The sequence below is a fragment of the Lissotriton vulgaris genome, unplaced genomic scaffold (genome assembly GCF_964263255.1).
Source record: "Lissotriton vulgaris unplaced genomic scaffold, aLisVul1.2 SCAFFOLD_485, whole genome shotgun sequence".
In the NCBI taxonomy this organism is placed as follows: Eukaryota; Metazoa; Chordata; class Amphibia; order Caudata; family Salamandridae; genus Lissotriton; species Lissotriton vulgaris.
Genome location: NW_028244829.1, coordinates 123,476 through 267,654, shown reverse-complemented (window position 1 = coordinate 267,654; position 144,179 = coordinate 123,476). Strand labels below are relative to the sequence as shown.

At 46.3% G+C, this 144,179-nt stretch overlaps 1 protein-coding gene across 1 annotated transcript; it reads left to right on the top strand.

Moving 5' to 3' along the window:
• The first annotated feature begins 24,274 nt into the window (after positions 1-24,274).
• XRCC2 (X-ray repair cross complementing 2) lies at positions 24,275-138,738 on the top strand. The gene is made up of 3 exons (XM_086948941.1): positions 24,275-24,553; positions 57,483-57,564; positions 134,766-138,738. Exons 1-3 carry the CDS (start codon positions 24,515-24,517, stop codon positions 135,488-135,490), a joined length of 846 nt encoding a protein of 281 aa, XP_086805067.1. The 5' UTR covers positions 24,275-24,514; the 3' UTR covers positions 135,491-138,738.
• Positions 138,739-144,179: the final 5,441 nt, after the last annotated feature.

The window sequence follows — 144,179 nt, the reverse complement described above, 5'->3', positions numbered from 1 at the left end:
GACTTGTCCTAAATACCTTAGACTGCTGCGACTTACAGATACAGGGCTCAGGGGGAGGACCGAAGAGGTACAGAAGACTGGGTAAAGTCAATGGATGGTAGGGGGCAACGATCATGGACCATGAGGGAGGGGGTGATGGGGCCGGGTAGGGTACGAAATTTGAATGCGGGTAGGGAATCTTTGGGGTATGGGTCGGAAGGGGGTTAGCTCGAGGATTTCTTTAGTTTAGCTTACTTTAACTGACATGACCGCATATCTAACCTTGGCTGGCTGGAGGGTTGTATGGTCAAATGCTGTTTCGGAGGAGCAGTGGGACTGTTTCTGTGGGTCAGGAGGTAGCGATCGGCCTTTGCCTAGTCTAGTGGAATTAGTGCTGTGGCACCATGGCGGGGCCTTCTAGCATTTTCATCTTGTTTATGACGCGGCCGGCCCGGTCTGGGTTGTAGGTGGCTTGCTGTGTTTAACATGGTCCCTCCCGACTTGTGATTTGTGAAGTATATGGCACTGTCCCTTCCATGCCGGCCCGTTGGGTTGTAGGCGAAATGGACAGCGGTCCCTTCCTTTGCTCCCTTTTTTTTATCACCATTAAAAATATTTAATACTAAAATTTGGCATAGGTGCAAGGGGTAACTGGTTTTGTATTACCTGCTGCTGTTGTTTACGTGGCACCTCATTCTGCGTCTGTGGATTTAATTCATTATTTAGCATGTTCCCATTTTGCACAGCCTTACACTCGTTCTTCCAGTGCCCCAACTTGCCACACCCGTGACAGGTAAATTTATTTTTGGCTTCTTCTCCAATAAATTTACCCCTTAGTTTACCCCCATTTCCATCACCCTGAGTTTGGTTATTATTTATTTGGCTTAACTGGAGTTCCTGTTGCTCTGATAATTTAACTTATGCCCACATTACTTTTTCTTTTAATTCTTTTTGTTTATTGTTGAGTTCATCTTTACAGTATTTTGCATATTTAAGAATTTCATCAATTGGCTTGGCCTGCCAGCAAATTTTGTGTGGTCTTTAATCCATTGCGAAATTTCTGGTCATAATCCTGACACAAACCGATAGATGAAATGTGTCATGTCTTTCATATCGATGTTATCTAAACCACTATACAGTTTAAATACTTGTAATAGACATTAATAATATGCATGCACAGATTCATCTTTATTCTGAGTGGTTCTATCTATCCTAGTCCAATCTGTCTCTTTTGCAGGCACCTTTCCTTTGAGGTAGAGTATTACCTGGTTGTACTTCTTCATCACCTCATCAGAAGGTGCCCCTGTCTTCGGATCTCTATGATACTCATCACTAGGGCAATCAATAGCAATTTTACATTCTGTCCACAAATCTACAGGAACAACAATGTCAAATAATCCATCTAAATATTTCAAAAGACATTTTGAAACCTTCACAAATCTCTCGACTTGTCTGTACCCCTCTACAGGTTTCTCGCGAAGTTTTGGGATGTCATTTGTAAATGACAAAATATCCTGTCTGGACCATGGGACATGTACATAACCTCCACCTGGTACCTCTCTCATGGGACATAACCTTTCCACTTTGTCTGCTTCTTTTAACACATATTCAGATGCAACTTGTTTGGATCGGGCCTCTTCTTTGTTCTTTGCCCACCTAATTTTCCATTTTTCTATGTCACCCCATTTCTGCAGTAATGTCATAAGCTCCTTGATCTGTACTTTTCTACCTGACACATTTATTTTCCACATCTTTCTCAGAAAATTCAGCTCGATATGGTTTCTGTAGCACTTTAGATTTGCCAATGTCAATTCCCATGTTAGCTGCCATGTCCATTAACTTTTCATGAAAAACTCTTGTATTTCTAGGGATACTTTTGCATATGAATAATAATTCATCTTCACTGAATGTATTTAATCTGTCCATTCCCACATTTCCAGCCATCATTTCTTCAAATTTGACTCTTAATTTAAATATATCCAATACCTTTGGCTGTGACTTTGGCTTCTCTATTTCTCGTGTCCATCTCTCTATTTCTTCTGAGGTTACTACTGTGGCATTTCTTGTACGTGAGGATGTCTCTATTTGTACTTCTCTCAAATTTAAAGGAGTGTTTTTTCTGACCGAGTCACCCACTGGTTCTCTTATTGGCAAATCCATCAGGGAAATCTCTGGCTCATATTCACTTGCTTGATCATCAACTATTAAGGGTTCTTTTCTTGGCTGAACTACAGGTGTAGTCAGAACTGGAGTTTTAGGACTAGCTTGCTGATCTCCGTACAAAGGAACAACTGGGCCAATAGTTACCGGAATTGTTAGGGCTTCAGGACTTGTATTTGGTTGGGAAATTTTCTGAATCAACTCACTTCTTTGTTTATTCAATGCTTCTCTTTCCCTGTCTTGCAGTACTTTTTCTAACAAAGTCTCATGTACCACTTGCGGAATCAGAGGTGGTTTCAGAAACGGAGCATTTGGATTAACTGTGCTTGGTTCCTCAATATAATGTGGTGGATTTTCCATTAACAAATTCTCCAAAAAATCATCATCCGACTCACCACTAGTCATTAAATGTTTCGTTTTCTCAGTCCTTTTACTTCCAGTGGAATCTTCTAAAGTTAATACAGGATGCAACCTTTTCACTAACATAGACTGTCTCCATTATTTCATTAATTATCTCTTGTATCCTTTGGAAATCGGGGATAAAACCTACTCCAATTACCATTACTTCTGGGTCTATCTCGCTCAAAAGCCTCAGTTTCCCATTCCTCCAATGCCTCATACTGCGTTAATCTAGGTCTGGGATCTAATTCATTCATGTAAGTTCTTAAATTGTGCAAAACTCTGCCATTAAATGTACCATTCTCTGGAAATGCTAAAACACCATCATCTTTTGTGTACTCAATTCAATTTTCTAACCACACACAAGTATGATAGCCCCTTTCTACCATCATGTATGATGCGGGCGTATTTGGTGGTGGAATAATAATCCCTTCTCTTGTTTTAATTGCTTTATCTTTCTTGAAATCATTTTTAATTCTTTTAATGAATGACATCCTCCTCTTTCCTCCATACATGATAAAAGGTCTTCCTCTTATATGCTGTTCTTGTGCAAACCCTAAATATCTCCTTTCAGGTCTATTTCCTACAAGCGGACCTATATGCCACATATATTTGAAACGCAAATCTTTTGGATATTCTCAATTTGTTTACAAATTCCTTCCAATACCAGCGAGTCTTTAATTTTCAGTGACCAATCAAATTTTAAAATTCAAATAAATTCAACCAATGGTTGCGCATCTTTTCTCGCGAGACTAGTTCTCACGCTCCTGTACTCACCCCTCCTTTACAATTATTACCTCAGCTACCCACCCGCTGTCTTTGTCTTGACCAATACCAGCTCGGCTCTGAGTGACGTCAGAGCAGCTCCGCAACTGACTCCCTCTTTTGCAAGGTAATACGAACTTAATTTCTTTCACTTTTAATGCAGATTTTATTATTTAACAACGTAAAAACATTTGCCACTGTACCTGAGTGACTAAATCAAAGAAAAGATATATTTAACTCACTATGAGTAAATCCCTTCCGCTTACTCTTCATATACTACAAGTAGATCCCTTCCGTCTACCCTTCATGCAAGCATTAGAGAACCTGTTACTTCTTCAGACTCATCCCTTCTGGGATATACTAAGGCCAAAGTTTCACCAGCGAACCCCTTTGCTATCAATCAAGCTCAGACGAACCTGCCACTCCTTTCGTGTGACCCTTTCTAGGTGATATCACACAAAAAGTCTTGTTAGCGAACTCTTTGCTATCATTTATTCACACATTCATATAGAAAATAACTAAATAGTACTTCCGGATTTACCTAACCATGCACTTATTTCCTACAGGTAAGTGACCTCACTGCAGTGTGGCTTCCATTTACCACCCGCTATTCTGCCCCCGGGGATTCCAGACAAAACATATAACAGGTACGAACAATTTTTGGTTAATACATAAATTAATACAATCAATAATACGATTTCAAATATGAAAAAATATTTTTCATTAACCAGCTAACTATAACTAACTACCTATCTTAACTAAACCCTAACCTTACCTCTGCTACCGAAAGAAATACTGATAGAGCGCGCAGGTCACCTGACTCAGATTACCATACTCACCTGGGCCTATAAACAAAATGTGATGAGATTTAATCAGGTAACCTGTGCGCTTACTCTAATCAGTGATTTAAAAATTTCATTTAGGACCTATACCATTGTCTTACCAATCTTCGTCATCGATACCTAAAGTCCTAAGGGATCAAAGGTGTTAGAATAATGGGTAGAATAATATCATTTGCACTCATAAAATAATCACAACTCTTTATCTAAAATCTTTAAAATGTCATGATCCAAGCATTGAATATTAGAAATTTCTCAATTAGGAAAATAATGATTAAAATGAAAATATGCAGAGTTCTTATAAAGCAGTCTTTAGGCATTTGATAAGAGGGTGGGTAAAGAAAAGGAATCAGAACAATGCTATAGGACAATATGTAAAACTTTTATCATTCAACATTAGGGTGGGAAGAGAGAAGGAAACAGAACGATGACAGTACCCACGAATTATATTTACCTAGAATGGTGTGAAGAACTAACCCTGGCCACGGGTCAGTTTAGAGGACAGAACCCCGACAGTGCAGGCACCATAAAGGCAGGCAGGTGCAGATCGGAATCAGGACAGCTAAAGCCAAATTGGATCAGGACAGGACCACCAAGTGCTAAGACCACCAACTGCAGTTAAAGTTGCAATGCCTGCGTTACTCCCTCTCTGCAGCTAACAGCCAGAACCAGGTAAGAGTTATTGATTTCTCCAATAAAGTGCTTCGCCAGCACTTCATCTCTCAAACCCCGATCTGGGTTTCAAACCTTCTGACAGAGGGCTCCACAAGCACCACTGCTCCCGATCACCTATTGAGTGCGTTGGGTCAGTGACAGGTCCGCTATTTGGATAAGACGGACAAACTACCTAGCTAAGCCTACCCTAGTTATACTATTTTCCAGGTCAGTGTACCACCCCCCAATGTTGCAAGTGTAAGGATCCCCAATTTTGATTGGACAAGAAGAGAGGAGAGGTCATCACACCATACCAAAATGAGACTTTTGAATGAATATTAATGTTTGCGTTCCCACCCATCATTTTATTTTCTCGTGTATGTTTTATTCCACCTGGCAGTGAATATATCAATAATGATTAAAATGTAATCCATATTTCAGTTCAGCTTCCTTCATAGGGGTCAGGAGTTGACTTTCCCAGGAACATTTTCTAGCAAGTCATGTCTTGGCCGAGTTTCAATGCCAGTGCTTCAGGGTTTGTGTTTCTTCTGCGCAGATGCAGTTTCTTTCAATATGGAGTTCAGCGATAGGCGTCAGGCCCAAAATGATTTACATGTAAGAATAGAAAAGAAACAGCTTGAGAATACGGAATAAATGAATGGACTGTATACCACTTATCTCTATTCTATTCCCATTATTTTATTTTTAACTATTGCATTAGGATTTAGGCAGAACAGACAGCTTAGCAAAAGCAGTAGTGCAAGCTTCATGCATGCGGTAACACAGAGCAGCCATCTTAGTTTTAATGCGCAGAAGCGAAAGTTTCCCTCCAAGCCGAGAAAGACGTCATGTCACATGAGTATGACAGACGCATGGGCAGTAGGAAATCCCGCGTAGCAGCGGCAATTTTTAGTGAAAGCAGGTTATCGTTAGTAGAAGCACATATGCAAGCTTCTTCTAGATACCCAATGATTTTGTGAAATGCAATATTAATAAAACAAACATGTTGATTAGTGCATTAACGTTATGTCAAGAGGACTGAATTCAAGCAAGTCACATTACGTGCAAATCCTTGCTCCATCACACGTGCACGCTGTTAAAGGAATTTTTAAACAAGCTAACAATGCAACAGATCTCCCCACGCACCTATGCCTTGCCTTGCGTGGTGCATGTAAAAAAATTTCACTAGAGCATTTGTGCGGAACCATGCCCTGGAGTGGTGATGGCTACTTGGCTTGTTGTGATTGATGGTTTCTAAATGTATGTGGCAAATGTCTAGAATTCTCTTAGTTAAATGGCAAAAACGTTTGCCATAACACGCTTTACAGAGTAACTAGCCCTGTTTTTTGAAAGGTTAATGGTAGCGCGAGCTTGGCCAAGAGGATTCGGAGCGCTTTACGCGAGAACCAAATTGCATCACACAAGGTCAGTGTTGTATTTTTTAAGCAAATTAAGAGATTTTCCCAGAATCACTTGGTTTTGAGCCGTCATCAAGGCACGAACATGGCTCGCTAGGTCTGAGGTCTGCAGCTCTGGCCATTAGGCGACGTCTCTTCACTGCTTCCTCTAGTCAGTGGGAACAGTGGGATACTCACTTGCAAAGATATTCCAGCTCCGCATTTTCCCTTTCGTTGTTTTCGCACGCGCCACGACCATCCGTCATGATGCTCTAGTCCTTAATGCCGCGATGACACTGTCTAATCATTCATGTCAAATACAGACCTCTCTCCCCACGTCAAACGGAGACGGCATTCATACGCATTTATACAGAGCAGGGCAGGAGCTGTCACTGACTAATCAGCGCAAGTATGATAAATGGTGTTGAATGCAACTGATGGAATGAAACACCCGGGCTGATAATAATTGTAATAAAAAGGACAAATCAACTCTGTAACGTGATTAAATTACCAGCACTGTGCATTCACGGGGGGCCTGGCACCGAAGCAGCTCTGCCCTGGGTTCAGCATGCCTTCTCCATGGGAAACATTCACCTTCAAGCGCGACGCACCCTTCGCCACAGTAACTTTCCTGCTTTTTATTTATTTACTGATTATATGATCTTACAGAGGCATCAGAGCCCTGAGCGCATGGTAAAGAACAAATATAAAGGGGTAGAAGTTGAAACATAAGTTGGCTAGTTTCTTTCAACGCCATGAAAGAAAAAAACACATGCGTGCAAATCGTGCTAAAGAAGGAGGCAGCAGGAGGAGGGAAGACTGGGGGGGCCTGCACCTGTTTCCCTTCTGGGAACAAGCCAGGGCACCATGTGTTTGTAAGTTGATTACAAACATATGGTGTCAAGCACGCTCCCGCAAGGGAATCGCCGAATGTGCACGCGTTGCCATTGAAGGCAATGGAACACGTGCACGTTTTAGCCTGAAAAGGGCAATTGATGGCTGCAGGTTTCTTTCCTATACAGTGCATGCGAGCTGTGTAGGCGAGACCTAAAAAGGATCTCTGTGACAAAAGAAGTAACTTACTGTGCTATGTACATAAAATACATATGTGGGCTCTACATGAAACATAGTGCTTTGTAGCAGGAAGATTAACTCTTAATGCTATTGTATGATTAGCCCAAACTATGACTAGACAAACCACTGATCTCTCCATCACTTAAATGCTGGGTAGAGAAAGGTCTATGTAGGGTATATCACATCACCTCTATTTTTGCTGGTATTTTTCCCCTTAGCTGTACATACTTAAAACAGTAATTACAACAAGAAAGCACTTTAAATGATGTTCTAAAGATGCCTCTATGTGCCCTGTCTGTCAAATAAAGTAAATAAAGACAGAAGGGCCATGTTAACAATGAAGCAGTACAAAAGGGGGCTGTGATGGACGGAGCATCTGAATCAATCAAACACCCTTTTGTACCACTATGTTAAAAATGAAAACAGATGTTTTTATTTAAAATTCCATTTTAGTATGATGTGTAGGCCTTGCAGAAAATTAAAACATGAAAAAATAGCAGGTGTTTATTTTTGGCAAAGGTGGTAACCCTAATGAGGTATCACAAACTTGGACACTCTGCCTTTGCTGCACTGCTGCGGCGAACTGCAGTCCTCTGCTGCTCCCCTTTACACAAGCGTGAATACAATATTACAGAAGTTGAAGGAAAAGGAATGAATCCACTCCCATAAGCCTCTTTAAGGTTGCAATGGTGGCTGTAGGGTGCCACCCGGCCTCTGCTAAACGTTGTTGCCGCATGAACTCCGAGGGCCGGGTGCGGGCCTAGGATATAAATAATGGAGCTAGTGGTCGCTCATGGCCACTGCTGAGACCCAGGCACTGAGTGTAAGTATGAATAATTGCTATAGCGAGGACTACTTTCAGCTACCAGTGTCCACCAGGTCGTGGACACAACACTGGTGACAAGGGCGGTGACTTTGCCCCATGTGCAATGTGTTACTGCTGCCCTGTAGCGAGCTGCTGTCGCACCATGTGGCGCGCGCTGGAGGGTGTCCGGCACGGCGCTGAGAAAGCAGCAGCAGTCTCCAGTAATCACCCAGCATCGTGTGCGCCTACCTGCCTGGGAGAGGGCCTCTTTCTTCCTTCCTGCCCTCGCCCGGCAGCTCCCTCTCTTCCTGGCAGGACCTGTAAGCATCTCAACCGTGTTCCTGTCCCTCCCTTGAAGCGGAGTCTCTCCGCGGCGTAGCGTGCATCCACAGCACCACCTACCAACTGCTCCCTGCACCATATGCTGCTGTTTTGTGTGCACAGAGGTGCCATGTGTCATCCCTACTCTAAGGAGCTGCATGTACTTCTACAGGTAAGGCTGGGGAAGCCCATTTTGACCATGGAGAAGTGTGAGCAGCTTCTCCTAGTGTGACTCCACAATGTAAAAGGAGTGCTGGTGCACATGACAGGATGCTCTGCAGTGTTTGGGTTTTGACCAAAGGAAAAGGAGAAAAAGGGAGGCAAAATCATGAGGACAGGTGAAGGGACATTGTATTGGCAGAACTGCCTACATGACTGACATGGGCTGAGAAGGAGGAAGATCACAAACCCCAGAGAAAAAAAGAGGAGCAATTTGGGACAAAACCATATTCTAGATTGCCTGTCATAATGACGGATCAATGCCAAGACCAGGCACGATAGCCACCAGCCCTGTAAGCATATGCCTATGTATCACCGCTACCCCCTTTCAGCGAGCCAGCTGATTCCGTCATGGCGGCACCGAGATGAAATTAAATGAATGAAACTTATATAGCGCACGACTTACCCTGGGGCATTCCGCGCTTGCTTAGGGAACCCATCCTGGTATTCCCCTGTGAGATAACCCTGGCAGGGTATCCACAAGGTGAAAGCCAGGCATCCCACCGCAAGGGGCCGTTGTGGAGATTAAGCAAGCTATTGCCCAGAGTCGCAGAGTGTGAACCCGTGAGTCAAGAAGGCACCGGAGCGAGAATTATCGAGTCCGTGGAATTTTTGAGCCCAAGACCCGCCGAGGCGGGGAATTGAACCCTGGTCCAGGGCCGAACTCAAGCTCCAGGTCTGCCGCCTCTAACCCCTGAGCCACACTTCTCCACTAAGGAGATGGCACTCCTGGGTAAGGCATATACAACACTATTTTCGTGCCACCCGCAAAATCGAAGGAGCTGTCAAGAGATCACTATTGGTACACTTTGGTGGTGCAGAACTTTATGATCTGTTCCAGAACTTGCCCAATAAGGGAAGAGACATATATTTTGAAGCAGCTGAGGCAGCCCTAAACTGACATTTTGATCTGCAGCTCAACCCTGATCATGAGTAGTCCAAAGTACACCAAGCCTGGCTGGAGGATGGAGAATCTGTCAACATGTTCTGCACACGCCTTCAAAAACTGGTGTGCTTGAACATTGATCAACCTGACGAAATCTGCACCCAAAAAATACAAGGCTGGATATCAGCGATGCTCCACCACTTCATCCTGCGGCATCCCGGCATCTCCCTGGACAACATTCTAGTCCTAGCCCTCTCCCAGGAACTGTTGCATAGCAGGACGGAAGACATGGAAGTAGCCCTAGGTAAAGGCATTCTCCTGGGTTGGCCACAGACAGATGCAAAAGTGAAGGAGAACCGTGTCAATGAAATCCAAAGATGACAGGCACCTTCCCGGTCCCGGGCACCTTGAAGCAGCCAAATGACAGCTGTGAAAAGGGTGGTCTGGAACATAAAACTTCAAAAGTCTTCCTAGCGAGAGGGCGTACTTGTTCAAAGTGTGGAAAAATCAACCATTTTGCCAATGTGTGCCAAAGCAAAAAACAAGGGCCCAAATCGGGGTACCTGAGGAAGATGACAGCTGCATTGTACAACTGTCCCTCAACGAGGGCGAAATCGAAGATGTACCAAGTGGTGGCGTTGCAGGGCTCTCATCCAGGCAATGATGAGGACAAAGTGTTTGTAATAATGTACGCCAAAAGGGAAGTAATCCCCCCCCCCATTTGCATGGTAGAAATGGGAGGCACTGTCATCACAGCATTGATCAATACAAGCGCTTCTGAAATCAAAAGAATCACGCTGCGCCCCACTCTGAACGCTACCAAGGCATGAATATACACTTACGGAGGCACTGAGCCATTGCCGACAATAGATATTGATGTTATGAGTAAAGGCCATTCAACAAGGGCGAAAATCCATGTAGCTGAAGGAAGTACAGGCACACTACTGGGGTGCCACACAGTGGAAGACCTGGAGCTGGGTTTTTTCGCAAAACGAGAGCACATGTCACATACAGCGGCTATAATGGAAGAATTTCCCCAACTCTTCAATGGTCTTGCCTGACTAAAGGCAAAGCAGATCCGCCTGCACATTGATGAGACAGTACGGGCCACAGCACTATGCCACCGAAAGGTCCCTTTTCACCTGCGGCCACAAGTGGGGGAAAAACTGGGAGACTTAGAACAGAAGGGGATCATAGACAAAGTTACCACCCGTACACCGTGGGTGTTCCCACTAGTCTTCGCACCAAAACCAAACCAGCCCAGAGTCATCAGGCTATGTGTCAACATGAGGTTCCCAAACAAAGCCATCTGAAGGGGGTGATACATTACACCAAACATGGATGACATTGTGGCAGACCTGAATAGTGCCCAACGGTTTTCTAGAAGTAAACACTGGTTATCATCAGTGGGAGCTTGAATCTGCCAGCAGGTATAGCACAACATTTTACACGCATATATGTCTCAGGTGATATCAGAGGCTCAAATTTGGTATCTCATCGGCTGCAGAAGTATTCCAAAATACCTTCAAGGGAATCTTCTCTAGGTTGATTGGGGCAATAAATATAAGCAATGATATCCTGATTTTCTCAGACAGCCTGGAAAAACGCCATGTGCTGCTGAGGGCCACATTGAAGCGATTGGTGGTGTGTGGTTTGACACTGCACTATCAAAAATGCTCTTTCTACAAAAACACAATAGAGTTCTTTGGATACATGTTTTCACGTGATAGCCTGAGGCAGGACCATGGAAGGTTGATGCCATCAGGAATAATCCAGAACGTGATGGAAGTAAGTAGCTTCCATGGTAAACCATGGCCTGCGGGAAATTCATCCTGAACCTAGCTACCCTGTCGTAGCCGCTAAGGATACAAACGAGAGCGGATGCCCCATAAAAGTGGGGACCAAAAGCTGACAAGGCATTCCGGCAAGTGAAAGAGGCCCTCCTTGGCACTGCCACCATGGCGTTCTTCAGTCCGCAGTAAAAAACAGAGCTGGTGGTCAATGCTAGCTGGGTGGGAATAGTAGCAATGCTCCTACAGGAGAAGGTAGAAGGGTCCTTATTGCCTACGCGAGTAGAGCTCTGTCTGACACAGGGACAAGATATGCTCAAATCAAGTGAGTTGTGTTGGCCATCCAGTGGGCATGTCACCAGTTCCACCTATCCTTCTGAGATCTGCAGTTCCACAAGCCATTGGTTCTGCTGTGCGCTGGGTCTGCCCGGTCTGGCACTCGAGGATAGAGAGATAGGGTGTGCAGCTGCAACTGTACTTTTTTGAAGTGATCTACCATCCAGGTGCGTGCAGGCTGGCAGACTATCTGTCAAGGCACCCGTCGCCTCCGGAAAGGGAGGACCAGACGGAGGAGATTGAAGGAGCCAAGTAGTTTGTGCCAATGGTCATACACGAAGAGTGCCCAAAAGCACTGACTTTCCAGGAGCGACCAATAGAGATGTGAGCATCTACAAAGTGAAAGAGGCACTTGCCATGAGACAGTGCAAGCACTTCCTCTATGACTTTAGATTACTGATGCACTTAGAACAGATGACGAGATGCAAGTTATGGCAAGTACGGAACGAGCTGAGCACAAGTGAGGAGGGGTTGCTGCTCAGGGGTTGGCTGATGGTGGTGCCAAGGAGTCTATGGTCCAGGGTGATTGATGTTGCGCATCAGGGGGTCCAGGGTGTAGCCAAGACAAAGGCGAGGCTCCAGGACAAGGTATGGTTACCAGGGATGGACACTCAAGTGGACGAGAAAGTGCGGAAAATTGTATTCCTGTGCCATCACCATTGAAGACTCTCCCTCAGCCCCAGTGATAACAGAGGAACCCAGTTTGAAACCAAGGTCGAAAGTGAGTATGGACCTTGTGAGCTTCCAGGATGGACGTTTCACTGCAGTCCTTATAGACTCGCAGACAAAGTTCTCAATAGTTGAACTGATACAGTCACTGGCATTCTCAAGGGTCAAACCAATCCTAGAAAAGACAGTTGCATTAGTCAGCCAGAAGATAAATACAGAAAAAACACCTCCATTTCAGGGGCAGGCGTTCCAGGAATAGCTGGCATCCCTAGCCATTCGACACAGGAAGGTGACCCCAGTGGCCTCAAGCAAACGGGGAGGTCAAACGGTTCATGAGGACCCTGAATCAAGTGTTTAGAATTAGAGTAGGTCAGTGAGAAGACACTGAGTGCTGTTTGTATCACTTTCTGAGGGCCTAAAGACAGTCCCTGCACAGTAGCACAAACTGTGCACCATTGGACCTTCTGTTCCAAAGACCCACAGTGACAGCCTGCCATTCTGGACATCCAGGCCACGCAAGAGAAGAGATGAGCCACCAACAACCAGGCGAGTCTAGAGAGGAGAGCGATAACCCCAAACGTCCAGGTGGGGGACATCGTCATCATGCGGGACCACGACCCGTGGTAGAAGTTCCATACCCCATTTGAGGCTGAAACTTGGATAGTGGTGAAGGTCAACAGCACTATGGCCACTGTTCAGGGTGGGCACCTTACTGCTGTGAGGAATGTGTTGTGGTTCAAGAGGGTTAATAGCCCAACACACTATGATGTGAGGTCAGTCGGAAGCGACAATGCCAGTTGAGAAGGACTATTCATGCCAACTTAGCCAACGAGGGACACTGTGGCAGAGATCCCAGATAATACCACCCGTCTGGGTGGCTACACTTCAGCATCTCTGAACGTCTGCATACCAACCAACACCCTGGCTAGTGGGAACTGGAATACTCCCGGTCCAAGTGAGTGGGATTGCAGAATGGATCCAGAGTTAGAGGTATGATCTCTGCCCCAACCCAGTGACTAGCCAGAGATTGAAATACTGTGTGTCCAATCAGGTGGCGTACAACTGGGTACACCCCACTAAATGTTGGAAGGGATGTAGAGTGCCATCCGGTCTCTACTATACTTCACTTCTGCATGCACTCCAAAGGCCAGGTGCGGCCCAAGGATATACATAAAGGGGCTAGCGGTTGCTTGTGGCCGCTCCTGAGATTCAGGCACTGAGTGTACGAGTGATTAATTGCTGTAGCTAGGGTGACCAACTGGCATGGGTGCAAATTCGGGATGGTGAGTGTAAAAATTCAGGACAAAGGGTAAAAATTCAGGACAAAAATTCAGGACAAGAGGTCAAAATTCAGGACAAAGCTTCGAGACAAAAGGTAAGTTTTACAGACACGTCAGAATAGGTTGAGCAATTGTATATAAGTAAGTAAATAGACAACCTCTTAAGTACAAGTTAAAATAAGTTTATATTAGGTTGAGACAATCGCGCACTTCACGGTTTTTCAGTATGCCAACAGCTTGCTACCTTAGACGATTCAAAACTCGGATCTCGCTCCAGCAGGTATATTAGACACCAGACAATGGTGAACCACACCTGAATATAAGTGAGGCCGCTTTTATTGTTGATTGAAAACTACTGGATATACAAGGAACTTTGCAGTGCCAGCCCCCAGTAACAAAACCGCCCCCCTCCCTCTTTCCAGCCTCCCAGGGAAACACCCGAAGGCCAGTCCGGCCTTGCTACCACCCTCCAATGGTGCCCCTCATCTACACATAGACCGTCTCTCATGTGTATTTAATTTCTTTTATAGTATTACTCATCCCAAGTATGTAGGGCAGGGTGTCGGAGGGTGTTAAGTCACACACATTATATAAAGACAATGACTCATATAAACGTGAAAGTCAATGTATAGGAAATGGTACTTAAGATAATGGGTGCAACAAGGTGTAATCATTATTTTATCCATCATTCAGTCTTTCACCATTCATTCTGTCCTTCCATCTGTGTGCCCATCTATATCCAAAAATATTCAACCATTTGCAAACCTATCCACCATGTATCCTTCTATCCATCATTTCACTCATCTATTATTCATACATCCACCCTTTCACCCCATCCATCCATATAGTCATCCATCCACTCTTCCACCCATCCATCTATTCCCTCATCCATCCAGCCATTTACCCTTTCACCCATCCAACCATCCACCCAGTCACTTATCCTTCCACCCATTCACCCTCTCAGTCATTCATCCTCCCTTTCTCTCTCCATCCCCCTTTCACTTATCCATCCATCCACCCACCCATCTACTCATCCATTCATGAATCCATCCATTGACCCTATTACTCATCCATCCTTTCACTCATCCATCCATCCTTTCTCTCATCCATCCACCCTTTCACATCTTCACGCATCTATCCATCCTTTTGTCCATCTACCCCCTTTCACTCACTCATTAATCCTTACATCCATCCTTTTACTCATCCGTCCATCCATTCACCTTTTCACTTATCAATTCATCAATCCATCCATCCTTTCACCCATCCATCCACCCATTCACTCGCCCTCATTCATCCTTTCACTCATCCATCCATCCTTTCACACACCCATCCACCCTTTAACCCATCCATCTACCCTTCCACCCATACATCCATCTATTTTTGTTTTCTCTCATCCATACTTCCACTCATTCACTCATCCATCCATCCTTTTTTTTATTATCTATCCATTCACCCTTTCATTCATCCATTCACTAATCCATCCACCATTCACACATTCCTTCACTTATTTACTCACCCACCTTTTCACATTATGAGCTGAGCCTTTGTCGGCAGAGTTGCAGACGGAAGAGGCCCATCAAGAACTGCACCTCGCTGTAATTCCTAAAGCAAGGGGTGGGGTGGGGGAGGGTACACTATGCCCCTGCACACAGGCAATCTGAAAACGTAGAAGTCATGAGTCATGCATGATGCACAGTGCCAGGACGTGTGGTGACTGTGACATGGTGTTGTTTCCAGGGCTTTAAGTGGTGTAAAAAACTGGGGGGTCTCTTCAAAGGGGGTGTTCGATGTAATTAAGGACGTGTTTTAAAACACTTAGGCTAAAAATCTGTGCTTAGCATAGTTTTCCGCCCAACTGGTATTATGTTGTTTCTGTCATTGCATCCAGATATATAATACAGCAAGTATCATTACACCAACAAAAAGCCAGGACTATTGGCTTTGTCAATGGTTGTTAGTTGCTTAAAATAAAAAAAACAGCAACCATGGCTTCCTTGAATATAATATTGAATATGTGTCAGTTCTAAAATGATGAGATAGTAAACGAAGTATAACCCGTTCTTTTTTACTTGTTTCACAGGCTTCCTTATATCAACTGTTTTCTCACGTTTATCCATCTAACAGAATGCCCTGCTGTACCCTGAGGCAGGAGGGAGCCGCCACTTGCTGTAACAGCACAGACTTCTCCATTGACATTCTGTATGTGGCAATTACTCGGCATACTGAATGACAATGGGCGGGGTGAGGCTGCTCTTGTGCTTTAGGAGGAGGGTGAGGCGCCCCGATCAAGGGGTTACGGCTTCTCACAGGGGAGCAGTGCTGCTCCCTGTGATGGCCAAAATTACGGACAAAAGGTGTCCTTGAGGTCCAAATTACGGACTGTCCGTGAAATTTATGGACGGTTGGTCACCCTAGCTGTAGCGCGTGCTAGCTACGCTCAGCTACCGGTGTCCATCGAGCCTTGGACACAACAGTGCTCATGACAGTCTTCCTCTGTATCTTACTCCTACACCCTTTGCCAATAAGAAAAGCTGAGGGAATGGAAACAAATGGAATAATGGGTTTCAGGGACTGCACTGCAAGGGCCGCCAGTGATGCCCACCCAGCTCCTTGAGCAAACTGTGTAATCTTAATCAGATCTCTTTGAGATACTCATTTTGCTTTATCAGCAAATGTAAGAGAACTTTCAAGCAATTCAATTCAGTATGGGCCCTACATGAAAACCTCTCTTTAGTAGTGTATTATACAGTATAATGTTGCTCAATTTATAACAACATTAGCTATATGTGATGGGAACTTAACTTGTCTCTTGGTTCTCTCATGTTACCATCATCAGGCTGTGGGTGGGCTAGCCGCTAGCATGAATGTTTCTAAGCTAATATTTACAAGCTTTCAGTTTAGTAAATGTCACTCAGTTGCACTGATGTACTGTAATGTACAACATTGGAACATTTCCAACTATTGAAGAAAATATGTTGTTATTGTGTTTTTGCACGAGACCAAAGATTTTGATGGCTCGCTTGGGGTCCGGCTCTTGAATCCCAGTCTCTGCATGTAAGTTTACTGCCTTGCTCACAGCCCTGCCAAGTGTCACACATCTGGTGTGACACGCATTTTTAGTTATATTTCCGCATTACCGCATGTTAAAGGATTGTCACGCAAATAAGCGTATTTAAAAGCTAAGTGCATTATCAGTACTTGAGGTTGTCACTGTCAAGCCTGACTGTCAAGCCTGATTAAAACAGAGTCTGTGGCAGCTCCAGCATGCTTGGGATTCAGCTGAGCTACCGCAGCTTTAGTACAATGTATCCTGGTTGAATGTAACTGCCCCGGCTCGGCTCTTACTGGCAGGCTGATGTCATCACGGTGAGACGTCACTGCAGAAGCGCGCGCAGTTTATTTTGGGCGCTCGATGCGGCTGGATAGTTTGCAGGCGGCACAGCATGTCATCATCTTTAGAGGTAGTGCTGTCTATAACTACGGCACCGTCCGCCAGCTTTAATCTGCTCGGGCACCACGTGCTAGCTATTGTTATTACCGCCCCCTTTGAATCATGAAATATCTTACTGTAGCCGATCGTCGCGGAGTGAAGTCAGTGACACCGGGGCCGCCTGGGCAGACTGGAGGTGGAGGGCCCTTCTTCTGTGAGGTTAGTGAAATTTTGCTATTGCCATATGTACGACTGGTCGTGGTCAGTGGTAGAGAGAGCCTGTGTGCGCTAAATTGAGATGCTGGCTGAGCCCCCACGTGCAGCTCCCTTCCACCGTACCTCGGTTATCTCTCCTCGGTGAAGCCTTGGGAGAGGTCGCGTTGCTCTGAAGCGACTGGAAAGGTTTTTTTTATTGCTTGGTAAAGGAGCCCCCCACCCACTCCCTCATTGGGCCTCCTTGTTTGTTCAGAGCGTCACTCTTCCTCACAAGTAGAGGAAAAGAGATAAGAAGCAGCACATGAAGGCCACGGCGGATCTTTCACTTATTCAGAAACACTCAGTCTGCCCGGGCCAGGGCAGCTAGCACAGCATATCAAACCCCACTAGCTTCTTATTAAATAGAACAAACTGTGCCGTGTTTATTCACGACGTTCAAATAAATGCCATTGATTACTTTCGATTTATCAGGGCATTTTAAACTACAGAGAACTTTAACCATTTAAACTAATAAAAACAGACAGTACAAACATACCTGAGAGCGTACCCAGTTCTATGTGTGAAGTGTGGCTCATCTCAATCACGTGCCTACCCAGACAACTACTAGCAAATGCACTCCATTCTAGACTTATTCTGAGTTTGCCTATGCCCCTGTCACTCACACAGTACGTCTCTGCTTTGTTTTTCAGTTTCGTTATAGCCTAGGTCACTGGTGGCTGTTGAGTGAAACTGAGTCACTCATAGGGTGACCAACTGGCATTGGTGCAAATTCAGGACGGTGAGTGTAAAAATTCAGGACAAAGGGTCGAAATCCAGGACACAAATTCAGGACAGGAGGTCAAAATTCAGGACAAAACTTCAGGACAATTGGATACGTTTTACAGACTCATCAGAGGTCGCGCAATAGTATATAAGTAAGCCCAGCCATATCCAAACATATTCAACAATTTGCAAATCTATCCACCATGCATCCTTCCATCTATCATTTCACTCATCCATCCCTCCATCCACCCTTTCACTCATCCATCCATTATCCATCCATCCACGCTTTCACCCTATCCATCTGTACACTCATCCATCCACTCTTCCACCCATCCATCCATTCACTCATCCATCCAGCCATTTACCCTTTCACCCATCCAGCCATCCTTTCACTTACTCATCCATCCACTCACGCTTCACCCATTCACCCTTTTAGTCATCCATCCATCCTCCCTTTCTCTCTCCATCAACCCTTTCACTTAGCCATCCTTCCTTCCATCCATCCACCCACTCATCCATCTACTAATCCACTCACGAATCCAACCATTGACCCTATCACTCATCCATCCTTTCTCTCATCCATTTATCCTTTCACTCCTTCACTCATCTATTTATCCTTTTGTCCATCTACCCTCCCTTTCACTCACTCATCCATCCTTGCATCCACACTTTCCCTCATTCGTCCATCCATTCACCCTTGCATTTATCAATTCATCAACCCATCCATCATGTCACTCATCCATCCACCCACTCACTCACTCATCATCCACCTTTTCACTCATCTATGCTTTCACTCACCCATCCACCCTTTTACCCATCTAGCTACACTTCCACCTATACATCCAGCTATTTCCCTTTTCTCTCTTCCATCCTTCCACTCACTCATCAATCCATCCATCCTCTCTCATTATCCATCTATTCAATCTTTCATTCATCGATTTGCCCTTTCACTAATTCATCCAGCCACCCACCCATCCCTTCACTTACTCACTCGCCCACCTTTTCATATTAATTTTGAGCTGAGCCTTTTTGACAAGAGGCCCATCAAGAACTTCACCTGCGCTGCATGAGCCATTCCAGGACTGGGACAGAAGCCACCCAGGGCAGAGACAGGCTCCACCACGGGGGGGGGTCAGGAGCCATCACAGGCGGCGGGGGGGGGAGCCATCACTGGGGCGGGGAAGGAGCCATCACAGGAGGGGGAACAGGATCCACCAGGGTGGGCACAGGGGTGGGCGTGCAGTATTCTAGTATAATCTTGGTCTCTTTCAGGGTAGGGTAGGGCTCCTCACTGCCTCCTGGTCAAGACAACGAGAAATCAGGCTCTTTCCAAAATGTTAGTTTTGCCATCCCCCACTGTGATGTACAGTTCTTACAGGAGATACTCCAGGAGACTGATTGTCGTCCATACTTTGTTAATCTGTGTGGGTGCGATTGTGCCATTTCTTTCTTTTATTAAATTAAGACTGCATGTTTGAAGAACCGAGGTTTGTTCACAATGTAGTGACAATATTTAAGCTCTGTGAAGAGAACCAGTGCTGCGCCGTCGTGTAATCAGTGCTGGTGCTAGGATGTTTGGGGCCCTGGGCAGAAAGGAAATGTGTGAAGCCCTCCTAATTCGCAGAGACATGGCACATTCAGGGCTGTTTGCATCTGAATAGATGTCCCTGCTCCTGAAGCTGCAGCCACTCCCTCTCAGTCACCTTCAAGCACCTCTTAACGGGTCATCAAGGGCTGAAGGTGTGAGGGTTGCCATCCCGCTGTGCCTCTCCAATGCTGCTGGTTTCTGAGCTTTGGAACAGAGTCAAGAAGGGAGGTGGGTGGAAGCTGTGCCGGCTGTAGGGTAGTGCGACCGGTGCCTGGGGTTAAAATTACGGACAAATGGCGTCCGTTAAAGAATCCTTCACGGACACCGGACAGACAGCCGAAATTACGGACTGTCCGTGAAATTTACGGACGGTTGGTCACCCTAGCACAGAGGGGTAGTTCTGCTGTATTAGAACCGAGTCCAGTGTAACTCATCACGTGCACAGAGGGGTAGTTCTGCTGTATAAGAACCAAGTCCAGTGTAACTCATCACATGCACAGAGGGGTAGTTCTGCTGTATTAGAACCGAGTCCAGTGTAACTCATCACGTGCACAGAGGGGTAGTTCTGCTGTATTAGAACCGAGTCCAGTGTAACTCATCACGTGCACAGAGGGGTAGTTCTGCTGTATAAGACCTGAGTCCAGTAGAACTCATCACGTGCACAGAGGGTTAGTTCTGCTGTATTAGAACCGAGTTCAGTGTAACTCATCACGTGCACAGAAGGGTAGTTCTGCTGCACACGAACCGAGTTCAGTGCAACTCATCACATGCACAGAGGGGTAGTTCTGCTGCATACGAACCGAGTTCAGTGTAACTCATCACGTGCACAGAGGGGTAGTTCTGCTGCACACAAACCGAGTTCAGTGCAACTCATCACATGCACAGAGGGATAGTTCTGCTGCATACGAACCGAGTTCAGTGTAACTCATCACGTGCACAGAGGGGTAGTTCTGCTGTATTAGAACCGAGTTCAGTGTAACTCATCACATGCACAGAGGGGTAGTTCTGCTGCATAAGAACCGAGTCCAGTGCAACTCATCACGTGCACAGAGGCGTAGTTTTGCTGCACACGAACCGAGTTCAGTGTAACTCATCACGTGCACAGAGGGGTAGTTCTGCTGTATTAGAACCGAGTCCAGTGTAACTCATCACGTGCACAGAGGGGTAGTTTTGCTGCACACGAACCGAGTCCAGTGCAACTCATCACATGCACAGAGGGGTAGTTCTGCTGCATACGAACCGAGTTCAGTGTAACTCATCACGTGCACAGAGGGGTAGTTCTGCTGCATACGAACCGAGTTCAGTGTAACTCATCACGTGCACAGAGTAGGGTGACCAACTGGCATTGGTGCAAATTCAGGACGGTGAGTGTAAAAATTCAGGACAAAGGGTCGAAATTCAGGACACAAATTCAGGACAGGAGGTCAAAATTCAGGACAAAACTTCAGGACAATTGGATACGTTTTACAGACTCATCAGAGGTCGCGTAATAGTATATAAGTAAGCCCAGCCATATCCAAACATATTCAACAAGTTGCAAATCTATCCACCATGCATCCTTCCATCTATCATTTCACTCATCCATCCCTCCATCCACCCTTTCACTCATCCATTCATTATCCATCCATCCACGCTTTCACCCTATCCATCTGTACACTCATCCATCCAATCTTCCACCCATCCATCCATTCACTCATCCATCCAGCCATTTACCCTTTCACCCATCCAGCCATCCTTTCACTTACTCATCCATCCACTCACCCTTCACCCATTCACCCTTTTAGTCATCCATCCATCCTCCCTTTCTCTCTCCATCAACCCTTTCACTTAGCCATCCTTCCTTCCATCCATCCACCCACTCATCCATCTACTAATCCACTCATGAATCCATCCATTGACCCTATCACTCATTCATCCTTTCTCTCATCCATTTATCCTTTCACTCCTTCACTCATCTATTTATACTTTTGTCCATCTACCCTCCCTTTCACTCACTCATCCATCCTTGCATCCACCCTTTCACTCATTCATCCATCCATTCACCCTTGCATTTATCAATTCATCAACCCTCATCAACCCATCCATCATGTCACTCATCCATCCACCCACTCACTCACTCATCATCCACCTTTTCACTCATCCATGCTTTCACTCACCCATCCACCCTTTTTCCCATCCAGCTACACTTCTACCTATACATCCAGCTATTTCCCTTTTCTCTCTTCCATCCTTCCACTCACTCATCAGTCCATCCATGCTCTCTCATTATCTATCTATTCAATCTTTCATTCATCCATTCGCCCTTTCACTAATTCATCCAGCCACCCACCCATCCCTTCACTTACTCACTCCCCCACCTTTTTCATATTAATTTTGAGCTGAGCCTTTTTGACAAGAGGCCCATCAAGAACTTCACCTGCGCTGCATGAGCCATTCCAGGACTGGGACAGAAGCCACCCAGGGCAGAGACAGGATCCACCACGGGGGGGGGAGGGTCAGGAGCCTTCACAGGCGGCGGGGGGGGGAGCCATCACTGGGGCGGGGAAGGAGCCATCACAGGAGGGGGAACAGGATCCACCAGGGTGGGCACAGGGGTGGGCGTGCAGTATTCTAGTATAATCTTGGTCTCTTTCAGGGTGGGGTAGGGCTCCTCACTGCCTCCTGGTCAAGACAACGAGAAATCAGGCTCTTTCCAAAATGTTACTTTTGCCATCCCCCACTGTGATGTACAGTACTTACAGGAGATACTCCAGGAGACTGATTGTCCTCCATACTTTGTTAATCTGTGTGGGTGCGATTGTGCCATTTCTTTATTTTATTAAATTAAGACTGCATGTTTGAAGAACCGAGGTTTGTTCACAATGTAGTGACAATATTTAAGCTCTGTGAAGAGAACCAGTGCTGCGCTGTCGTGTAATCAGAGCTGGTGCTAGGATGTTTGGGGCCCTGGGCAGAAAGGAAATGTGTGAAGCCCTCCTTAATAGCAGAAACATGGCGCATTCAGGGCTGTTTGCATCTGAATAGATGCCCTTGCTCCTGAAGCTGCAGCCCCTCCCTCTCAGTCACCTTCAAGCACCGCTTAATCCCTCATAGTCACCTTCAAGCACCGCTTAACGGGTCATCAAGGGCTGAAGGTGTGAGGGTTGCCATCCCGCTGTGCCTCTCCAATGCTGCTGGTTTCTGAGCTTTGGAACAGAGTCAAGAAGGGAGGTGGGTGGAAGCTGTGCTGTCTGTAGGGTAGTGCGACCGGTGCCTGGGGTTAAAATTACGGACAAATGGCGTCCATTAAAGAATCCTTCACGGACAACGAACAGACGGACGAAATTACGGACTGTCCGTGAAATTTACGGACGGTTGGTCACCCTAGTCACTCAGCTGATTATAATGACATTTTCAACCACTTCCAAGCTGCTTTATCTAATTTCTATAATTTTAGCTAGAGTCTGATAAATGGAAGTTGTTTATATTTCTTACGTTTTGCAGCAGTTAACTTAGTTTCTGGTTCCTCAAATGCAGACATGCCAACCCTCCCGATTCAGGCGTGAGACTACCGATTTCAAGGTTAGTCTCCCGCCTCCCGATTCCTGCAAGCAAAAACCCGATTCCTCGGAGTTTCAGCTGACAGGGCTTGGTATTGTGTAAGGTGCTAATTCTCCCAGCAATATTCAGAGTGGCGATGCAGGGGCTCTCGAAGGGGTGAAAAACCAACAAAGCGTCATTAACAAAGCAATGGTCTTTTAAAGACGTGTGAAGTACTGGGGCGGCTGTGTGTGCGCAGGGAAGCTGTTAGCCCGGGCTGCCACACAGGAGGGGGGGGGGTGCATGCACTGCAAGCAACCTGCCAGGCCAGTGCACAAAACTTGCATCACTCTCTCTCTGCCTGCCATTGCGCTCCGTGCATCTGAAAGTTTAAAAAAACACGTGCAGTGCATTTACGTTTCAAATGTCCGATCCTGCAGCAGCCACTCCCAAAGCCCATACATGCCGTTAACCCGATTCAATGCCCCATTCTCCCGATTTTTTTTTTTAATTCTCCCACTTTGCTCTTCTGAAATGTTGGCATGTATGCAAATGTGTGCAATTTCTGATATTATTGTTTCCCTCCTCTTCATTGCTTAATTTTGCTCACGAGACAGTGTCACTCATAGTCATTGAAATGTCACTCATAATTACTCTAAAATTATTAAAATGTCACACATAGCAATCTGAAACCTTGGCAGGTATGAATACAGGATTCGTTAGTGGTGGTGTATTTTGCTCCTTTTCAGCAAATTTCAGAGCTCTTACATTATGCAGCGCCAGGGGCGGAGTGCTCTTTTCATTGTTTTCCTTTACATGCTTGTGTTTGTAGTTTTGTTACACTATAGATACTAGTGATGAGCAGCTGAGCTGCAAAACAAAACTACAAACACAAGCATGTAAAGGAAAACAATGAAAAGAGCACTCCGCCCCTGGCGCTGCATAATGTAAGAGCTCTGAAATTTGCTGAAAAGGAGCAAAATACACCACCACTAACGAATCCTGTAATATAGTTATACCTTGCACGGGGTATGAGTAATTCTAGGTTGAAGAGTGCTGTTGTTGTCGTCTCTTTTCAGTGTCTATTGCCACTGTGAACATGTTGTCCTATTTTTGTGTTGGTGACCTGTCCCGCGTCTTGGTTTTGAATATCTAGAAGAAACGAACTTGCTCAGTTCGGTGTTCCAGAGATTCAATGTGTTCCCGCTGCGACACACAGGTGGGATGTGGTTAACTTAGAAAACTTTTGTCTCGAAAGAGCACCGAAACACACAGAGCAAAAGCGTCTAAATTAACGTCCAATGAGAAGCCGGTATGCGAGCCAACCAGACGCCGTCGTCACGTGATCCCTCAACCCTTACTGTTTATCAATGGGGAGTGAAGTGTAGCTGGTGGGTCGGCGGCGTTCACTGCCTTATTTCCCAGGATGAGCCATGACTTTCGCCAGGCAGAGTCTGGCACGCAGGTGAGTTTACAGAAGGGAGTGGACATGAACATTGAAAGCTGCGTTGGTCGCAGCAACCATTGCCCACCCGTGACACTTTTTGTGTGCCGCAACATTGCCAAGTGTAACTAATGTCTGTACAGAATGTTTAGTGTTGTTAAGTTAAGATCTCAGACATTGCAGGAAATCCATCTGTAGTGCAGCAGTTATATAGCGCTTGCATCCGTCACAGCAGCTCTTCCACCCTCAGATAGACGCGCAGTTGATGGTCTTAAATATGCTGGCAACATTGATCAGCTTTACAGGTCTCTTTGTAGTATGACCTAAATCTACTTTAAGTGGTTACTGCAATAGGTTATATATTCCTTTAATGATAACCAACTCAACTCAACTCAAGCTATCGATGCCTGCATCTGCATTGTTAGATTAGTAGTACACTGTATTCTGAGTTGTTTCTATTACTACACCACACCTCCCAGAGTAAAATCTTTGATTTATCTGACACCCCGCAGATCGAGTCCTAAAGAGGTGTACTTCATGCTCAGTGTTTAGTCCTTTGATAGGCACAGCACCAGGACATGAGCAGTCAAAGGATTCGATTAAAGCAGTTGGGGCCCAGTTATGACATATTGTGTATTGAGAGCGAGGCTGCTGCCTCTATACTCTTTTATGTTAATTTGATGATGAATATTAAATAGAACAAGCATTTGCAATGCAATAGGTCTCGCATTAGGAAAGTTTGAGCTATTGGTATTGTAAATGACAATTTTTTTAATGTGTTGCTTTTGAAAATAGCGAAATTAATAGCTTTGTCATTTACAATGCCAATAGTTTTAGCTTTCGTAAATGTGACACCTAGAGCATTTGTAATGCAATATGTGTTGTATTTACGTGACTTAGATGTATTGATATTACAAATAACAATGGCTTTGAATTTTTTAAAAATAATTAATACTTAAATAAAAGCTATTGTCATTTATAATGGCAATAGCTTAAACTTTTGTAAATAACTTTTGTGAAGATTATATTCAGTGTATTTTATTGTGACGAAAATCCAAGAACAGAAGTGAAATATTAACATCTTTTTGTGACATTTGTAATAAAGCTTGAAACATTGAGAGAACATATTTGAACCAGCTGTTGTTGAATGGTTGCACAGATTGATGCTGTGGTGGCGACGAGTGATGCTGTGGCGTTCAGTGATGCTGTGGTAGCGCATAGTGATGTTGTGGTGCCCCTGAGTGATGCTGTGGTGGTGCTGAGTGATGCTGTGGTGATGCGATAGATAGATAGATAAAGTAAGTGCGATAGGTAGTGGGAGGGCAATAGATAGATAGAGGGAGAGCGATAGATAGAGGGAGAGCGATAGATAGAGGGAGAGCGATAGATAGAGGGAGGGCGATAGATGGAGGGAGGGCGATAGATGGAGGGAGGGCGATAGATGGAGGGAGGGCGATAGATAGGTAGAGGGAGGGCGATAGGGAGGGCGATAGATAGGTAGAGGGAGGGCGATAGAGGGAGGGCGATAGAGGGAGGGCGATAGATAGATAGAGGGAGGGCGATAGATGGATGGAGTGAGGGCTATAGATGAAGTGAGGGCGCTAGCGTGAGGGCGATGGATAGAGTGAGGGCGATGGATAGAGTGAGGGCGATGGATAGAGTGAGGGCGATGGATAGAGTGAGGGCGATGGATAGAGTGAGGGCGATGGATAGAGTGAGGGCGATAGATAGAGGGAGAGCGATAGATAGAGGGAGAGCGATAGATAGAGGGAGGGCGATAGGTAGAGGGAGGGCGATAGATGGAGGGAGGGCGATAGATGGAGGGAGGGCGATAGATGGAGGGAGGGCGATAGATGGAGGGAGGGCGATAGATAGGTAGAGGGAGGGCGATAGGTAGAGGGAGGGCGATAGGGAGGGCGATAGATAGGTAGAGGGAGGGCGATAGATGGATGGAGTGAGGGTTATAGATGAAGTGAGGGCGCTAGCGTGAGGGCGATGGATAGAGTGAGGGCGATGGATAGAGTGAGGGCGATGGATAGAGTGAGGGCGATGGATAGAGTGAGGGCGATGGATAGAGTGAGGGCGATGGATAGAGTGAGGGCGATAGATAGAGTGAGGGCGATAGAGTGAGGGCGATAGATAGAGTGAGAGCTATAGATAGAGTGATGGCGATAGAGTGAGGGCGACTGATAGAGTGAGGGTGATAGATAGATAGAGTGAGGTGGCCTCGTGGTGGTGGTGGATGTGGTGGACATGGTGGTGGTGTATGTGGTGGTGGTGGACATGGTGGTGGTGATGGACGTAGTGGTGGTGGATGTGATGGATGTGGTGGAGGTGGTGGTGGGTGTGTTGGTGGACGCGGGGTGGTGGTGGTGGCGGAAGTGGACGTGGCGGAAGTGGACGTGGCGCTGGTGGACTTGGCGCTGGTGGACGTGGCGCTAGATGTGGTGGTGGTGGTGGATGTAGTGGTGGTGGACTTGGTGGAAGTGAATGTGGTGGTGGTGGAGGTAGACCTGGTGGTGGACGTGGTAGTGGCCTTGTGGCGGTGGTGGTGGACATGGTGGTGGGGGTGGATTTGGTGGACATGGTGGTGGTGGACGTGGTGGTGGTGGTGGAGGTGGGTGTGGCCCGGTGATTTGGCAGCCTGTAGAAAGAAATCATAGGTGCTCACTCATCGGCATCTTCACGATAGGGCACGGGCCCAACCTTTGAGTGCAGTCGCTCCCTGAAGACCAGCTCCCCATATTATATGAACATGTTGGACGATTGTTCCAATCCCTGGTTTAATGTTTTGGATGTCCAGTAGCCCACCTACAATTGTCCAGAGGGTCTACGAACAATTTGAGATATCCTGATAATACAATGTCCTACTTAAAGCAATGCTCTGAAGATTCCACTCCGGCTCTTGTTACAATTGAGCTCTGATGATTATCCTGTTGTTTTAAGAGATCAAAAAGCTGTTGACTACAAAAGTGGACATGCTGTATTATAATGTATTATTGTTTTTTTTGGGGGTGTAACTTCACAATTAGTAATACACATATGTATGTACATTATACATGTGTATCACACTTTGCACGAACAGGGAGCATGATTGAGTTGGGTAACAATAATCATCTGTTATTCAACGCGAAGATACCCTTTTGGGTGAAAGTGCACTTTACAAATACACGTTACGTTTTATGGAGGCAACTGGAAAAGAAAAAACTGACGATTTACGCAGAATCCAGACGAGTTACTAAAATCTATATCAGTTCAGACTCTGTGGCTTCCATGTGTAGTTAAAGTGTGCTGCAGAGTAAAGCACAAGAGAAGCATTTCCCGTCACTCTGTTAAAACTAGAATGTAATGCTGACAGGCGCTGCCTCACACCTAAGACTGGTTCTATGACTGTAAGAGAGAAATGCAGCTCAGTTGGTTGCACCACTAAAGATGAGATGTAGGCGTGACTTGCGGGCAACGTATATAACTCACACAGATCCTAAAACTCATTTAATCATCTGAGAAAGATAAGTGAATAAATATCAGGCGGCTGGGTAATAATAACATATAAATGCAGAAATAACCCCCATAGTGGTCAAGCTTTCACAAATTATTATGATGAGATTAATGGTGACTGGAACGTACATAAAAAGGTCTCAAGGGTAGTGTAATAGGGGGCATATTTATAAACGCTCTTTTAGTCTATTTGATGTCACTCAAAGCCCTAGCAAAGCAAAAGGGAACTTTTGAGAATTTATTTGATTTGCTAAGGATTTGTAGATTATTTCTCACTCAGCAGTCACTTCTCAATGTGCACCAGCAAATAACTTTCAAGTGTGTTTTGCTCGGTGAAAAGGGTCGCCATGAAATTTTACATGAGTTCAGGTGAAGAGGGTTCTCAATAGGAAAATGATTTTCTCCATGGAGGAAGAAAGCAGTGCACGTGCACCGTTCAACCTGACAATAAATGGAATAATACTGCAGAGTGCAAAATGCACGTGCTTTATGGGGGAGGGTTTGCAGACCTTCTCCTGGAAAAATATGACCGGAGAGATATGCTGGACCTGGGTCTGAAAAATAGATTTGCAATTCTCAAAGAAATCATAAATCTTAGACATTTCTATACTATTAGGACAGGATTTACTAAAGATTTCTATATTAAGACCGATTTGAGCCAGGAAAATCCAGAATAGATGACCCTGATACATGAAGGTTTTTTTCGGGGCACAAGACGATTCAAAGATTGTCGTTTATGGCTTCAGCTTGTCTTAACACATTAGTTACGATAAAACTATAGTCAATCAGAAGACGGAGAATTACCATTTTCTTTTTGAATCAGGCTCAAAAAAAGCTCATAAGATGCTGCTTTTTTTGTGCAAAATTGGAATGAATACTTTTTGGGATTTCCTAACTGCACGTCCTGAGAGATGACGTGCAGCTTTGGTCAGCAAAGTCACCGACCTCCCAACAGAAACAGATCGATTGACTTTGTCATACCATTAGATGGCGCTAGAGCCGCTGTGTTTAGATTTTTTGTTCCCTGAGGGGTGAGGTTTTTGTATACCTAGAAGAGAGTATGTATATAATACCCAGACCCTGCGCTAGCTTCTGTTAGGCTTATGTGAGTGTCACTGTGAAGCTTGGCAATGAACATTGTGACACTGGGTGAAAACTGAGGGAGCGCTTTTGAGGTTATTTCACGCAAAGGGAACAAGCAAAGTAGTAAAGTGAGGGCTTCCGATGCCAAATGGTGATCACTTTCGTGGCTGCTTTGATGTTCTCCGTGGCCGCACGGCTCACTGAGAACATCAAAGCGGCAGCGAAATTACTCCCAAAGCCTGCAGGCGGATAAATGGTGCGCGCGCCCAGCGCTCATGCACTGTACCCGATCCGCCTGCAGACTTTGGGAGCATTTTTGAAAGCCCCACTAAATATCTCGCCAACAAGTATTGCTAAAGCAAGGCCTTAGGCTCGACCTAAAAACTGGTGAGTTCTGGAAATTTTAGCGGTTATTGTGGAAAAGAGTTACCACAAACAAAAGGGACAGGGACTTGGGATGTCCAGCATACAGGCTCCTAGTAGTTATGTCAAGAACACAGGTATGCAGTTCCTAAAGGGGCGTGGAAGGGAAGAGAGGAAGAGGAAGGGGAATTGGATGTAGGGTGTTCCTGGTCTAGAATGGGGACTATCGATGGAATAGCTCCAATAAGAGGTAAGGGCCCTCACACACCCCAAAGGTTGTCATGATTCATCAAAGGGCAGCTCTTCGTTGGGCCGGTGCTGCAATGCCCAACGGGGCTTTTTGCCAGAGGTCTTCTCTGATTGCCGACGTGAAGATAAAGAGTGATGTGGGGGTGTATGTGTAGTGAGTAGAAGTGGGCAATAAAAAGTGCAAGTTAAAAATAGCTAGAGGATTCCAAAACTAATATTATTCACTAAAGGTCCTCAGATCTACTGTTGATGCGAGTTGATATCCTTAATCTTTTATGTATCACCTCTAACCTAGAACATAATTGGTCAAATAATTCGACCCTCCATGTAACATACCCTCCCCCATACACCCCCCTTCAGATAGTATTGCCAACACACAAACTCAACTTAGATGGACATGCAAACCAATTCTAGACCATTCCATCGGACTCAACAGATTGGTTGGACAACTATCGTACAATGATATCCTCTCCCTTCTTGTATCTTATAACCCCACCCCAACAGATCATGTTATGCCATCAGAAATTATTCAAACTATTATCCCCCGTCGCCTAGGAAACCCCACCCTAAATCCAGATTCATTATTAAAACTAACCTCAAACTAAACTAGTCCCTATCCCACACTCTTCTACTACTGTTACCACTACCTACTTACATGCTCACTACTGAACTGCCGGTCAGCAGTGAAACATACTGCCGAAATATTGGACCTTATACGCAACCTGGACCTTGACCTCCTAATTCTCACGAAACCTAGTTAAAAAAATCCTCAGCCACTATTCTAGACATCCTAGTTCCACCCAGCTATGACATCATCCATCAGGAATGGGCAAACCGACATGGGGGTGGACTAGCTTGTATATATTTCGGCCTAACCTATCAATAAAATAGTCACCTATTATACCAATATTCTCCTGCGAAACTCTGAGGATTAGATCTCAACCAAAGACAACGCTACTCGCCCTCTGCATTCGAATTACCGCCCTCCGGACATAAGCATATTTCCTTTGAACAAATCGAGGAGATCTTATCTACCAAGAGTGACCACGCTATAACCAGATATTCCAAGGTGATTTCGAAATTCACTGGAACGTCACACAAGATCCGCTAGTGAACTGTTTCAAGGCCTTTCTCCATGACCTCAACATGATCCGAGCCAGCAACAGACCTACTCGCATTAAAGGGGCTATGTTAGACTTAATCATTGCCAAGGAGAATACAATCCTAATTAACTATTTTTCACCCTGCAACCGGACCAACCACCTCTGCATCACTTTCTCCATTTCTGAAAAGGCAACCATCCTCAAAGGTCAACCAGTGAAAACTAAACAGGCACCCATAACATCAATCCTGACACGTTAGCCACCATTAGCCACAATTTATTGTCCCCTCCCAACGACATGGCTGACACACAATACCTCACTGAGCACTAGGCTCTATGTCCAACATCCCGGACTCTATTGCCCCCAAACCATTGTCATGTTCATTAGGCTAGTCATGTCATGTATGCCCCTTTTCACATACATTGTCACATCCGCACAAAAAAAAGGTTCGTAGGGGTGACCTTTTACCTAGTAGTTAGCCCTGTCTCTTCGTAAACAGGCTCTTAGTATACTTTCAAAATAATGCTGTACCTGACATACATAAACATGTCCCCAGGCTCAGCATAATTATTCTGTATAAGGGTCACCACTTTTTTCATCCTTGGCCAACAGTCCGCTGTGCATGATCTAATTTAGGATTGTTTTCAAAACATTTAGAATTGTTCTCAAAACATTTAGGACTGTTTTATAAAACATATCGATTCTAGAAGAAACCCTGGAGTGTCCACTCTGGTATATAAGACCCTTATTCCCCCCTGCAATTTAGAGGAGAATTCCTTCCAAGCTGACACGGGGTCCTGCATGCTGAATCTTCTACGTGCAGCGGTCTGAAATCCCTTGTGGGGTGTCCTCCTCAGAGCAGAGATGTGATCCACTGTTCTCCACCATCATGTGAGGGGGTTTGAGTTTCCCTAGGGGATTCTTGGCTTCATACACCTATGCACATGTACATGCTACACCTACATATCTAAGCTAGGTACATTTAGGTAACATTACGTAGGGTGTGCATTATAGGAGTATGCAAATGCTACTGTTTTATCTGAACTGTATATGTTCATTTTCTTAGCTTTAGGGTAGAAATATATCTACTGTTTACCATATTAGCACTTATTTATTTATTTATTTATTTGAAAGTTTTATATAGCGCGAACAGGATCTTTGCAGATATCAGAGCGCTTTACACGGCTGGGAATGCCAGCAAGAGATTGGTGTTACATATAGGTAGAACAGCACATCAATAATATAAATATAACAGTTAAATGTGTGCATAGATAGTCAGTAGCATCGATAATACAGGTGAGATACATAGTCATAAAGTTCGAACAGCGATTTAAATGTGTGCGTAGATAGTAGTAGCAACGATAATTCAGGTGAAATACATAATCATACATGTTCATACATGCATAGAGTTCGAGCAAAGTAATACAGGTCGGAGTAGGGTCTTTCCAAAACAACGTTAATCGGTCAAGTGTATTTGGCCATAAAAATAGCTTTTACTTCTTTCTTAAAGAGAGTGAAGGAGGAGATGAGCCTGGTTTCAGGGGGGAGTGAGTTCCAGATCTTGGGTGCCATTCCTGAGAAAGAGCGTTTATGTGTTTTTACCTTCCGGAATCTTCGAGGTTTTAGCAGAAGATTGTCTGTGCCTCTAGTGATTCTAGAGCCGCCAGAGATTGACAGCTTCTGAGTGAGGTATCTGGGAGAGCTCAGGTGTAGAGCCTTGTGTGTCATGCAGGCGATTTTCAGATGTATTCTGGCTTCAAAAGGCAGCCAGTCCAGTGTTTTCAAATCAGGGGTGATGTGCGAGTGTTTTTTTGATCCAGTGATGAGTCTGGCTGCAGCGTTTAGAGAGGCTCTTAGGGGTGCAGTGCTGGTTAATGGGAGACCGCAAAGGGCGGTGCTGCTGTATTCAATTCGAGGGATTACTAGAGCTTGTACTGCAGTTTGGAAGTCTTTGGCTGGCAGGAAGGGTTTAAGCTTCCTCAGTGTATTGATTTGGAAGTTCGCTCCCTTAGTAGCCTTGCTGATATGATGTTGCATGTTAAGGTTGGAGTCGAGGGTTATGCCTAAAGATTTCGCTGAGTCCACTATGATGGGTTGGACATTGAGTGCAGTTAACTGTTTAAGCCAGGTTTGCGTGATGGGGATCTTGGTGGGGGGTGTGATCAGCAGGAATTCTGTTGAGTTTGAGATGATTATCAGCAAGCCAGGATTGGGTGCTTCTGATCGTAGAGTTCAGTAGTAAAATGTCGTTGGGGGATTGTACTTTGAGATATAGTTGGGTGTCATCTGCGTACATGTGAAAGAGTACATTGGATGCTTGGAGCAAGGTGGTGAAAGGTTCCATAACTAGGTTGAGCAGCGTTGGTGATAGGTAAGATCCTTGTGGGACGCCTAACGACACAGGTATTGGAGAGGACATCCGGTTGTTACTCTTGAATTTCTGCGACCTGTTGTGTAAAAAGGAGGTGAACCACTTGAGAACAGTCCCAGAAAGACCCATTCTTGTGCTCAGAAGCTCGAGTAACTTCTCGTGTTTGACAGTGTCGAATGCCGAAGAGAGATCAAGCAGGATGAGGAGGCAGGTATCACCTTGATCTAGAATTTGAAGGGCGTCGTCAATGTGCGTCATAGCTGTTTCAGTGCTGTGTCCTGCTCGGAAACCTGATTGATGCGGGTTGAGGAGATCAAACAAGTCGATATGTTTAGTCAGTTGTAGTTGAGCGCATTTTTCCAGTAATTTGGCGAGAGTGGGAATATTGGTAATGGGACGGTAGTTGTTTAAGTCGGATGGGTCGGCAGTAGGTTTCTTTAGCAAAGGTGTGACTTGTCCAATTTTGAGGGAGTCAGGGAAAGTTCCTTCTTGGAGCGAGCTGTTGATGATTTTAGTCCAGAGGGGAAGGAGCAGTGGGATGAAATCTTTGACAGCGTTGGCAGGGAGGGGATCCGAGAGGTGATTGGAAGGTTTCAAGGTGCTGAGCAGTTTGCCTATTTCTTCTTCGAAGTAGGTTTCAAAGGTTGACCAAGTTGCATTGTTTTTAGGTTCGGTGGGTGTTATGCAATTGAGAGTGCTGTGGAGTCTTGCATCCGCGCGGAGGTCATTCTTTATGTTGTCAGTTTTTTGGGTAAAGAAAGTGGCGAAGTCATCACATGAGGGTGCTTCGTGTAAGGTACTGACAGGTTGGGGTTGTTCCTTGGCTTGTGTTCTGATTAACTCAAACAGTTTTCTAGGGCGATTTTTTGCTTGGTCAAGCTGGAGGCTGAAAAAGTTTGCTTTCGAGCGCTTTATTTTCCTGAAGTAGGCGTTTCTCTTTGTCTTCAGGGTTTTTAGGTGTAGTGCAGAGGGAGCTGTCCTCCAGGTGCGCTCTGCCAGTCTCATGGCTCGTCTATCTTCATTGAGACTCCCGTCGTACCATGGTTTGGAGATTTTAGCGGGGACTCTTTTTAGCTGCATGGGAGCAGCCTCATTAATTATTGAGGTCATTGCGCTAAGATAGTGGTCAGTCAGAGATTGGACATCTGTAACGCCAGTGGGGGGGAGTAGGAGGTCGCGACTGTTCTGAGGTAAGGATAATGGGTTGAGTCTTTTCAGGTCTCTTTTCCAGACTTTAGGTCTGGTGGGTTGAACAGAGTTGAGTTTGAGTTTTTCATTGATGTGAAATGTAACAATATGATGGTCTGACCAGTCACAGCGTTGAATAGCCTCAAGTTGAACAGCGCCCTCTTTGGCGATGATAAGGTCGAGGATAGAGCCTTTCTCGTGGGTCGGGCTGTTGCATAGTTGTGTGAGGTCCAGGGCGCTGAGGAAGCTTTTAAGACTATTTACCACCGCATCGTTAAGATCGTTCCAATGGAGGTTGAAGTCGCCCAGGTATATTTGGGTGAGCTGTCGTCCTGCGTTGGATGAAATCAGGTCCATCATTTGCTGGGCGAAGATGAGGTGGTCTCTTGGAGGGTGGTAAATGCTATGGAGAGAGCATATCGGTTTGCCATCACTGATGACATCGAGGCAGATGTATTCGTAGGAGGTTGGAGAGGGTAGGGACGGCACGGGGACTTTCAGAACAGAAAGGCTGTTCCTGTATATGCATGCGATACCGCCACCTATCTTGCCAGACCTGTCAAGCCTAATGATGTGGTAGTTAGGGGGGACCAGAATGTCCATTATAGGTGTAGAGGATTCTGTTAACCATGTTTCAGTCAGGATGATTAGGTCGAGGTCCAATCTGAGGATGAGATCAGCGATGGCGGCGGAGTGTTTAGAAGCCGATCTGCAGTTTATGAGAGTGCATTTGAGACGGGGTGTGTCTGGAGAGGAAGAGGGTGCTAGAGAGAGGGGGACTTTTCTAAGGTTATTTGGGACGGATATTCTGTTGTTAAGGGTGGAGGATCTACGGGGGTTTGAGTGTATTGTGGGGATGGGGAGGTGCGGAGCCGTTGTGAGGTTTAGGGGAGCTTGGTCGTAGGAGCGGAGGAGGGAGAGAGTGTCAAGGTCCGAGTGGGGGTTGCATGTACGAAGGGGGCGGTTGTTGCGATTGTGGGCGGGGATCGCGGTCCAGTGAGTGTGGCGGTTGTGCTTGTTGCGATTGTGGGCATGGATCGCGGTCTGGTGCGTGGGACATGGCTTAGGAGCGTCGTCGGGACGGGAGGGGAGCATGTTGAGAGGGGAGGTGGTGGTGAGTGAGGCGGGTCTAGGGGGTGTGGTGATCAGCTCTTTGATGATGTGCATGTCTTCCTTGATGGTGTGAATTTCTTCTTTGAGTTGTAGGAGGAAGGACATAATCTTGTCTAGCGTTGGGTCAGTATTAGTGCTGGGGGTGGAAGTCATGGTTGGGTGGCTGACCTGGGACTTAGCGTGCGGGTGGGGGGGAGGGTTAGTGTTCATGCAGGGCTCCGTGTTGTCGTCGTGCGGGTTGGTGTTAGGGAGAGAGGATAGGGGGGCGATGGGAGTGGATGAAGTATGAAGGAGATTGGGGGCGTGGAGGCGGGGATTCATGGCAGGCGGAGAGAGCGGGGCGGAAGTGGAGTGTATGATGGTGGTGAAAGGGGAGCCTGAAGGGGAGTAGGGGCTGAGAGTGGGGGGGGAGAAGAGGTTGGAGATGGTCCTGTCGTGGGGCGGGGGAGATACGATAGTAGATGTGGTGTGCTCTGTATGGTTAGTTAGCGTGTGGAAGTGGGGGCTGAGAGAGGGGGGGAACAGGGTGTGGGATTTGTCGCTATGTGTGTCGATCTGGTGCTGAACTAGGTTAGAGGGGTTGTGGGCGGGATCTATGATGTCAGGGGGGAGAGGATGGGTGGGAGTATTATGAGTGGGTGTCACCGGGGTGGGAGTGTGGGGTCGGCTGATGTGTGATGGGAGGTTATTTATGTCTGTGATTGCGGAATGTGGGTTGATTGCAGCAGGTGGGTGAGTGGCTGTTGTGTTGGGGGAGGAGGTGAGGTGTATGTCGTTCTGGTGCTGAGCTAGGTAAGAAGAGTTGTCGGTGGGGGCTGTGAGGTCTAGTGTGATAATACTGGAGGGGATGTGAGTGGGGGTCCGATGGTTGGGGAGGTTCTCTTTGAAAGTGGGGAACAGGTTGTCTAGTAGTTCCAGGTTCCTGTCTGTGGATTGAATTAGGACAATCCCGTTATTGTAGATAGTAATAGTGGTTCTGCCTAGGAAGAGTTGGGAGGGTGTGATGGAGAGAGTGAAGCAGTGAGCGGATTTCCTGGTGGTGGAGACAGTGAGTAGTGTGAGGAACATTTTTCTCCATTGAGCTCTGCGAGAGGTGTGGAAGATGATATCGATGTTAAGGGATCCATTGACTGGTGAGAAGTAGGTGTCGACAAAGGGGATTTCAGGGTGAGACCTCAGGAAGTTGTGTTTAAAGCGTTTAGCGGCTTTTTTGGTGAATGCGGATGGGTAGATGATTTTAAATGTGTGCCTGCCGATGGGCTCCATGCTAGGATGGCGTTATATGTGTAGGTGAGTGTGGCGGTGAGGTGGGTGTGGGAGGGTAGATGAAAGTGCGACACACAGTGAACACTAATGAGTGAAGAAATATGAGGTAGCGGATGGTACAGCTTAAATAATGTAGCGAAATATGAGGTAGCGGACGGTTCAGCTTAAATAATGTTGCGAAATATACAAGAATATAGAAGTATGAGTGGTGTCAAACGGTACATAACGAGCAATATTAATACTAGTTATTCACCAGAACAATTTGAGGTAGTGCTAGGTACATTGACAGTGAAGAAGAGTGAGAAATGTGCAAGTTTACAATAAACGAAAATGTACACAATACAGTATATGCGTCAAAAATCTGAATCAAAGAATCGAAGGTGACATTAGTTAGTAAACAAACATAAATGGGGTCGCACTCTGAGCGTTATTATGTTCAGAATATAGGTGGAATTATAATACTGCAATATTAGGCAGACATTCATTCATATATGAGGTAGTAATCTGCATTGCAGATGTTCAGCATATAGGTAGGATTATACTGCTGCAATAATAGGCATGTATGAGGTAGCAATCACAAGCAGTGCATTACAACGCTTTAAAATACAGGTAGGGGAATAATAGTTTCATATATGAGGTAGCAATGTGCATTAACACTGTTCAAAATATAGGTAGAATTAAAGTACCACTTGCGATTTCTTTCGTATGCTTCTGTCTCCTAATTGTTGCAGCAAATATGTTTTACACAAGACTGTTGCTGGACCAATAAATACTTATTGAAATGTCCTATTCGCCATCCTGTGTACTTTCTGAGAGTAAGCAAGCACAAGTGACTGAGCGAAAAGTACTGTACTGTTTTCCACAATCCCTGAGGAATCAGGGTTGTCATGTTTGGTGGTTGCCAGAATTACCTACACCACTGTAAGATACAGGGGGGTAGTAGTGGCACTGTAGAGCTAGCTGGTCTTATGGGCGACATAACCCGTGTGGGTGTCTGGAGTCAGTTTAGACACCAAGCCCTCAGTTTAGGTCATCCAAAATGCACAGGTCTTGGGGATTCCTATGAGCTACACGACACCATTCGAGAGAGTCCCAATAAGAAGATATAGCCCCTGGTTTAACTGTAGCCTCAATGAGGAACGCCCGCCCTTAAACTTTGCAGAAATAGCATGGAGACTGACTCCCCCTGACGAACCTTAAACTTCTGTGGCAAAAACGGAGCACTTACAGTTGTCTCATCAGAAGCTCCAAATCATTTTATTTCCATCAGCAGCTTGACACGGCCATCAACCAACCCCAAAGAACTCTTTGAAGTGGTTAAATGGAAAACGCAATTCCTCCATATCAGACATATAATTTTCAACTAATTGTAAAACATTTGCCACCTCCTTTTTTGAGAAAAGTAAGTTATATGGCGTTCATCTCCGAAATGCTGTGCATCTCTTGCCGATTGAAGCTCCTTCACATCACACTGTCATATCTCATAAAGATTGCCCTGGTAGCCATCTCCTCAAACTTAAAAACAATGCCTCTTGGTCCATTTTTCAGACATTTGATGAAACTGACACCTTAAAGCTATTGACTTCCATGAAGTACTCCACCCCCTTCAATGATCCGGTCCCCTCCAAATTTATGAAGCAGGATTATCAACGTCTCTCTAACAAAAGGCTTAATTCCCGACTATCTAAAAAGTGCCCAAATCACCCCTATCTTTAAAAAAGCCAGACGCCGAGCTCAACAATTACTGCCTCATATCTAGTATCCCTACTTTAGACAAGCTTTTGGAAAAATGGGTTCATCAGCAACTCTGCAATCACATTGATCAATATCAACTCCTCAACCACTGCCAATCTGGTTTCAGACCGGGTCACAGTACTGAAACTGCAATGGTCCACATTGTTGGTGATGCTTTACGCTTACTCGATCCAAAACAAATCCTGTTTTTTTTTTGTTATTTTTTTTGCCTACTTGACCTATTAGCAGCGTTTGACACGTTCAAACATGAGATTCTCTTGAACCGCTTAGAACACAGGATGGGTCTTTCTGGTACTGTCTTAAAATGGTTCTCAGTCCTACAAAACAGGTCTCAAAGAGTCCTAATCAATCACACCCTATCCGACCAGATGCCAGCCAAAATCGGCGTACCCTGGGATTGTACACTTCCCCACCCTGTTTAACATGTACCTGGACCCCCTGACCGAAATCCTTAAACTCTGTTACATCTTCTACCATATGTATGCTGATGATATGCAACTTTACATGAAAATTGCCGCTCCTGAAGACATCACACCCTCAATAACATCCTTATCAAAACTCCATATTGGCTAATATGCAACCATCTCAAACTTAACGCCCTCTAATCCGAATTCCTAATAATCTCGCCAACTCTAACATCAAAGACTGGCTCCCACTTCTCACAGCCTTAAACTGTACCCCGCATATCATTGAATCTGTAAAATCCCTAGCATAACGCTGGATAAACCTCTCCATGCAGAACCACATAAGCACCGCCAGATGTATGTCAGTACAACGCGGTTGTTTTCAACGCGGTACTTGACATCGCAGATTTTACAACGCAAGTTGTTACAACGAGGGTGCGGATTTCGGAATCTTATAATTTTATATTCCAACACCAGTCCCCATAACAGTAGGGAAGGTGTTGGAATATAAAATTACAAGATTCCTTATCCCACAGCGCCATCCAGCGTAAGTCGTAGTAACGACTTGCGTTGTAAAAGACGCATCGTAACAGCACTGCGGGGTAACATCCGCGCTGTAACGGATGTTCCCCGCACCGCCACTAGAGGGGCCAATTACCAACTAAATGCATTAAGGAAACTAAAGCTCTTCCTGCCCATTCCAAATCTCAAAATAGTGGTTCAAACACTTGAGATCTCCAAACTTGACTATGGTAATGCTACCCTCGTAGCCCTACCGAAAATAAAACTAGCACCTCTGAAGGCTTCCCTGAATGCGACTGCTTGGCTCATCACAGGCACACAAAAAATGATCATATTACCCCTGTCCTTCATTCACTAAACTAGCTACATTATAAGGCTAGAATCCATCTAAAAATCACCTTCATGACACACAAAGCCATTCACCACAATACTCCCCGCTGCCTGGCCCAGAAACTGGTTCCATTTGGCGGGAACATGGCTTCTCGCAGCACAAGCTCTCTACTGTTGAAACTCCCAAAAAAATCAACAAAAAGAAAACTTACAAGCGAACACTCTCAGGAATTGCCCCAAAAATGTGGAACCCTTGTCGACTGGAGACCAGGACCAACGCTTCAATTACCCTATTACAAAAAGAAGTAAAAATTATACTACTGAATAGCCTCCTTCCTCTCTGATGTGATTTACTGTACCACCTTGAATCCATTTGTTTACTGGTATTTTCTTTTATTTTGTCTGACTCGTTCGTTATTTTTATGACTCTTCCAATTTTTCCCCCTGACGATCTTCACTTCAACACAAAATATGGGTATTCTACAGCACATAGCCCAGCTAACCTTGCTTCATGATATCACCATGTGTCTCTTTGTATTAATTTGTGTACTATATCTTATTTTCCATTGTATAGCACTCGGTTATCATCCAGTAACTGTTTATATTACTCCTTGTACATTCAATGCTATTTTACTCTGTACAGCGCTCTGATACCAGAACTGGTCTTGCTCGTGCTATATAAACTTCCATAAATAAAATAGCAATTGACAAGGTAGTTATGGGTCTAGAGAAACAAGTGTAAGATAAATCAATTGTGGTGGTCAGCAAGGTAGATTTGAAGAAAAGTTTTCTCTTATTGATAAAGTTAAGGACTACGATTACTGTGTGAAGATGATAGATTCTGGGACATCATAAACAATGTTATCAAACCATAATGTGAGTGAGGTTTTTACAGAGAGTATGTGAAAACCTTGAAGTCCTGTATATTTCCTCACGAGGGAAAGGAGAAACCAATTTTGTGGTTGTGGGCACTTTAATGGCAGATTCTTAATTCAGTAATCATAGAGCCAGACAAGTGATTAGGGACAAACAGCCAGATTCATCATTGTAAAATCGGCTCGCAAAGGGCCAGATTCTGAGAATCTGGCCCTTTGCGAGCGCAATTTTTGCATTTAGGATTCATCATCCCAAATGCAAAAATCGCAAATTGCGAAATCGCTAAATTGCGAGGAATTGCATTTAAGGAATCTATTTGCAATTCCTTAAATGCAATTCATGAACCATTTTTGAATTGCGAAATCGCTATTTTTGGCCGCTATTTACAGCGAAGTCTGACTTCGTGGTAAATAGCGAAAACTTTGAAAAATGCACTTTAGTTCATTTTTCAAAGTTGTATGTTACACAGACACATGTCCTTTGGACGTGTGTGCGCAACATCAGACTACATTTACATTTCAGGGGTGCTACAGGGTGTCCTTTGGACACCCCTGGCACCCTTGAAATCGCATCCTTATTTGCGATTAGCAGATTGCTAATCGCAAATAAGGAATGACTCCCCATGCATTCCTATGGGCCTCTAGGCCCATAGGAATGCATGGGGAGTCATTCCTTATTTGCGATTAGCAATTTGCTAATCGCAAATAAGGAAGCTGTAGAAATCGCAAATAATATTGCGATTTCTACATGAATTCCGTTTTGCAAGTCATTAATAGCGATTCCTTAATAATCGCTATTAAGGACTCGCAAATCGGGACATTGATGAATCTGGCTGAAAGTGTAGTTGATTACTATAGTCACATCAGCATAACCTACTATAACATTTTGCCTGAACTGCAAAAATTTGGGCTTACAGTTTACAGAATGAGGATCCTGTAGTTGCTTGTGTGCCAAACGGTTCAACGATGACAAGGAAGAAGGATCTCAGATGTGTGGAGTTGAAGTTGAGTTCGTTGGAGAAATTTACCCATTTCATTGTGGTAAGGAAAGTGTTTAATCTGTGGTGAGTAAGAGAGGGGACAGTGGTGCATGCCAGGGCATGCGGTGTGGGGGTAGTAAACTCGGAGATACGGAGGAACGTAATAATTACTTTCCTCTGTTCCGTCATATGTCCGAGTTTACTACCCCTCCCGCCCCGCAGCACGCCCTATGTGAGCCGCCACTGGGAGGGAACACACATATAGCACTACTACTGTCAAACTGGGTGGTAATCTAAGAGAAAACAGGAAAGCCCAACATCCCTAGGACCCAGGAAGCATTCCTTTGATTCATTCCTGCCTCTAGTTACTTCAAAGTGTGAAAGGCACGGTTCTATTCTCTGCATGCTTGAACTTTTCCCTTATAAAGACATTTGAGCCATATGAGCACTGCACCACCTCACTGATCACTTTGATAGCACCCTATTACATTTTTATAACATTTTATGACACTGTTCTATAATAATTGAATGAATGTGCACCTATTTGTTTATAATGTATCTGCTATGGTTTATAGCATCTGTCGTTGATCAGAATTTGTAATTCCCCTCATGTCTAACTGGCATAATTTTCAAATGTTCACATTCTATTGCTAATTGCCCGAAGGAACCACTGAATTCCTGTGACTAGATTAATTGTTTGTGTCTGAATGGACTTCTAGAACCACCTAGGGCTACACAGTGCGTTGCCCCAGTAGTCATTGCACGGAAGTTGTCAGTGAGATAAAACTGTGTACATTTGCCCAATAAATGTATTCTGTGTATGCTGCAGCATGCTACACATTGGTTTTGACCCCTTTCTATCATCATTTGTAATTGGATGACTTTTTTAAATGCCTGATGTTATTTTTTGGTGTAAGAGGATAGTGTTTGGCCTGGTGGCAGCAGCTGCATGTGTTTTTAAATGTAATGTGTATGCTGTTTAAGGGGGGTCGTTGTGACCTGTTTTCCAGGTATGAGATTTATCGAAAGATTGTAAATGGAAAATAAGGGACTCTTGGCATCTTGCAGGAGGAGACCCTTACCATGGAAAATAAGGGGCTCTTGGCATCTTGCAGAAGGAGACACTTATCATTAAGCATGACAAGTGCAAGTCCAGAATGGACCGTATATAGTATTTTGGACAACTGCGTAATAAGAATGGACTGGGGTCAAGGTCGATTAAGGATGAACTGGCATTACAAAACAAGGGCGTATTTTACTCTTATGGGTATAGTAGATTTCTATGCACATGTTTTTGGAGATGTTTGTGGACCAACAATGGGTATTGTGTGGACATAAAAGATAGGCATATTTTTTTGCCTGGTCTGGTACTTGTCATTATAAGTTTGGTGGTGATTACTCTGATAGCAAAATATCCCACTTTAGCAGTAATTTTGATTGAAGCCACTACTTGTTTATTGACTGATGCTAGTACATATGGGCTAGGTGCAGTATTGATACGCAAGAGAAACATAAGAGATTTTGTTGCATTTGTCTTTTGTATGTTGAAAGAGACAGAGCTACTTTACTCAATGATCAAGAATGAAGAGCTAACTTGTTTAGGGGAAGAAGTTCAAGTCCTTCTTGTGAGAAGGAAAGTTTGTGGTTAGTGAAGATCACACACCTTTTTGCATTCAAGGCTCAACTTCACTGCTACAATTGTACTCTTTCAAATTCAGTGGATGTTAGTCATTAGATATTTTGAGGCAGATTCTTTAAGCATGTGCCTTTTTGAAGGAAGAAAGGGCAAAGTTTGTGGATAAGCAAGAACAGGTGAACCAGATCCTTTATGTGGCTATTGTTAGAGAGGAAAGTTAAAAAGGGAAGTCTTCGACAGCTGTGTGAGTCAAGTCATCAGGTTTGTACGTAGTGAGTGGCTTTGGAGGGAAAAAGAAAGAGAAGAGAGTTGGAATGCTTAATTTAATGATGGTGGTTTATTGTGAAAGGTTAAGAGAAGTGCCTTCTGAAGGTCTAGGAGAGAGAGATGCATATCTCACTCATGATGAGCCCTTGGGAATAACTCCAACCAGGCAAACATTTTACTTTGATTTCTGGCAACGGAAAATGGATTGCATAGTATACTATACATGGTAGTCATGAGCAGTCTGAATGTTTGGGCAAAGTACAGAAGTTGTCCACCCAACTTTGGCTTGTTATATCCAGTCTCCTGAAACAGACCGAATTAGCTGTAAGTGTTTGACTAGCAGTGTATTAACAAGCTGTGTTGTGAAATTGTAAGCACAGAGTATTTCAGAGAGAAAATGTGCAGGTATTTCATAGACAAAGGGTCACAGTTAATGTGTGCAACAGGTCAACGTTTCTGACTGTTAATGTTGTGGAACACTCTGTGACTACTGTCTTCCAAAGGCAAATGGAATGAGAGTGTCTGAAGAGGGCTTTTAGATGATATGTAAGGTTTACAGTGGTTATTAGGCATTATTGAAGGAAGCAACTTGAAATGAATATTATGGTATGCGCACTGATAGGGCATGCTAACACTGGTAATATACTTTTAGATATATTGATGGACAGAAAGATTAATACCTGAATGAACCATGGATTGATGGACAGTTCAGAGAAGATTGTCAGTTATGATGTTGGAACCGATTTGCAACATTACAGAAAAATATCCAAACTCTGGTATGATATGGGAGAGGCTGGGTGAATTGTGAGTTTCAAGCTTAGAGTAAGATTCCACATTAGGGGCTCCAAGAGAGGGAATCGCCATTGTCTCTAGATCCCATTAGAGTCATCCAGTTCTTTACAATTCTATGTGAGTGGAAGAAGGACAATTATGAAATGTTATAGACCATGCACGTGTGATGTATGTGAGAAGGGTGAGCAGGTTTTTAAGAAGGTGGATGAGAGTAGTAATTCCATTAAGGTAAGGGTTGTAGATAGGTAAAGAGAGAGTGAGCAGACAATCTGGAGGCCTAGTCACTTCAGATATTTTATTTAGAATGTGAAGTTGTTTGGGGTGGTGCAATTCAGCTTTGTAAATGTACTGAAAAGCAGGCAATTTAATCACAGTATTTGTGGTGTTTGCTTAAGTACAACAACAAGTGTTGGATATTCCCTAGACACACAGGTTTTGTGGCTCCAGTTATCATCAGGATGGTCTTACTCTGAGGTTCACTTTTTGTTTTCCTTTGTAAGGAGGGAGCTGTGTTTACTCTATTGTTTGAGTGGTTTGTCAGCTTTTGAGATTGTATGCTGTCTTCATTATCTCGTATTAATTATTTGTGGTGAAGCGTGGTGGAACTCCTGGCTTCTAGCTGCTTGAGGTGTTGGTGCAAGAAAGAGTGACTAAAGAATAGTAACTAGCTCAGCAGATGAGTGTGCACTTTGGAGCCCCTGATAGTGCGCTTATATGTACGTAACATATCTTGAAAAATGTTCATAATTGAACCAGTGTCAATCAAATCATCTCATCTACCCCTTTCACCATTTCCTACATACAAGATAGTAATCTGTGTATACTTCCACTGTGATTCCAACATCACCTAGATGCCATTACTTCCTGTGCAACAGCATCAATGACTTGCTAAGATTACTATAAATTCTGTAGTTTTAATGCTTACCGGGGGCGGGGGGGGGGGTGTCTATTGCTAGGTTAAATCTTCCATCACTGTAGTGCGTGGTGCCCCTCCCCCGCCCTGCAGGTCAGAGAATGTTTCTTAAATGTTACTGTTTGATCATTCAGACAGGTTCACTCTTTTGCCTGACCGCACCAACACATTCAGAGTTCTTTATTGGTGCATCCTTTTCACCAATATTTTACAAAATAGATATAATAGCAAAGAAGGTCATTTTAATGTATTTCTTACAAAATAAATCAATACTGTACCCCCATTTAATCATTACTCCTACCCGGGGAACACACTGAATCATTATTGAAATCTGGAAACCCACACTGAGTCATTACTGGAAGCCAGGCCCCTGCCTAAGCATTTTTGATGATTTGAACTTCAAAGCAATACACAAAAGCCCCCAAAAGACATTTATCAAATAAGCAAATGCTGAAATATTTTATATAATTAACAAACAAATATAAAAATAATTGAATTTTTAATTTTAATGGGAAGGATATAAAAACAGAGTTTTTTTAAATTGTAATGGAAATGTTGGAAATGTTCTAAATTCAGTTGAGGCTACTTATCATCATATACTGTATTCTGTTGGTTGCACTTACACCGGTCCCACAAATCCATCTGAGGATGCTAACTTTAAACTTCCAATTTCAAATTGTTTCACATTTTTAGAAACACTTAAAATGTTCGATTTTACATTTTGCCTCTTTATTTAGATACATTTGATTAATTTCTTAATTTTATTTAATTTTGTAAGCAGTCGTGGACCCCCTGAATATGCTTAATAGACCGTCAGGGGTTCACAGGCCACAGTTTAAGAAACAATGCTGTAATGCATTACTTAAGGGACACCTAAATTCAAGGAAGCTGACCAAGCAAATGTCTTAAATCTAGCAATAAAAAGTATGTATCATACACAGGGTTTCCTAGGGATTTTGGTCTACATTCCAATTATGTAATATTAATGCAAATTGGTCTATAGTGGCAGAATTCTAGTTGTGTTGCTGTATTTATTTGATGAAAAGTTTCTCCTAGTTATGTACAGCGTAGGTGATCCATTGACGTGAGGAACGTTTCCCTCATGGTGATTGGTTAGCCAAGATAGAATGCAGATTTAGTTTTTTTCTGGAGAATTGCTTGATAAATGTAGTACGACCTCTGTTCTTATCCAGGTTCCTGCTCTTGACCACCTTATGTGATCCCACTGAATGCTGGTAATTTGCTCAATTGAAACATTGAACTTGAGTTGACTTTCAGGCTAGCTCATTCACATCTCACAAGAAGAGAGGTGCTTCTTATTGACAAAAAACATAAATGACAAGATGACATAGAGCACGGACTAAATGCAGGGATAGTATCACATAGATGCAAAACCTGAAAACAAAACGCTTTACATTTTCAAGGTTTCCTAAGGAGTATCACAACAAAATAAACATCTTATTTTTCAAGTACTTAGATAACATTTTCCCACAGTGACAATCATAATTGCTTCTGCACAAATGGACCATTATTTTACTAATGTCTCTCTTGCCTAAAGCAGTGGAGAAGATACATTTACTGTTCAGTGGAAAAATATTTTGAAAAAGCCTAAACCCCATCCTCTGTCGCACTCTCATGGCTGTAAGTCCCTATCATTACACCAGCAGCTATGAAATTATTTCTCCTGATGGTTTTTTTTGTGGCTTGACAACGCAGTTAAGTAGAAGAAAACTTTTATCTTTGCTTTTCTTCGTTCCTCTTTTACTTGCTAAATGAATAACCAAATGTTTAGTAAACCAGAAAGGATACAAGCATTTCACAGGGGCATTCTATTTTCAAATTCTACCCACCAAAAGGCAGAGAGGGGTCTTAGGCGAAGGGCTAATATAGCCAGATGTATGTCAGATCGTCAGGATATACATGTATGATACTTTTAAGTACAGTCAGTTTAGAATGAATACATTTAACAATTCCTTCTGATTGTTATGCTGGACATAAGACAAGGATACCAAAATCCTGGAAGTACATTGGAAATGCCTACTATAAGGAATTTATCTGTGGGAAGTAGATCTCCCTGGCCCGACTAACTTTAAAAAAAAATGAGTTTCAGGACAAGGTCAGCCTGTATTTGTATAACTTTTTCTGCGATAACTGGGACACAGTTGTTGAAGTTAATACATTTATATTTTATATCTTTTCATGGGCTAGGAACACCAAGAATGATCATTGCATCAGTTGAAATGGTTACAGGCAACATGTTTCACCTGATTACCGCAAAATGTTCTTTAGTCTTGATTTTTGCACAACTTGTGTAGTTATCAGCGGTGGTCAGTAGAGTGCTCCTCTAGACAGGCTGAATGTGAAGCTACCAGACATATACAGGGGATCACTGATATATTATCGATAACCACAATATCGAGCTACCAGAATATTGTGTAAGAATATCGATGGCCAAAATATCGGCATCCTATCTCTACAAAGGTAAGTACAAAAATATCGAAACCAAAATATCGTTGTTTAAAATATCGTTGCTCAAAGTATCGTTTTTCTTAAATGTCTTAAAAATAATCTAAATAAATTAAATAATAAATATAATTAAATTAATAAAAACAGTTTGAATTATTTAAAAATGTTAGAAATAATAAATGTAATATAAACAAATTGAACATACATATATATAAAAAGGTATATATATTTACTTAATAATATTAATGAATATTTTACTAAATATAAAGTTACAAACATCTTTAAAATTATATATATACCTGAGGGTAATCATTGGACGCTAGTTTCAGCGGGCTGGGGTGTGTCCAGAAGGCCATTGGATGTCGAACTCCCCCTCCCTCCCCCCTCGGAAGAAGGCCGATGCGGCCGAAATGCATAAGGACAGTGGAGAGAATAGCGGAGTGGTTTTTTAAATAAAAGGACGTTTCCTTTACCTGCAGTGTGTGTGCCTCAACTTCTTTCCGCGAGGAGAGACCCTGGTGAATTCAAAACGGCCTGGGTCCTGGCCGAGAGCGACGCACCCCCAACAAAGCGCGCTGGACTCTGCCCACAAACGGGACCAACATGAAAAAATGGTGAAAGCCAAAGCGGGGCAGCGGCGCCACCAGGGACCGGACCTTGGAATGGGCCCCAGAAGACTTTAAAATAGGATTCAAGGGGACACAGGAATATTACCAACGAAGACATCACCCACTGGAGGGGTAAAATTATAAGGCCAAGGACGCACTACAAAAACCAGAATGCCTTGAGTCCTAGCCAGGACACCCACCTGAGGGTAATCATTGGACGCTAGTTTCAGCGGGCTGGGGTGTGTCCAGAAGGCCATTGGATGTCGAACTCCCCCCCCCCCCTCCCCCCTCGGAAGAAGGCCGATGCGGCCGAAATGCATAAGGACAGTGGAGAGAATAGCGGAGTAGTTTTTTAAATAAAAGGACGTTTCCTTTACCTGCAGTGTGTGCGCCTCAACTTCTTTCCGCGAGGAGAGACCCTGGAGAATTCAAAACGGCCTGGGTCCTGGCCGAGAGCGACGCACCCCCAACAAAGCGCGCCGGACTCTGCCCACAAACGGGACCAACATGAAAAAACGGTGAAAGCCAAAGCAGGGCAGCGGCGCCACCAGGGACCGGACCTTGGAATGGGCCCCAGAAGACTTTAAAATAGGATTCAAGGGGACACAGGAATATTACCAACGAAGACATCACCCACTGGAGGGGTAAAATTATAAGGCCAAGGACTCACTACAAAAACCAGAATGCCTTGAGTCCTAGCCAGGACACCCACCTGAGGGTAATCATTGGACGCTAGTTTCAGCGGGCTGGGGTGTGTCCAGAAGGCCATTGGATGTCGAACTCCCCCCTCCCTCCCCCCTCGGAAGAAGGCCGATGCGGCCGAAATGCATAAGGACAGTGGAGAGAATAGCGGAGTGGTTTTTTAAATAAAAGGACGTTTCCTTTATCTGCAGTGTGTGCGCCTCAACTTCTTTCCGCGAGGAGAGACCCTGGAGAATTCAAAACGGCCTAGGTCCTGGCCGAGAGCGACGCACCCCCAACAAAGCGCGCCAGACTCTGCCCACAAACGGGACCAACATGAAAAAACGGTGAAAGCCAAAGCGGGGCAGCGGCGCCACCAGGGACCGGACCTTGGAATGGGCCCCAGAAGACTTTAAAATAGGATTCAAGGGGACACAGGAATATTACCAACGAAGACATCACCCACTGGAGGGGTAAAATTATAAGGCCAAGGACTCACTACAAAAACCAGAATGCCTTGAGTCCTAGCCAGGACACCCACCTGAGGGTAATCATTGGACGCTAGTTTCAGCGGGCTGGGGTGTGTCCAGAAGGCCATTGGATGTCGAACTCCCCCCTCCCTCCCCCCTCGGAAGAAGGCCGATGCGGCCGAAATGCATAAGGACAGTGGAGAGAATAGCGGAGTGGTTTTTTAAATAAAAGGACGTTTCCTTTATCTGCAGTGTGTGCGCCTCAACTTCTTTCCGCGAGGAGAGACCCTGGAGAATTCAAAACGGCCTAGGTCCTGGCCGAGAGCGACGCACCCCCAACAAAGCGCGCCAGACTCTGCCCACAAACGGGACCAACATGAAAAAACGGTGAAAGCCAAAGCGGGGCAGCGGCGCCACCAGGGACCGGACCTTGGAATGGGCCCCAGAAGACTTTAAAATAGGATTCAAGGGGACACAGGAATATTACCAACGAAGACATCACCCACTGGAGGGGTAAAATTATAAGGCCAAGGACGCACTACAAAAACCAGAATGCCTTGAGTCCTAGCCAGGACACCCACCTGAGGGTAATCATTGGAAGCTATTTTCAGTGGGCTGGGGTGTGTCCAGAAGGCCATTGGATGTCGAACTCCCCCCACCCTCCCCCCTCGGAAGAAGGCCGATGCGGCCGAAATGCATAAGGACAGTGGAGAGAATAGCGGAGTGGTTTTTTAAATAAAAGGACGTTTCCTTTACCTGCAGTGTGTGCGCCTCAACTTCTTTCCGCGAGGAGAGACCCTGGAGAATTCAAAACTGCCTGGGTCCTGGCCGAGAGCGACGCACCCCCAACAAAGCGCGCCGGACTCTGCCCACAAACGGGACCAACATGAAAAAACGGTGAAAGCCAAAGCGGGGCAGCGGCGCCACCAGGGACCGGACCTTGGAATGGGCCCCAGAAGACTTTAAAATAGGATTCAAGGGGACACAGGAATATTACCAACGAAGACATCACCCACTGGAGGGGTAAAATTATAAGGCCAAGGACGCACTACAAAAACCAGAATGCCTTGAGTCCTAGCCAGGACACCCACCTGAGGGTAATCATTGGACGCTAGTTTCAGCGGGCTGGGGTGTGTCCAGAAGGCCTTTGGATGTCGAACTCCCCCTCCTTCCCCCCTCGGAAGAAGGCCGATGCGGCCGAAATGCATAAGGACAGTGGAGAGAATAGCGGAGTGGTTTTTTAAATAAAAGGACGTTTCCTTTACCTGCAGTGTGTGCGCCTCAACTTCTTTCCGCGAGGAGAGACCCTGGAGAATATATATATATATATATATATATATATATATATCCAAACAGCACAGGATACCCTCATGAAGAAAGCCAAATGAAGATGATCAGCTCATGAAGTTTAAATGTTAGCTTGCAAGTAGGCGACGTGACACAAACACGCATCAAAAGTCTTTACACCAGACGCGTTTCGGGAATCAGGTAAGTCCCTTCTTCAATGGCGTGTGGTTCGGGAAACTAAACGCACTATTCCTGGCGCACATCTTTATTTGCAGCACCTGCCCTGGTGGGCGTGGCCGCACACTCTGCCTTCTGGATGCTGTAGTGCGTTGCATGTATTCCTCAGTGGGCGTGCAGTTCGTTTCCACAAATAAACCATAATGTTAGTCCAAGTGGATAGATGTAAGTACTGGCAGTCGCCTACCCCGCTTTACAGCTGCCACTACGAGCAAACGGGCACCACCCTGCAACGGTGCCGACTCCTTCCTTCCTTGTGTTCCAGCACCCAGTTGGTGCCGGTTAAGACCCGCCTTCAACAGCAGTGTGCTTTTACTTCACGGCCGGGAACAGCCGTATTAAATCCAAACAGCACAGGATACCCTCACGAAGAAAACCACAGGAAGATGATCAGCTCATGAAGTTTTAATGTTAGCTTGCAAGTAGGCGACGTGACACAAACACACATCAAAAGTCTTTACGCCAGACACGTTTCGGGAATCAGGTAAGTCCCTTCTTCAATGGCGTGTGGTTCGAGAAACTAAACGCACTATTGCTGGCGCACATCTTTATTTGAAGCACCTGCCCTGGTGGGTGTGGCCGCACACTCGGCCTTCTGGATGCTGTAGCGCGTTGCATGTATTCCTCAGTAGGGAAAGTGTTGGATATCGGAGGAGATAAAATTACTACTCCTACTCCAGCGAGTGCAACAGAATGGAAAGGGTTAGATAGCGGAGGTGCATAATTTACTTTTCCCACTCCAGCAAGTGCAACAGTAGGGAACGTGTTGGATAGCGGATGGGAATAATTTACTATTCCCACTCCAGGGAATGCAACAGTAGGGAAAGTGTTGGATAGCGGAGGGGATCAAATTACTATTCCCACTCCAGCAAGTGCAACAGTAGGGAAAGTGTTGGATAGAGTACTCCACTCTATATACACAACTCGCTCATAAATTTTTTTACACAATTTACACATTTACCAGTTAATAATCAATTAATAAATAGCAAATTATTTAACACGATTAACAATATGAAATATTAAATACACTAATGGTAATTTTTTTAATTTATTATTCTGTTTGTCATTTTCAAACAACATACAAAACATTGCAAGAACAACGTAAGCCAGTCATTCTGTATCATCCGTAGCTGGGTCTGGTGCAGACCTGTGCCATATGTTCAAATACTAGATATTGGATAGTGTCATGTCACTTCATCAACATAATTACACACATTTAGACAGTTACATTTGTTCGAGGCCCTCATCCCAACAGACGACTTTCTCATAGGTCAATAACATAGTCTCCAAGCAGGGCATTTCCTCCAAGGACACAATTCCTTTCTCTTTACACCTATGTATACATCAGTTTTATAACATCTGTTGCATGATACAGTAGTTATATCTATATAGCGTCATAACAGCAAAGTCACACTCATTCAGTGCCCACCTCGCCTTTCCCATCTTCATTCTGTTGCCCTCTCCTCCATTGCGTAAACGGTTCCCAGATGTCGCGCGGTCTAGGAGTGGGTTGCATTAGCTCCCAAAAGGTCCCCAGTTGAGTGTGCCCATAAGTGACATCTGCGAGCCAGCTCCCGACTGATGGTGCCCGACGCCTCCCCCAATGTATTGCTACTTGTCGTTTAGCGTACAGTAATAGTAGTGCATGTAATTTTCTGAATTTGGGTAGAGTATCTTTGACATATCCCAGAACCCCTTGTTCAGGGGATGGGACATCTGCTCTCCCTACAATACACACAAATGGTAATTAATAAAAAATATTAATTAAGTATATTTAAATTACTCCCCACCCTATAATTAAATTACTTCCCCCCCCCTACTCCCCTATAAACCCACAACCCGTTCTTAAAAAAAATAACACAAGATATTTATCAATTAATTAGTCATAATTAATATCCAATTAATAACTAATAACCTATTTAACACAATTAACATTAAATAATAAGACATAAATATTAATTAATACAATTATTTAATTAATTCCTACTCTCCTATAAACCCACAATCCTCTCTTAAAAAAGTAAGACAATTAACATATTTACCAATGAATTATTAATAATTAATAACTAACACAATTAACAAATCATTCAGTACAAACATATTAATTCATTAAATTTATTAATTTTAACAAAATTACTCCCCATCCTATTCTCCTATAAACCCACAACCCGCTATATAAATATATTATAATGAAATTACTTCCCACCCTAATCCCCTATTAACCCACAAACTGCTACGGAACTAAAATACGCAAAAAAGACTTAACATAAAATTAATTACTTATAAAAATTTCAAATATACATTAGAAAAATTTTAACGCATATACTAAAATACAGAACACTAACAGTTCGATATTATTAACAATGAAATTTTTACTAAAGATATTACTGACTTTGATATTAAAAACGATATTTCTTACCTGCATGTCGATATTCTGGTCGACGATATTCTTGCAGGTCAATATTGTGTCACTTTGATATTTAAACATCAATATTATGGCATATCGATATTATGACTCTATACCATATACAGGATTTGTTTTTACTGCCCTGCCAGAAGGAAATAATCAGAAAAGCTGTCTTCATTATTCGGTTCTGCACACACCGATGGCCCGTCTGAGCCTTATGGAATCTTATTGAATCATATATTTACAGTTTCTGCACCCCCTTAAAAATGTTGTGATTCGGGGAAAAAACATTTTTCAAAATGTTCATAAATATCCCAATTGTTCTTCCTTCCTCATTTCCAAAGCAAATGGCAGGCCATTGCTGTGCTCCCCTAAGTCTCCTGAGTGTGAGGATACCTAATAAGCATAGATGCACGATAAATCTTCATGATGGCACACAATTCATACTAAATCAATTTGTAAGTCGACATACACCTTATAAAGAATTCCAAAGCAATTTGGTTTGATTTTTGTATTTTATTCCACATTTTTCAATCCATAAAAGAGATCCAAAAGTATACAGCCAACACATGTGTTCTAATAAATTATCTTTTTAAAGGCTATTGTCAATCTAGAGTCACTCTTGATAGCAGCTGACAAACTAGTTTGGAACAGAACAAGAGAATGCTGGGTTAATCTTACATTGAATACGGTCTATTCCCAGCTGTACTTTCAACTTCTATAATGATATTAACATGCGCCTGCCACTATTCAGAGTAACCCTGAGTATTATACAATTATCCAGTACGACTTGAAGTAATCTTTACATTTTTGCCATTATGATTTTTTAGCTACGCCTAGAATACCCTGGACTCAATACTTTTGTCTTGTCCCTGAAGACATCTGAATTTGGCTGTGACTTCAAACTTGTTTTATTTATTGATTTAGATGTTCTGTATGGCAGCGCAATGTTAAGGGAGCTTGTTGTGCATTTCAATGCACAACATGACTGCCACCGCGCTGTGCCTGCCACTGTGTGTTTGGCCACGATGGGAGGTATTATAGGTACCCCACAGTGAAGCCACCCACCCTCCACCTCCCCTCCGGGGGCCCCCAATGGGCCCCCAATGTCATTCACCCCATGCCTTTCCATGACGGAGTCTCCTCCATGGAAAGGCATGCACATCGCACTCATCATCATATGGGTGGCAATGCCTGCAAGGCACTGCCACCATATTGTGGGCCTTTTCCGCCCAGCAGGCAATCGTGACGATTGACTGCCACCAGAAAAGCAGCGAACGCTCTTTCCATCCGCCACAGTACCCCCCGCCATGGTAATATGGCGGAAGGTAAATGGCAGGCGGGCAGTCATAGCGTGCGGATCGCCATCGCCGGTCTGGCGGTGGCAATCTGCACGCCATTTGTCCTTAAATAGGCATTTTCTTCAACACGTTTCATGAGTGACTTTCTTAAAAAAAAATTAAAAAATAAAAAGCACTCTGCAATAAACTTCTGAACAACATGCTTCTGATTGATTCTTCTTCCAGCAGATACACGACCGTAGGAATTTCTGCCAGGTACCACACCGAATCAAGAGGCTTAAGGCAAGGCTCCTGTTTGTTCCTCGATGTGATGACCTAGAATCTTGTAAGGTGCCACCATCTGTGCTGATGCCAGTTTAGTGTTTTCCCACCCTCCAACGGAGTCCTGAAGGTTTTAGAATTGGTGCTTACCAAAAATTACCAGTGTGCCTCTTGGTATAGTTGTGTACCCTCCCCTTTCCCATCCCAAGTGTTCAATCTTAAATCCCTGCTGCACTTGCAGGAAGCAGATGTCGATCTCGGATCCTCATCCGTAGATGCAGCTATTTAAGGCTATTATTCCGTCTCCTTCTGTTGTAGTTGTTGGCACCAGGGAGACTTTGGAATTTTGACTGTGCCTCCATTGGTTGCTTCATTCCTAGCTGCTGTTGACACCCCTGGTGCCCCCCTTAACTCCCCACCCCACCCCTAAGCAGAGCCACCCCAGGTCTCCATTGCTATGCCTAGCACCCTAACCCATTCCGTTCAAGGACTTGCGGGAGGACGTGGCATCTGCACCATTGCTGGGGCAGTGCCTGAAGCCGATTCTCCTTCCTCCAAGACTCGCAGGGTTTTGGCCAATGCAAATGCTAAAGTTGAAGCCTCCTTCAAGGACTAACTACTATTTGTGCTCCTAACTCATGCTGACAAATTCGTCAAGTTTGAGGCTCTTTTTGTCTAAAACTTCAATGTCATAAAAATGCCCTTTACAGTGTCACATAGTTGTTGACGGCACCATTGAAGTAGGCCAGCTTCTACTGCAGTATTATACTCCCAGTGGTCTCCAACGTGACCTTTAGAATGTATGTGAAATGGATACATCTCCTGAACTGGCGTTGTAATGTCCTTCTCGCCCTCCTCTGAAGTAGGTGGCTTGTTATACCTCAGTCGTGCAAAAGGCTGCTGAGGCACTTGAGCTTATGCTTTTATTTGAGGAAACTAAAGGTAATTTGCTGAAGGAAGTCTTGTACTCCATGGCTTCTGCCTCTGGACCCTGCTCCCTTTCACTCCTGGGCCTGGTGCTTTTCGCGTGCCCTAAGGTAACTAGCTCGGGCATTCCAATCACATGCGGGAAGATACGGGTGGGGGAGGTTCGAGCTTTCTGGGGGAGAGAGAGGGTTGGGCATTGATCTAGGAGACGTGGAATTTTTTTTGTGGGATTGGGAGTGGAATTACTATCTAGGCACAGGGGGTGCTCTATAAGAGCGACACCAGCTTACTTCCCAAAGCGGCCTGGGATGTTCCTTATACGATATCAGGGCTAACAGCCTGTGAGGTTTACTACACTGCAGTTGTTTATTTTTCAGGGGCGGCCAACCATTACATCTTAGCCTGACCCCTTTATACTACCATGTTGACACCTTTCTTGTACAAGCTCCCCTCCCCTACCCCCTTTCTCTGCAGAGGTACTCGAAAAGCCTTGTCCAGAATAACTGCTGGACTCATGACTTGTCACGACGTAGGAAAGCTAGTCCCATGAGTGGTTCCCAGTCTCATGGATTCTCTAAACTACAGTGGTCTCCGCAACCCAGTGTCGCAGCTGGGCTTTCCAACACGGAAGCAGAACAAAATCCCCCTTACCAGCCGCTAGAGGTCAGGGCTGCTTAGTGACCAGTTACCCTTACCCTGCTTTTGTCGGGTCTCACCGAAACCATGCCCACGTAGACTTGGTTTGCAGGATCAGTCCCTAAATAGTCCAGCATCTACTAGAATGGCCGTATACACAAAGGGACGTTGTAATTCCACCACAGAGAAACTGTGTGCTATTGGCTTTACCCCCACTGGCCTCTCTTACCTGCAGTGGCACGTTAAGGTCCTTTAGTGAAATAATCCTGATGCACTGGTGCCCTCTGGTGGAAACGTTTTAGTGCTTATGTTTTTGATTCCAATACAAGCTCCTAAATAATAGCTTTTATATTTTTGTCGCAAATCGACACTTTAGTTTTGGGTATGTTTGTTATTCTTTCAACCCATTTATAACCCAGCAGATGGAGGGTCCATATTTTGTATTTTAAATAAAACCATATTTGAAGGCACTGAGATAATACATTCTGTTTTATTAGAGTTTGGATCTTTAAAGTATTAATCTCTAGGCAAAAGTATGTTTATATGGTACATTGAAGTTTTTCCCTTCTGAATTCCCCTGTCCCACTCGCGAAAGCTGAGCTCGCATGTACAATGTTGCCCCTGGTCCGAATATACCCTTCTATCTAGAATCCCTCTAGAAAGGCCATTGTCAAAACTTACCAGGGAGGTAATGTTTTAACAACGCGTTGAAAGAATTGTATGTGAAGATAAACGCTTTTATAGGCTTGCCTTATTTATGGGCTATGGCTTGGGTATTAAATACTTACTTCTGAGTCGAATTCTGCTTTGGAGAAATATTGATAGAAAGAAGCCGTGTCCAGGACTGTTTTGTAACTACATATGAATGTGTGCAATAGCCTTCAAACTAACCTCCTAATGTTATGTTTTGCAGTTAATTGTTCATTATAATATTTTAATACAACACATCTTTATTTCAAAGCTTCTTGCTCGACTTGAAGGGCGAAGTTCTCTGAAAAACCTGGAACCTTTGCTGTTTGCCGAGGAAGGATTCCCTGTCCATGGTAAAATAGATTTGAGCTTTAGACGTTTGTACTGAATATTAATTCTTGAATTCTCCTGAGCATTGTTGAAATTCCTCTAGGTTCTGTGATCTGTCCTTGTAAAGTGCAATTTTAAATGTGACCTTAATTAGTTCTGTCATGATCCCGTTTTTATTTCTTGTTGTATATAGCTTCAGCTGTTGACCAAAACCTATGCTTAGCAAAAAAGAGAGCAAAAGGTGCGGTTTGAATGTTGATTTGGTTGGTTATACATTTTAAATTGTGATTCTCCATTGGGTGGAGGCTAAAAAAGTAATCCCTACCCTTAAATGCACTCCAGAACTTCCTCATCACCAGTGTTACCTGGTGCTCTTCGACATACCACACCCAGCACTCTCACACCCCTCACATATTTGCAGTCATACTACAAGAAATCGCTCTCATGCCTAACAGGTTAACATCCACATACATCAGACAGCCCTTTCAGACCCCTCACAGAGCATCAGTTTAACACCAAAACCGCACTCTGATAACCTTCAGAATAGTGGTATTGCATTGTATTGTAATTGCATTTATATAGCGCTTACTGCCCCTGACGTGGCGTCAAAGCGCTTTTTCGGCGAGTAGCACGCTACTCCAGAACCCATTAAGGATTGGTGGTAAATTATTTATTTATTTATTTATTTATTTATTTCACTTCTATAGCGCTACAGCTACCCAACAAAGGGTTTCCCGGCGCCGATGATTCAGTGCATTGAGAAAATCAGGTTTTTTTAGATGTTAAACAGCCAGGTTTTTAAGGCCTTCCTGAATTTCAGGTGATTAGTTTCCTGCCTAAGGGTCAATGGAAGAGTGTTCCAGAGGGAGGGTCCGAGGTATGAAAAAGATTTGCCGCCCATTCTCGCCAGCCTGATTTTGGGGATCACAAATTGGTTGGCTGTAGCTGAACGAAGGGTGCGGGATGGACGGTAGGGATGAATAAGGTTTTGTAGGTATTTGGGTGCCTTGTTGGTTGAAATCCTGTGCATAAGACATAAGGATTTAAATTTTACCCGGTTCTCGATTTTCAGCCAGTGCAATTCGCGGATATACTTGGTGGTAGGTGTGGAGATGGGAATTTTCCACAGCAATCTTGCGGCAGCATTTTGCACCGTCTGTAGTCGTCGGGTTATGGCCTTGTTGGCCCCTAGATAAAGCACGTTGGCGTAATCGAGCCTGGAGGTTATCAAAGCATTGATGACCGATTTTTGGGTATTTTTGGGCAACATCCAACAGATTTTCTTCAACCACTTTAGAATCGCGAAGCAAGTAGCTGATGTCTTAGTAGCTTGCTGGTTAAGACTAAGTGATTCATCAATGATGACTCCGAGATTGCGGGCTGATTTGACTGGGACCGGGGGTGTACCCATCACATCAGGCCAGTGCTGGGGTCCCCAGAGTTCTTTTTTTTTTTGCCCAAAACAAGTAACTCTGTTTTCTCGCCATTGAGTTTGAGAAAAAATGTTCTCATCCACTCTGCGATGTTAGTGAGGCCGATTTTTAGTGACGAGATGTTGTTGGGATCCGAAGATGATAAAGAGAAAATAAGCTGGGAATCGTCAGCATACGAGAACATGAGTAGACCAGACTCTTCTATCATTTTGGCCAGTGGACTCATGTAAACATTGAAAAGCAGTGGGCTCAATATAGAGCCCTGCGGCACTCCATGTTTAAGGGTCATAGTGTCAGAGCATGCTGATTGGGAAAAAACTTGGAAGGTGCGTTGTTCTAGCAGAGATTTAATCCAGTTGCAAGCGGCGCCCCTGATACCGGTGGCGTGGAGGGTTTGCTCAAGTACAACATGTGACACAGTATCAAATGCTGCACTGAGATCCAGTAACAGCAAGGCAACCCTTTCTCCGCGGTCCAACAGTAGACGGATGTTCTCAGTTACGCCCAACAGAGTCGTTTCCGTAGAGAATCCTGTACGGAATCCTGACTGATGAAGAGGTAGTAGATCATGGGTGGTAATGAAATCAGTGAGGACTCTGTGAACATGTTTTTCCAGTATCTTTGCAAAGGTAGGCAACAAAGAGATAGGCCTAAAGTTGGATGGCAAGTTGGGATCAGTTCCAGCTTTTTTCAGTAAAGGGTGAATCATTGCATGTTTCCACTCCTTCGGTACGGTTTCTTCCTGTAATGATTTATTAAGAAGGTTGGTAATTGTCTCTAGGGTTTTATCATTTAGTTTTTTCAGGATAGGACAAGGTAGTGGATCATTTGGTGAGCCTGATTTGATGGAGTTCAAAAGTTTTCGAACCAGGTCTAAGTCAAGCAACGGCCATTTATCTAGAATAGCTGGAGGTGTTACATCATGTGGGGATATACAGGAGGACAGCTCTGTTTCCATGGGAGTGATGGGGGCTGAAGTATTAATTTCAAGGCCAATATTAATAGAAGGCAGAATCGCTCTGGACTTGGCAATTTCCTTTGTAGTTTGTTCTATACCCTGATAGATCTTATCAACTTTTTCTACAAAAAAAGCTGCAAGAGCGTCACATTGTGATTTGTTTAGATCTGGAGGAGATTGTAATGTAAGGGAACCAGCTAATTCTCTTACAGTTTTAAAAAAGTGCTTTGGACTGGCATAGGGCTTCGGTGATTTTCGTGCAAGCATGTTCAGCTTTAGTTTTGGCACAAAGCCTCTGATAATTTGAGAGTTTATTTTTATAAGCCAATTTGGACTCAAGGCAGTAGGATTTCCTCCAGTGACGTTCTGCAGTTTTACATATACTTTTTTCTTGTTTCAAGGTCTCAGTGAACCATGGAGCAGGGGGACGGTGGGAGTTTTGTTTTAATTTAGTTTTGGGCAAAATGGAGTCAATGGCTTCTAGGAGCCAAGTTTGGACTGATGTAGAAAACTCTTGTACTGTAGATTTTGTACAAGGGAGATGGCCCTCGAGAAGGGAGTTAAGTTTTTCTAGATCAAGCTTTTTCCATTTCCTGATTAATTGTATAGGAGTTGATGTTCTCACCCCATTTGAGTTTTTTACAAGAAGGGAAAATTTAATCAGGAAGTGGTCAGACCAAGGCACTGGAATGGTCGTGGGTTTAGATATGTCATTTAGGTTGGAGAGGATAGGATCCAACAAATGACCGGCTCTATGTGTGGGGCCAGAATTCTTTAAGGTCAGGTTAAGGGATGCAAGATCCGTTTTAAAATCGTTCACTATTGGGCAATCATCTTTCTCCAAATGTAGGTTCATGTCTCCTAGAATAGTGAAGCTAGCCATTTTCATAATTAGGGGTCCAAGAAGTTCAACAAGATGAGATATCCATTTAGAGGCAGTTCCTGGTGGCCTATAAATAAGTGCTCCCGAGAAGGTAAAGTTCGGTGTGAGTGAAAGTTTAAAAATTGCGCCTTCACAACCCTCACATGGGAGTTTGTTGAATTCGCAGTTATAGCGTTTTTTAAAAATAATTGCTATCCCTCCTCCTGGTGGTTTTTCTCGATCAAGTCTGACAATTGCATAAGTTTCAGGGAGTGCCATAGCTAAGTCAGGTCCAGAACTGAAAATATGTGAAATATAGTGAAATATGAACGTTTTTGAGTGGCGGATATGTTAGTCAGTTATTTGGATTGACGAGGATAGTGAAGGGATAGAGGGAAAAGGTTTGCATCTATATGGAAGAGGTGTGGCGCAGCGGCCAGGGCGACTGACGTTGGACGCCGGCGATCACGGTTCGATCCCCGGCTCCGGCGGCAGGGGTCTGCCCAGCACCATGTGACTCTGGGCAATAGCTTGCTTAATCTTCCCGATGGCCCCCAGCGTCTTGACACCTTCGGGTAATTGTTTGCACTTTACAAATACTGGGCATATAGCGCTTGCTACTCCTGATGAGGTGTTGAAGCAATTTATTGATTTATTTATGTTTTGGGGCGAGTACTCACACTATGGTCTGCACTCTCGTACCCCACAGAGCAGCAGTCACATTCTACCATCAACTTATACTGTGTACTAATATTGCATTCCCATGCTCCTTGCAGATAGCATGTGTCCCTACTGAAATTTCACACCCTCACAGCATAGCAGTCTCACTACTGTCTCTCCCGATGAAGCTTAAGTCAGAACTAATAAAGTATTGCGTTAAATGAGATACATTTGTCAACATACGTTTCAAGCAGAAGATCAAATACCAAGGTGCATCAACACGCTTTAAAAAATGGAATCACAACGAAGAAAATAAACATTTGCATCCTAGAGTCATTGCATTCAGTGATGGCCTAGCTCATTGTATTATTTAAGGCAACCCCTCTTCCCACTGAGGGGCTCATAATGTGGTCCCTGGTAATCTGCGGTGCTCTCATTCAATCAGAACTGTGATAACCGCTTCTCTGATCATGCCAGGGCTCATATAGCATCAAAATTTGGTTTCTAGCAAAAGTTCTGGTCTTGACCAATTTCTGATTATAGCAGATTGTGAACACCAGTGCTATATTATGTCATATCTTTCAATATTCATAAGCTCTGTGTCTGGACAGACTCTTTGGATGTATGGGCTCTTCTTAGGCGAGTTTATTGGTCCTCGTAGGGTCTGACTATACTAACATTTTTATTTAGCGGACACATAATATACGGGAGAGTTTTTAATATATCCTTGTTGTATTTGAACCATTAGTCTTTTAATTTAGGTTTCTGAAGAGACCTGTATTAAATTGCTAAGGTAATTTTACATTTAAGCGTTCACTTGATTTCACACAACGTTATTGTAGTGTGTGTAGGATCCCAACTGGGATCAAAGAGACCACCCACAATCTTACCTTCTCCACTGGATCACATTGTGTAATTTTTGTGGCATGTGACATAATCTCATTGTGTCTCAATTCCATTATTTGCCATAACTGTGAACATATTACAATCACTATATCAATGACTGAAAATGTACATTTTACAAGTAGATTATCTCGGCAGGTTGTAGTTGGAGTTTTATGCCTTATCTTGTAGTTATTCACACATGTAAGTTTTGCTTTCATGTGCAAAAGTTAGTTTGGCAATCTTAAATTGATTTAATCTGTTCACAGGGGCTGAAAGTAGGCATAACGTGGTTATTCTAAAGCTGGAATGCCCTGTGCGTTTGTGCACAACCACAAACTTGAATGTTTTAGGGTATTAACCAACTCTTCTCCAAATCCTTCACCCTCTGGAAAAATGTAAAAATATACTTCTGACAAGGGACATTTTACATTTTCCAGTTTAACTACACCCCTTTCAACAGAAATTGGTTCTTTAGCGAAAGGAGATGCTCTGTGGGGGGAAATATTTCCCTCCCAGACAAAAAAGAAAAAATGAAACACACAGAAGATGGTGGGAGGCTGCTTGCGGTAAGTCCAACCACTGGCAATAGCTTGGGGTAGCACTCCAATAATGCATTGCTCTTTTGCTCACCATTCCGCGTCTGCCATATGCAAGTTAGTCTTGACCCTGTTCCTTCTGGAAATCGTCTCACCTACTTTTCCCCAAAAGATTTGGATTGAAGGACACCGACAAAACATATGTGCTTCATCTGCATCAGCTTCCCCGCACTTTAGGCACTTCATTCTTTTCTAACCGATTTTAGATAACCTTCTCGGGGTCCAATATGCTTTATGAATAGTAAATAAATGTTTTTTTATTAGAGGTGCAGATTTAACACTTTGCCATAAAACAGACAGAGATACTTGCCATATACTATCAAGATCGTAGCTCGGAAGCTCCTTCTTCCATATTGATTCAGACCACGGCTGAGAATCCTGATGGGGTTGAATTAGTGTCCAATACCATTCAGCAATTTCTTTCCGCCCCAAAGAAGTAGTAACTACTTTACGTTCAAAATGTTCATTACCATTCCCGCCTCTTCTCGGTGATCTAGCCCAGCTTAATAATTGATAAAATTTAAATTTGGAGACAGCCCCCTTTGTAATGTCCTGTAGTTTTTGTCATGAAATTAGCAAATTGTCTGCAAACTTCGTTTACATTTTCCACAGTACAAATATTTTTGGCCGACATTTTATTTTCAAAGTGAGCAATCACTAGTCTTTATTACAATTTTTCTGAATGGATTTGCTTAATATCAAGGAGGATTCTGTGAGTATTACATATAGTCACAAATTATGTTTTGCAAAATACGCATGGTTTTTATATTGCGACCACTGTCTATAATGCAACCTGAGCTTACAGTGAACTGTTTTTCCATAGAGTACTCCCCTAACAATAAAAGCTTTGCAATAATTACTTATATGTACTTATATGTACAGTATTAAACATCCCATGTAAATATGTACAGATTTTGCCTTCGCAGTAGACACTCCTCTTTGCCATAACCATTATATGCATTGTAAACTGGCAGCTAAAAGTTGTGTGCTGCACTGGGTTAAGCCTACTTGTCCAGTGGATAAAATAAACATGAACACATTTTTCCTTAACCCCTTCGATGCTGATGAAGAGCTCAGCTCGTCATCCGCTACGGCGCTTGTATGCTGATGACGAGCTGAGCTCGTCATGTAACGCGGTATTTTGAAAATAGCCGCACACAGCGGGAAAAGCTACCGCAGCGATGCGGTTCACCCCAAACAATGTCTTGAGTGTTGGGCTAGATAATTTCCTCGCCCCTGAGAAAATACCACTAGCTATTACTATTGGTTACTTGAAGCAAACAAAACTGTCCTAGAAATTTTAATGCCTGGTGTTGAACGTTTTCGAACATAAACCTTATGGGCAAAGTAAGATAATACATATCCAGTCTCTTGGAGCTAATTTGGTATTTGTATTCAGTACATTATGTATGAGCAGAAGGTTTTGATGACATTGTTTACATTTATTGACTACAAATATGGTTTGTTCCATTATTGTATTACACATAATTGTGTTTAAGTATGTTATTTTGCTCCTGGCTTCTGCTACTTATTTTCATACAGTTTTATGGAGTTTTTTTCCTTGAAATCAACTTACTTTGATTGAATGATTTGATAACTCACTGACACTGACGGTTGGTCCCGAGTCGACTCCCGAGAGACACAGGCAGCACTAATCCGACCACTGGCCAACTGAAAAGAGCGTGTCACATCACGTCGCCTCCCCCAACCCCCAGCATATATGAAACCGTGCGGGGCCTTGGCAAAAAATGATGCCCAGGGCCGTCATTGGTAGCGCTTCAGCGCGCTACAAGATTGACGGCCCTGTGGACCCCCCCCCCCAAATCAGCCCGCACACAATATATTAACAAGCTAGGTGGTGAGCTGTGTTGCAAGCGCTGTGCGCATGTTCAAGGTGCGCTTGCACTTACAATGTTAAACAATCATGTGTCGCTCGTGATGAATCCATGCATATTTTGCTTAGACTATATGGGCGGGGTCATCATGTGCTCACAGGCAGGCCCGCATCGGTCTTCCTCCAATGAGCAATTGATGTGCTAGCTCACGCAGCGGGCTCTTTTGACACTGGACCTTCACGCCACGGACTCATCATGGTCGGCGCCGCCCACAGCCAGTAAATTGCGCACACTACTCTAAATACTGCCCAAAAAGTAGCCCCCGCCAAGTATGGGTTTTTCCTGCACAATTGGGAAAAATGTCGCCCAGTTCTGCAGGAAATAGACAGCGTGAGCACAGACTCAACTGCAATACACATGATGTCATAACGAACTCATGCCGCGTGCATGCAGGGACACAGCAGTGCTACTTACATAGATGAGGTGCTCCTTGAATCGCTTCCGGAGGTTTTCAATGAACGCTGCTTCGCTGGTGAAGTTCTCCAGCAGGACGAAGTCTTGAACTCCGACCCGGTTCAGGGCTGTCAGGGCGCAGGGCCCGGTGGACTTAAACTCCAGCTCTATTCCTAACCCACCAAAGTATCATAACATGTGGAGAGGCCGCATCTTATCCATGCAAGCCTGCACGCTTGGGTGTTAGCAAAGCAACCCGCTTCTCCGCACGTACAGGCGACCTTAGGCCTGCTGCCTCAGCTGCCTGGGCGCGTGCGCAGCCGTGGACGGCGGCTGCGCGCGAGCACTGGCACGCAATCCCGGCGAGAAGCTCCAGTGGCAGGGCGAGGAGAGCGCGCACGTACGGCCACGTGAGCGGCAGGGACGGCACGCGACTGGGGCAAGCCTGGTGTGTTCTGTTGAGAGAGGGTGCCCCTCCTTAGGCGCTTGGTGACTTGTTGGAGGCCTGTAGACGACTGTGCACCTGCCCGTCCTTGTGCAAGACAGTCTGCCCAGTGCTCACCCTCATTTGGCAAACGTCACCATGGCGTGCGAAGACACGCCGAGACGAGGTATGCGCGGCGGGGGGGTCTGTATGTGTGTGTGTGTGTGTGTGTGGTGCGAGGGGGGGGTCTGTATATATGTGTGTGTGTGTGTGCGCGAGTCTGCTTTCAAGGAGCCATGGGAGACAGGAAGCGCGCGCGACCTGATCCCAGTTCCAAGGTTGCGCATGCACCTCACTTGTCTCCTATCTCCCTTGACTCCTTGAAAGCAGAAATGATTGCAATAGAGTCTCGGAACGACAGATCGCTTTCGCGATCTGTTCGCAGTCCGAGACCTAAAAATGACAAATTATTGCAACTACATTTACGAACTGTGATTGCATTGCACAGTAAAATGCTGGTTCTCAAAAAGGCCATTATTAAAATGTGATCACAATGCAATTAAACTATGCACTTTTGGGTGTTCTCTTGATATGCCATCTTACAAAAATAGGAATAGCCTCCCTTTAAAGATGGCTGTTGTGTGTTTGAGTGTTGCTGAATTTCCGTTGCATTAATTGAAAACTTTAACCATGCTGCTATTGTCTTCCCCTTGCGTGTGTGACGTTAAGTGTTTCCAAATAGCGAACGAGCGTGCTAATATTTTTGCTACATGCGGTCCTTGAGCGTACAAAGTGCAACAAATACACAAGACTATTAGCAATGGATCAGCCAATAATAAATCTGTTCCATTTTTGGGCTCCAGACGTCGCCGGCTTAGAACGATACTTTAGTCAATATTGCATTAAACTAGACAAGTATGAAATTAATAATACCGTACACTAAATTATAAACTAGTTAAACATGGCAATTTCATTTTACATTTATTGAAAAATAATATAAATTGAAAGGTTAAACTGTCATGTCATTATTTCAAAAATACTCTCTCATTTACATAACCTCAATCCATGTTTCTCTGTAAATGTAAGCATATTACAAGCATTCCAAAATCGCTTCAGCGCTTCCCTATGTCTGGGATGGGTCTCATTGTGCCATGTCTTTTGAAGAACTGTTGGTTAACCCAGTTGGTTAAACCTGAGGCATGAAGTACGACTTCCAGCTCATGAACTGCTTCATTTCTTGCATGAAATAACCAAAGGTCCGAGGTGAAGGCAAATCCTCGTCTGTTTTGGTGAGTGCAGGAAACGTGCTCTGTTCCTAAACTGCAGTTAGGCTATGCAGAGGAGTGAGTCCACAATATACCTACGTCAAAAAAAGCCTTTGCTCGGTGGTCTAAGTGCAATAACTGGGGGGGGAGACTTGCTGACAACTGAAGTTTCATTTAATTATTATGTAGGATTACATATCTCTTTTATGTTCAGCTTTTTCACTGTAGCAGTAGTATATATTTTCTTTGCTCACAATGCCACCATAAGACCCACTAAATCTAGATAGGGAGCAAACCGTTTTGGCAATCACTGAACATCACAACTCTGCTCCCACAGGAACCATGGTGACAGACCTAAAACCTTTCGCTCATTCACTTGTGCTCTCATGTGCTCAGAGAAAGATACAAAGAATACACCATGTTTATTGAACCGAAGTGATTCTTGTATAGACTATATGTGCTACAATGATCAATAGACCAGAAGCAGATAAAAGTTATAATAAGAGTCCGGACAGTGAACAGAACAAAAAGGTCCCCCATTGTGCTGAAATTAAATAATAAAATATAAAATAATATAACAATCTGGCGTACATCCCAACTGGATGATCCAACCCTGTTACCTGGTGGGTAAGAATGTAGGACCCTGTCTTGGTCATGAATTGGACACTCCTCACAGAGATGTCAGTCAGCTACTGGGCGAAAGCTTCAGCATGTAGGGACCTCTTGAAGTCAGCAGAAGGGCCTCCTCTGATTGTACCCGGAAGCAGATGTTTATTTATGGAATAAGGCATCCTTATCTTGGGCTGAGATTGTGATCAGGCTGCCATTGTTTGTATTCTACAGATAGTTGTGTCGCCATATGGACGTAAATAACAAACACATTTGCACAGCGTACCTGCAGGCCTTGTCCATAATGCGAAGGCAATATGATGGTGTTCCTGCAAAGATGGTTTGTGTACACAAGGTTGGTGCTTCCAGGAAACAAACCTCAAGTGTCATGAATGTAAATGTGTGTCATAAGTCAATGTGGAAAGTGAAGGCAACTTTAGGAAGGAGCTCTGTATATGTAAAAATGGCAATGCTTTCCACTAGACCTAGCTGGGACACATGACACCCACTCCTAGGACATAAGTGGACGAAGAAGCTATCTAAAGCTAAAAATCCTATTACTAAAAAATGCAAGAGCATAAGTAAAGGAAAGTGCTAAAAATGAAACATTCAAATTATGATAAAAGCGCTTAAAAACAGGTACTGATGCTATTTGGAGACCCAAAGCATAGAGAAAGCCAAATTGCCTTAAAAATATAAAAGCTATTAAATGTAGGGCAATTTAAAAGCAATTTGGAAGTTACAAACCAGTCCAAATAAAAGTTCCCAGCAGACGAAAAGTCACATGTTTATGTTCCGAGTAGTAGATGAAATATTGCTGTTCCCAGCATCCGCAGACGATGATCCCAGAAGCACACTTCAGGGCAAGTTGATAGTGCACGTATGTTTCCATCCATCCCCCAAGCAGCTACTGCTGGAGTAAAAACAGCCAATTGGTGTTTCATCAAGACAGAGCCAAGATCAAAACCACCAGGCACAGAGGCAACCCAGGGAGGTTCTTAGAACACAGCCAAGAGCAATGGAATCCTCAAGCGACAGAGATACAAATGGGCCTTCAGTGGGTCCATCAGTACGTATATATGTCCATAGGTTAAACCAATTGCGACCCCAGGCACAGGTCCAGGGCACACTTCTAAGTGCACAGGAGACAGAGGAACCCTGACTACATGCAATGAAGCCAAACTTTCTGGCATTACAGAAACCAATTCCCATCCAGTTCTCGTAGAAAACCTGGGATGGATCATACTCCGGATCCCTGAGCCAGAAAAAAACCTCAGACGATTCCTGATATTGATGAGTACAGGCCTCAGCAAGGCCTGCGAGTGCAAACGGTTCGCCCTTCTGTGCATGGAGTCCTCAGACTACACAAAAGAATTTGGCACGGAAACTGAAAATACAAAAACATAGTTTAATAAACCTTTAAAGGTGGTACTACAGCCCACACAACACTCTACAGCAGGGGTCTCCAAACCGGTCCTGGAGGGCCGGATCCATGCCAGATTTTTTGGATATCCCCATTGGGATACATGTAGTAATTTTAAAAATCTGGGATGGATCCGGCCCTCCCGGACAGGTTTGGAGCCCCCTGCTCTACAGTATTGTACATGTAGCATAAAGAACTCGAGCACACAGTCCCCTTTTATACACAAAGAAGGGGCTCATAAGTAGGCGGATACAACTCAAGACATGATTTACAACCATGTATGGAAATTTCTTGAACATGATCAATACATGGGTGGAGTTAACGGTTCTTGAGAACCGCAGAAATACACATTCCTATCTACGCTAATCAAAGTCAGGTGTGACTCCTACTGGGCATGCGCTAGACACACAAAGGACGATTTATAGCTTGTTGCTGGGCAAACTTCAGGGGTGACTAGTGGAGAGGTAGGACTCGCCACATGTCGGGCTCATAGTAATATGTAGCAGACCAGATGGAGGCCAGAAAACAAAATGGAGTCTGGCCGAAACGGAAATAAGAGAGGGAAAACGCAAAAACGAGTTACGATATCATGTCTTTAGCTAATGCTTAACATTATCGCTGTTTCATTTACAACAGACGACCCTTTCAGCATTAGCTGAAGACATTCGGTTTTCTAGGATAATCTAGATACTCATCATTAATATCGATGCTCATTATTCCAGCTATCTCTCTTGTTATATTTTTCTAATGAACAACCTCAGCAACAGTTCTTTTATTAGGCACACAAAATGAAACCCACAAAGAACATATCATAAGACTGCATTGGATACATACACATCATGTAAAAGTAATTGCAATAATTATACAAAGTCCAGTGAGAACTTTCCATCCTCATGTAGAGATCAGAGTCCAGAACCAACTCGAGAATGTCCAAGTCCCATTTTCGACATGTATATCAGCTGCAATCTTATGTAATTTATTGATGGCTTTATACACAGACGGAGTATGATCGGGGATAAACACGCAACAACTACTCCCAATAATTCTACAAGCACCACCTCTATCTGCTAACATCACATCCAAAACCATTCGGTTTTGTAATGCAACAATTCTAGTAATTTGTAGTTCTTTAGTGAGATTACCAAGAGCTGCGGCAGTTTGATTAGTTACAGCTTCTACTACTCTCGTTAATCGCTGTATCTTTCTACTATTCAGAGCAGCTATAACAAATAAAAACAGTTCTAAATTGAAATTTATATATTGCTGCAGACTAGTGTCTGTCTGATCTACATCATCAACGGACAAAGTTCGTTTGTATCTATTTACAGTCACATTATTCAATAATTTCAAGTCTTTGTGATATGATGCAGGTGCCAAGAATACAGGTGGTAGTAAAAACGATACATAACATACTCCAGACCATCCAGCTGGTAATCGATAATAACCTCTATTTCCACATACAAAGTTAGTGTTATGAGAGGCGAGGAACGTGCTGTTATTTAAACCATCAATATTCAATACAATAATACAATCACTAACACCTACAGGGATATGGCCTAAGCTCTGTACACATAAATCTGCTTGTGCTTGGGCCACTGAAATCACAAATTTCTCGTTTCCAACAGTGTCTCTAGTGTTCGTAAAAATATAAGGCGTTGAATCATTGTCCGGTCGATATTCTTCCCACTCCCATATAGTTCAGTTGGCTTGTGGATAGCCTTCTTTATCCTGATGGCATTCTTTATTCAGTCTGAAAAGCAATCTGCCCACTGTAGGCTTTCTCGTAGCAAAAAGCAAAGTGTACCATGCTCGACAAGAGCCGTTATGAGAGAAAGGGAGAGGTATGAACGGTGTTCCCCCTTTCTTCTGGTGTGCCGGCATCATCCCACATATCCAACAGTTCGTGGCATTAGTAGCTACGTGGGTATGGTGCAGCATCTGAATGAAAGTGTTATTCAAATACGACTGTCGATGCTTCAACTCTTGATATGGGAGTGTATAAAAGAAATGCTCATCTGGGACTGGAGTGGAAACAACATATAGCTCACGGGAAGGAATTTTATCCTCAACAAACCATGTGATGGTAGCAACAACTGCTACAGCAGCAATGAACCCTACAGATCAAAAAATCTTCTTCTTATCCATTCGAACAAATATACAAACAGTATCTTCCTGAAACTAAAATGTTGTCAGAACTCTTCCCCCTAGGCAGCCGTTGATTTCTTCACCAGCGGGCCAAGACGGGTGTCGCTACACTAATGCAGGGCTGATCCTCCCCCCCCCCCCCCTTGCCTCATCGGCTCTCAGTTTCACTGACCTAGGGACCGTTCGGACAACTTTTCACACAATTGCAGGCTCTTTCCTTGGTCGAAGATTATATCTTCTTACTCCAGGGACTGTCGGGTCCAGGAAGAACTCCTCAGATTCGTCAGGTACCACAGCACAGCCTTTCTCCGCAGTCAGGATTTCTCGATGGTCGGTCAATACAGCAGGCTCCACCAGGCCAGGTTGCACCTTCCGGCAATGAAAGGAATGAATGCAGTTTTTCCGGTTGGTGACTCGGACAGCTGTTCTTGTAGCAAGAAGAACTTGCTCGGGACCGCACCACCTCGGCTCGAGACTGCTCGACCTCTCAAAGGACTTTACGAGGACGAAGTCGCCAGGTTGGAGATTATGGCCTTCTCCTGTGGACCGGTCCGGGAGTGCTTCTCGAACCTGTTGATGAATGGAAACCAAACTATCAGTTAATTGTGCCAAATAGTCATTCATTAAAACACAAGGTACATCATACACTGAGCTTGGCTTGGGCACTCCCCATATGTTCATTGGACGCCCGAACACTATCTCGTAGGGCGTAAGGCCCGTCCGAGAGTGCAGTACTGATCTGATAGACAATAATGCCAAAGGCAAAGCATCTGGCCAAGTCAAAGAACTAGAAGCCTGTATCTTTGCGATTTTAATCTTTAGAGTACCATTATACTTTTCCACCAATCCTGCTGATTGCGGGTGAAACACTGCATGACATTTTTGCTTTATTCCCAATTTTTTCAGGACATACTTAACAACGTCCGCTATAAAATGAGGCCCGTTGTCACTCCACAACAATCTGCAAACACCGTATCGAGGAAAGAATTCCTTCAATAACACCTTTGCCGTAGTCATTGCAGTATTGTCCTTCGTAGGGTATGCTTCAATCCATTTACTGAATGTACAAACCACAACCAGGACATATTCCAGATTATTACAGCGTTCCAGCTGAATATAATCCATTTGCAATACTTAAAAAGGTGCAGTAGGTGTTGCAAATCCTCCTGCTGGAGTTCGTGTCCCTTTTCCTGTATTGTACTTAAGACAAATCATGCAGGTCTGTACTACTCTCTTAGCCGTGCTAGCAATCTCTGGATGCTCCCAAACTTGCGTAAGCAATTTCATAATTGCCGAAGCTCCAACATGTGCTAGCCCATGTGCCATCTGAACCATAGGTTGTACGTAGGCTGTGGGTAACTTCCACTTATCCATCTGTTTATTTCTCCAACAGCCTTCATCATCCAACTCTCGATCCTTGGACCATTGTTCCCGTTCCTGATCGGAAGCAGTCCTCTGTATCTCTAGCACCTTCTTCCTAGCAGCATGCCACCGCTCAGCTTGTGACTTCACAACGTACATTGGAGTGGAGTCAGGCTGCATCGCAGTTTCACGTGCTACTCGGTCTACAAAAGCATTTCCTTGTCCCACCTTATCTGTCACCTTCTTGTGTGCGCTACATTTCACTATAGCTATCTTCTTTGGATAGGTCAATGCAGTCAAGAGGTTATGCATGAACTCTCCATACATTATCTGTGCTCCATGTGATGTCAAAAAGCCCCTTTTCCTTCCAGAGCAGGCCAAAATCATGCGCTACTCCAAAAGCATAGCGGCTGTCCGTAAAGACATTTACGCATAACTCTGCACTAAGCTCACATGCTCGTGTCAATGCTATCGGTTCCGCTGCTTGAGCTGATTTTTGCGGTATGCGTGCTGTCTCCACTATTGTGTGTAACGTAGTATTTGCATATGCTGCTGAGGTAGTCCCATCTGGTAACTTCAAACAAGACCCGTCCACCCACAGCTCTCCATCCACATCTGTAAAGGGCATATCTTGCAAGTCAATACGACCCTTTGTCTGTTCCTCAGTCACAAAGACACAGTCATGTGTTTCTGGCACCTCAGGCTGAGTCACCGTAAAGGGCAACAACATGGCTGGGTTTAGTGTTGCACACCTCTTCAATGTAATATGAGGAGCTAACAGCGTTAGCTCGTATCCTGTTAGGCGAGCACTAGTTAAATGCTGCGTCTTTCTCTGATTTAGAAGAGCGTCAACAGCATTGGGGACCAATACCAACAACTTCTGAGATAACACAATTCCTTCGCTCTGACGTATTGACACAGCTGTCGCTGCAACCGAGCGAAAACAACCAGGCAGCGCTCGAACAACAGGATCAAGTACTGCCGAGAAGTATGCACAAGGGCATGTGTGAAAAACCCAGTATACACTGTCTACAAAAGAAAGTGAGACCCAAGAAGGCTCGAACATCTTTCTGTGTGGAGGGTGTTGGTGTGTCCAAAATTGCTTGAATACGATCTGGTGTAAGTGCACGACCCACCTTAGACCAAAGGTGACCTAAGTAGGTTACCTTTGGTCTACAATATTGCAATTTCTTCTTCGATACTTTATGATTGTGCGATGCCAGGAAAGCAAGCAAGGACAATGTACACTCCTCACATTGTTCAGGGGTATCGGCTGCCAACAAGATGTCATCGACATATTGTATAAGCACCACACCTTCAGATAAAATGAAAGAATCCAACTGACGTTTCAGCGCTTGACTATAAATGCTGGGACTCTCAGTATAGCCTTGAGGAACTCTACAAAAACTATACGATCGATTATTCAAAGTGAATCCAAAAAGATATCGGCTGTCAGGATGAATAGCGATCGAAAAGAAAGCGTTCTTCAAGTCTATAACAGAGAACGTTGTCGCAGTTGGCGGAACCAGAGTAAGAAGTGTTGTAATGTCAGAAACCACTGTGTATTGGGGTATCACTATCTTGTTCACCTCCCGTAACATCGATAATAAATCGATAAATCCTAGTATCAGTGTCTTTCTTCAAAATCGGTAGGATAGGACTATTACACACATTGTATGAAACCTCTTCTACAACCCCTACTTTAATGAGATCCTGCACAATCTGTGTAAGCGCCTCCTCCCCCTCCTGTGATATACGATACTTCGGCAGGCGTGGTAACACAGCTCCCTCCTTTACACTAATGTGTACCGGGGGATGATCATCTGTCCCACATCAGTATCCGAAGTAACCCACAAGGTACGAGGTAAAGAGGCCAATGCAGTATCTTCTTTAATCGTACACGCCCTCTCCATTGCCGGATAGTTGTCGTTCAAAATAACACTTACTCCTTCAGGGGAGCATCGTATTGTAGCCCGAAAATGCTTGAGCATATCCAAACCCACAATGTTATCAGGCGTGTTTGGGGAGAGCAAAAATGGACATGGTGCAACAAACTTATCTACGTGAAGTGCAAGAGGTTGTGATAGTGGGCTAAGAGAAGGCGTTCCATCGAACCCTATAGATGTAATTGTTAAGCCAGACAGGGGAGCCCTCGGAACCAATTCTTTAGACAAAGCGCTACGAGTAGCTCCTGTATCAACTAGAAACCGATCAGTAGAACCCAAAACATGTGCTGTAACATAAGGACCCCTCTGATCTACTGGCACTTCGACTGATTCCTTACCCCATTCTACGCAAGTCTATGCATATTGTGAATCGTGACATTCAGGACGTGCATACTCAGCTATTTGGCATTGATTCCGCCGATCAAAGACGTTAGACCCATCTTGTGGTCGCATACTAGAATCAAACCTAGCACGATCATTCCTGTTGCCCCTGGGACCTGAAAAACCTCCTCTATTTCTCATCGGTCCCTGACCGCGCTCTTGCCGCTGTGCGCGCAACAATGGACACTCTTTTGCCCAATGGCCCTCTGCCTACAATATGCACATTGATCCCTGGCCAAATCCGAACGACCGAAAGAAGAACCAGAAGAATCTCGACCACCCCTATCAGCACCCCTACGGGACGGTCCATATACTTGTGCTAACATAACCTTAGTTTTCAAATCCTTAGACTTCTTCTCTTCATTACCCTTCCCTTCTAATTCCTGACGCTCATAATACTGAGCCATCGTCAGGAGGGATGCTGGAGACGAAGTCGTCCAGGAGCTTTCACTCGCTTTTAACCGAGCTGTCACTCCTGGCAATAAATTCGAAACATACTTATCAACAAAAAGATGTCGGCCCGTGTCGTCCATAAGCGACTGACCGCTGAAATCATGAAAAGTTTCCTCGAATCGCGTAAAGAAATCTGAAACCGATTCATCTACCTTCTGTTTACACGATGCTAACATAGTCCAATCAATCTTTTTAGGGGGATGATCGTTTTGAATGTAGTCAAAATGGCAGCAGGAAGTTCTAAAATCGACTGGGGTGGTTTTTGCGCAGGTTTCCTGCCTCTATCCTCATCCTCAAGATCCGCCCATTTTGCCTTAAAGATTACGAGATCATCTGCTTTCCGCACAGATCTCCACATATCGGGCGGTAATATAAGCCCAAAAAATAAATCAATATCAGCTAGGGTCATAGTGCAAGAATTTAGGGCCCCCTCAACTTACTCATAAAAGGCGGCAGGATTCTTTCGTGGATTAGGTAATGCAGCTTTTAATGCCATAGCATACGCTCTATTCCAAGGAGTATAAACCCAATTATAAATGAAATACCCTTTAGCATCAGGAGAAGATTTGTCCAAACTAGTACCCGCTCCTTTAGGAGGAACGTACAAAGGCGCTGCCTCTCGCATCGGCTTAACATGCACTAGGTCGATCCTATCTGAATGAAAGATGGATGACTGCTTCCCGCCGCCGCTCGGGTTCGTTTTATCCTCTTCCGCCTTTCTTTTTCGCGCTTTATCCCGTAGCCGAAACATTTTGTCCTGTAACGCAAACAGCCGTCGAACCGCATCAGGCACCTGAGAAGGAAGAAGAAGACCTTTACGCAATTCTTTAGAATCAGCTACCACGGCATCAGGTTCAAGAACATCGGAATATTTCCGAAAAGATGTAACAACTTCATCAGAAAGAGTTTCGGCAAAATATAATTTCTCCCTATCCTGCCACCCTTCGAGATCCTGCATTAATTCAGGGAGAGAAACAGTAGCCTTGTTAACTCGATAGGCGATCTTTCGGAGGTCAGCCATACAATCGGCCGATAACATAGACCGCGTATCCACCTTCTCTGGGGGTGATCCAGAATCCGATCCCAATCACGACTGAAGACACCATCCGCCTGATGAACTCCATCCACTCAGGATCGCCAACCGACCCATGTCCCCACCACATTTTCAACAAAGCAAACTCCATCATCTCACCCCATCTTTGCGATGTCATCAACTTCTCCTTCAACTCCGCTACCTTCCCAGAAAGCTGGAAACATGCCGAACTCAGCGCCCTTCTGAAGAAACCCACAGCGGACCCCTCTGAACTTAAGAACTACCGCCCCATCTCACTCCTCCCCTTCCCGGCCAAAGTCATCGAGAAAGCCGTCAATAGTCAGGTCGTCACCTTCCTTGAATCCAACAATTCACTTGACCCCTCACAGTCCGGCTTCCGAGCCAAACACAGCACCGAAACCGCCCTCCTCGCTGCCACAGACGACATCCGAACACTACTGGACAACGGAGAAACAGTTGCCCTCATCCTACTTGACCTCTCCGCCGCCTTCGACACAGTCTGTCACAACACCCTCATTCAACGCCTCAGCGACATCGGAATACAAGGAAAAGTGTTAACTGGATCATCTCGTTCCTCGCCGGAAGAACCCAAAGAGTCCTCCTCCCCATTCAAATCAGAGGCAACCGAAGTCATCTGCGGCGTACCACAAGGATCATCACTCAGTCCCACCCTCTTCAATGTATACATGAGTCCTCTCGCATCCATCGCGCGACATCACAACCTCAACATTATCTCCTACGCAGACGACACCCAGCTGATCCTCTCCCTCACCAAAGATCCTAACACCGCCAAAACCAATCTACACGAAGGAATGAAAGAAGTAGCCGAATGGATGAAGAACAGCCGTCTAAAACTAAACTCGGACAAAACGGAAGTCCTTATCTTAGGATCATCCTCCTCCGCCTGGGACGACTCATGGTGGCCACCGGCCCTGGGGACAGCACCCATACCTACAGATCATGCACGTAACCTGGGCTTCATCCTAGACTCCTCCCTCTCGATGACCAGACAAGTCAACGCCGTCTCATCTTCATGCTTCAACATCCTTCGCATGCTCAAAAAAATCTTCCGTTGGATCCCCACCGAAACAAGAAAGACAGTCACCCACGCATTAGTCACTAGCCGACTAGATTATGGAAACACCCTCTACGCCGGAATCACAGCCAAACTACAGAAAAAACTCCAACGCATCCAAAACGCGTCAGCCAGACTCCGACTGGACATCCCCCGTCAAGCTCACATTTCCGGTCATCTGAAAGATCTCCACTGGCTTCCCGTCAACAAAAGAATAACGTTCCGTCTCCTCACCCACGCACACAAGGCCCTCTACGTCCTAGGACCCGAATGCCTCAACAAACGACTATCCTTCTACACACCCACCCACCAACTACGTTCATCCAATCAAGCCCTCGCCACAATCCCGCGCACCAACAGATCCACCATGGGAGGAAGATCTTTCTCCTATCTAGCGGCCAAAACCTGGAATTCTCTACCCGCTCACCTCCGCCTCACACAGAACCACCTCTCCTTCAGAAAGCAGCTGAAAACCTGGCTATTCGATAAATGATGCACCCACCCTCACTCAAGCGCCTTGAGACCCTCTGGGTGAGTAGTACGCTATACAAATTACTGAACTTGAACTTGAATCCTGACCTCCTCCTCTCGGAGCGGACGGACTAGCGTACGGGGGCGGAGAGCAATTTAATAAAAAAAAATCATCATCATGTTTATTAAGGACAGGATAAAGAGGCTGCCAAACAGCATACTGGCCAGATATCTGCAACCAACGTTCCTTTTCCTGTTTTTCTTCTAATTCATTTGCTTCACGCTTTCTCAACTCTTGCGCTCTCTCATGCTCATTTTTTCGCTGTTCCTTCTCAATCAGCTCTTTCTCACGTTTCTCACGCTCGTGCACCTCTTTCACCCACATACGCACGCATTCAAACATGGCTTGCCTCGCTCGTCGCTTACACATACACTGCTCCACATACTCAATTTTCCGCAAATCAAACGATCCATACAAAGGCCAACGTAACTCTGGATCCTTTTTCGTATATTTCCTCCATAATGTACTGTACATTATAGGGGAAAGACCAAATTTCACATACATATCCCTATTCGGTGTCCCTTCCGGGGGAGCCGGTTGCGATTCCTCAAGTCTTAACTGGTCACTTCCAAAACAGCAGCACCACTTACGGAGTGCGCTAAAAACAGGCATGTCAGAAATAGTGCAAAATATGCAATATTATAATTAAAATGGCACTTAAACGTTACGCCGCTCAAATCCAAAGGTCAGGAGAAATATCTCCACATTACCTGCCTATATGTGTTGCAACGCATATATCCCAAATCCAAACCAAATATGACTAGTCACTTCAAACAAATTAGTCACAGCAAGCGTATCCTAAAACTGCCTTGCCAACCCAGACTACCAAAGGCTCGCAGCAAGTACCGTACAACGGTTCTTACCAATCAAGAGCGTCCAGATTCCAACTGCAAAGTTCCAAATTCGCCCAAACGGCCACTGTACGGCAAACCGACAGAAGAGGTCTCAGTCGAGGACCGGCGCCACCCAGATGGTCAGATCGGAAGGGAAGGAAGAACACCTCGGGATGCCAGGACTAAAAACGCCGCTGGCAGTGATCACGTCTCCGGCAAGGTTCCAATCCTTCGTCACGACCAATCCTTCGAGCATCCGAGTCGCCGATGAGCCCCACGTGTCGGGCGCCAATTGATGAGTACAGGCCTCAGCAAGGCCTGCGAGTGCAAAGGGTTTGCCCTTCTGTTCACGGAGTCCTCAGACTACACAAAAGAATTTGGCATGGAAACTGAAAATACAAAAACATAGTTTAATAAACCTTTAAAGGTGGTACTACAGCCCACACAACACTCTACAGTATTGTACAAGGTAGCACAAAGAACTCGAGCACCCAGTCCCCTTTTATAAACAAAGAAGGGGCTCATAAGTAGGCGGATACAACTCAAGACATTATTTACAACCATTAATGGACCTTTCTTGAACATGATCAATACATGGGTGGAGTTAACGGTTCTTGAGACCCGCAGAAATACACATTCCTATCTACGCTAATCAAAGACAGATGTGACTCCTACTGGGCATGCGCTAGACACACAAAGGACTATTTATAGCTTGTTGCTGGGCAAACTTCAGGGGTGACTAGCGGAGAGGTAGGACTCTCCACATGTCGGGCACATGGTAATATGTAGCAGATAAGATGGAGGCCAGAAAACAAAATGGAGTCTGGCCGAAACAGATATAAGAGAGGGAAAACGCAAAAACGAGTTACGATATCATGTATTTAGCTAATGCTTACAAGTTTAAATAAAGATCAAAAGTTGATTCTAAAGAGAATGTTGTCATTTATTCAACAACACTACATTTTGATTTAGTGAAGCATTTTTACAATCACTTTAAGGAGAGTGAGAAATTCGAAAAATGAAATAGCCCCAAGTTGGGAAGGGAAGGGAAGGAAGAAATGGTGCTCAAGGGCTGTGAAAAGGTAAGGGAAAGTACACAGACTTAAACAGGATGTAAATAAATACAAGAATCAAATCAGGAATTGGAAATTATTCCAAAAACCAAACAGCCTATGTGAATTATGGCAAATATTGAAAACACAGTTCATCTAAGGACATTCTACGGTCACAAATACAGTTTAGTGTGATCCAGGGGATGTGCCGGACGTCCAAGGGTTAAGAGTCGTCGACGTTTCGACCCCTATTTGTAGGCTAACTTAAGTCCTTTTCGGGGTCTTCATCAGGACCGTTACAGTGAGGGAAGGGACGAAGTGGGGCCGTCCTGTTTGTGGTAGAGGAGAAACAGTGCAGTAGATAGTCCAAATGATGTACTGCTCCCAATGGGAAGGAAACTGACTCCGAGAAGACTGTAAACTTTAGTTTAGTCAAACTAACTCCATGAAGATATATGTCAGCGGGGACAATTGTTGCCACGACTTGTGGGCAGTGTGCTGGTCTGCTGCAGATCTAACTGGCAAATTTGTGTGGGTCCACGCAGCTCTTAGGTGGAAAAGAAACCACCAGGACCCACGGCAGTCGCCATGATAAATCGGCGATTGGAGATGAGCGACAGAGGCAAAGTCGCAGTAGGAACTTGAATAGCTGTTTCCTCCTGTAGGAAATATTGGTCCTCATGATCCTCACCACAATCCTGGCACTTGATGACTAAGTCTGCATATATTGGACGACTATAATAGGCGTTTTCCGCCATGACGAAGATCAGATTCCACCAGACCGCGAAGATGGTGAGGTTTGTGATGATGACGATGATATGGCGGATTGGGATGAATACCAAATGCAGACATCGTCCCCCCCCCCCTGCACCCCCCCCCCTCCGGTTACTCCAGGAGATTCTCTTCCGGTGGACATTGCTAGTTTCCATCAGCTGATGGATAGGGCGGCTCAACGCTTCAAGTTACCACGAGTCCAGAGGGAAGAGGATTGCTTCCTCTATGATTTCAAAAATCAACCATTCAAGCAAGTTCATACGGTTACCATTATAGATTTTATTTGGAGTGAAGGGGTGAAGTTAATGCAGACACCAAATTCCCTACCGGCGCAGATGCCCCGTCTGGAAAAGAAATATAAGGCGCCCGTCGGATCTCCAGCATGCCTCATTGCGCAGCCGAAGCCAGATTCAGTGGTTGCCCAGGCTGCTCACACCGTTCTCGTAACCCTGCGTCTCCCGCTACTGCTCCACCGGATCGAGAAGGTCCTCGCCTTGACGCTATAGGCCACAAGTTTTCTACAATGGCCTCAACAACAGTTAGAGCGGCTAACGCTTTGGTCATTTTGGGGCGCTACGACCGCCAGATATGGTCAGACATGTCTGCTTTCGTAGCCCTGGTCCTGTACGCTTCCAAGGCGGAAGCCTTAAAACTTCTCCAAGAAGGAGAGAGAACATCAGAGGGGATTATAGACTGTGTTGTTGATATTGCCTGTACTGGTTTCCGGCAGCTCGCTGGAGCGGCTGTTCTACGCAGCCAGGGTTGGTTGCGTTCCACATCCTTTCGCCAGGAGGTGCAGACGAAGATCCTGGATATGACGTATGACGGCGAGACGCTTTTTGGAGCACATGTTGATAAGGCATTACAATCCATCAAGAAAGACACTGACACTGCTCGTTCTTTAGGGACCTTACAATTTCAGGAACAGCCTTTTCGTGGTGCACACGGACGCGGCACCTCTTCTACTTTTCAAGGAGGAAACAATCAATATCGCTCCTACAACCAAGGCAACCAACGCTACTCAAACAACCAACAGCAGTCTTCCCGTCAGCAGTCTTCGAAATCCTACAGGGGGAAATCTTCGTACAGGGGATCTGCTCCCGAAAGACAATGACTTGCCTTTTCCCCCAAGAGTTGGAGGTCGAATCTCCCTGTTCTTTTCCCAGTGGTCCTCCATCACTTCGGACCGTTGGGTTTTGGACATTGTAGAGAAGGGCCATGCTCTAGAGTTCATCAAACTCCTCCTCCCACTCCACCATCGGGCCTACCACCAGCCCACACCAAGGAACTTTTCCATCAAGTTCATCTTATGATAAAGAAGGGTGCCGTTGAAGTAATTCACAAATCTCAAAGGGGAAGGGGATTCTATTCCAGTTTTTTCCTTATAATCAAGAAGACAGGGGATTGGCGGCCGATATTGGATTTGCGGGCACTCAACAAGTATCTCAAGAGCCAATCCTTCCGCATGCTGACACTGGTGGAGATCTTACGCCTTCTCTCCATGGGAGACTTCATGACTACCATCGACCTCCAAGACGCCTACTTCAATGTCCCTATTCTTCCACGACATCGGAAGTACTTGCGTTTCCGTGTGGGACGAAGAGACTTGCAGTTCAGAGTACTGCCTTTCGGCCTACGCTCCGCCCCTCGCGTCTTCACGAAGGTGTTAGCTCCTGTGGTAGCTTACCTGCGTCTCCAGGCCGTCCACATTTTTCCATACCTGGACGGCTGTCTCCTAAAGTCACAGTCTCGCACACAGCTACTTCAGGACACGTGCCTTTGTCAGAAGGTAAGTCCCAATTAGATCCAGCTCCCTGCAGGAATTTTCTAGGACCAACGTTGGACACTACTCTTGCAAAAGCATTTGTGTCTCAGGAGCGTCAACAAAAGATTCTTCGCTTAGTGTCCCTACTTCGGGCAAAACAGTCCGTTTCAGTCCGACTCTTGAAGTCATTTCTGGGAATGGCGTCATCGTGCATTTCATTGATCCCAAATTGCAGACTACGGACACTCCCCATTCAGGAAGAATTGGACGGACAGTGGCGCCGGTTCCTTCAACGACATCGTCAGTGTAACTGCTCGCATGAGGGCAGCTCTCAAATGGTGGGCACAGCCATCCAACCTTGCGGCAAGAACTTCGTTCCTTTCCACCACCCCAGAACTTACTCTTACAAAGAACGCCTCATTAGAAGGATGGGGTGCACACCTTCTAGGCCTGTCCATAAAGGGCAAGTGGACTCTACCTCAGCGAGCCTGGCACATCAACAGGCTGGAGTTGATGGCCATTTTTCTGGCACTCAAGTCGTTCCATCCGTTGATCCGAGGAGAATCAGTCCTTATTCAGACGGACAATACAACCAGCATGCACTATGTCAACAAGCAGGGCGGAACCAAATCTCCACTTTTGTCTCGACTAGCGCAGTCGATCTGGGACTGTGCTCTGAGTCACCAGATCACTCTGACGCAGTTCATCTCCAACATCCTAGCGGATTCCTTAAGCAGATCCACGTCATCGACCCACGAGTGGGAGTTACATCAACCAACACTCTATCTAGTTTTTCCACGATGGGGTCGTCTGCCGCTGGATCTCTTTGCCACTTCAGAGAACCGGAAATGCCCATCTTACGCAAGCTAGCATCCCCACCGCGGGTCACGCGGCAATGCCCTTTTGATGAACTGGTGCAATCTGTTTGCTTACGCTTTTTCTCCAATTCCGCTGATGCCTTGAGTATTGTGAAAGATGCGGAGACAGCCTTGCCACATTCTCCTGATCGCTCCCAGATGGCTTTGGCAGGCATGGTTTTCGGAGCTGCTTCTTCTATCCCAGTGCGAGCCCATCCTCCTTCATCCTCGGGCGGACCTCCTCACGATTGACAGGGGTCAGATTTGCCAACCGGACCCCTCCTCTCTGAATTTGTCAGCCTGAAACCAGGGCACCTTGAATTTGCTTATCTAAACATCTCGCCAGACTGTAGAGACATTCTCGCTCAGGCCAGAGCCCTTTCGACAGGGAAAACCTACAAGTTCAAATGGAAGAGGTTTTGCCATTGGTGCGCAGCTGCTTGTGTTCATCCTATTCGCCCCACGCCTGCGCAGCTGCTCCTGTTCTTTTTACAACTGGCTCAGTCGGGGCTTTCCCATTCGACTCTGAAAGTTTTTCTGGCGGCAATTTCCCGCTTCCGCCAGGATGGCTCCATCTCGCTCTGTTCTTCAAGGATCATTTGTCAATTCTTCAAGGGATTGTTCCGAAATTCCCACCTATTCTGCGCCCTCCTCCTACTTGGCACCTCAACATCGTGTTGGCACAACTAATGAAAGCACCATTCAAACCTATACACAAGGGAGACTTAAAGTTTCTAACCTGGAAGGTAGCTCTTCTACTTGCGCTGACCTCATCACGTCGCATAAGTGATATTCATGCCTTCACTATAAAACCTCCTTTTTTTCATTTCCAACCTGATTGTGTAGTGCTTCGCACCAATCCCACCTTCTTGCCTAAGGTACCTTCGGATTTCCACATTAACGAACCCGTTTTCTTAAAAACCTTCTTTGCTGATCCACAGTCTCAGGGGGAGCAGCGTCTACACTCCTTGGACATTAAAAGGTGCCTGAAATTCTACATCAGCAGAACGGCCTCTTTTCGCAAATCCGATCAATTGTTCATAGCTTATGTACGCTTCCACAAAGGGCGTCCAGTTACCAAACCAACTATTGCTTGTTGGATTTCTTCGGCCATTGCTTCATGCCATCAAAAAGCCGGCAAGCCTCTGCAATCTTCAGTGAGGGCCCATTCTACCAGGGCGATGTCGTCTTCTACTGCCCTGTTCGCCGGTGTACCGCTACATCAGATCTGCAGAGCAGCCACGTGGTCCAGCAGGCACATGTTCACAAAACACTACTGCCTGGGTGCCATCAACGAAGCGGATACTGCAGAGGTACAGGCTGTACTTTGCAATCTTTTTAAATAAGGTGAGCCTCTGTCTTCCCTCCTCCGTTATGGTTCAACATTCCTGGGTTATGACTTGCATGACTATATTATTGGTCTTATTAAGTCGTTCCATGTTGTTGCATCACTATTGAAGCTTTCTCAGCTGTTACTGCTCTCTATTCTATATTCAAGCATGTGAATCTATGAAAGACACCCTAATACTGGAGAAGAACAATGTTACTTACCTGTAAACAGGTGGTTCTCCAGTATTGGTGTCTTTCATAGATTGACATGCGACCCACCCTCCTCCCCTCAGAGGCTCTCTCCTCCTCTATGGTCCCTCTTGTGCTACGAAAATCTGAGGTACTGAGCTCTGAGAAGAAGGTTCTGGAGGGCTGCTGGCGCCTGATTGGCTACAGTTTGGACGGGCATAATGACAGGAATAAGCTACAAGTGTTTTTTCGCTTTCCATGTATCCCTATGTAGGAATTATGTCTGGGCATTTACTGCCTTTTTCTAATGTAAATTTCATGTGTTATGTTTTTACATATACATATTATGATTGTTATTGCTATTTTATTTAGAGTGGGCCTCCCACTCCGACGACTGGGAATATTCAAGCATGTGAATCTATGAAAGACACCAATACTGGAGAACCACCTGTTTACCGGTAAGTAACATTGTTCTTATTGCTCCTTTCTGGTTTCTTTTTTGCGTTTTCCCCTGGTTTTCTTTTGATGAATTGATTGCTAGGGGGGAGGATAGATCCGAGGCGGGTGGGGGGGGAGCAAAACTGTGAAAAACATCGGGGGCACTAACCACAGTTTGGGATTCCTTTTTTGAATGGTATTGTTTGTTTGTTTTCTGTGCTTGGTACCCCAATTAAAAAAAAAAAAAAAGGAAGGCACGGTCACCAAATAGGCAACCCCTGGTTTCATCCCACTGCAATCTTGACTGTTCAACATCAAGTAACTCCCATTTGAGAGTAATCTGAAAGTCGGACATGCTCCATGCAACAAAACATCTTTGCATACTAGGGACCCACTCAAGGTATTCTCGCAGCCGGGACAGCAGAGAAAAACTTTAGTGTCCTTATTCCGACACCGGAATTTTAAAAGAAAATTCCAATGTCCATGTAGAAGCCCTTCACCTAACGGTTCATATCTGACCATTTAATGGTGTTGTAGACAGTGCTGAAAGTGGAAAGTCAAGATTATTAGCGTAATGTACCCATGGATTATCCATTCGGAGGATGCTATCTCAGCAACAGTCTTTCAGTATGTAACATAGTGTATTTTGCATCCCTCGGTGCCATAGCTATCTGCTGTTCTGAATGGTGGTAGGGTGAAAACAGATTTGTGATGTTAATATGTTGCCACGGCACGTGTCCAGAAAATAGTATCTGTAATGTCCGGCTCAACAATAGGATAGACCTAAGTTGGGATTGTCTATGCTGTAATGCAGATATGTCTTGCTAAATGACGTCTATATTGTGGATGATACAATGTTACCCAAGGAATATATCCTGAAGAATAAGATAGTAATACCGTTGCCCACTACTGCATGAGCCTGTTCTATGTTGGCCCAATCAATCTTGCGCAGTCTTTCACCATCCTCCTGTTGAGATATTTTCCATATCTCATTATAGACGGCATAAAGAAGGCGTTTTTAACATGGTTTTTGAGGACCCATTAAAAAGTTTTGTAGGTCCAGTTCATCAGATAAAAGGGACAAGTGATGCTGTACCTGAGACCGTGTCAAGGTATTTTGTTACCACCCCGAATGTTCAGTCTGCACATATCGCATGTCTGGCCTATTTGCTGTAAATCCCTTGCTGTTACTTAGGAATCGAGCCTGACATCTGTTTGTGTGTGTCCCATTTCTAGGCTTACCATCCCTTCCAATTGGGGTCTGAGGAGTTATGCTTACTCTTACGCTGCATGTTGTCTTAGTGTATGGTGTTAACTGCTGCCAGTTCTCAAATCGTGTAAGTTCAAGTTCAAGTTCAGTAATTTGTATAGCGCACTACTCACCCAGAGGATCTCAAGGCGCTTGGGGGAGGGGGGGTATTTTATTTATAAAATATCCAAGTTTTTTGTTGCTTCCTGAAGGAGAGGTGGTTCTGGGTGAGGCAGAGGTGGGTGGGGAGAGAGTTCCAGGTTTTGGCCACTAAGTAGGAGAAGGATCTTCCCCCCCCCCATGGTGGATCTATGGAAGCGCGGAATAGCGGCGAGGGCTTGATTGGACGATTGTAATTAGCGGGTGGTGGTGTAAAAGGACAGGCGCGTGTTGAGGCATTCGGGTCCTAGATCGTAGAGGGCTTTGTGTGCGTGGGTGAGGAGACGGACCGTTATTCTTTTGTTGATGGGGAGCCAGTGGAGGTCTTTCAGGTGGTCGGAAATGTGATCTTGGCGGGGGATGTCTAGTATGAGTCTGGCTGAGGCGTTTTGGGTGCGTTAGAATTTTTTCTGTAGTTTGGCTGTAGTTCCGGCGTACAGGGTGTTTCCGTAATCCAGTCGGCTTGTGACTAGTGTGTGGGTGACCGTTTTTCTTGTTTCAGTGGGGCTCCAACGGAAGATTTTTTTGATCATGCGTCGGATGTTGAAGCATGATGACGAGACGGCGTTGACTTGTCTGGTCATCGACAGGGAGGAGTCCAGGAAGAAGCCCAGGTTACGTGCGTGGTCCGTAGGTGTGGGTGTGGTTCCCAGGGCCGGTGGCCACCATGAGTCGTCCCAGGCAGAGGGGGATGATCCTAAGATGAGGACTTCCGTTTTGTCAGAGTTCAATTTTAGACTGCTGTTCTTCATCCACTCGCCTACTTCTTTCATCCCTTCGTGTAGGTTGGTCTTGGCGGTGTTTGGGTCTTTGGTGAGGGAGAGGATCAGCTAGGTGTCGTCTGCGTAGGAGATGATGTTGAGGTTGTGTTGGCGAGCGATGGATGCGAGGGGACTCATGTATACGTTGAAGAGGGTGGGACTGAGTGATGATCCTTGTGGTACGCCGCAGATGACTTCGGTGGCCTCTGATCTAAAAGGGGGGAGGCGGACTCTCTGGGTTCTTCCGGCGATGATCCAGTCTAGTGCTTTTCCTTGTATTCCGACGTTGCTGAGGCGTTGTATAAGGGTGCTATGACAGACTGTGTCGAAGGCTGCGGAGAGGTCAAGTAGGATGAGGGCAACTGTTTCTCCGTTGTCCAGTAGTGTTCGAATGTCGTCTGTTGCTGCGATGAGGGCGGTTTCGGTGCTGTGTTTGGCTCGAAAGCCGTTCTGTGAGGGGTCGAGGGATTTGTTGGATTCGAGGAGGGCGGCGAGCTGACTGTTGACGGCTTTCTCAATGACTTTGGCAGGGAATGGGAGGAGCGAGATAGGGCGGTAGTTCTTAAGTTCGGTGGGGTCTGCTGTGGGTTTCTTCAGAAGGGCGCTGAGCTCGGCATGTTTCCAGCTCTCCGGGAAGGTTGCGGAGTTGAGGGAGCAGTTGATGACGTCTCGGAGATGGGGTGCGATAATGGAGTCTGCTTTGTTGAAAATGTGGTGGGGACATGGGTCGGTTGGCGATCCTGAGTGGATGGAGTTCATCAGGTGGATGGTGTCTTCGGTGATGATTAAGTTCCAGGCGCAAAGGTTGTTAGAGGGGGGTTTTGGTTCGGAGGTGGGTCAGTTGGACTGGTCTCCGGGCTGGTTTTCAATTCTGTTATGTATGTCGGCGATTTTGTAGTGGAAGAATGAGGCTAGGGAGTCGCAGAGGACTTGAGATGGAGTGATGCTGTTGGTGCCGGCGGTGGGGTTGGTAAATTCTTTGATGATGTTGAATAGTTCTTTGCTGTTATGGGCGTTGTTGTCAAGTCGATCCTTGAATGCTGATTTCTTGGTGGATCGAATCAGTTGGTGGTGTTTGCGGGTGGCGTTCTTGAAGGTGGCCAGGTTATCAGTGGTTGGGTTTTTTCTCCAGACTTTCTCGAGGGTGCGACAGGACTTCTTGGATTTCTTAAGGTCATCGTTGAACCAGGGGGCTTTTTTGCTACCTTGCTTGATTTGATGGGTTTTCAAGGGTGCTAGTTCGTCGGTGCTGTGGGTGATCCATTGTGTGAGGTTGATGGCTGCTTGGTTTGGGTCCGATGATTTGGCAGGAGGGTTTTTGTGAAGCTATGTGAAGAGCTGGTTGGTGGTAATTTTGTTCCAGTTTCTTCGGGGCATTGGTTGAGGGAGGTTGTGGGTCGTGGTCTTTTTGTAGTTGAAGTGAACGCAGCTGTGGTCCGTCCAATGGAGAGCTGTGGTGTGGTTGAAGGAGATGTGCTTGCTGGAGGTGAAGATTGGGTCGAGCGTGTGTCCGGCATAGTGGGTGGGGGTCTCAACAAGTTGTTTGAGTCCAAGATTGGCGAGGTTGTCTAGAAGGGTGGTGGTGTTGCTGTCGTTGTTCTTTTCCAGGTGGAAGTTGAGGTCTCCCAGTAGAATGTAGTCCTCGGAAGGGAGGGCGTGTGGGCTGATGAAGTCAGTGATGTCTTCACTGAATTGTGTGTGGGGACCTGGTGGCCTGTAGATCAGGGTGCCTCTGAGTGTAGTCTTGGGGTCGGTGTGGATCTGGAAGTGAAGGTGTTCGGCGGATGTGAGGTTGTCATCGGAATTGGTTGTGATGCGGATAGTGTTCTTGTGGACGATGGCGATGCCTCCTCCAGTTTGGTTGATGCGGTCCTTTCGAATGATCTTGTATCCTTCCGGGATGGATATGGCGATGTCGGGCGTTGAAGAGGCGTTCATCCATGTTTCGGTAAGAAAGGCGACGTCCGGCGATGTGGTGTCGAGTAGGTTCCAAAGTTCAACGGGGTGTCTGTGGACCGAGCGGGTGTTGAGCAGGATGCATTTCAGGTGGTTAGTGTCGGAGCTCGGTTTGGAGTTTGTAGATTTGGTGTGGGTCCTGATGCAGTCGAACTTGCAGTAGTGGCAGGTGAAGGGTCCATGGGTGTGTCCTGGAGCGGCTTGGTAGCAGTCTGGGAGACGGCCGGGGTTGAGTGCTGAGAGGGTGGCGGCGTCGTACGTTATGCGGGAGGAGTGGATTTTGCGGGGGCTGGGCGCGGTCCAGGCGCGGACGGGCTTACCTTTGGCGCACCTTCGGCACGCATAGGGCGCGTCCGCTGCGCGTAAAAGCATCTGTCATAAGTGGATAGTGGAGGGGGGAGGGGCGAGAAAGGAGCAGCTGGGAGGCGGGAGCGGGGTGGAGAGCCGGGCAGGGAGGCACAACAACAAACACCAAAATCGCTGCAAGCCAAAAGCGAAACTTGATTGGGGCACAACCTTAATAAGTGCTATGTAGTGGGCAGTGGCACCGGCACAATAAGGCACAAAATAATGATACAGGCAAAGGCAGCAAAGCACAATTGAATGCTAGTGAATGCGCGCTTTCTCAAAATAGCGCTACGATACAATAATTAACAGCAAGCAGGCACTAATGATTAAAGAGCATCTGAGCAATACCAGCTTATAAATAGCAATCTGGCAGTGAAGCGCTACGATACCACAGGGAGCAGCGTGAGGAGCGACCGCTTCTGAAAGCTTCAGGACGGTCAAGAGTTGGAACCTGTGGTGTGTTCAGATCTTTTATCTTGGCTAGGCCAAGACATGTTGTTTCTTGCAGTTTTTTGTTCAGGAAAATAATTTATTGTGGTATTGAACAGGCTATAAATAAAGCCTCAATTCTCTGAACCTGCCAATCTTTAGTCTCCAGGTAGATTTCACATCTATGGTGTCCCTCCAAAAGTTGAAACCTTGTACAGAGTGTTGGGAAAGCAAAGAAGCAGAGTAAATCCGATTAGCGTCTGTTAACATATTTTTCTTTGTAGGTGTTCACTGCAAGCCTTTAATAGATAGAGGCTGGGTCAGAAATGTCATATCCAGAAAAATAATCAAACTTCTGTGCAAATGCTTTTGAACTACCATTAGGTGGTTTAGGGCAATGTTCCCAATGTGTAAAGTTGAAAACTTCACAAGCGTTGTGTAGAAAATGATGTCTGTAATGTTGAAAACAAAACATCTCATCAAAGTTAGCTGTACCATCATATTACTCATCAGAAGAAACACAGTTGATTGTTCTAGATCTTCTACCATTTCATACACCACACCCATGTCCCAATTCTTCAGAAACAGTACTAGGCGTGATGTCATTTAAAGACATTTTAAACATATGTGGAATTTGTAAGTGGGACCAAACACATACAATCCCATCCGGATCTGGAACAGCTGAAATGTTCACGAGGGACAAGTCTCTCTGTTCACGGTGTGATGATGCTTGTGGTTTCAGAACCAAGTTTACCATGTGTACTGCAGAGTGTTCTGGGAGAAAATGTCAATTCAGAAGCAAAAAGAACACTGTCACAAAACTAATCCAAAGGACCAGGAAAGTAACGCAATTGTAATCAAAAAGTGTAACCATGGAGAAACAAAGTATGTTCTTTTTAGCCAAAGATGGAAGACACTCACCTTCAGTTCTAATGGCAGAGGTGGTGGGAGCGGTGGTTGCTTGATGTGTCAGAGGAGAAGTCATCAAAGTTGATGAAGTAACCAGAAGCCTACCAGTCTATCCTTGCCTTCTCAGCAGGATGTGTTGAACTTGATGAAGACTCTAACTTCAAATTGACGTGGACCTTATTCTTTTCAGGATTTTCCCTCAGGATGGTATGGAGACTAGAAATTCAGGGTCACACCCAAATTTCCCATGGCCGCTTTGTAAGCCAAAGAGCTGAACACCAGACGCTGATCGGAATGTAATGTGCCAACTGCGTATGTCTCAATGAAGACTCAAAGATCCTTTATAACCGCTCGGGTGTTAGCCGATCGCTGAGGCCAACCCCAAAGGAATCGAGAGAAGGTATCCACTGCAACCAAGATATACTTGTAAGCACCATCTGATGATAAAGGACCGCAATGGTCCAAGTAAATACAAACCACTGTTTGAAATCCACAGAGGCGCCTGAAGTGGACGTTCCTTGGTGGAACCCTTCATCTGTTGACAGATGTCGCACCCGAAGACAAAGACAAAGTCCTTGATCTGTTTATAAAGACCCGGCCACCAATAGCATTGCTGCAATAGTGAAATTGTAGCAGCCACTCTGCGTGTGCAGAAGCAAGACCCTCACAGAACTGGGATGAATTCTAGCTGCACATGTTTGGTATTACTCTGTCCCCCACTCCTGGAATCTGAGCATATGGTGTGGTTTGTGCATTTAACTTGTAGGAGTACTCGAGTGGAAAGCTTTCGGCAGGTGTGTGTCATTCCTTGCAGCATTGACGGCCACTATGATGTCTCTGTCTATCCTCGTTCTAGAACGAGTGATTGCAGCGACCGCAGCAGTGCTAACCATCCTTTTTTCGGCTTCATCATCCTTTGAATTCCCTGCAACGTGAATGCCAACAATGGTTCAGTGTGTGAATGGCATAAGCCCGTGGCAAGCATTCTTTTAGCTGTGCCGCCTGTTCCCAAAGCGATACCAAAGGGGATGATGGACGGAGCGCTTGAGCAAATCAAACACTCCCCCCCAGTCAACTGCTCTGGGTTTAACCCATCATCATTCTTCAGCTCACTCCACCAGCCCAGTTCAGACATGGCCATATGCAAATCAGTCTGACCCTGTGCCTCATGGGAACAGTCCAGCCCGAACTGCCAAGCCATGTCTTCCCTGGACCGGAAACAAGCATCCTGGGACTGGTTTCGGGTTCAAAACCCTCATCAGCCAGGCTATCTTGAATCCAATCAATCAATCAATCAAAGACATTTATAGAGCGCACTACTTACCCGGAGGGTCTCAAGGCGCTGGGAGGGGGGGGGGGCTGCTACTGCTCAAGCAGCCAGGTCTTGAGCTTCTTCCTGAAGGAGAGGTGGTCTTGGGTCAGGCGCAGGTCGGGAGGGAGGGAGTTCCAGGTCTTGGCGGCCTGGTAGGAGAAGGACCTTCCTCCAGTTGTCGTTCTTCGGATGCGGGGGACGGCGGCGAGGGCGTGACTGGTTGATCGGAGATGGCGTTTGGGAGCGTAGAAATTGATGCGGTTGTTGAGGTAGCTCGGGCCTTGATCGTGTAGGGCTTTGTGTGCGTGGGTGAGGAGACGGAAGGTGATTCTTTTGTTGACGCGGAGCCAATGCAGGTCTCTCAGATGTCCGGAGATGTGGCTGTGTCGTGGGATGTCGAGGATGAGTCTGGCTGAGGTGTTCTGGATCCGCTGGAGTCTCTTCTGGAGCTTGGCGGTGGTTCCGGCGTAGAGGGCGTTGCCGTAGTCCAGTCGGCTGGTGACGAGGGCCTGGGTGACCGTCTTCCTGGTCTCGGTGGGGATCCACCGGAAGATCTTCCGTAGCATGCGCAGGATGTTGAAGCACGACGAGGAGACGGCGTTGACTTGTCTGGTCATGGAGAGGGAGGAGTCCAGGATGAAGCCCAGGTTGCGTGCGTGGTCTGTCGGTTTGGGTGCGGTGCCCAGGGCGGGGGGCCACCAGGAGTCGTCCCAGGCGGAGGGCGAGGAGCCCAGGATGAGGACTTCCGTCTTGTCTGAGTTCAGTTTCAGGCGGCTGGTCGTCATCCACTCGGCTACGTCTTTCATCCCTTCGTGAAGGTTGGCTCTGACGGCGGCGGGGTCGTTGGTCAGGGAGAGGATCAGCTGGGTGTCGTCCGCGTAGGAGATGATGTTGAGGTTGTGTTGGCGTGCGATGGCCGCGAGAGGGATCATGTAGACGTTGAAGAGGGTGGGGCTCAGCGAGGATCCTTGAGGGACGCCGCAGATGACTTCGGTGGCCTCTGACTTGTACGGTGGTAGACGGACTCTCTGTGTTCTTCCGTCGAGGAAGGAGATGATCCATTCCAGTGCCTTCTCCTGGATTCCGACGTTGCTGAGGCGCTGCACTAGGGTGCAGTGGCAGACAGTGTCGAATGCCGCGGAGAGGTCTAGGAAGATGAGGGCCGCTGTTTCTCCGTTGTCCATCAGGGCTCGGATGTCATCGGTGGCAGCGATGAGGCCGGTCTCGGTGCTATGGTTGGCTCGGAAGCCAGACTGTGAGGGGTCGAGGGATCCATTCGTCTCGAGGAAGGCGGACAGCTGTTTGTTGACTGTCTTCTCGATGACTTTGGCTGGAAACGGGAGGAGCGAGATGGGGCGGTAATTCTTGAATTCGGTGGGGTCCGCTGTTGGTTTCTTTAGTAGAGCGCTGAGTTCGGCGTGCTTCCAGCTCTCCGGGAAGGTGGCAGTGTCGAAGAAGGTGTTGATGAGGTCCCGCAGGTGGGGTGCGATGACAGCGTCGGCCTTGTTGAAGACGTGGTGAGGGCAGGGGTCGGTCGGAGATCCGGAGTGGATGGAGTTCATCATGCGGACGGTGTCTTCGGTGCTGATCGGAGTCCAGGCGCGGAGGGTGGTGGTGGGGGGGCGGTGGTTCGGTCGTGGCGTGCGTCGGTTGAGTGCTGAAGCTGTTGTGTATGTCCGCGATCTTGTTGTGGAAGTAGGAGGCGAGGGAGTTGCAGAGGTCTTGCGATGGGGTGATGTCGTTGTTTCCGGCGTTGGGGTTGGAGAGCTCTTTCACAATGTTGAAGAGTTCCTTGCAGTTGTGTGCGTTGTTGTCCAGCCGGTCCTTGAATGCAGTTTTCTTGGTGGCGCAGATCAGTTGGTGGTGCTTCCGGGTGGCGAGCTTGAGGGTGGTCATGTTGTCCGGTGTTGGTTCCCTTCTCCAGGCTTTCTCGAGGGGTCGGCAGTCCTTCTTAGAGCTCTTGAGTTCGTCGGTGAACCATGGGGCCTTCTTGCTGCCGGGTCTGCTGGGCGGGGTCCTCAGTGGGGCGAGTTCGTCCGCGCAGTTGCTGATCCACTTCGTGAGGTTGTCGGTGGCCTGGCTGGGGTTCGCTGAGCTGGCGGGAGGGTGCTGGCTCAGGGAAGCGGCGAGCTGGTCGGCTGTGATCTTGTTCCAGCTTCTTCGAGCAACCTGTTGCTGGTGGTGGTGGATCGTCGTTCTTCTGAAGGTGAAGTGGACGCAGCTGTGGTCCGTCCAGTGGAGTCCAGTGGCGTGGCTGAAGGCGATGTCTTTGCTGGATGAGAAGACGGCGTCGAGTGTGTGTCCGGCGAGGTGGGTGGGGGTGGACACCAGCTGCTTGAGTCCGAGGTTGTCGAGCAGGGTGGTGGTGTTGCGGTCGTTGTTGTTCTCCAGGTGGAAGTTGATGTCCCCCAGGAGGATGTAGTCAGCGGAGGGGAGGGCATGCGGGCTGACTAAGTCGGCGATGTCCTCGCTGAATTGTGTGCGTGTTCCCGGGGGTCGGTAGATCAGGGTGCCTCTGAGGGTGGTCTTCGGGTCGGTGCGGATCTGGAAGTGTAGGTGTTCGGCGGTAGTCAGGGTGTCGTCGGTGTTGGTCGTGATGTGGATGGTGTCCCTGTGGATGATGGCGATGCCTCCTCCAGTCTGGATGTCGCGATCTCTCCGGGTGATCTTGTATCCCTCTGGGATGGCGATGGCGATGTCGGGCGCTGAGGTGTCGTTCATCCAGGTTTCCGTGAGGAAGGCAACGTCAGGAGCTGTGGTGTCGAGGAGGTTCCAGAGTTCGATGGTGTGTCTGTGGACGGAGCGGGTGTTGAGCAGGATGCACTTGAGGTGGTTGCTGCTGGTGTTCGGCTTGGCGGGTGCTGGTGCGGGGCAGGTCCGGATACAGGTGAACTTGCAAAGTGAGCAAGGGACCCACGTCTGGGCATACCCTGCCAATTTAGGGCGTACAAAGCGATACCAAAGGGAATGATAGACAGAGCGCTTGAGCAAATCAAACACTCCCACCGCCCCCCTTCCCCCTCCAGTCAACTGATCTGGGTTTAACCTATCATCTCATCATTCTTCAGCTCACTCCACCACCCCAGTTCAGACATGGCCATATGCAAATCAGTCTGACCCTGTGCCTCATGGGAACAGTCCAGCCCGAACTGCCAAGCCATGTCTTCCCTGGACTGGAAACAAGCATCCTGGGACCGGTTTCGAGTTCATAACCCTCATCAGCCAGGCTATCTTGAATCCATTGGCAAAGTGAGCAAGGGACCCAGGTCTGGGCATACCCTGCCAACTTAGGGCGAACAAAGGGATACCAAAAGGGATGATGGATGGAGCGCTTGAGCAAATCAAACACCCCCCCCCCCCCCCCCCCCCCCCCCCCCCCCACAGTCAACTGATCTGGGTTTAACCCATCATCATTCTTCAGCTCACTCCACCACCCCAGTTCAGACATGGCCATATGCAAATCATCCATCTTGAATGCAGAGCTTTAGTGTTCGGAATGCTTTCTCTTGTAACCACCTCTAATGTCGGTACCAGGGTCACAACAATAATACGTTTCCTTGTGTCAGTGCTCGCTCTCTCACTTCAGCAGTCTGTTCTGCTGTCAGTGATTTTTCAGTAGGTACAAAACTCATTTCAGCAATGGTATATAAATGTGATTTATATGATGTTAGTACTGTGTCACCTCCATTGAACTTGACACATGTATCCTGCTATACCCACGTTTACACTGATAACCAGGTTTGTAGTGTTTACAGGTGTGTGTAGGTGTTTAGAAGCTATCATTTCAACTTGAACGGAACGTATGTTCCTGTGTCAAATGTATGCTTAAAGTCTGGATGTATTAAGTTGTAGAATGGTTTTACCAGTTCTGCGTAATCTGGAATGTATGTTCTGCCAAAATTTAGAAATCCTAATATGGATTGTAGTCTTTTTTTAGAGCCGCTGGATGTTGAAGCCTTATCTTCAAATTTTCAAGCAGTTCTGTAACTCTGTCTGAGAACAGGGCGTGGCCTGCTGCTCGGTAAGATGGCCGCACTGTAGTGCTGCTCTGCCGGCCGCCAAACAACATCCTGCATATATCCTAACCTATCCGATGCATCCATTCAACTAATCCCCAGGACTGACTTGCTGGGCACCTAGTCGTGCTGGCGATGTGTTTTTTGGCCGAAGTGAACGCGCTGCATTGAATTTGTCACCGTCTGACGGGATATGCAGCTGCAGTAATGGCGACAGTGTGAGCCGAAGAAACCGTTTGCCGGGATTCACAGCGGCGTGAGTCTGCATTGTTGGAGCGGCTGGTGCGGACCAGAGGGCAGCCTGAACAGTGCCGCCAGACGAGACGCTGTTGGGATGTGCGGGGCCGAGAGAGCGAACGAAGATTGCGGCGGAAGGTGAACAGGGACTCTGCATAGTGGAGCTGAGACGCCGCACTACTCGAGCGCCCGGCTCCAGAGCAGTGTGAGGGCTGCGCACGGGCCGCCTATCTGGGGACAGTGCCGGAGTCGAAGCTCCCCCTTCCCCCCCACCCCCCCCCCCCCATGAAGTGCTGACCGCCTACTCGCCTGATGTGCGAAGGAGGAAGAAACTAGCTGCATGCACCACGGCAGATCTACTGGAACGGTCGCAGTGCCCCCCCCCCCTTCTGGGTAATGCGATTGGAGTGCTGGGCGGCTGCATGGGAAGAATACTTGCTGCATTGAGGGCACATTGTGGAAGCACGAGGGTGTTCTATTGGCCGTTACATCCCCTGAATCTCGTGGCTGTCCCCCCTTCCCCCACGCGGCTGGTCTATGCTGTGATCTGTATGCTGGGGGAAAAAGCTGGCCGCACCATTGCTAGGATTCACACTGAAGAGAGCCGTTGATATCTGGGGACATTGACAAATATTTGTTCAGCGCAGTATCTTCAAAACTGCTTTTAGAACCGGTATCCATGCTCGATTGCCACAGAAAGACAGGTGGCAATGATAAGGCTCCACTCACTCTAACAAAACTATTAACACTACATAGTGGCGGGTTTTGAAGCTGCTTACTCCTCAAGGACGCGTTTGGAACAGTTTTTCTTCTGCCACGCTGTGTTTGTTCTTGCTGGCTGGCCGCAACATGGGGAAACCAGAGAAAGACTAACTACGCCCCAAATTTGAACTGCGCAAAGGTGGCAAGTCTGCGCAAAATGCGGCCTCGGACTCGGAGCTAGAGTCATCATCACAGGCACAGACGGCCCTTGAAAAATCGCTCACCGCCATTCATGCAAGCCTCCAGGCCATAGATGGAAAAATTGAGGCCCTCAATGGCAGAATGGATAATTTTTCCACAATACTAGACAAGAAGGCAACGCGTATTGGAGAAGCAGAGCAGCGCATCACGGTCGCTGAAGACGGCTTACAGCAGGTGGCGGAGAATACGTCGGACATGACAAAACTCTTAGCTGTCATTCAGGCAAAAAATGAGGACATTGAAGCGTGATCTAGGCGCAACAATATTCGCGTTTCGGGCCTTCCTGAATCCGCAAATGTGGGGCAACTGGAGGACTACATGGAGACGCTGCTACAATAGATCTGCGGCAAGGATGAATTATCGCCGCTATTCGCTGTAGAGCGGGCACATAGGTCCCTGCGGCACGCCCTCCTCCTAGAACTCCTCCAAGACTAATAATTGCCAGACTGAAAAGTCTATGGGTCGCACACTTCTGACCTCACCAGCGGGTGTAACCCTCGAGCATCATGGTAAATGCAGTCTTTAGCCGGGTGCGCCTTTCGTAGCTCTGGACGTGTAACAGGCAAAGTTGCAGCACCAACTCTGTACACCGTTGTTTCGGAATTGTTGTTCCTCATCAGCAGAGTGTAGGTTTCTTCAGGGATTACTGGATAGGTCGCCAAAGTATTAACAGGTTTGGTACCCCTCGTGGCGCGAAGATGCGGTGTCCGAGCTCGTCAGCTCCAAGGTTCAAGGGAACCATATGAAGTGAAAAGTCTATGAGTCGCACACTTCTGACCTCACCAGCGGGTGAAACCCTCGAGCATCATGGTAAATGCAGTCTTAGGCCTTCCTGAATCCGCAAATGTGGGGCAACTGGAGGACTACATGGAGACGCTGCTACAAGAGGTCTGCGGCAAGGATGAATTATCGCCTTTATTCGCTGTAGAGCGGGCACATAGGTCCCTGGCAGCACGTCTTCCTCCTGGAACTCCTCCAAGACTAATAATTGCCAGACTGCTCCATTTCAGAGACAGAGATACAGTGCTGCGCATCACACGCCAAAAAGGTTCGATCACTCATCAGGGCAATGTTTTGTCATTTTACCCAGATTTCACAGCCACGGTGCAAGCAGCTCGGAAAGAATTTCAAAATGTAAAGAAAGTGCTGATGAAAGAGGAGATCCCTTATGCCATGCTACACCCGGCAAGATTGCGTATTGGAGCTGCGGTTAGCGATAACATGTTCACAAACCCGAAACAAGCTATGGAACCCGCTAAATCTCTGGGACACCAGCGGACCTCCCCGGCCCACACGTCAGATGTCGATGACTGAACTGTAAGAGGGTCTGAGCTTTGTTATGATGTGGTACATATCTGTCTCTTTTGGTACTTAATGGTGCTGAGATGTGGATTTACACACTATGAGCGTCATACTTTGAAAGTACAAGACGGCCGAACTTGTGTAGTTGATATAGCTAGGTGGAGAAACAATTGTAGGTTTGCGGTGCCAACGGTTGATCTACTGTATTTTACTTATGTGTGTGTTCAGTGAGGCCCGGGTACAGCATGTCAGGCCCTGTGTTTGGACTCGAGTATAAGGGAACTGTTATATTGGTTATGCTGGTGGGTGATGGATACACATTGGCGGCCCCCTCCCTACGGGATCTGGGAGTGGATATCGCCGCAATGACCCCGATGGGTGATCCCCACCAGATATATAGTTTCCTGTTGTTGTTGTAGGGTTGGGAGTTTCTATGGGCTCATGTCTTTGGCAATTTGGGGATGCTGAAGTGGGTGGAGGGAGGATATGTTATTTTCTCTCCTCAACAAAGGTACTGGGCTTGATGGACCTAATGTTAAGATTTCCTTGCTGCAGGAAACCCACCTTAGTAAGCATACGGAAGGTATGGTGGCATGTCGATGGGCAGCTTATAGGCCTCATCACACTCCACATATGCAAGGGGGGTTCTTACTCTTGTCAAAAGGGGTGAGCCGTTTACAGCAATAGAGACTAGCATAGATACGGAGGGCCACTGGGCCATGGTGCTGGGCAGACTGGGGAAGGTGCTAGTGACGATTGTCAATATGTATGGTCCGGTGATAGATGACGTAACGCCTTACTTGCAAATGTTTAATGTTTTGCATAATTGGCCGGAGGCTGCGATCATGTGGGGGGGGACTTAAACACACACCTCAACCCACAAGTGGACAAATCTAATCCAGCTGGTACGCGAATGGTTAAGGTGGCACAGTGCGTAAGAGACGGCATGCTGGGAATGGGCCTGGTGGGCGCTTGGCGACTGCGAAATGGGGGGGTATTAGAAGGCACACACATAACACCAGCGTTTAATAGTTGGTCTCGACTGGACTACTGGTTGCTGAATGAGGAGGCAAATGGGTGGTTAGCTGAAGTCCACACGATCCCGAGAACTTTGTCAGATCACAACCCGGTTCTCCTTGAACTGACTATAGCAGCCAATCCACACAGACCGTTCACATGGCGATTTAGAGCAGACTCGCTGCTTGATCCAATATATGCTGACACTATCAGGACTGCTATTATACAGTATTTCGAATTAAACGTGGGCTTGGTTGAAAGCCAAGCTACCTTCTGGGAAGCCTTTAAGGCAACGATCAGGGTAGTGTGTACTTCGGCGGGGATACTGAAAGACGTTAGGGGTAAACTCCATACATTAGAAAAACAGTTAGGGGATCTGGATGCCCAATATGTACGGGCGCCGTCCAAGGAAACACTGGCCCAAATTCACGAACATGTGGAGGAATATAACTCGTTAGCAGAAACAGAAGTAAAGTATTTATCCAAGAGACATGTGGCTAGGGCATATGGCGAGGGCGGGAGACAGGGTAGGACGTTAGCAATCTCCTGCGAGATAGGGCTGTTCACTCCCCGGTCGATCATATCGTTGATGCAGATGGAGAGGAGTATTATGCTCACCATGCAATAGTGGAACCATTCCAGAAATTCTATGCTACTATGTATACGACACGGGGCGGGATGGATGAGAATGCTATGAATGACTATTTAAACGATACGGCTTGTGCATGGCTGTCAGACGTTCACAGAAAATATCTCAGTCTACCCATTGATGAGGAAGATGTAAGGGACGCTATTCTCTCCCTACCAAACAATAAGGCTCCCGGGCCGGATGGCCTCACGGTAGATTTTTATAAGGCATATGTGGACCTTCTCGTACCACATTTGTTAGAAATTTATTCTGAAGCGCAGGAATCGAGTAGTCTCCTCCCCCTCTTTGCGCAGACCTTAATCATTACTCTGCTAAAAAAAGATAAGCCTCCTGCACGTTGTTACTCATAACGCCCATTATCTCTTATAAACTTAGATGCTAAAATATTAGCGAAAATTCTAGCCACCAAACTACAGCCCCCGATGCCACTGTTGGTACTCCCAGATCAAGCCGGGTTTATCCCGGCGCGCTATACCTCCCTTAATTTACGCACTATTTTTGCCATATTTCATGTACTTAATCCGGATTTATCGGCTGTTGCAGTGCTCCTGGACGCTGCAAAAGCGTTCGACTCTATAGAATGGAAGTATATGATGCATATTTTCCATAGGATGGGGTTCCCCCTGGTTTTTAGGTCTCGTCTGTCAATGCGCATGCGCATTGAGCTTGCAAGACTATGGGGGCTTAAACAGACTTTAACCAACTTGCGATTCCATGGCGATTCCTTGCAGTGCCCGTCAAATTGAAGCTCAATGCGCAAGCGCATTGACATTAAAAGCGCGTGCACATGAAAGCGACAAGGCTCCCTCCCACGGCTATCCCCCCTCCCAGCCGCCAGCACCTCCCCTCTCCTTCCCTGCACACAGCCAGGCTTGCATTTCTCCTCCCCCTCCCCAGCCGCCAGCACCTCCCCTCTCTCTCCCAGCACACAGCCAGGCTCGTATTTCTCCACAGCCAGGCTGGCATTTCTCCTCCCCCTCCCCAGCCACCAGCTCCTCCCCTCTCTCTCCCTGCAGTTTCACGGCCGTGTCTCGTCTTAAACCCTTAAACCTGCACAACTCATTTTTTGCGCACTGAAACAGACTATTTTTTAAACAAAAGTCGCCAGCCTTCGCCATCTGTTCCCCAGCCCCCAGCCGCCAGCACCTCCCCTCTCTCTCCCCGGACACAGCCAGGCTCGCAATTCTCCTCCCCCTCCCCAGACGCCAGCACCTCCCCTCTCCAGCACCTCCCCTCTCTCTCCCTGCACACAGCCAGGCTCGAATTTCTCCTCCCCCTCCCCAGCCGCCAGCACCTCCCCTCTCTCCCTGCAGTTTCACGGCCGTGTCTCGTCTTAAACCCGCATTTGACATCTTCACATTGAATACTAAAAGATGTTGGAAGCATCATGTTCTTAAAAGAATTTGTATTAACTAACACACATTAATTAGCCTTGTACCGAAAACAAAAAATACACTACCCTAGATGTGTGGTAGTGAACGGCAGCGTTCCAATGCTGGTGAGCACAACAAAATCAAAATAAAATGGCAGCCCTCTATCTGTTTCGTTGGCCTTGATGGGGTGGGGGGCTGAGGGGGCTTTCAATGCGGCTTCCCTTTGCAGGCTCAGTTTGAAGCCCTGGTCTAAACTATGCAGCCTCGGCACTGTGAGCACAACAAAATCAAAATAAAATGGCAGCCCTCTATCTGTTTCGTGTGCCTTGATGGGGTGGGGGGATGAGGGGGCTTTCAATGCAGCTTCACACCCTCACTCATACTCACACCCTCACCCTCACTCACCCTCACACACCCTCACACCCCCTGACCCTCACATCCACTCACCCTCACACCGTCCAACTCCAACCTCACAACCCTCACACCCTCACTCATACTCACACCGTCACCCTCACTCACCCTCACACACCATCACACACCCTCACACCCCCTGACCCTCACATCCACTCACACTCACACCGTCCAACTCCACCCTCCAATATGGCTGCGCATCTACGTTAATGCAAGCAAAGCTTTTACAGTGCGAATTGATGTGTACCTTACAAAAAAAAAGAAAACTTTTTACATGGATAATATAAAAAAAGTTACTGATGTGTTCGTTTTTGGATTTAGCGCCAACAACAGCATCAATCAACATTACATAGGTCTCTATTAGCTTCTCAAACAACGCTTCACAACATTAATACATTTGAAGTGTACAATATTCACGGAGAAAAAATGAACACTTATAGGCATCATCACAACAACTCTCACTCACACCCTCACCCACCCTCACCCTCACCCTCAGCCTCCCACACCCTCACTCATCCTCACCCTCCCTCACACACCATCACTCACCAACACACCCTCACCCACAACCTCAACACCCTCACCCTCACACACCCTCAATCACCCTCACCCACTCACCATCACTCAACATCACCCCCTCACCCTCACACCCCATCACCCTCTCACCCTCACACCCCATCACCCTCACACACCCTCACACACCCTCACCATCACCCACAGCCACACACTCAACCTTCAAACTCGCACACACGCACTCACCTTCACACCCTCACAACACTCACCCTCACTCACCCTCAAACTCTCACCTTCACTCACCCACACCTATCATCACACACTCTCACATCCCATTACCCTCACCCCCTCATCTTCACACACCCTCACTCCCTCACCCTCACACCCACACTCATACTCACACCGTCACCCTCACTCACCCTCACACACCATCACACACCCTGAACCTCACATCCACTCACCCTCACACCGTCACTCATACTCACACGTCACCCTCACACACCATCACACCCCCTCACACCCCCTGACCCTCACATCCACTCACCCTCACACTCACACCGTCCAAGTCCACCCTCCAAATCCACCCTACAACACCACCCTACAACTCCACCCTCCAAAATGACTGCGCATCTATGTTAATGCAAGCAAAGCTTTTGCAGTGCGGATTGATGTGTACCTTACAAAAAAAATGAAAACTTTTTACATGGATAATATAAAGAAAGTTACTGATGTGTTTGTTTTTTGATTCAGCGCTAACAGCATCAATCAACATTACATAGGTCTCTTAGCTTCTGAAACAACGCTTCACAACATTAATACATTTGAAGTGTACAATATTAACGGAGAAAAAATGAACACTTATAGGCATCATCACAACAACTCTCACTCACAACCACTCACACCCTCACCCACCCTCACCCTCTGCCTCACACAGCCTCACTCATCCTCAACCTCCTTCACACCCTCACTCACCAACACACCTTCACCCTCAACACCCTCACCCTCACACACACTCACTCACCCTCACCCTCACACACCATCACCCCCTCACCCTCACACCCCCTCACACAGCCTCACCCTCACCCTCACACACCCTCACCCACAGTCACACACTCAACTTTCAAACTCGCACACACTCACACCCTCACAACACTCACCCTCACTCACCCTCAAACTCTCACCCTCACTCACCCACACCTATCATCACACACACTCACACCCCATTACCCTCACCCCCTCATCTTCACACACCCTCACCCCCTCACCCTCACAACCCTCACACCCTCACTCATACTCACACAGTTACCCTCACTCACCCTTACACACCATCACACCCCCTCACACCCTCTGACCCTCACATCCACTCACCATCACACTCACACCGTCCAATTCCACCCTCCAACTCCACCCTACAACACCACCCTACAACTCCACCCTCCAACTACTAATCCACCCTCCAACTCCAAACGTAAATAGCATTAGGCAACATTCAATTCAATAACTAAACATCGGATTACACACTTGTAGGTATTCAAAAATGAAAACTTCATGCATCGCGAGGACAGTGCACCAATTAATACATAAAAATGCAGAAAAGGATTGTAAAATATAACATTTTTTAAGAAAAACAATAAATGCAAACAAAATAGGGAAACATCTGAATACACAGCGAGTTATAGACCAATTAAAAAGGGGACAAAGACATCTAAAGGACACAAATTCACAACATAAAGCAGTTACTAAAGTAAGGGAAAATAAATAAACCATTAAACAATGGCGGGAAGAATCCACAAAACAAAGAAAGTGCGTAATCACAAGAGCACGAGACCTCACATCCTAATTGCAATTTTTCCAGAAATACAATAAAGTATTCCACTCAAACTACACAACAAAAACAATACAATTTTTAAAGGTGGCTTCATACTTATATTTTGCCACAATTAATATGCATCTGTAGTAGAACATTTAAAAGGAGGTAAACATTGTCTCTAATGAGCAAACACAGACAAAATGACTGCGCATCTATGTTAATGCAAGCCAACCTTTTGCAGTGCGAATTGATGTGTACCTTACAAAAAAATGATAACTTTTTACATGCATAATATAAAAAAAGTTACTGATGTGTTTGTTTTTGGATTCAGCGTTAACAACAGCATCAATCAACATTACATAGGTCGGGATTAGCTTCTGAAACAACGCTTCACAACATTAATACATTTGAAGTGTACAATATTCACGGAGAAAAAATGATCACTTATAGGCATCATCACAACCACTCACACCCTTACCCACAGCCTCACACACCCTCACTCATCCTCACCCTACATCGCACCCTCACACTCTCACAACCTCACACACCCTCACACCCTCAATCACACTCATACCCTCACACACCATCACTCACCAACACACGCTCAGCCTCACTCACAACCTCAACCCCCTCACCCTCACTCACCCTCACACACCATCACTCATCACCCCCTCACCCTAACACACCCTCACCCACCCTCACCCACAGTCACACACTCAACCTTCAAACTCGCACACCCTCACTCACCTTCACACCCACACAACACTCACCCTCAAACTCTCAGCCTCACTCACCAACACCTATCATCACAGACTCTCACACCCCCTTACCCTCACCCCCTCATCCTCACACACAACACTCACACCCTCACTCATACTAAAACAGTCACCCTCAATCACTCTCACACACCATCACACACCCTCAAACCCCCAGACACTCACATCCACTCACCCTCACACTCACACCGTCCAAGTCCACCCTCCAACTACACCCTATAACTACAATACCACACTACAACTCGACCCTCCAACTACAACTCCACCCTCCAACTCCACACATAAATAGCGTTAGGCAACATTTACCCTCTCCCCCTCATCCTCACACACACACACAACGCTCACACCCTCACTCATACTAAAACAGTCACCCTCAATCACTCTCACTCACCATCACACACCCTCAAACCCCCAAACCCTCACATCCACTCACCCTCACACTCACACCGTCCAAGTCCACCCTCCAACTACACCCTATAACTACAATACCACCCTACAACTCTACCCTCCAACTACAACTCCACACTCCAACTCCACACATAAATAGCGTTAGGCAACATTTATTTTAATACGTAAAAATCGGATTACACACTTGTAGCTAGTCAAAAATTAAAACTTAATGCAACGCAAGGACAGTGCAGCAATTAATACACAAAAATGAAGAAAGGGATTGTAAAATAAAACATGTTTTTCACAAAGATCATAAATGCACACAAAATAGGCAAACATCTGAATACACAGCAAATAATACAACAATTTAAAAGTGGGCAAAGCGAGCTAAAGGAAAAAAATTCACAACATAAAGCATTTACTAAAGTAAGAGAAAATAAACCATTAAACAATGCCAGACAAAATCAAAAACACAAACAGAGTGCGTAATCACAAAAGCACGAGACTTCACAGCCTAATTGCAATTCTTCCAAAACTACAACAAAGTATTCCACTCAAAGTAACAAAAGAAATCTAAACAATGCATTTAAGTATTCAATAAAATAAAGAAAATAAACAGCATACATTAATATACTCAAAACGAAATAGCCCTTAGAAGTTCAAAAAACAGTTCATGTACGTCAAATAACAAACCGCTAAAAAAAATGAATTTAGAGTTGTCGCTAACATATACATTACATATCAACGTTAAAAAATGATTTACATTTTCTTTAAATAAAAATGTAACAAATAGTACAATCGCTAACAAAAAATGTCACTATTTATATAAATACACTCATAAACATTAATTAATTTATACATACTATAGATACTACATTAAATTAGATAAAAAATAACTTGGAAATTAGATCTTACCTGTCAAACGACGCAGCGACAGCACACGAACAAGCACACGCCTTCCGCGCACCACGATTGTCGATCTTCTGGGGAATTCCACGTCGACGTAAGCAAATCGGAACGCTACGTCAAAAACGTAGCGCTCCGATTGGCTACAAATAAACGTCAATCAAAAGTAAACAGTGACAACACAAAAAAAAAACTAGAACGCTGACGTAGGTAGCGTCAAGGTGACGCATTGCGTCGGCCATTTTAAAATTAATACATTTAATACGGGAGTCCACAGACACAAAACACACACATAACACTACACATATTAAAAAACACCCACACACACTTTAATTACATAAAAACATACACATAAGGCAGGACAATTCACAAGGGAAGCTATATGACATTTTATTTAATACAACACATATTTAAAAAAACACACATATTTAAATGGAAAGGGGCGACCACTCGGTCCCCCCGAACGTATGGTGGAGTGCCTCGATCCCCCCGGGAAGCCATTTTTTGGCGGGAGGCGTGTCTCGGCTGGTATGCCCGAAGCGGCGTAGCCGGGGCGCGCTTTTTCCCGCCCTAGAGTGGGCTGGCCTAGACACCGACGTAGCCAGCCCCGCCCTAGGGGCGGACAGGGGCGGGTTCTCGCCCGCCCTGAAGACGGATAAAAAGAGACGCAAGACCAGAAGACGTCCTCTTGTTCTTGTGCTCCGAAGCTGCACCTCCTCGCTACACTTGAGCTCGGGACAGAACGAAGAGCCAATTTTGAGCGTTTTGATCCTTTTCTTTGTCTTCTAGATACTTCCTCGGGGAGATGCCCAAGAAAGGCGCGAAGAGAATGACGACCGATCAAATGGTGCGGGCCCTTTGCAAAGAAGTGTCCGACATAAAGAAACGGTTGGCAGAACGGGACGGGGAGGAGGGTACGGGCCCTGCGCCGGCTGGAGGGAGACCTAAGAGGCCGAGAAGGGTTCCAGCCGGTGGAGACGCCCGGTTCCCTCTACCCCGCTCGAGGCGCCGACCCCAGTACCGATCGAGGGGAATCCAATCCCTGTTGTCGTCACCCCGACACCCAAGGGAGACATGCCCCCCGAGCTGGCAGCACAGCTAGCGGCATGGTTGGGGGATAGTAGTGATGGCGCCGCGACTGCCGAGGCACAGGCGCTGATAAAAGGACTTCGTGAGAAAAGGGAGGCGGCTAAAGACAAGCCGCAAGCGGCAGAAGTCGCGTCCGGTTCAGGTAAGCGGCCATTGCCGATTGCAAGGGACGAGTCAGCACCCTCTCGTAGAGAGAGACTGGGACAACATGTGCCTTTGGCTATAAAGGAAAAGATCTGGTCTGGGGAGTATGTGAATATTTTCTCCTTGCTTGTTGACCATTATGATATGGAGCATGTTAAAAGTCAGAAGGACTTAATGCATCCGAGTGTTTGGCGCGCAAAAATGGCCGCCTTTAAGGTGAATGAGACTATTGGCAACTGGGGCAATGCGTGGGGTATTTTCACATCGATTTTGGGGGGACGTAGGCCCGAGTTGCTTCCTGAGTTTCCCATTTAAATTACTTATAAACATACACACCCTCATACCCTCACCCTCACACCCACTAACTCTCACACACCTTCACACACCCTCAATCACCCTCACACAACATCACCCTCACACACCGTCACACACCCACAACCTCACACACCCACAACCTCACACCCCCTCACTCACCCTCACACACCCTCACCCTCACACGCCATCACACGCCCTCAGCCTCAAACCCCCTCACTCACCCTCACACACACTCACACACCCTCACCCTCACACCCCCTCACCCTCACACACCCTCGCTCCCCTCACACCCCTCACAACCCTCTCACACTCACTACACCTCACAGCCTCACCCTCACACACCCTCACACACACTCCCCCCCTCACCCTCGCACCCTCTCACCATCAACACCCCTCAACCTCACACACCCTTATCCTCATACCCTCACACACCCTCAGTCACCCTCACACCCACACACCCTAACTCTCACCCACTCACACACCCTCAGACTCCCTCACTCACACTCACACACCCTCACCCTCACACACCGTCACACACCCACACCCTCACACCCACTCACTCACACTCACTCACCCTCACCCTCACACACCGTCAGCCTAACACAACCTCACTCACCCTCACCCACCGTCACACACCCTCAGCCTCACACACCCTCACTCACCCTCACACACACTCTCACCCCCTCACCCTCACACACCCTAGCTCCCCTCACACCCTCACACCCCTCACAACAATCTCACACTCACTACACCTCACACCCTCATCCTCACACACCCTCACACACACTCACCCCCACTCACTCTCGCACCCTCTCACCATAAACACCCCTCGCCCTCACACACCCTTACCCTCATCCCCTCACCCTCACACACCCTTACTCTCACCCTCACCCTCACCCACTCACACACCCTCAGACTCCCTCACTCACCCTCACACACCCTCACTCTCACACACACTCACACCACTCAAGCCACAGATGGGTGTGCGATGGGAGGACGCTCAGCTTGCAGCGCTGTGCTTCTCTCCCCTGCTGCACTCTCCTGCTCTCTACAGATGTGGCATAACAACAAGAGCTGCCATCAAAGTCACGTAAATACAAAACATGTTGCATTCCAAATGCAATAGGTGTCACATTCACAAAAGTTAAAACTATTGGCGTTGTGAATGACAAAGCTATCAATTTAGCTATTTCAAAAATCAACACAAAAAAAAATTCATTTACAAGACCAATAGCTCCTACTTTTCTAATGCGAGACCTATTGCATTTCCAATGCTTGTTATCAGCTGGATACAGGTTTTATATACTGAAACATCAGTCCGAGTTAGGGTAGGCGGCCTTACATCGGAGCTATTTAATATAGAGCGGGGTACAAGGCAAAGATGTCCCCTCTCCCTCCTTCTTTTCGGCATAGTGCTGGAACCTTTGGCGTGTAAGATCCAGCAAACTCACAGGGCTGCTGCGCTAAATTTCAATAACCGACCGGTTGGGATTTTGTTATATGCGGACGACATGGTTCTTTATTTTTGGGAACCGCAGCATTATCTATCTCTGGTCATACGAGAATATATTAAATTCGGCCTGTTTTCAGGTCTCCAAATAAATTGGGAGAAATCTGTCATCCTTCCTTTAACTGTGGATACAGCTTCACCCCAGGGTGAGTATCCATTGGTGTGGTCCGTTGAACCAGTCAAATATTTGGGGGTGTGGATACACCCGGACCCGGAGGTTGTGGTCAGGGAGAATTATGGTAGAGCATACACAACGTTAGTTCAGTAGGTTGACCGCTGGGTTTGTTTACCACTGTCTCTACCAGACCGCATAGCACAACCGAGAATTAGCTGGTGCACGCTGACACAGACATATGGGTGGGTGGGGGGGCAAGCTCAGTATGCGTATTTTTGGTTTAAGCCCCATGACTACCTCCCACATGTGGCAGTGGAGGAGGGGGACGCACATCCTCTTAATTTACGTAGTGTCTTCACACATGTTAATAGGCGGATGCCCAGGGCGGAGATCAACACTATATGTTACGATCGCAGCATGGCAGGAAATTGGGCGGCATGCGAATAAACTCCCTTTACATGCACCAGCATTGCCCATAGCTGGACATGCTGCTTTATCTGTGGCTCAAGACTATGGCTCGGTCACTGCACTTAAGGAGGCAGGTCTTGCACTTATGAGCAACTTATTCCCTGATGGAAAGTATATTACGAGTGAGGATTTAGGCTACATACAGAGCCCCACACTTCTGTTTCAGTACACATGCTATAGATTGAGGCGAGCAGTAAGGGACCATTATACTAATTTCCCTGATGAGCCGGCAACGTTGCAGGCATTACAGATGGTAATCACAGCTCCAACGAGAAAGAAACTGATCACTAAACTATATAAAGCAGTTCAGGAGTAAACAACCCCTGCCTGGACAAGAACATGGAACGATGGAATACTATAATAGACCCCCCTGTCACTGATAAAGAGTGGGAGCAGAGTTGCATGCTAACAGGGCGACTGACATCCAATAGTAACTTACGAATCATCCATTTGAAATATCTGCACCAAGTATACCACACTCCCCAAAAATTGCATAGGATGGGACTAAGAGAATCGGACTGCTGTAAAAGGTGTGGCAAAGAGCGGGCTGATTTTCTTCATCTAGCATGGCAGTGTAGGCGAGTATTTTGGTACTGGGAACAGGTTATGGCTCTAATACACACCATGACGGGGCTAGAGATGCAGTGCACGCCACTAGTGTGCCTATTAGGATACGTCCCCCAAATAAAAGGAGTAATGGGTAGGTTTGTAAGAGTAGCTTTACTGTTGGCAAAGAGGCGGATCTTGTTCACATGGGATAGGCGACTGCATTCTAATGCTGATGTGTGGATTAAAGACATGGTGTACTGTCGGGAGCAGCTGGAGCTCTATGCTGAGGAACTGCCGGCTACCTCCAAACCCAAAGATATCTGGGACCCCTGCGAGAATACCTATTGGCCCACAATGACGTAGACTCTGAATAAACAGCTATTGAGATGGAGTCTGACATGGACATGCCTGTTGGACTCTGATCAAAGGAAATTACCTGTTAGAAATGGGGCCAAAAGTACCTATATTTAACTGCTGATTATCATGTGTTATGGTAATGTTATGTTGTATTTGGATGAGTGTTATTGCAGTAAATTTCTGTAGTATGTATACGATGTATGAAAATGAATAATAAAAAAAGTTTTTAAAAAAAACTCTGGCTGAGAACAGCCCAGGGCTATCCCTATACCCTTGAGGTAAACAGCAGAATTGTTTCTGAGACCCTGGTGTGGTGAAGGGTGTCATAAATCTGCTTCCAGGCCCTATATTTTGGCAGAAAAATACATTTGAGATATAGTGTTGTTTTTTTATTTCTTCGGTGCAATGTTATTCATTAGTGAAGCACTGTGTGCGTTGTGTACTGGAAATGTGCAAGTAGCTGTGTTTAAATGTCTGTAATCTAATACTAGATGATATAAATGATCTGGTTTCATTAACAGAAACAAAGGATTATTCATTGAAGGGGTGTAACTTTCTGTCACACCTTGGAATTAAAGTTGTTCTAGGATTTCTCTAACTTGTCGTTAGCTTCATTTTTAATTGGATATTGGCTTTGAGGTTGTGGGGTCATTCTCCATGGAATGTCATGATCAGGTGAACCGTCGTTCCACCCCACATGGTAGCGATATAACGCAGGAGCTAGCGCTATAGCCCACTCCTTGACGTATTAATGTTTAATCTATTCTGAAACTAGGTCAGAAAAAGCTGCCAAAATTACTGTTTCCACATTTGGGCAATCCATTACGAATTCAGGGGGCCAATCCTTTTAGGCCAGAAGAATGTCGTACCCAAAAGAGGATATTAATGAATTTGGGTATGTCCCCCTCCGACCGTAGTTGGACTTCGTATAAATGATGTGGAACGCTTAGCCTGGTATCTGGTGTTTCCACTTTGATATATTCAGTCAGCACTACTCCCACCAGACAATCCATCAGGTTCTGGCGAACTATTGTGACTTCTGCCGTGCTGTCCAGCATGGTCCATGCCCATTCCCTGTTCAGAAGCAGAGTCCTCAAAATCCGGGGCATGGCTGACCTTAAATCCAGGTACCTTCTTCTTTTTGAATCAAGGCTTTGATGTTTTAGTCTTGTTTTCTTGCTTAATAATTTAGTCAGACGAGCATGCTCTCTGATCTACCCTCTGACAGTCCTCCTCTCTCTGAACATTTATCTGATGAATCCTGGAAGGAACAAGAGGAATGTGTACAGGTGTCACAGTTTAACATCATCACAGTTCTGTAAGTTATAACGTTTTTCAGTGGATTCCTGTGTAGGAGACGCACCCTGTGATTTTGTTTTATCCTTTCTTTTCTTACTGTCCCACTTCTTCCTTTTCGAAACTTCAGGTGCTTGCTTGGAGTTATCCTTTTCAAAATTACTCTTTCAGTGTGGTTTCCCACGTCTGGCCTCCATATTATCTCTACCCAGTGTAGCATAGGTTTCTTCGCTAATTTTAGGTAATTTGCGCTACTGCAGGGCAGGAGTTAAATCTGTTAGGCTTGGCGTATAACTAGCGCTGCAGCTTCCTCTTTAATATTACTCAACATTATGGCAGATACTGCTGCAAATTTGCCCATCTGTTTCATCCAAAGTCCATGGCAGGGACTTCCCCATGCTCATTCTGGCCTGGTTTCAATACTTCAGGTAGAACAGCCAGTGAAGGGGTAACGTTTTCTGGTATATACTGCAGCAAAGACCACACCCCAAGTAGCACATTCCTTTACAGGGGGTGCCATATCCATCGGTAAGCAAACTGTCAATAGTCTGTGTTTTTCCTGCCCTCAGATGGAAACACTGCTTCAAGCTCATTTGGGTTTTGTTGAAAAGCCAAAACAGAATGTCCTCCCTCTTGGTGTGAACCTTCTGCATAACTGCATTCAGTGTTTGTGGGCTAATGCCCTGTGCGACCAGTGTGATCAGTGTGTGTGGTGCAGCTTGAACAGCCTGCCCAGGAGTAAGTGTAAGGCATCTGTATAGTATTACTAGATTATTATATAATCCCCGCAGCTGGGCTGTGGTCAAATTATTGATACTGGGATGCAGTGTGTATCAGGCTATCAGGCTAAGACTGGCCATGTCGCCCCCTCATTGCTGAGTGGGCCCAGTTTCACGTTTTCTATGTTGTGTGCGAGGGCGCCTTTAAACCAATATACTCTTGGCACGCATGATGAACTTCTATTGCCTCATATGGAGTGTAATTTGCTGGTACTTCATCCACCACAGCGTATTCATGAAATACCTGTGTTGCATCATCTGCAGCTGGAAATGTGACCAAAGAATAAAACACCTCTGTCCTATGTGCTTCGTGTGCCTCAACCACGAAGGTAAGATCCGCAATATCTAGTGTTAGAACATTTTGTAATGGTTTCTGTGTGACTGCATATCTGCAATTCTCAGAGATATTTTGTGCCATTTATGCAAGAAACGAATTTACAGAGTTTGGCTCACACTGTGGGAATTAGATCCTTTCAAACTTGAACAGCCAATACACAGGGAATACCTACTCAGCTGACGAGATTCCTTACCACCACAGACGTCTATGGTTTAAAAGGTGTGTAGGGGGGGCATGGCCAAGCAGCATGGCCGACATGACGTGAGCTCCGCCGGCTCCCGACCTGAGGACCCTGAAATCCTGTCTTAATATCCTGATTGGGCTCGGACCAGTACTGCAACCGGTGTCGGAGGTTCCCCTCCCACTGGCGGCCCCTGCACTGGACGGCAGCAGTGAGCCTCTGCGAGGCAATTCCTGCAAGTGGCCGGCGCCCCGGAGGCCTGGCCTCTGGCTAAGCGAGGCCGGGGCTGCGGCCTGTTCCGGCGGGGGAGCTGAGTGACGGACCTGCCTGCCTGCGACCCCCGGAGGGACCGGCGCCGATACTTTGACACCGGAGCCCGCTGCCATCTGGGGCTCTTTGTCGGTGTGGCCTGGGGGCTCTCGGGAACTGTGGGAGGACTGGCTTGCCTGCAGTGAGCTTGGAGGCTGCGGAGACGGCAGCGGCGGATGCCCCTCCCCCTCGGGCTCTGTCTCCACCGTGGTGTGGGGGACCTGGGTCGCGGCGGCCTGTGTGGGGACCCCTCTTTGTCCTGGGGGTTCCGGTGCCCCGGCGAGAGGTCTGAAAGGGGCGAAACGGCAGAGACCCTGAGCGGTGGAGGTGGCCTGGACAACGGCCCTTTTCTTCACTGCGGCGTCACCTTATCCCCGGAGCGGAGCGGCCATCTTGGGTGCCGGAGGACCCTGATCTGACTACTGCGGGGAGTGCTGATATATTGCGGCACACCGCGACACTGGTGGCCCCACTGGAGGAGGTCCCGGGTGCCGAAGAGACACGGCTGGGGGCGGTGACTGTCCTGGTAACGAGCGGGGTTAGCCCACTTGTGTGATGCTCTGCGTGGCCCGGGCGGCCTTGGTGACTTGGGGTCTCATTGGAGGGGTCCCCCCTACAGTGTATCCCTTGGAGCTGGCCCAGGGAGAGACGGTTCCTTTTACACGTTGGCGCAGCTGGTGGCGGTTGGACGACGTGGTGGTTCTATCGGCCTGTGGCCCCCCGCTTCTGCCTCTCTTTGACAGCGTTGGTGGTGCGGAGGGGGAGGGTGGCCTCTTTCTCCCCTGCCGAGGGCCCACATATCTGACTGGGGTGCTCCATTGCCACTACTGGGCCCGAGGCATCTGGGAGTCCTACACTGGGGGGCCCTGTGCTGACTGTTCTGGCCCGGTGAGTGCTATCTACGCCCCGATTCGGGGCATACGTGGCTGGAGGAGGCCTTTGTCGCCCCGCTGGAGTCCGCCTCGGGCGCCCCAGGCCCTGACGATGTGTAAGGACAGGATGTTGCGTACCACCCAGCCCAACACGATCACATAGTATACCACGCAGCTGCTGCCCTCCCAGCGGATTACTTGCAATCCGGCCCGGAAGACGGTGCGGGCGACCCTGGTGAGCCCTCCCGGGCGGAGCTGCTGAAGGTAATGCAGGGCTCCCATTCTGCGTTGGAGCAGCAGATAGAGACGGTTTCCATAGACGTAAATTTATTGCGTATGGACCTTCGGAAGGTTGCGGATAAAGTCTCGGATGCCGAGGGTAATATTGTAGAACTGCAAGGAGAGGTTGACTTCCTCAAGAAGACTGTCACGCACCTCACGGCAACGACGCATGCTTTGGAGCGGAGGGCTGAAGAGGCTGAAGGGAGGGCGCGTCGATGCAACATAAGGGTCCTGGGGGTGCCGGAACGCCTGGAAGCTGGAAATGCTGCGCGCTTCTTAGAGACTTGGATCCGAACGACGCTGTGTCCGCAGGGTCTCTCGGATGTGTTTGTCATTGAACGGGCGCCTCGTGCTCTAGTCCCGCCGCCCCATGCGGGAGCGCCCCCAAGAGCTCTGATCACCAAGATCCTAAATTATAGGTATCGAGACTGCATCCTACGAGCGGCAAGGGAGACAGCGGATCTCACCATTGAGAATAGCCGGGTGTCCATCTATCCCGACTATACCCAACAAGTCCAGGAGCAACGGAAGTCCTACTTGGGGGTCAAACACAAGCTACGGGAGATGAAGCTGCAGTATATGCTATTATACCCGGCCAAGCTCAAGGTACTCTCACAAGGGAAGGCGCACTTCTTCGAATCCCCGGCGGAGGTCTGGGAGTGGCTGGAGATCAGAGGCGACGACCTTCCACCGGGAGAACGTGGAGGCTCCCGTGAGACGTGGGGGACCCGCCCGCCGCGGGGACGCCGCAACAGGCGGAGACGCCGATCGGAGTCGGCGGGCCCTGAGGAGCCTAGGATTACGGTGGGTGAAGACGGCGCTATGTTTCTAGATCCTCGGCCGCTTGAGACTGCGTTGGAGGCTCCGGGCCCGTCCGGACCCAGAGATATTCTGGTCCCGGACACATTGCAGGACACGGTGCAGGACATGATCTCTACGGCCCGGTGATTCCAGAAACCGGGGGGGCTGAATCGCTGGAGAGGACCATTCCACCATGAGGTGATATGTACCCTGACTATTCTTGATGTTTACTTTGTCCAGCCAGCGAGTGGTCTTGTTTTTTCAGTTGACGCCTGTGATTGGCGTCGCTTAACCTCATCTGGCTGGGTGGGACGTAGAACTTCCTTTTTGTTGAGTGTGGGCTGTGTCGGGAGCTGGGGGGGGGGGGTTGCGACTTGTGGTGCGGTGGCTGGTTGAGGCTGTATTTCCCAGAATGAGTCCGGAGAGTCCTTTTGTAGGCTTTGGGTCCCATAGGGAGTTGGATGGATGGAGGGGGGGGGGGTTGTGAGTTGAGTGTGGTGTGGGGTGGATGGGGTGGCTGTGTACGTCCTGGCACTGGCAGGGGGAGTGCAGGGTAGCATGTTTCGTTGTTGCTGTCATCGTGTGTACGGCTGAGTGGGGGATGGTTTTGGGGGGCATTGTTCAAGGCATCGAGTGTACTATTGTTCGGGCCCGTGGTTGGCGGATCGCAGATCGTGTACATAGCGGCCCGGATGGGCGTAATCACCGATTATGGGTTTTAAATTCTTAACCTGGAACGTGCACGGACTGGGCACTTGCACTAAAAGACACAGGGTCCTTTCCTTCCTCCGGCGCCATGGGGTCTCCATTGCGTGTCTCCAGGAGACTCATTTGAATGAGGAGGGTGCTCAGAAGCTTTCCAAAAAGTGGAGGGGCCAGGTATTCCATTCCTCCTTCTCCACATATGCCAGGGGGTCTTGATCTGGGTGGCGCCTGGGGTTCCCTGTGCCGTCCAGTATGTTGAGGCGGACATTGAAGGCAGGTACCTGCTGCTGCGGGTGAAGTTAGATGGTAGGGATTTCCTGATCTTGAATTCGTATGCGCCAAATGTAGATGACCCTGACTTCTTTTCCCGTCTTCAGGAACTTATTGTCTCGGACTTGGACGCCCCCTTCCTCTGGTTTGGGGATTTTAACGGCGTGTTGGATCCGGATTTGGACCGGCACCCCCCTCGTTCTGGCACGAAGCCGCGTATGACGGCGCGACTCCGGGAAGTGATGAATAATTTGGGAGTTGTAGATGTGTGTCGCATGGGCCACCCCACTCAGAAACTGTATACCTGTTATACCCCGACGCATGACACTTATAGTAGGCTGGATCGCATCCTTGCTGCTAATATTGCCGAGTCCCTCTCCTTGACGGTTACCCACCAGGCCTGGTTTCTGTTGGACCATGCTTCGGTGACGTGGTAGCGCAGTGGGTTGACCAGGCTTCCCGTCCCCGGACCTGGAGGATGCCGATGGACCTCCTACAAGACCAGGTGGGAAAAGACCATGTGCTGACGGCCCTGACTGATTATATAGATCTAAACTGGGAGGACGGTGATTTGTCCTACTCAACTAAATGGGAGGCCCTGAAAGAGGTGGTGCGTGGTACCTGCATGGGCCTCACCTATGGGGTCCGGAAGCACTTGCTCTGTGAGTTGCGGGATGCGGTGGATAGACTCCGGCGCTGTCAGTCTCTGTCGGATCCCGTTGATTCGGATAGGGAGGCAGAAAGGGAGGCCCAGATGTCCGTTCACAACATTCTTATGCGTCTGGATAAGTATACTTTGGGCCAATATCGGCAGCGTCTCCACCGTGAGGGGGACAAGTCTGGTCGACTGCTGGCCTGGATTCTTCGGCGAGAATTTGCTCCGAAGCGGATAGTTGCTTTGCGCAATCCCGCTGGGGACGTGGTGCACTCGGAATCTGATATTCTCGAAGTCCTCCGCTCTCACCTGCAGGCGGTGTATACTGCCGACCCCTCGATTACGGAGGCCTCCTATCGGCCTTACCTCCGGGGATTGGCTCTCCAGGCCCTCTCGGAGGAGGCAGCGGCGGAACTGGACGCGGCTTTAACGGTCAGAGTGGCGTTGGCCGCCCTTCCGCGGGCTAAGACACCGGGCGGAGACTGCTTCCCGCCAGAATTCTACCAGTCGTTTGGTGATGTCCTGGGCCCCCTCCTCTATAATGAGGCCCTGGAGCGTGGCATTCTTCCGCCCACCATGAATCAGGTAGAGGTCTGTATGATTCTGAAACCGGGGGTAGATAATTGCGACCCTGCAGCGTTCGTAACTCTGATTAATGCAGACGTGAAAATCCTTACCAGACTACTGGCCACGCGGCTGGCCCCACACATGGCTCACTTTGTCCATCAGGACCAGTGTGGATTTATCCCTGGTCGCAACACCGCAATGAACTTGCGGCGTCTGAATCATATCCTCCATGAGGTGCGTGGTGGGGAGGATCCCCAAGTCCTGGTGTCGATTGACCTGGCCAAGGCCTTCGACACTGTCAGCTGGGGGTATCTGTTGGAAGTGCTCCAAATGGTGGGGCTGGGGCCAGTGTTCTGCAATTGGATCCGGATCCTGTATGGAGCACCCCGGGCTAGGGTCCGGCTTGGGTCGGCCTGCTCTGAGGAGTGGTCTTTGGGAAGGGGCACTCGACAGGGGTGCCCCCTGTCGCCGCTCCTATTCGTCCTGGTGATAGAGGCCTTGGCGGTCTCTATTCGTACGGAGATGGAGCAGTGGGGCATTAAGGTGGGAGATACTGTGAACGTGATTTCCCTCTATGCGGACGACGCTCTGTTCTACTTAACCTCCCAGAGAGAATCCCTGCCCCTTTTATTGCGGTTGCTGGACCGCTTTGGTGCGGCCTCAGGGCTGCGCATCAACCCTGGGAAGTCTCTGATCTTTCCTCTGGCGGGCTGTGATGTCGACCCGGGAGTGAGCCTTCCATGCCTGGGGCTGAAATGGGAGTTGGAGGCCTTTCGATATCTGGGAGTCCAGGTGGCCTCGTCTGATGAACAACTGCTGGTCCGCAACGCTGACCGGGTGCTCCGCTCCCTGCACCAGTATGTGCCCTTCTGGAACACGCTTCCTCTTTCCCTCATGGGGCGGTTAGCGGTTGCTAAAATGGTGATGTTGCCAAGAATGCTATATGTCCTGCATAACACGCTATGCCCGCTCCCCCCGCGAATATTCCGTAAGCTCAACACGCTGCTCACATCTTTGCTCTGGGCAGGCGGGCGTAGTAGGGTCGCCCTGCATACCGTGGTCCGGAGCTGGGAGGAGGGAGGCCTAGAGGCTCCAAGGTTTGACCTCTATTATTACGCGGCACAGTTCCTGCCAACCGCGAGGTGCTTCGCGGGCACAGACCACTGGGAGCTGCGGCTCCTGGTGGGCAGGGCGGACGAGACAACATTGCAGGTGGCTCTGATGAAGGGACTGGGAGCAGACGAGGCCCTGTCCTATGTAGTGCGACATGCCGCAGGGGTCTGGCAGCGGTTTGTCGAGAAGATCTTGCGGTGGGCCCCCTTTCATAGGGAACTGCTGGTGTGGATTTTGGCCCCGGTGAAGCTTATGGAGGAGAATATGTCCTTCCGGGACTGGCGGGACGGCAGATGTGAGACTCTGGCGGACCTTTTATCCAGACGACTCCTTCGTGTCCTTTCAGCGAGCTACTGAAGCCTTTGACCTGAGCAGGGGGCAATACCTGCACTATAGGGGACTCCAGGAGATGGAAAAGGGTGACCTGGCCCCAGGTCCCAGCGGCGCCCCCGTTGACCCACACCCTCAACATCCTTCTTTCCTGTGGCAGAGGGAAGCGGCTGATCACGTTACTGTACTCAGCCATGCGACGGGATTCAGCCCCGCCGGTCGCGCCGTCCTGGGAGGCGGACCTGGGGATTGCTTTAGAGCCGGGACAGCGCAATCGTATTGGGCTCCTGACTCGGAAAGTGTTGTGCAATGCGCGGTTTAAACTGATCCACTTTAATTTTGTACATCGCACTTACATGACCCCGGTTTCCCTGAACCGTAACTCTGCACTGTATGTCTGCACCTGGGGCGGCCCTCCCCGTCACAGGTGGGGGGCGGGGAGGGCCGGATTCTTACATTTGGCCTGGGAGTGCCCGCGGGTCGGTGGCTTCTGGAGGGAGGTGGTGGAGCATATTGGCCGTGTCACGGGCCTCCGGATTGCCCTGACTCTGCTTCATTGTCTCTTGGCCCTAGTCCCCAAGCCCAAAAAGAGGAATTTGTCCTATAAGTTACTGCAGCTGCTACTGGTGTTGGCGAGGCGGCGCGTGGCTATCTCTTGGATGGGGCAGAGGGCCCCGAGTTATCCCTGTGGCTTAGGAATGTTAGGGAATGGTCCTTGGCTCAGGAAACACTTCAGGAGGACTTACTAGCATGGAGAATGATGTGTGCTGAGGGGTTGCCCAGCGACGTCTCGGATGCTACCAGTGCCGAATTGTTTACCCCTGAGGAGTCTCGCTCCGAGGAGCATGTAGCGGGAGGCAGGGAGGAGGGACCTGCTTCGGGGTAGTGCCCTATTGGACGCGTGCGAATGTTCCATATTGTATTACTGTGTGATTTGCCTTGATGCCCAGAGATTTGCTTAGGACTGTGATATCTGTGCCCAAATGGGCCATAAGGAGGTGACCTAACTATTTACACGTACTTTATTAGCGATGCCAAGTATGGGGGGGATTTGTTTTGTTGTTACATGTTAGACTGTGGTTTTATTGAACAACTAACTGTAAAGGAAGATGAGAGACGGGATCAACGGATGACAAGGGAGGGTAAAAAACAAACCAGCGGATACTAGCGATACGCATTTATTATGTGCAAACGTTTATGTTTTCATTTTTGGCACTTTCTGACTTTACGCCGCCTGGCCTCCGGGCTGTGGGCTACACGGCTGTGAAGTACTCTGTATGATTCTTTTGGTTATTTCTCGACTAACAGTGCCTATGAGTAGACTTGCTTGCTTGTCTTTTCTGTACTTTCCGCAATAAAAATATTTTGTTTTTAAAAAGGTGTGTAGGGATCCCCTAGAAGGTACAATTGAATTACTCAGTTGATCCATACAAAATAAGATCCCAACCAACATTGGCAGTGCCACGACATTTAGTTTCCATTAATGAGTAGGAACTGTGCGTTTGTGGATGACATAAACTTTGGGATGGTGTGAGATTGATTCCGTGCACCCTCACAGGATATGCTGTCCCTTAGACCAGCTAGCCTACAATGCCACCATAAGTCCCCCCTACACTTAGATAGGGAGCAAACAGTTTTGGCAACCACTGAACAAGACCACTCTGTTCCCTCAGGAACAGTGGTGCCAGAGCTAGAACCTTTTGCTTAGACACTCGTGGTCTTGTGTGCTCAGCCAAAGATACCAAGAATGCACAAGGGGACGTTCTCAATGTTTATTGAAATAGTGATACTTGTATAGAATATATGTGCTGCAATGATCAATAGACAGAAGCAGTTGAAAGTTCTAATAAGCGTCAGGACAGTGAACTGATCAAAAGATTCCACCATTATGCTGAAACAACATATATATGCAAGCATATAAAAAAAAAAATCTGGGGTACTTGTACTACGCAGACCCTAACCTAGGTGGCTAGGGTGTATGTTCTGCCAAGAAACACACTACTAGAGGATCCAACCCCATTAACTGGTGAGTAAGAATGTTGGACCCTGTCTTGTTCACAAACTGGACACTCCTCACAGAGATGCCAGTCAGCTGCTGGGCCAAAGCTTCAGCATGTAGGGACCTCTCAAAGTCAGCAGAAGTGCCTCCTCTGATTGTGCCTAGCAATATATATTTATTTATGGAAAAAGGCATCCTTGGACTGAGATTGTGATCAGTCTTCCATTGTTTGTATTCTGCAGTCAGCCGTGTTGCCATATGGACGTAAATAACAAACACATTTGCACAATGTACGTGCAGGCCTTGTACATAATGCCAAGGCAATATGATGGTTTTCCTGCGAAGATGGTTCGTGTGCGCAAGGTCAGTGCTTCCAAGAAACAAACCCAAAGTGTCACAAATGCAAGTGTGTGTCAAAAGTTGATGTGAAGTGAAGGGAACTTTAGGAAGGAGCCATGTATATGTAAAATAGCAACGTTTCGTACTAGGCCTAGGTGGGACATGTGACACCTTGTCAATTTGAACTAAGTGACACGGAGAATACAGTGTAGTACATCAGCATCACCCCAGCTAAACAGTCCTTCCTGTGCAAGTACTGGAAACATCAACTTAGCTCTCTTGGTGGATACCATCCCAATGTTGCCAGTTCCCCTCGAGCCTAAAATGAAGACTGATTAGCCCTGAATGAAGACATGAAGATAATCTGCTGTGACTGAAGCGGTCACCAATTAAATCCTACTTGGACTACAACCAGTAGTCAAAGAGCCTACTCATAGCGGATGCAGATGTGGGTGACCAGGACATGCATCCCTATACGCCTGGATTAAAGACTGCAGATTAGTTTGGACATTCCAGAGCAGAATTGGTCTCCTTGGACTAGTCTTTCTCACCTTGACTCCAACAGATCAGTTCCGCCTACCTCTCTGGTCCCCATCAATAATCAAGAGTTGGACTTGGTCTTTTCAATCTATCGTTTGCTGGCTATGCAATCCAACTTGCCCGGGATCCCAGAGATAACTCGACAATAGTGATTGAATCTCCAGAGGACATTTTTGCAATTGATGCAGTAGCCATGATTGCTAGATGCCACTCCCTGTTCCTTACGCATATGGGTACTAGGAAGCTGCTCGCACTGGCTTCACTAGTAGAAAATGCTTATCTTGCAAAGTGTGGGGGTTGAGGATTTGTTTTGCCAGTACCAATGGCTAGCAGACACATGTGAACACTCCACTTCCTGGTGATAGTGATAATGGCAGGACCTGTGGGTATCTGTGTTGCCAGCAGGTTGTGTAGGTAGTGTCACGTGCACTTCGGAGAGTGCAGCGATTCTGGTGTATGACTGGACAAATTTGGCCTGGGGTCCCTCATGCAAGGAGAGGGGGACTGGTGGCGTTCCAACCTATCACTACATAGTGTGGATAGACTTCTAGCATGCAGCCAGCAAAGAACAAGATCGTAAAGAAATAGAAAGGTGTGACCTATCTGGAGGTGAGGAATAGGAACAGAGCAACAAACAGAGCCAACCTCAAAACTAAAGTCGAGTGAAAGTTTATTCAAATATCCAGTCTTATTCCCACAAGGTGGCAAGGCAATAGGGTGGGAGAATCTATCAAATAAACTGTGCCTCCGCCGGTTCAGAGAAGCTTGCAGAGGAGTAGAAGTGGCTCCTAACCAGACAGCCATCTATATGGAGACTTATGGGGAGAAAGTGTGGTGGGTCAGGGAATAGGGAGCAAACATTAGGGAGCTGACAAAATAGCAGGATTTTCCCAGCAATGTCATATAATGGAGTTGTACTTAAAAATGGATTGTTATGTAATAAAGAGGTTTATGCTAACCAACTTTGAGTGGTCTGTTCTCCTGCACCATTCCATACCAGCTTTAGCCAGAATACCTTATTTTTCTCCATTACAACTTTCAAGACTACTCAATGTAACTTTCTCAGCTGCAGCTACCTAATGTGATGATTGTGAACACAATAAAATATCCTTTTTACCTATACTTTCCTGTGTGGCTCACTGTGCACCCTCAGCCCCTCTTGCAGATTGTCCTAAACGCTCATCTGGAGTCTTTTATGCAGGTCTCTCGCACAGGTCTCGGGTTCAAGAGCTGCACAATATTTTTATCATGTTTATCATATGTGCTATTATTAAGGTATATTTAAATATCTCACAAGCTAGAGATTGCCACAGGCCTTTAGATCACACTTAACTGTTGGTGGTTATTCTCTGCTTCTGGCCATCCTGTATCCCTGCTGCTAGTATCTCTTATACCGGATTGTTTAGGTATAGCGTTCGGAGAAATGTATTCAGTGTGTTGGTGGCATCAGCTCATTTATTTATTTATTTATTTATTTCTGGCGATTTTTAGAGCGCGCAAATACCCTGGGGTGTCTCGGCGCTGTAATTGCAGAACTCTCCGGAGGGGGGGGGGTTTAGGCAGGGAACAACCATGTCTTTAGTTGTTTTCTAAAGTTAAGAAGGGTCGGAGCGCACTTGATGTTTAGAGGAAGTGCATTCCACAGTATGGCCGTGGCCACAGCAAAGCGTTTGTCGCCCCAATTGGCCCTTCTTGTACGGGGGACCATGAGTAGGTGCGCTGAGGATGACCGCAGAGTTCTAGTATGTTCAAGCGGACGGAAGGCTTTTCTTAAGAATAGGGGTCCTTGGCCATGAATGGCCTTATATGCAATGCATAAAGCCTTAAACTTGATGCGGCTCCTCACCGGTAGCCAATGTAATTGTCGGATGTAAGGGGAAACCGATGCAAATCTAGGGATGGATAGAAGTGTTCTGGCGGCAGCGTTCTGGACAGTTTGCACTTTATTAAGAACCTTTTGTTGAGTGTTGAGTAGCAGTGCATTGCAGTAATCAGTTTTGGAGAATACTAATGTACTGACCAAGGTTTTACCTGCATGTGACGGAAGGTATGGGATTAGTTTTTTTATCCTTTTTAGTACGTGGAAGGAAGAGGAAACCACAGCATTGACATGTTGCTGGAATGTCAATTTGTTATCGAAGATAACGCCCAAGTTGCATACCTTCGTCACAGGTTCTGGCGGTTGTCCCATCTGGTGAGGCCACCAATGAGGGGACCAGGTGGGTTGAAGCCTCCCGAATGTCATCACTTCTGTCTTATCAGAGTTGAGTTTAAGACAGTTGGATGACATCCAGGAGCTTATTGCCTTCATTCCCATTTGGAAATTGGCTGCTACTGAGATTCCGTCATTGTTTATTGACAACACCAATTGGGTGTCGTCTGCGTAGGTAGTGAGGGAGATTCCACAGGATTTTATGACCCTCGCCAGGTCCGACACATAGATATTAAATAGTGTCGGACTTAGCGAGGATCCCTGTGGTACTCCACATGGCAAGGAGAAGGTCTGGGATGTGAAATTGCCCAGTTTCACTGTTTGTGGACGGTTTGACAGGAATGAGGCCAGGAGGTTTTTTGCTTTGCCTGTGATTCCTATGGCTTCGACACGGTCGATCAAGGTGGCGTGGTCGACCGTGTCGAAGGCCGCAGATAGGTCCAGGAGTACTAGAATTGCGGCTCCTCCATTATCCATCGTAGACCTAATCTCATCTGCTGCTTTCAGCAGTGCCGTCTCTGTTCCGTGGCCCTGTCGGAACCCAAATTGGGTGTCGTCCAGTAGATTATTGTGATGGATGTAGTTTGACAACTGGATATTCATGATCTTTTCAAAGATCTTTGCGGGGAATGGGAGACAGGCAATGGGCCTGTAACTAGCAGGAAGGAGAGGGTCTAGACTTGGTTTTTTTAGCAGCGGTTTGATTATTGCTTTTTTCCACTGCGGGGGGTATACACCGGATTCAAACATTGCATTGCAGATGGTGGTTAGGGGAGGGGCAATAGCCTCCGAGATGAGGTTGAGGATATTTGGGGGGCAAGGATCCAAAGGTGAGCCGGATTTGGTTCGAGCAATCAGTGGTTGAATAAGTTCACAGGAGGTAGGTTCAAAACCTGCGAATGAGGGGCCGGTGTCAGCTGTGGAATGAGAGGGAATGGTCGCTACTTCAGGTGTAAAAGTGTTAAAAATGGCTCTGACCTTGTCCTCGAAAAAATTGGCTAATGCATCAGAAAGGGCTTGAGACCCTTCTGACTGAGGAGCAGATGGATTGGACAGGTAGGTTACTACTTGAAATAGTTTCCCTGAGGAGTTTTTCGCCTCATTAATTTGGCTTGTGTAGTATGTTGTTTTTTCAGTTTTTATGAGTTTTTTATAGTTAGTGAGAGCGCTTTTGTAACTAATCTTGTCAGATATGTTAAAGTTACGGCGCCACTGCCGTTCAAGGTTTCTGCAGTATTGGCGCTGAAGTCTGAGCGGCTCAGAGAACCAGGGGGGCTGATGGGTGTTTTCTAGTCCGGTGGGAGGTTTTGGGAGGTGCTAATTTGTTGCAGGCTTCGATCAGAGTCTCCGTATAAGTGTCTGACGCTGCTATGGGATCGTGTTCATTAAGTAATGGGCTGTCCTGAATCATCTGAGTGAGACATTCGAGATTTAGGTTCTTCCAGTCTCTGAATGTGTTAGAGTGAGGAAGAGACAGACGAGGGGGCGTGGATTTAGTAGGGATAGAGAAGCATATAGCATAGTGATCAGTCCAGATTAGAGGAATGACCTCTGTAATGGAGATTTCGGGATTGTTGGTAAATAATCCATCCAACGTGTGGCCTGCTTTGTGCGTGGGCTTTTTAACAATTTGTGTGAGACCAGCAGTCTCTAAGTCTCCAAGTAACGTTTTAGTATCAGGGTCTTCTGAAACTTCGAGGTGAAAGTTAAAATCACCTAGGATGGTGAACTGTGGTGCTCCAATAGATGTCTCGATTATGTGATCCAGGCGTGCTAGAAATTTGGCTCTGGATCCTGGAGGGCGGTAGATCAACATACCTTTAAATGTTGCTTTACTGGATAGGCCTATTGAGAAGAGGAGAGCCTCACATTCAGGGTAGGTTGTGTCTGTAGTGGATATTTTAAGGTAATTTTTGTATATGATCGCGACTCCTCCGCCCTTCCTTATAGGTCTGTCTAATTTACACACACAGTAGTTGTTTGGTGTGGCGTCTCTGAAGTCGGGGCCAGAGGCCTCGTCTCCCCAAGTCTCGGTGATAAATAGAATATCTATCTGTTGCGAGTCTATGAACTCGGCGATTTCGAATTTATGTTTTGGTAGGGATCTTGCATTGATAAGAGCTGCTGTTACTAGAGGGGGAGGTATAGGGGGAGAGATAGGTGGCATCTCAGTGCAAGTGGGACACTTGAGTGGTCCGAACCTAGGATCGTTATAATTAAAGTTTGGTAATGAGTGAGGGTACCTGGTTGTTTGATTGATGCTAAGGAGTTGATCCGGAGTGTAAGTTATTGGCACGGAGCTGATTGCGGGATAAGGAGATGAAGGATCAGGGGGGGTGGCCCTTAGCCCGGTCTCGGCGCGGACGAGCGCAGACGAGCTTGCCTTATGCGCGCCTTCGGCGCGCATTCGTCGCGCCCGCTGCGCTCGTCCGCTGCGCTTCCGGTGATTACACATGTTTATGGGGGGAGTAGAGGCGGGGAGGGGGGGTGTGGCCTCGTAAGTGGGCGTGTCCCGTGCCTTAGCCAGGAGAATGGCGGCTTGAGGTTTCCCTTTACAGCGCTTAATCCGCTGTGAAACTAAGAGCCCTGCCCAAGAGTGTCTGGTGCCAGGAAGCAAGTGAGTGAAGTTAAAATGACAATTTCAATGCTTTAAAAATCGGAAATGCGAGCAATTCTACTCCCGGCTGAGCCTCAGGAGGTTCCACGTTTAATCAAGCGTCGCTAGTGTTCAGCGCGCTTTATAAACGTTTTTTGCACTAGAGTATGGGTGAGTGAATACTTGGTTTTAGGTAGTACAAAGGTTAAGCTATTGACTGAGCTTTGGTTTAAGGAAGTTATTATTTTGTGTCCCTGGTGAGTTCTGAAAGGGCTGCTCCCAGTTCCCAACTCAAGCGGGCCATAAATGTGCCTACATCTTTCTCTGTCTTGCCTGCCCCTGTGGTCACTCTCTTAATACCCTTTGCTAATCCCTTCATCCCCATCTACTGCTTGTTGGTGTCCTACTACCCTGATTCTCATCCCCACTAGATTGCCCCGCTCCAACTTCCCCTCTGTACTCCCAGCTTGCTTAGTCCTTCCATCTGAAACTCTCTCATTTGGTTTGTACCCAAGTTCATTACTTCTGTGACCCCACTTGCATGCATGCATACATTCACATTCAAAGTGATAGAACAGGAAAACACCTTGAATTTGTACCTGGGCGGTTGCCAGATTTTTTGGGCCCTCAGCTATACAGTTATTAAAAACACAGAGTCTTAGTGTTGAAAAGGTTCGCCGTTTCAGGCTTTCTACCTCATGGATCTGAACATCACAAAACTGTTTTTGTGCCTACTTATGTTCTGGTATGATATTCTAAACCCTGAAGGATTTCACACTTGTGTTGCTTCAGAAAAGAATTGGGAGGCACTCCTACCTTGATTTATTTTTTAAAATATAAAAATAGGAAAAGGGAGGAATTGTTTGAGAACCCAATATTTCATATCTAAACTTCGAATACAGTTTTACATCACTGTAAAAAAAAAAGACTTCCAGGAGCAAAGAATATACTGGCCTTGACCAATATAAAACATGATTGCCAGACCTATTACAGAATAAACATGGTCACACAACAAATGTTCCCCTTTTATTATGCATGTAACCCTAATCATGGACTTGCCAAGCCAGACAAGGGTGCATTAGTGACACCAGTAGCAAGGATGTCACTTAAAAGTCTCACACTGCTATGAAAGAGTGGAACAAAGTCTTGCACGTCGACAGGAGCGACAAAATAAAAGAAGGGAGATAGCCCTGACTACTTGTACAGTATAAAATACTTTTATCTAAAACTCTGAAACAGAAATATTTATCAAAACATGACTAGAGGACAGAAGATGTGGACCAAAGAGTCACCTATGTATATATACATATATATGTATGTATATGATATTTCTGTAGTGCGATCTTTGACCATGTACAGTGCTCCGCTGTTTTTTTAGCAAAGCCAATGAGCAATAGGAGAGAAAGCTGAGCTGTGGCTGGTTAGTGCATTGTGATATAGCGCTCTTTAAAGAGGCGAGTCTTCAACTCATTCCTAAATTGGAGTAGTGTTGGGGCATTCCTGATGGATATGCGATGTTTTTTCAAATCCTGGGTGCATAGAGGGAAAAAGCCTTTTGTCTTGTTTTTTTCTTTAAGACACTTCTTAGTCTACAGTATGATGGTGTCCTAGCTGTGGGTTGGTCAAGAACCACCAGAGATGGTGAGTTTGTCTCCAAGATAAGCGGGTTTGCTGGATGTCATGGCTTTGTAAATGATGCAGTTTGTTTTGAAGACAGTGCAGGGTGGCCAGAGGAGCCAATAGGGTTCCATTAGGATGGAGGTGATGTGATCATTTTTCTTCAGGCCCTGGATGAGACTTTCTGAAATGTGTAGGATGCCCCATAGGGGTATCAGTGTGGCATCTGGTTGGGCCAAGGAGTGGGACATTGCCACCATCCAAATGCAAAAGTACAAGGGCTTGAACAGAAGTTCTTAAGTTGCTTTCTGGAAGACATTGTTTGGTTTTCTTTAGAAGAGTGAGCTGGTGCAGACCATCTTTGTGTTTTTTGGGGAAATGTGTTCCTTGAGGAAGATGTTTGTGTCCAGGGTGAATCTGATTGATTTGGCATTCTCCAAGAGTTGGGGTTTACAGCAGGCAAGGTTCATGCAATTGAGCCAGGTTTGTACTGTATCTTGTTGTTTGTTCCTGGCAAATAATAGGAATTCTGTCTTGGGTTGAGCTTCAGGTAGGCACTGGACTTCAGGTCTGGACGATGTGCAAGCATTGTTTGAATCATTGGATGTCTGAAGCAGAGGAAACTTCAAAGTACAGTTGCGTATCGTCAGTATATTGGTGAATCTTGATGTTGTTCTCGGTGCACCAAGTGGCTCCATGTAAAGGTTGAAGATGACCGGAGACTAGTATGGAATCCTGGGGTGCTGCACACGAGAGAGTGATATTTTGTGACCTAGAGGTGCTGTGTGAACAAACTGGCTTAGGTTAGAAAGGCAGGAGGAGAACCACTGGACGGCTTTTCCAGTGAATCCCATATCAGACTCATTGGTCAACTGTGTTTAAGCCAGCAAAGATGTTCAGCAATATCCAGACGCAGGGGTCATCGTCTTCTATGGTCAAGAGGGCTACGTCTACTATGCGTAAGGTGGCGGTCTCTATAATTTAACATGATCTGAACCTAACTGTTAGTCATTCAGGAAATGGTTAGCACTGACGTAATATTGAAATAGACATGGACTGTTTTTTTAATGATCTTGCCCATGAATGGTAGAAGAGGGATGGGCCGGGTAGTTGGCGAGGTCAACAGGGTCTAGTGTAGGGTTTGTTAGGAGTGGGACGATCTGGTCAGTCTTCAGAGATCCTGGGAAGATGCCTTGAGCAAAGGCATTGACAATGGTAAGTAGGGACAAGAGAGCATCCTTAGAGAGTGCCTTGATGAAGGATGATGTCAAGAAATCCTTTTCCTAAGTAGTGACTTTGAGGACATGTCAGTCAGATTTAGGAGTGATAGGGCATTGAAGGCTGGCCATTTCAGGAATCTATGGTAAAGGGGTGGGTGTGAAAGATTTAGCAGGCTTACTATTGTCAATGTACTATCTGATCTTCTGTATTTTTTCACTGAAGAAGAGGTTGAAGGCATTGCACTTTTCTGTGGAGTGAGGAATAGATGGGTACGGCAGAGGTTGATGCAATGCTAGTCTTAAACTGCGTTCTGTTTCAGTTGGTGACTTTAGTGATGGTAATGGTATAGTACTGTGCCATGGCTGATGTGATAAGATGTCTGCATGATGAGTAGAGGGCCTTCAGTGTCTAGAGGTCCTCAGGAGTCCTGTTTTTCCTCCATTTTATTTCCTGTGTGTGCGGATAGATCGTTTATTGTCAGCAAGGGCTTTAGAATACCAGGGGGCTGAAGGCTTTGGCTTGCCCTTAAATATTGTATTTATTTTGTGGACATGGGAAGTTTTTTGTCCTAGAGAAATCCAAAGTAAGATTCAGAATAATGCTTTTATTGATGATGAGCATAAGACAATCACGTTTGTGTCGAACAAGTGTATGTTGCCATTCCATTATGACACCCTTGCTCATATAGTAAACCAGTGTTTCACCTTGTGCAGGGACATAAGCAGTGTTCCAAGATTCATCAGAAGTCCCTGTAATTGGAAATGTATGGGTGCACCAGATTCTGTGCTCCCTTCTACTAGAAGCTAACAATGGGTGCTATCCAGCATGGCTGACAGAAAAAAAAGCCCTATGAGGCGACCAAACACGCATCAACGTGGGAGGAAAGTGGGCCAGCAACAGTGGGCCAAGCAAGAAAGTGAGGAGCCAGGGCAAGCCAAGCAACAATGTTGGAGAGACGAGGATAGCAGCGATGCAGGAGGAGGGCAGGGTCATACAACAAAGCATGCAGGGGCAAGCAACACAGGAGTGAGGCAGGAGCAATGATGCAGGCAACAATGCGAGATGAAGATGAAGGGAGGGGGCAAGCAACAATGCTGTAGGGGCAGGTGTAAGTAAAATCTTAAAAATCACCTCCAAAAGCTTGACCAATGGAAAGGTGCACACTGGACAAGGAAGCAGTTGGACATGCTCCAAGGGAAGGGGAAAACACATGAAGAGGAAGTGAAGCCATCACACGAACCAAAAAGAAGCATGGAAATGAGTGACGATGAAGACAACTAATGGTAAGAAGTGGATGGGCTGTAAGCACCCTTTAATTAAACAAAATGTCATGCAAGCAACAGCACATCCACTGTCTCAGGCGGGACCTAAAACCAGCAAGTCAAAGGTCTACATCAGAACTATGTAAGAATCCAGATCAATCCACATTGTAAGGAAAATTGTCAACGAATATGTATGGTTTATGCAACCTTTCTCAAAAAGGTATTTTTCACATGAACAAGTCCTTAATCCGGACTCAAAGGAATTTCTGTATGCACTGTGTATACTACAATTTCCACCTATATTTTAAGTGTGCAAGTGTATACCTCACCCAGTCATTACTTCATCAATAGACAGGTGACCTGCCAATACATGTACTGTACTTAATATGAGGAAAGGGATTTCGTTAGATCATCCACTACACAGCCAAGTGTGGTGGGGGTGAGTAACAGTATAGTTGGATGATGATAACCCTGGTGAGTGGAGATGTGGGCAGGAGGTGTGACATATGGCCAAGGCGCAAACTGTGCTCTGAATAAGTGCTGGTGTTGCAAGTCAGTTGATGGCTCAGTAGTGATATGGGTGACAAGGCAGATGTGTGTGACAGTGGGTGAGGTGTGATGTAGGTTCCTGTGCATAAATGATGCAGTTTGGGCAGTGTGTGCACCTTTTGACTATTATCTGTGACTGCGAAATGTTGCCGGTTGCTATGTCTAATGCCGAAGGCAGCTATGATTAGTTTCTCCTGCACCTCTGTTTTTTCATAAATGTGTGTGATTGGTAGGTTTCCCTGTTTCCCACTGGACCGAGAACCAAAATATTTGGACATCCCATTAACGAAATTTCAGTTTAAAAAAAGATCCTCCAAAAGTAGCAGAGTTGTCAAGCCATTGAGGGGTACTGTTGTCCTGGGGAGAGTCTGACTGCAGGTTGTTAGGACAATAGCCATTAGAAGCGTACCACCACATAAATGAGGGAATAATACTTTGCCCCAATATTTGACATTTTCAGAACTTTATGGATTAGGGAAGCTTGTGGAATCCACTTATCTCACACTGCCTTCTCGAAGTTCTCTGTTCCATATGCTTTTTTGTCATGGGTGGGTTTTCCTGGTTGCTAAGTGACCTCAGACAAAAAGCTGCACACCTACCACTTTTCCAAATCGTAATAACATCTGAAAAGCTCTCCAGATAGCTGCAGTTTGTGCCTGTCCGTCTCTGTTGCATGAGAAACACCCACACATGAGGTTCTATTTCAATTGATGCTTTAGATATCTGGGTGGAGGGGGAAGCTTAAGAAGACCACAGACTGGGCAATGTTCAACAGCTTTCATATTCCTAAATTAATATTTTATTTTAAACTATTCATCCCATATAGTTATTGAGTCCCTGCGCCCATATGGTGAAGGATGGTAGGTAGATCATCTGATCTGCTTCTTCAAGAGAGCTAGAATGCAGATGGTGAGTAGAGGCCAGAGAGCGATTAGCCTCCTGCAAGAAAGCCAAGCTTCCACTTTATTTTCTTTCCTCCTTTTCCGCTGACTAAAAATTACCCCTGCTGTCCGAAGGTATTTCATGTGCACTGTATAGGGCAGATCAATGGATGTCATCTCTGTTCACCTCTACCTAGGCAGGCTAAAATGCAGATGGCAGATACGAGACAGAGAGGCACTCCTTCCATCAGATTGCACTTTGCTTTATTTTTCCGTTTCATAAAAAAGTATTCTTACACTCCCGATGGCATTTCAGGCCTCGTTAACACCTATGATCTGGCGCCCCACCTGAAATGCTGATGGTGAAAATAAGGCTATAAATATTCCTTATGCTAGGATGCCCAGATTCCCACTATGTTTTTTGTTCTTTCATTAGACAACAATGTACTCTCTAGAGCCCAGGGGACAGGTAACTGCAGAGAAGGGAATTGGAGTTTCCGCCCTAATTCTGTCACATTTCTTAGGGGAACTAATAGAAGTTCAGCCACCAGGAGACAGCAAAGAACGACCGGATACCAGGAAGCAATGCCTACCGCTCCATTGGGTTGCTTTTACCGAAAATATACTACTTGGTGTTTAGTGGGCATTTCAGTGTGCCCCGTTCGTTCTACTGATGGGTTCCAGATTGGAGATAGTCCTTGTGGCATGACTTGTACCTCAAATCCCAATCGATCTTTCCACCTCAAAGAAATAAATACCTCTCATGTCATATTGCGAATTTTTGATCCAGGATCATTCTCCTGTAGTTCCGTATAAGTAAAGGATGATCAAGATGCAGCTTCTCTATCAATACTTATACCGTGTTGAGGGGCAACAGGTAAAATTGCTCTTTCTACAGATGCACCTGCTCCAGGATTGTTTCAGTGACATCTTTAAAAGTAAGCATTGCAGGAAGGGGAAGTGGGGTCAAGTGAAACGTCAAGCCACCGACTGTCCTCAAAAGTGCTTTAATGTTGCAATTTTTATTTCTTGCCTACTGACAACTAACTGTTGCCAGACAGATACTGTTTTATCTTCTATAGACTTAAAGTGGGCTTTAGGTCTATATTTTGCTCATGATACACTTGCTTTCCTGTCTCTCAGTTCACTGCTCCTAATTCAATGGCTTTCCTTCCTATATTCCTGTTTATCCCACCCAAGGAGGGTTATGAACTCACTCTGTTTTGAGCAAATTAAATGTATCCTTCGACGGTGTACATCAGGGCCTTTCGTTGCAGTGCAAGAGTGAGGGTCTATTTTCTCTCTCTTCGTACTCGCTGCCACATCCTCCACTTTCCTGCTCTCTGTTCTTATTTATTTTTTAATGTGTTGGCCCCCCATCACCTACTTTCAGCCCCACCCCTGCACCTCAAATTTGGTCTGCCGCACACCTTGTATTGGTCAATGGTCACATTTGAATGATTTTTAAACCATTCACAGAGAGCTGGCTGTGCTATACATGTTCACACTCGTGATGCTCTCCTTAAAATGCTTTTTCTTTTGCTTCATAAAAAATATTCCAAGATGTGCGCACACATGGCGGTCATCTTGGAATCGTTTTTTTTTTGGGGCATAAGGAAAACCATTGAAAGATGGTTCACATGCTAAGCACTTTGCAAAAAATGTTCTTTTCCTTGCATTAAAAGTATTCCAGGATGGCTGTCTATACACTCACATGCGGACCCCTTGCATTAGATTTTGATTCACAGTGGCAAAACCAAAAAGCATAGGCAATAGGCGAGACCTATTGGCTTTGCTAATGCTTGTTCCTAACTTCTATTGGCTGTTGGTGAAAAGAGTGTGTTTATTATGATTATGGTTCTTAAAAACATGTTTCTCCATGTTTCTTTGCAGGTGATGTTGTAGAATTCCATGGTCCAGAAGGAACAGGAAAAACGGAAATGCTTTATCATCTGATTGCACGTTGTATCCTTCCGAAGTCAGATGGCGGATTAGAAGTTGAAGTCCTATTTATTGATACAGACTACCACTTTGATATGCTTCGTCTGGTTACAATTCTGGAAAACAGACTTTCCCTCAGTACGGAAGACATAATTAAGGAGTGTCTGGCGAGATTTTTTCTTGTACTATGCAACAGCAGTGTTCAACTGCTACTCACTCTCTACTCCCTAGAGAGCATGTTTTGCAGTCGCACTTCTCTATGCCTTGTAGTTTTGGACAGTATATCTGCTTTTTATTGGATAGACAGAAGTAATGGCGGCGAGAGTTTTGCCAAGCAAGAAGCTAATCTGAAAAAATGTATGGACTTCCTTATCAAGCTTCTCAAAGAATACCAACTGGTGCTCTTTGCATCAACACAAACTATAATGCAGAAGTACCAAAGTTATCGCGATGGGGCATCTGGTTCACTGAGGCAACAACATAATCCTGACTTGGACTATAAGCTGTATCTTTGTAAACCATGGAACCAAATGGTAACTCACAGAATCCTATTCTCCAAACAGTGTAACAGTAAATTTAACAAGCCTGAATTTTCATTTGTTTCGTGCCATACTAAAAGTAACTGCGTAAAAAGGTGTTCATTTAACATCGGAGAACATGGAGTTCAGTTTTTGTAAATTTTGCACCTATTTCAAATGTTGAGGAAAGGCACTCAGGAAGAATTTAAGTTTGTCTTTCGAATTTTATAGACGGGACTATAAAGTTTCAAACTTGTTTTAAAAAAAATATATATTCATTGCCCATTTCAGTACCAGTGATCAGACTTTCACTGTTTTGGGAAAACCTTTGCTGAAGGTGGGAATTCAAATATCACAGACAGAAGAGTGAAGCTATTTGTAATGGTAAATCTTTTGCGTTTCTAAAGACTTGTTTTCCTCCCTGGTGTAGTAGAGGAATCCTTGTATCCTGTTGTATAGAAAAGGGTCAACTTTGGTACTGCTCATTAGTGGAAAGGTATTAATTCCTTGTGTAAGTTACACAAATTTCGTTAAGGAAGAAAGTCACTGTTGTGATGTAAGTGAAGAGAATTGTAACATATGTCTGTCTCTGATGAAAATCTTGAGTAGGGCTAGTAGCACACGTTGACATGTCAATCAGGAGGGCTTAGGGAACACTTGCCTTCTTACTAAATGTATAAGATTTTTACTTTTGAAAATCATAATTTAAAAAAAAAAAACAGTATTGACCATTGTGTTCCCCATACACCGGTACTAGATAATTCTGTTATACGACTGGGGGCATGCATACTTTAAGTCGTGAAGATAAGACAATGATCTTGCTGTGTGACAGTTTTGGGTTGCAATTTTATCACTGTCTACTTGAAAACACTATCCCTAATTTTTTTAGGGGCGGGCGGAATAAATATAAATATTATATTTGAGATTAAAGCTGGAGTGATTGTTTTTAAGAAGTGTTATTCTTTGTAAATAAGATCTGGATTTTTATGGTGGCACGCAGACTGAAAATATGTTCAGAAGTGAGGTTCTAGGTTGAAATACGTGGTTTGATTGTATGCTTATATCGTAAAGCGCACATCTTTTTATATGTGCAATATTAGGTAAATTATTAATACAAAGACTGAAAAAACGGGTATTGGGGAGCAACAGGGCAAGCGGAGGTTACTGGGCCCCAAATGTAACCATTGGGTCCATTTGCCTCTGCTGTACTGGGGCTTCTTGTTATTGCGTCGCCCTTTGACATTTGACCCTCAAGATATTGAGGCAAAGCAGTCCAAGGTTTATGCATGGAGGTGATAAAGCCTATTGACTCTGAACTCACTGAATTATGGAACACCATTTAATAAATCAATGTCCAGCCAGTGCTTTATTTTAAAGAAAAGTTACGCTATTCAAAAGAAAAAGTACTTTATTCTACGCACACCGTGTAGCACTAAACAGGCAAATACGGGGGGCACACGGCTACCTTCATATGCTCAGGGAAATGGCAGGCAATGTTTCAAAGTGAATTTATAATAATACAGCATTCTGTGTGTTGACTTCTAGGTCTGCCCATTTACTATGTGTAGATGCACCCTCTTTGATGTTCAACTATTACAGAAAGCAGCCATGAGCTACATACTGCACATCAGTTTAAAGCCCTGTATGAGAGTGTTGAGGGTACTTAAGTCCTTTAAGCAACCGGTACTCTGCACCATTTTGCAAGCTTTGGTTACCCAAAAAACGTGGCACACCTCAGAAGCACCAATTTTTGGAATGGTTTTGAACAGTGTACTGATAGTGGATACACAAATAGGGGATTCATATGGTTAACAACAAACATAGGAAGGCTCAGTCAACCTGTGCAGTTAAGCCACTGGACGATAAGCCCCATCCCCTTAAACCCGGTTAGAGACACCTGTAGAGTTCTCGCTGCAATTTCTGAACAAATGACATCAAATGCAAAATAGTAATTTTAAACTTATTTGCCATATTCGGTTCTTGTCAATGCTATAACCTTGCCTTTGTTCCTCATGGGACCTTGCCGATTCCTCTGTCCCAACTTTCTGTCTTCAGAATGTCACTGCTCGCTGACCCTTTGGACAGTTTTGGCTGCAAACGTCAAGTCGTCTTTCTGAGGTAACCCCATCTTTCTCTCCTGATGGCGCTGCAGTTTAGCATCCCAGAGCCTTGTGAAGTGTACGGCCATTCCCCTCGCCTCACTTTGAGCCTAGAGGTACCTTTAATTTGGTGGCATATCTTCATCTCTTACCACTAACCTTTTTCTGCCCCATTCATCTTTTCCCTGTCCCTTTTGCTCTTTCTGGTGAAGATCAGTGGGGCAGATTGTGTCCTAGTGGGCCAGGAAATGCTGCTGTTGCCGTAATTTACCAGTTCAGGTTGAACCTAATGATATTTGTTGTGCTCCACACCCTACCACAGCCCACATATTGGTGTCAACCTTTTGGTGCTGATTTTTCTGCCTTTACCTTGCTCGCTTGTTGCTGTCCCTTGGGGCTGTCCCTTCCTTACTGTTCCTGGGCCTTCCACCAGGTTGTGGCTACAGCCCCCTAAATACATGCTTCTCATGCCTCCGTTTAATTAAGTTGTTTGCCCACAAAATGTTAGTGCTTCTTTTATTTTCCAGAAATTATTAATGACATGAAATTGTGTACAGTTATGGCAGGGTTAATATCATTAATCATTTGTACAATTGTTTCAGGGCAGGCGACGCATGAGATGGAAAGCTGCAATTAATATAACCATCTGTTGGGTACTGTCCCATGTGCGATATTAAAAAAACACTGTAAGTACCTATCGTCCATGTGCTATAGCTTACCCTGCTTGGTCAGAAAATATATTCAGATGGTTCTATGAAGAACATCGACTAATGTTGGAATCAAGTTCTTACTAATCCCACACCTGCTCAACTCTGCCAGGCTTTTACGTTGTAACGCTGATCTGTTTGCAGACGCTCAGCCGTTCCTCCTGTACACTCCGCGGCGAACTTTCTATGCTGGAGCCTGGAGCAGCCTTGGTAAGGTTGAGCAGCTGCCATTCAGTCAGTCACCCCAATTCCCATGGATGCCATTTAGGGGTTGCTAGAGGTCTTAGCTGCAACCTCTCGCTTGCCACATGTCACCACTGGCACTGCCTTTGCGATCCCTGCCTTCAGAAGTGGCAAAATCAGTGGCAAGAATATAGTGACAGTGTGATATTTAATATACTGAAATATTTATTAATATCTCTTTCTCTCATAGTATGTAATGTTATTTTATAAATGTTCAATGTTAAGTTAAGATTGGAACGTTATACATGTCATAGTAATTCTAAGAATGTGAAGACTCTGTGTGGAGTCAGTTGTTGCTAACTCCTGCTTGCTGCTGGATGAGATCTTTCTCTTGGATTAAACTTCATTTCAAATAGCATTCCTGTGTCCAGAAATCATTTATCAGGAATACTTCGGACAGACAAAAAGACGTTGGTTGGGGCTCCACTCTCTTTCTTTTAAGTCATTTTTTTATTACATTAATAGTGAATAATATTACATTAGTCACAATTAGTGTAATAAAACATGGAGCACAATTAGGTGGAATATGAACTTTCCTGAAAGCTGAGGTGAGTAAGTGGCCCTAAGTGGCTAAGGCTATGCCCAGACGTGAGTCCCTTCCTTGCTGTGCCACTGGATTCAAGGTAACCTGGCTGATGAGGGATGATGCCCTGAAACCGGTCCCAGGATGCCTGTTTCCGGTCCAGTTAGGGCCTGGCCTGGCAGTTTGGGCTTAAATGCTCCCATGTGGAGCAGGGTCTAGACTGATTTGCATATGGCTGGGTCCATACTAGGGTGGCATGGTGAGCAAAAGAACGATGGATTTAACCCAGATCTCTTGACGGGGGTGAGTGTTTGAAATGTTTCAGCACTCCGTCCATCATCTTGTTATGTTTGCTATGTTCGCTGTAGTGGCCAAGGGTATGCCCAGACATAGCTTGGCTGATGAGGGGTGATGCCCCGAAACCGGTCCAAGTATGTTTGTTTCCGGTCTATGGAGGACCTGGCCTGGAAGTTCGGGCTTGACTGCTCCAATGTGGAGCAGGGTCAAGACTGATTTGCATATTACTGGGTCCAAACTGGGATCGCTTGGTGAGCAAAAGATCGATGGATGTAGCCCAGATCTCGACTGGGATGAGTGTTTGAAAGTTTCATCACTCTGTCCATCGTCTTATTGGTTTTGTTAGGAATACAGTGACAGCTCCTCCTTACTGACATTGGTTGGGGCTCCACCCGCTTTGTTTTTAGTTTTTTTTTTTTTTTTTACACCAATAGTGAATAATATTACATTAGCCACTGTTAGTGTAATAAAACATGGAGCACAATTAGGTGGAACGTGATAGGTGGAACATGACCTTCTCTGGGAGCTGAGTTGTGTATCAAAGTGCTTTGAAATGTCTATTGCGTGTGTTCTCGCGAGCAAGATTGTGTTTACGTGAAAAAGAGTGTATGTAAGTGTTTGCGAAAGTGAAGGTCAACGGGCGTCTGATTTCATTTCTGCTACCCCTGTCATTTTGGTGAAATGATGTCCATGCCAGCTCCAAACAAAGAGAAGAGACACATTGATGTTAGTTATTAGGAGAGGCTCCTCCAGCTTGTGTTCCAGGCATCTGTAAGTGGATTAGTTATTCCCTGACGCTCGACCTCTCGAATTACTGGGCAGCACTGATATGGTGGCAAAGTCCATGGCATAAAGGCACACTTCATAGCGCCGCACACTTGGAGTCTGGGAAAAACTGCTGAATGCACTTATGGTTTTTAAGCTTTGTGCACTTCTACGAGTTATTGTGGGAGGTCCTCCATGACAATGGGGACTCCCACACACAAGTGTTGCCAAGGCACTAAGTTGAAAACAGCACCGTATTGTGGCAAGAGATGCTTGAAGCTCTGCTGGAAAACCACCAATCCCTCCAAAGCCATGGAGAAAGGCTGAGCCCACGGGCAGCTCAGTTAGCATAGCCAGGGGTGCACTCAAGGCAGAAGGTCATAATAATGTTGGATGCCTCAACTTTTACAAGTGGTGGAGGTGTGCATCAAAGGGTCTTGGACTGTATAATTCGCATTTGTAATAAACAACACACGAAGGTGAAGACAGTTAAAAATAAAAGCATCATCAAACAGGGCATGACATTTCTGTAATATTCAATACAAGCAATGGTCAACCAAACAAGGCCCATACACAAATTATGCAGTGCCCCAGCGATTGTAGCTATCTATTCCGGACCTCCATTCAAATCAAACTAAAATGCAGAAACAAAGATAAAATGGGTCTTGGACTGTAGGGACCGCTAAGAACTACCATACTGCAGTCCTGGTGGACCAGCTGGTGTGTAAAATAGAATTTGTTTCCCACTTCTGCACTTTTGGTGCATATATGGGAAGGTTTTTATGATCGACCAAAGATGAGCAGATAAGCAAAAAAAAATCAATGTTTTCAAGATTGTCATTTCCAAATATATGCATGCTTCCCTTGTGGGCGGAATTCACTCCACTTTGCAGGTTTTGAGAGGATTCCAAGAGTCGATGCTTCTCATATCAAAGAACTTCCATTACTAGAACCTGATCAAGGTTTTTAGTGTGTTCTTCAAGTAGCCAACCCACGATTAGTATTTCAAGGACGGGTCTGAGAAGACACAACAGTGGTGCTGTGGATCTTTAATCAAATGTAGGAACACTAGGCATACGAAAAGGGGAAGGGTGGAGGCCTGTAATGAAGCCAGGCCCTAAACCGATTGCTCGGAGGGAAAGTAGAATTCTTCATGTCATTGTGAAGACTCACAATTCACAGAAATGTAATCCTAATAGCTAACAATTGACCTGAAAACATTAACCCCTTCGATGCTGATGACGAGCTCAGCTCGTCATCACCCACGGGGGTCGTGTGCTGATGACGAGCTGAGCTCGTCATGTAAAAGGGCGATCAGAGTATTTCAGCACCCAGCGGGAAAACGCCTAGCAGCCAAGTGGTTAATGGACACTTCCCTTGCCCCGTAAGACAAACGCCAAGCCTCCCCATCCTCTAGTGAGGCAACAGGAAAAGGGAAGGGTAAATGGTTGACTGCTCCTTGTGATGGGCAGACGCCACCGAATGAGTGAAGCCTTGGTTTGTCTAAAGTGCAATCCTGTCCAGAAATGCTCTAAATTCTCTCTGTAACACACCTAGGTTACAAGATCTAGCTAAATTAAAATCTTCAATAAAAGGTCTTGTGGGTGGTCACAGAACAATCTACCTAAAGAATATTAATTGGACTGGTGGCTATTAATTGGTATGGTGATTGAAATGCACTCGAATGAGCAGAAATATACCCAATATTAGTGGGAAATATTGTAGCAGGCCAGTTGTTATTGTTGGGTAGGAAGGGGAGGCTAGGAAGTCACCACAAACTGAGATGAGCCTGGCTTAAATCTTGGAAAAGTTCAATTCATCTAGGTGCTGTCCACGAGTGAGGTGGGCCAGTCACCTAGAATATAACCTTCAACTGGGAGGTACTTTAAAGAAAATTAGGAAGAAGGAAGTGCTGAATTCCATCTACCTTTGCAGAAACCTAATTATTATTTCGAAAAGGCTTTCTATAGAAATTACTGGGTAATTCTTGTTACTTGGTGGCTTGATGCAGGAAGTTCTGAAGGCCGGATTAAGTTTCCTCTGGGGACTGGATCCTGGTCATTCTCATTTTCATCAGAGAGGTGTGGAAGAATAAAGCGAGGCAACAAAAGAAGCCACAGGAGAAAGGTATAAGAGATCTGAGAGTAGCTGGTTCCTTGCTCCTAATAACACTTGAGAGAAGTTGTCAGAGCCTGAATCAGGCCCTTAATCTGAGTCTACACCAAGGTTGATGATTTCTTTGGGGGAAGTCTTCCACCTCGTCCAATTCCCCTCATCACTCTATAGAGAACGTGTGTGATGCTTTTCTTTTTTTTATGTTTGCCTTTGGTGGAAAGCCAGCAGGATGTGCACCGGCTTCACAGGAACACAGGCTAAGAGGTACCCAAGAGCTTCTTTGGGTACCTCTAGGTGGAGGCAATATGAATATGATGCCTATGGCACCTACTGTGACCTATGGCGACCGTGCGAACGCGGAGCGGTCACGCGCAGCGGGCGCGCCGATTGTGCGCCGAAGGCACACCAAAGATAAGCCCGTCTGCGCCCGTCCGCGACCGGATCGCGACCAGCGCCAGGACCCCTGGCCCCCGAAGACCCCGACCGACCCGCCTGACGTACTCCGCCGCCACCCTCATCGCTCTCAACTCCGGCCGACTCCCAGATTGCCATCAAGCCACACCACGACGCACCCACGGACCTTTCAGCTGCCACGCCTGCAAATTCACCTGCATCCGGACCTGCCTCACACCAGCACCCGCCAAGTCGAACACCAGCAGCACCCACCTCAAGTGCATCCTGCTCAACACCCGCTCCGTCCACAGACACGCCATCGAACTCTGGAACCTCCTAGACGCCACAGCCCCTGACGTTGCCTTCCTCACGGAGACCTGGATGAACGCCTCTTCAGCTCCCGACATCGCCATCGCTATCCCAGAGGGCTACAAGATCGTCCGGAGGGACCGCAACGCCAACCAGTAGGGAGGAGGCATCGCCATCATCCACAAGAACACCATCCGTCTCACGACCAGCACCGACAACACCCTGACCACCGCCGAACACCTGCATTTCCAGATCCACACCAACCCGAACACCACCCTCAGAGGCACCCTGATCTACCGACCCCCTGGACCACGCACACAATTCAGCGAGGACATCGCCGACTTCGTCAGCCCGCATGCCCTCCCCTCCGCTGACTACATCCTCCTGGGGGACCTCAACTTCCACCTGGAGAACAACAACGACCGCAACACCACCACCCTGCTGGACAACCTCGCCAACCTGGGACTCCAGCAACTGGTGTCCACCCCCACCCACCTCGCCGGACACACACTCGACGCAGTCTTCTCTTCCAGCACAGACATCGACTTCAGCCACGCCACAGAGCTTCAATGGACGGACCACAGCTGCGTCCACTTCACCTTCAAGAGAACGACGGCCCACCACCACCAGCAACAGGCTGCCCGCAGAAGCTGGAACAAGATCACAGCAGACCAGCTCGCCACCTCCCTGAGCCAGCACCCTCCTGCCAGCTCAGCGAACCCCAGCCAGGCCGCCGACAACCTCACGAAGTGGATCAGCATCTGCGCGGACGAGCTCGCCCCGCTGAGGACCCCGCCCAGCAGACCCGGAAGCAAGAAAGCCCCGTGGTTCACCGACGAACTCAAGAGCTCCAAGAAGAACTGCCGAGCCCTCGAGAAAGTCTGGAGAAGGGAACCCACACCGGACAACAGGACCTCCTTCAAGCTTGCCACCCGGAAGCACCACCAGCTGATCCGCGCCGCCAAGAAAACAGCATTCAAGGAACGGTTGGACAACAACGCACACAACTGCAAGGAACTCTTCAACATCGTGAAAGAGCTTTCCAACCCCAGCGCAGGAAACAACGACATCACCCCATCGCAAGACCTCTGCAACTCCCTTGCTTCATACTTCCACAACAAGATCGCGGACATACACAACAGCTTCAACAACCAACCAACGCACACCATGACCGAACAATCACCCCCCACCACCACCCTCCACGCCTGGACCCCGATCAGCACCGAAGACACCATCCGCACGATGAACTCCATCCACTCCGGATCACCGACCGACCCCTGCCCTCACCACGTCTTCAACAAGGCCGACGCTGTCATCGCACCCCACCTGCGAGACATCATCAACACGTCATTCGACACCGCCACCTTCCCTGAGAGCTGGAAACATGCCGAACTCAG

Coding starts and splice junctions, on each gene's coding strand:
- XRCC2 (XM_086948941.1), top strand. CDS start 24,515: ATGAGCCATGACTTTCGCCAGGCAGAGTCTGGCACGCAG. Junction 24,554..57,482: donor AGGCAGAGTCTGGCACGCAG/GTGAGTTTACAG, acceptor TTTATTTCAAAG/CTTCTTGCTCGACTTGAAGG. Junction 57,565..134,765: donor GGAAGGATTCCCTGTCCATG/GTAAAATAGATT, acceptor GTTTCTTTGCAG/GTGATGTTGTAGAATTCCAT.